We start from the raw sequence: 121,896 nt of genomic DNA on the forward strand, positions 1-121,896 counted from the left end.
TAAGTTACGAGGGAAAAGATGTTATCGCTGACAGCTCATTGCACACTTCTGCTCAAGAGAAGCAGGTGTGTACTGGTACCTGCAGGTGTGTCACAGTCCTCAACATTTCCTTCTTGCAGGACATCATGGACCCACTCTGAAAAGCTGTCTGTGTGTGCACTAGGACACTCTTATGCCATGAGAGATGTTGCTACACCAGGAGAGATGATACTGATGCAGCTATGGGGTTTTCATTTGAGGAAACAAAAATTCCTCTTCAGCCTGAGTACCTGAAAAGTTATTACAGGTGTGTGCGGTGAAAATCAATTTTACAGCCATGCTTTAAAAATTACATAAAAAATGCAAAGGAAGCCAAATTAAATCTAGTCTAATTTGACCAGCCAGTTAATGAGTCCTGCAGTGCCAAGGAGGAGGCTTCTGGCCACAAACAGCCAGTGGAAAATTTCCTTTGTGAACTTGCTGCCAGTGGAAATCTGGTGAAGAATTTTCTGAGCCTGTTCTTACTATTGTGGCATATGGAACATGCCAGGGGAAAAAGAAAAGACAGAAAAAAAAACAAAACAAGGAAAGAAAAAACCCAGACTGTAGCAGAACAGTTTATAGTATCTCAACTGAATATGCTAGAGGAAGATTACCAGTAGCACGACACAGCTGATTTGCAAATTGCTCTCCCCCAGATACCTGCACCAAGCCTGCAGGGAGAAACTGAGCTCACTGCCATTTCAGCCACAGCTTGCATGCCTGGGATTTGTAAATGTGAACGGGGCCCTTAACTTCCAAAAACCTTCTTCCTGTTTCTATTTTAAACTAAAAGGAGCCACTCAGAACTTGTAGAAGGCAGCAAGTCCATAAATCTCTGCAGGCTCAGGGCATCTAAAACGGCAGCAAAAAATGTTGCATTTGCAATTTGTTGCAAGTTTGCTGACTGCTATTTGTAACATTATAAAATCACAGAAAGTAAAAATGGAGGCGGGGAGGAGGAAATTGCCACTGCTCAGGACCGACACCTGCATTAGTGTATCTAACATTTCCAGTGTTTTGCAGTGTTTCCAGCTTACCTTCACATGTTCCTGATGGTAGTTTCCTTTAGGAAACCACCCCCAGATATAATGCACTTCATTAGTAAGAAGCTCTTCTCAATATCCAAGCTCAGTATTTTTTTTTCCTGAATTTTATCTTACCAGTCTTAATTATGCTTTTTCCCCCCTCATTCTATAATTACTCCGTTATTTCTTTGATATTTAATGTTGTCCCTTTCACTGATAACCAGTGGAACAGTTACATTCAGAAAAACCCAAGATGAACACAATTAATTAATGGGAAAAATTTGTAAATCACTAGCTGCATAAATAAAAACCCCACTTGATAATTAGCCGCTTACCATTCCTGCACAATAGCAAAACCTATCCCAATAGTTTGGATTCAATTATTTGACACGAAGTTTGGACAATAAAGACCCAAATGCATCTTTAAACACACAGCGTGGCTATAGAGCAGTTTCTTGAAGACAGGACACGCAGTTTGAAGCAGTTAAATCCAGCTGGCTGAATGATCCATACAGCTGTGGCTTCCCTCAGCTCTTAAATAAAATATTAGGGTGTGTTTCTATTGTTTGTTAGCTGTCATCAGCCCATCTTTCAGCTGACGGAGGTTAAAGGCTATGTAGATTCCTGGGACAGCTGTTTGGTAATTGTCACAGCCAGTTACTTGGTAACCCACGAACAGCAATCTCAGGAGGTAGATTCTTGGTTGCTAAGCGATAAATTCAGGTAAAATAACCTTTTCCTGGATTTTATTGCAACTACAGGCTCCAACTGTATAGTCCAACGCTCTTTTTTTTTTTTTCTTCCCAGGGATGGGATTTAAAATTATTCCCGAATAACTTTTCTGGGATCTTATGCAGCGTTCAGCATGGGTTAAATGAAGTGGCACTATATTCCACTCCTATTTAAATGGATAAATCTACAACAGACTTCCTACAGCATGTTGCCATGGGTGTAGTTAATTTGCTGAGTATGAGAGAGTGATTTACACAATAACACGCTGAGGAAAACCGAAAAAGAGGCAGGCCCTCCTGCAAAAAGGACTTTATGTTCCTATTTCCTTCCCTTTTTTGGTTTGGGATTTTTTCTTATTTTTAAGAAAATGCAACATACAGGTCTGAGCTGAGCCAGGTGCTTTTGTGACTAACGCTTGCTAAGCAAACCACCAAAGACCTGGCTGCCCTTGGCAGCATTATGGGGGTCAAACTTCCACATGTACGCACGGTTCTTGAGCAATTTTTCCCACATGTGTGTCACAAGCAGGAGCTCTTAAACATAATCTCAGCTTCAGTCCCAGCTCTTGGCATTCCCTAATTTCTTCACCTACGAAATAGAGATACTAGCAAGACTTATTTTTCTACACCGCAACCTTATTTATGAAGGCCTTTGAGGATGAAAGTCTGCTCTTGCCCAACAGACTCATAATTTTCTGATGTTTCATTAGCAGAGATACAGCTGTGCACAGTGGGGATGGCAAGTCACTGGCGATGGGTGAGAGAGACCGGGTTAGCTTGGCCGCGGCTGTCAGCAGCTTGTCCTAACTCTGGATGTGGTATTTGTGTGTGACCCCGTGTGGAGCAGTGTGGGCTGGCTCCCAGGGCAGGCTGATGGGGAAAAGGGCGGCTGCTCTGCCCTCTCTGCTCAGGGAATGGTTAATGTCCCTGGCTGCTTCACCTCTATCTTACACAAACGTGCTTTGCGGTTTTGTCTGTTCTTTTCATTTGTATTTTCTACAAAGATGTTATTATTGGTTGCTACAGGCAAAATCCCTTCTACCTCTTGTCATTGTTATTTATTAATTCTCATGTCTGTCTTCAAGGAAATTAATAAATCCACATCACTTCCCTCCAAAAGAGAGATGCAAAAAGAAGCTGGCTGAATTGGCTGCACTAACCCCATCCTGCCAGTACAAAGCAGGACAAGAAAGGGTTATGATTAGGGTTTGGCTGATGGGTGCACAACATGGGCATGGTTCAGCATGGGCTTCGGGTTAGGAGCATGGTGTAGTTGTCCACAAGATTAGTGCAGCCACCGGCATGTGTCTATCAGCAAGCATACGCGGCCACCAGAGGCAGCGGTAGTAGCCCAGGGAGTAGCTGACTCCCCTTTTCTAGGGGTCTCTGACCAGCGTGAAGAAAATCCCATCGTGCTTCTTATAGCTGCCCACCTTCTTGCAGAGCAGTGGGCATGGCCTCTCCCGTAATAGCCAAAGGAGGATGATACACTGGGATCACGCTGTCTATATTCCAGTTTCTTTCTGGAAACGACCAGCAATGTGTTGACGACTTCCCAGACACACCGGAAGGACTGCTACAGGGCTCTCGAGCCACTTATGTTGCTTTCAAGGGGAAGAAATCTAAGGTGTTCCCTTGTCCAGACCCTTGTACAATAACCTATGATATGGGAACATTAAGCTTTCAAGAAGTATCAATCTGGCATCATGCAGAGGAACTTTCAGGAATGATTTGTGCAACCAGTTCTGCTACAAAAAAACAGTGAATAAGACCAATTCTTGCCTCACTGTCAGTGACTTTACAGTGTTCAGACTTGACTTACTGCCTTGGCCACTAACAAGTGAAGTCCTCAAGCCATACTAAAATCCCACCTCAGGCAGTGCCTGAGTTGGCACTGTGGGGACTGGAAAGCGTGACGCATGTGTGCTGGTTTACACTGAGCAGAGCATCCATCCTTCCACACAAAACACTGACAGAAAACACAATGCAGCATCTCAAAGGAAAAGAAAACCGCAAAGAATGGCGATGGTGAGGAGCAGGTACATAATATACATAACGTATTCCTGCATTGTTTGTGTGCAGTCTCTGTCAAGCTTTCAACCGAAGCTCCCAGAGCTGTGATCCAAACACACTTTGCTGGAAGGAGGACAGACTACAGCAAAACTAGTTTAACACAGATAGGCCAATTGCCTTGTGAATGCCTGAACTTCAAGGTAGGTGGCTCCACGGAAACGTATCTAAAGGAACCGTGCCCCTATCGAAGATGAGTTCTAAAAGCTTGGGAAATGGGGACAAATTCTGAAAGCATTTTCTGTTCTGATAATCTGTAAGCAACTGATGAAACACACTTGGTAATATTCAAATTTAGACTAGTATTTCTTCAGCATCTTTTCTTTCTGTAATAACCACTGAACTACTGCTGCTAGACTGATAAGGGATACCTCAACTAGTCGAATAGTCCTCCTTTTTTACTAATAAACATTAAAGGAGTGAACTTAAACTAGCTAATTAGTTTGAATGAGTACAACACAGACATGTAACAAACCCTTTTGTAGCCAGTCACTGTCACAAAGATTACAGAAGAAGTGATCTCATCCCAATTACTACAAAAACTACTATTGAATATAATGAAGATCTGGCCTATATGTATACAGAAACAGTAGAAAAGGTACGGCTTACAGTGAGACAAAAGGCACATTTTCCAGTGACGCTACATTTCTGGTGAAGCGAGAAGATCATTTGCTAATGGCAATGCCCTTCCCTTTTTCCTAAACAAAACTTATATGAATTATTTTGAATCCAAAATTCATGTTTACCCCAGTCTTTTTTTTTTAAGTTGCGTATTCAAAACAGTTGCAACACACATTTGGAGAAAAAAAAGTGCATTAGTATGATGCAACTGCTCCCATCAAATGTTGGGGAGGTGGCTCACTCCAGCATGACCCAAGGTTTTGGTCGGTGCAGGCGGTTTCCTGCAGGAGCAGAGCCAGCAGAACCAGCAGAAGGGCTGGTTGAATGATCCAGCCCTGGTTCTCAAGTAGAGGGCCAGCAGCACACTATGTTTACAGCTCCCATATGTGCCATAGAGCAAGTGAAGGTGTCTGGCTGGGATTTCTTATTGATAATTTTAGCTTTATGCTCAATTTCTGCAGTCGCAGAAACACAAAAGCTCTACTACTGTTTAAGATATTTGATTTGCATGCAAACAGCAGATAGAAAGTATCGTCTGCTTTGGATGTGCAATTGGCAGAAGTCGGGTAAAAATTACTTAAGTGGAGTCCACATAATGTTTGGTGAAAGACTGGAGTCTAAAGATAGTGTAGGTAAAAAGAAGAATGGGCAGTGGCTTTCAAGTGCAAAAAAAGCACATAAGCAAAACACAGTAATTGGGAATGGCACAGGGTAGGCATGGGTCAGATTTTGCTTTACAGACATGAAAGAAAATACACACGCATTTCAATAAATCTCATTTAAAATTGTCAAAATATTCTACACCCACCTATAAATGACCCATCCTAACCCACTTCATCACTTCTTCAAAATGAGGGAAAGTGACAGTATCCAAAAAAAGGATAATGCTGGCTTCTGTGTAATCTGAAGCTGATCCAGCACCTACAGAGTCAATGAAAACATTCCTGTTGACCCCAGTGTGTTTTGGATCAGGCTCTTGGTAAGAGAGAGTCTTATACCAGGGAATTCTCTATTACTGAAGGAGAAGATCTCATAATCTGTCTCGTAACCCAGTCTTCCTATTCCTCAGAAACGCTTTTTTGAGGAAACAAGGTGCCATCTTTTGTGAGACATTTTCAGGCAGCTTTGAACGCTGAGAAAAATTAACTCGATACAGCAATCGTACTGATAAAGGTTTAGTAAATATGTTTCAAAATGCTACAAAGACCTATCTCAAGAATTAAGCACAATATTATATCTCCGAGTTATGCAGAAGGGAAACAAATGTCCATTTTTCTACTGCATATTATTATCCTGTGCTTAGGATCCATTTCTTCCCTTAAAATGGCATTATTTTCATATTATTCTTTATCTTCTTGTTAATGTTTCAGAAGATAATTAAACTTTTAATAATTAAGTAATGCCTTCCTCAGAATGGCCAGGCCCTGTTTCTGTTTGCTTATTCTCCTGCTGCTTAGCCAGTCAGCCTACCTAAAGCAGTAGTGATTAAACAAGCCACGACTTTTTGGGACACAGGCAAATGTAGAGTAGAACAGAGAAGATGAAGATTTTTAAGTCACACAAACCCTAAAATAGCACCTTCCTTGCTTGTCATTTTTGTACCTTGACAAGATCTCCAGCAAAAAATTTTGCATTTTCAGTCTCACAAAAACCATGGGTTCTCCAGCAATGAGGCAACGGAAAAAATCAATACTTGCCATGTACCATGTAACCAATAGAATAAGGGCAATGATTTATGTATGGATGGATGCAGACTGAATCAGCTGGGGCCTCAAACAGAGGGAGAGAGAGAGAAGGAGAGAGAGAGAAAGAGAGGTGTGGGGGTGAGCTGGACTGCAGTGATTATTCCTACACTATGGCCAGATTTTTTTTTCTGCAGCAATAATCCCCCTCTCTAGCACTGCAGGACATAGAGGAAAGACTAGCAATGTGTGGAATATATGATGGACCAGCTTTTCTCTTTTTGCCTCAGAATAATGATGCTATGTTGAATACTAAGGTACAGTAAAAAAGGAAGAATGATATATGGTCTGCAGTCCTTCAGTCTTCCAGCTACCTCCACCCTAATAAAGACCAATCCAGTGGGTCAACAAGAAATAGTTTAAAGAGAGTCAAATTATCAACAGGATAAAAATGTACCATCACTGCTTCATGACAAGAAAAAGCAGGAAGGGCTTACTGAAGAGAACTACTGTATATCCCAGGAGTTTCTGCTGAGAATATAGTTTTGTAAATTGGATTACCAGGGATACAGCACTATAAGGTATTTAATGACTGTGGTAACTTTTAGGATATCTAATACTGCTGTTGATTTAAAAACAAAACCATCAAGATAAAGATTTACTTATCTGTTTGTGTGATGTAGGCTACCAATAAACACTTATCCAAACTATATTCAATGCTTTATTGCTGTACTATTAATAAATATCTAGTAGATGACTTTAAAGTGACAGTAATTTGCTACAGAAATGTCATACTATTTTATTAAAAATACCTCCTCTGTAGTTTGTGCAAATTGCTAAAATAATCCGTAAACATTTTTGCAATGCCTTGGATATTCAGACTGTATTTACATTTTTGAGAATCATATGTTTATTCAGTACTTTCAATATTGTAGTTTGCCATGAAGTAATCTTGTTATAATTAATATTTCTGTCGCAATTACCACTGATGACTGAATCAATTCTTTTTTCTCTCTATAACATTTATACAACATTTAGACCTTGGTATTGTCAGTCTTTCTCTTGAAAGGCATAATATTTTTAGATAATGCTATAGAACAATAGGAGGCCACTAGTTAAATACACCAGATATGCAACGTTAGATCAATTAAAGCTTTAAGAATTGTGGTATGTTTAAAAGCCTTGCATGTTATAGATGCCTGTGAATTTATCAGGTCAGAATAATACAGAAATAATTTCATTTCTGACCTTCAGCAACATATGTATGATAATATGCTAGCGAGATTAATCATTAGCTACCAAACTATGTTTGTATGTTTTATGGTAAAAATATCAATGAACATATGAACAAAATTTAAGTATAAATAGCTTTTTGTTTTCTAAAGGATGTGATTGCACGTCACCAGACTTTGCACTTGAATTAAAAACATTTCTGACTATTTTGCTTTGATACTACCTACCTAGTTCTTTTACGTAAGTTATACTATGCTTAGCATAACATAACATACACCTGTACGAACATATCAAAATAACAGTAATGCAGTAAAATAATACCCTATAAATAGAGTTTGTATTTAATTTCCCATTCAGTTGACAATAGCAGACAACAGTATATTTCAGAGAATGAAAGTATGAAACACGTTATAAAGCAGAGTAAGTATATACAGCTCATGAGTAATTCAGTCAGAAAATTCTTCTTGTGGCAAACACTCAACAACAGTAACAACTAACGGTTCATAGGTCCCTCAGTCCTCTATCATTATTAATCCCACAAATTAAAATCTTGGTAAATTAAAACGTTTCTAAGGCCTTAAAATTATGTTAGGCTAAAATGGAGAAAGATGTACCCTATGTACCAATTAAAGCATGACAGAACACAGTCCCCAAGTGAAGACACCTTAACAACAACTTCTAATACAGCAATAATATGACGTGCATCATTTAAGGGGATTTCTCAAACTCCTCAAAGTACTGAGGACAGAGCAGGTTACCAATAGGCTTACCTTTGAGCAACAACTGTAATTCTTCTCCTCCTGCTTTCTCTCTCTCTTCAACAAACAGAGCAACAGAAACTCCATGGATGAGAATGGACTTTCTTGACTGTTGTTCTGAGTTTCAGCCAGAATGCCACGGACCTACCACATTTGGAAATGGAGAGGGAATTACATGAAAACCTTGGCACCAGCCCAAGGGAAAAAGTGAAACAGTCAACGGAACAGGTAATAGCTCTCCACAGCACCACGACCAGGTGAGTTACATGAGCAAACAATGATTCAGAGCCAGTGACATGGAAATTAGTGTTGAAAATTAATGAAAGCACGTTGCCTTGATCCTGGACCTATGCTGTTTTGATAACTTGAAAAACAAGCTTATGTAGTTAAAGAAATCTGACCTTTTTAAGTGTTCACATGGTTGTAAATTAATATAGCAGCAGACAGTTCGTTTTAAAGCAACAGACAAGTGTACATTTTATAAACAAAAGGCAGGGTGCACTATCACTACTGTAATTCTGCATCTAGACATAGTGCTCTGTCTAGACACTCTGTCCTCAAAAATTTCAAATGGCAAGCAAACTTTAAAAATGGAGTAAGATTGTTACCATTAGGAAAATATTAAGAAAATTATTATATTTGCAATACAGAAAATTATTTTAATGTTTCGCGTGAAAGTCTTTCTCATGTACAAATAGATATTTGATTCTATCCAGCATACTATGTTGTCTTTTCAAATTACCATTTGAAAATACACTTAAATTGAAGAGTACTCTCATGGTGAAAATCCACAGCTATATTAATAAAAGCTGACACATAAAAATACTGGAGAAAAAATCGTATTCACCATTTTCACAAGAAGGAAAAGATTTTAATATGATGTTTACTGCAACTCTTTTCCTTAGCATGCTTTCAGCTTTTATTAGAAGAAATTCACAGTTAGGGCACAGACTTGCTCCCATTTACACTAACAATGAGATTATCGGTAATACTAAGGAAAGTGTTTCAGCTGACACCTTCTTAACATTTTAAGTATTTGTGCTTTGTGAACAAGACCCAAAAAAGGAAGCTGGTGTATTACTTTGTTGTAACAAATGTATTTATTTTGAATTCATTTTCAATACCAGAAAATATATGCATACAACTGTGTATTAATATGTCTTCAAATGAATATGCTAAAATTTCTCATTTCTCTTAAAAGCAGTATGATAATTTAAAATTATTCAGGTACACACATATAGAAACACACATTTAAAACTTTTTCCTACATGAATTAAAGTATTGTAATTTGTCACATGAATAAGGAAATGTCACAGAATTTACTTGATTGAAATGCTTTATCATGCTCTAGAAACTGGAATACTGTAGATCAGCAACATGTAGATTTTTTATGTCCTCACAATTTTTTGTCTTTGTGTGGTCAAAGAACCATCAGTATTTGTTAGAAACTGCTAAACTACTTCTGAAAATGTGCAGCACTGTCAGCTCCATCTGAAACTACCAGTTACTGAGGGTAATGAACAGCACAAGATTCAGCCTAACACAGACTGAAGTAGACCAGTAAATTTAACAGAAATGTAATATGTATCGCAAGGTGTCAAATTTAATAAACAGTAAAAGGAGGTGGGGAAAAATCAAAACAAAAGCATTATAGGACCCGATTTTGAAAATGCCAGATACACAAAAGCAGCACACACTCTGCAAATAGCCTAGTGTTCTCTAGGCAAGGCCTTAGTATTGTGAAAAATATATTAAAAGAAAAATGACCCTTGTTATTTGCCATATAACAAAACCAAAATATTTGTGTATCAATACACTTCACGACCAGTTGGACAGCTGGTGGTTATAATTTGCAATTACTGTAATTGCATTTATTCTTTGCTATCATCTTCCGTACTTACAGTGTGCAACATCTAACTGACTCCTTTATCTCATGCAAACCATCCCAGCTCTGTCAACAGCTCTTGAATTTTTAAACAGGTACCCTTTCCCTCCCTCTTTTATTCCTCCTGAAATTTTCTGACCCCAGATCTTAAGATAGAGCAACTTCCATGGATTAAACAGTTCTATAGGAGTCACCTAATAAAACACTATTAATTGTAATAGATTTTTGTTTCTTCTTCCAATGGTATTTCCATGGCAACATTTTCACGTTCTATTGTTGGGGGTGTTCTTCATTCCCAGAGCGGGTTAGCCACAGGGCAGGAAGGGCAGGCTGTTGGTCAGCCTTTATTTTCTCTGGTCCTTCAACAAAGGTTAGTTGAGGTCATCAGAAGCCAAAGGGTAATTACTTTTCCTCAACAGGGTTAAAGTCACACAGATTGCTATTGAGACAACTGTGTGGACGACCTTCAGTTTTTTATGTTCAATCTTCTTTTCTTTTAGCAGAGCAGATGTTAATAAGGATAGCAGATAGGGTAAAAGCCCAGTGAGCTACACACCACCTACGTCTCCACAGTTTTCAGTTGTGCTACTGACTATTAGTGTAATTTTTAACAGGAATGCAGTTAGGTGAGCCCAAACCACAGAAAGTTGCATAGTGATTAAGCATGAAGGCTATCAATAGCCAAAAAGGACCTATTCTGTGATTTCTCTGTTCAACAAATTTTAACAATATTCCAACTCAAATGCAGAGCCAGCACCCCCATATCGCCTGTTTCATTAGCCTCAAATTCATTATTAATGTCACTTGCTTTGCTCAAAAGAATGAATTGAGATTACAGGTTTTAACTAGGGAAGGCTTTAGCGCTCACTGTATCAGGCCTGGCTCCTTCTTTAAGCTTCCCGTGGAGTAACCATCAGACCAGAAGCATGGTGGGGATGGAGGAGAGAAAGCCTGACCTGAACTGCAGAGAAAGCTAAGGAGTCGATTGGGGTAAATAGGGGTTTTGCACGGATTCCAGGGAAGGAAAGCGGGTTGGTGGCACACTGGTGGCTCCAGCATAACGTGTTTAGCTCTCGCCCTACTTACAGAGTGGAAATGCACTCAATTTGTAAACCAGCTTACAAGAGAGACCTAGTTCATAAAGAAAACAACAACGTCGAAGAGTAAGTGAAACCTCAGCCGGTGGATCTCCACTACTGACTTGAATCACCAGGCATCAGGAGTAGAGGTGCACAGGCTGGGTCTCGGGGTGTTTGGTGGGGCTCCAGGTGCAAGTGCCACCTGGACCATTGGAAGTCGGCGTGCCCCAGCTCACAGCCCCTGAACCAGCACTCAGGGCCAAGCAGAGTACCTGCTCCTCTCTCTGCCAGACACTGAATGTCCCCAGTGGCTTCCCAGGCACCACTGATCTCATTACTAAAATTAACAGCATGGTTTTCACTTTTTGTGGTACGCTTACAAGTAAATATTACAATAGTGAAAGTCAATAATGCAAAGCAAGGGGAAAAAAAAGGGGCGGGGGGTCATCTTGCTCAGCCTTATCTTTAGCCTCCTATCTTCTGGCTACTCTTTTCAAGCTCAATGTTGACAAAACCAAATAAATAAACAATATAAGGATCAGATACTGATCATTCAAATATCCATTATAAATCAGGGAAGTGCAACTCAGCTTCTTGATTGATGCATTACTTTGTAAACTCAGCAAAAGTTATAAATAATCGCAATGCTGATAAATGATAAATGGAAGATTTGGTAATCAATCAATTCAAATGGGGCTAAATGGAAGAATAATGCATCATTTATATTTGGCTATATTGTACAGTATGTAAATTATTGAATACTTGCTATACCACTTTCACATCAAAGAGGTGGTAGACAAATAGATGATCATAAAACAGAATTATCAGAATGTAGCCTTGAACACTGTTTAACCATCTGCACTACACACAGCACGCTGGTGGCAAGCCAAAGGACCTCAGAAACCTTCTCTCCAGTTTTAACAAGGCAGATCTTTCTTTGTTCAGAAGTTACACTTCCCCAGGTACAGCAACTGCTACCTTCAAAGGTTGAAATATTAATTCCCAAATAGAAATCATGTTAAACAGGATTACAGACGATACCATTAAATTAAGGATAAATGTGTTATAGGGACTATCCACCAAGAAAGAGCTTCAAACACAGGAATCTAAGAGCTAAAATTTCACATTTAACTTGCATCTGTAACATATATGAATAAGAGAACCAAACATACTATGTTCTGAAAAGCTGTGTGTTAAAGGCACCCAATCTTAATTCAATTATGAAATGACTCTATGTAGCAACCACATAATTACAATTTGTTCTTAACTCTGTTTGTAATCTTACACTTCACTAAATGAATTAAGATGCTAAATTTGTTGGAAAGGGAATTTCCATTTATCTTTTTCTGATCATAACACTAGGCAGTGTGTCAGTCCCAGCCAGCAGAAAGGCACAGACTACCAATGGCCAGATTATCTCTAGCACCAGATTTCCACCCCATAAATTCTACAGTCTGGGAAGGAGCAGGGGGTCTTTTTTCTGTGAGGAAATTAGGAATTTCCAACTATTAATGATCCATGCATTCTGAATTTCCAAAATTTCCACTCTCACTCGAGTGAAGACAACTGTTCACAAACCCTTTCCCTTCTGCCCTGCTGCGAGGCATCAGCATACCAGAGTTGATACAGAACAGGACAGACACACGAGTTGAGGGTGCTTCTCTGCAAATGTCTGTAGTAGTAGAAGTCCTTCTGTCCCATCTGTTTTGAAAAATTTGGGCTTTCAGGAGAACACGTAAACATCCAGGGCTAGATTAAAAAATCCAGGGAAGTCCCAAACAAACTCAGACAGCTGTCCTGCATTAACCTGCTTCCTTAGGACTCATTAACAATGACGGGGGCCACAAAGTGCTGACATTGGCAGGCCAGAGCGCCAAGGAACATTTATTCACTATTTTTTCATCATTAATTTAAAATCTATGGTATCCAATTTTATTCACTTAACATTCTTATGGCCAAATGCAGGCTTTCATATGGTATTGAATCATTAAAGCCCCAGTGATATGATACACCTACAGGCATTTTTATAGACTTAAAAGACAGAAGCAGAAAACAACACTACTAAAATATAAATTTCTGCTGCCTTTTCCTTTAGTAAATCTGTGGTAGGGTACCACAATCACTAATGACTTCTAAATGGTTATTTGGATACACTTTGCATCTACAGTGACTGAAAATGGCACAAACTTGGAGAAGACTGACTTCATAGGCATTTTTTTGCTTTGACATCTTCCTCTTGGGCTTCTATTGTTGTTTTATAATGAGCAGAGACTGAAAAATAGCATCTCTGAAAACCACCTAGTCTTCAAAAAACATGCACTCCTCTCCAAAGTACAGCCTTCCTTTGTTACTCTACATTTGTGCTCACACAGCTCCAAAATTTTAGGTGCAAAGAACAACTGTAAACTCCAAATTGTTGAAGCTTTTTCCTGACGTTTTGCAAACTTCACCAACTTTTCCTATAATGTCTGCTCTCAGCCTCTAATTTAAAATACTTCCCAGGGTGGGTCACCTTAAGTTTAAAGCTCTTCAAGTCTTCAGACAGCAGAGACCTCTCAAGCTAAAAAGGTTTTGCAAAAGTTTGAAAAACATTTTCCGCAGCATCGATGCAAAAAAATATTTTTTTCTGTAACATAGGGAGGAAAGAAAGATGTCCCACTGGGACACCAACCAAGGTGTGTGCATGTGTGAGCACCAGTTCCTCCACAGAGTGCCCTTCCTATGCTGCAGATGCAGGCTGCTAAATATGACCTATGCTAGCCACTAGCTGCATCTCTGGAAGACTGAGGATGACCACCTGAAAGCTTCTTGTAATACTGTGAGCCATGAGTGCAACTATCTGTTAGCTTTTTGATCTTCAAGTGCTTCCCGGGTCATTGTAATTTCCATGACTATTCTTAAAATCTCTTTCCCATTGGTTCCCTCAGGCATGTTGACTTAGATGTCACAAATTCTATGAACAACTGTTGTTATTAGGAATACTGCCTTATTTTGAATAGTGTAGAACAGGCTTTCTGAAAACTAAAAAGCAAAGCTTTAAACTTTTTCTCCCAGCTTGGACCCAAAATGTCAACTGGCCATATACAGGTAGAAGCCTGAAGTGAACCACTGTAACTTTTATCTTAGAAACAGCTATCTCTCTGACCACCTTCCACACCATGCACTCAATAGCAATATACTTCTCCTAAAGTATTAAATATATTTTTATGTAAAGTACTGTTGTGTTAGGCATACAAAGATAAGTATATTCCAACTGTATGGTAAAGCTGACACATTTAACCTGGGCTTTCAAAAAGCATGATTAATGGTGCTCAAAGCAAAAGACACATTTTGTATCCCGCAGCTCTTAAGCAAATACACACAGATCCATCTGCGTGTACCTTTGCAAATGGTCACTGCTATCACAGCGGAAAAAATAGCTACGAAACCTGTCTTGGGGCTGAAAGAAAAACTGTGGCACCCAAAGTATCATAAAGGAAAAGTAAGCACGTTACCCAAATGGTAAAACTAGAAATCATGCCAATAAAACAAGCTGACAAGTTCACATTATCTCAGAAATACCCAGTCTTCGCTAGTAATTTCCCATTTCATAGTAAGACTAGTAAATATTTATAATCTGCCTTGGGTCTGGCTACGGCGATCTCTACCACAAGCCTGTGCCTAACTGAAAGAATGTTTGTTCCTGAACCTTCTCAGGACTGACTTTTCCTGGCGTTTATTTGACCAGAGCGCAGATCACAGAGGTGTAGGATGCCCACCCGACACCCAGGATACACTGCTCCTCCATCATTCCCACTTCATTCTTTCAAGGCCTGTCCCATAAACAACATGAGAGCTGTAATGTCACAGACTGGATAACTCTTACGACAGGTAAAGGAGAAAGACATCAACGCTAGTCTAGTAAGCTCTCTTTTCTGCTTAACCCCTTATGCCATAGATAGCAAGCAGACTGCAGTATCTGTGTGTTTATTTGAACGTCACCAGGAAAAGCACATGCACCACATACCCTAGCATGGCATTTATCTGTTCACCTGTGACAAGAACTTTCTTCCACACTGTGACCCTCAGCATCTTGATTTTCTGTCAGCTTTTAAATCACAGCTAATTAGAAGATTCACTACTCCTTATGATTCCTGACTTTCACGGTTTCTAATTAGTCTTTGTAGCAGTCTTTTACCTAAATGAATTGTGATTTTCTACTGGGTATGCTAAATGAAAACAACCAACATCACAATTTCTCCTTAGCATTATTTACCTCATAGTAAAGTAATTTTGTTCTGAGGATAGATAGCACATTTTAACTTTGCAATTAAACTGGAAGTCATTCAACCAAAGAAAAGTGAAAGGAAACAAAACCAGGTTGAATATTAACTCCCGTTTTGTTTTCCAAAATGATTCCTCAGATTAGGAGTCTTAATTGGGAAGATCTGTTCATAACGTTGTACTTACAGATACCACTGAAGGTCTGTACACGAGATAGGCACATAACAACCGCCCGCACAGTTTGGCACAGTCTTCACTCACATGGCAGTGTTTACGAGGACAATTCTCTCCACTCAGCGCTGCAGATACCTGCTCTCTATTCTGCACTGCAGCAGCTATGGAGCCATTCATGAAGAACCAAGAGGTAAGAGATAGATGAAGATTATCACTAAGTTTAGGGGAAGTTACATCCAGACACAAATTAAATTATGAAGTGTAGGACAATGAGGCTTGGTTTCCATTGCAAGAGGAGATGAGCAACTGTGTTATTTCTTCAGAGTAATGTAGGTTTCTGAAAGTCGTGGACCCACCAGGTCCACAGGTGTTCAATATTGCAATAGCTGTTCAGCAGAAACTCTACCATCTAACAAATCATCTCTGGAGCTGGTCAGCAAGCAACGCTGCAAAACTGACATCTTCTTGTGAACAAAACTTGCCAACCTGCATGGGAGCCTTAAGCATTAACTGGTTTGAAAATACAGCATGGTTTTGCTTACTGTTTTGAGCTCAGCCTGAAGACATTATATTAAGGATCCTGTTGCTGGCTCTGTGTTGTCTTACAGCACTGAACCACATAATAGCAACAAAGTCAAAGCAAGTCCTAATGCACCAGAGAGAACAAGAATATCAGAAGTTTGGGTGAACCATAGCACTAGACTCTGGGGCTAATTTTGTTTGTCTGCCCAACTTCACAGCAGGGGACTCTTAGGTACCCACTGCACAAACTGTGTGATTAACTTGGATAGCTAGGCAAAGTGAAAATGTGTATTTATGCAGCATTTGAGTATCTGCGAGGCATACTGAAGCCACTGGTTCTAGCAATGGCTCTCTTTAGAGTCACTACTATGTCTACCAACTCTTCTTTAACCAAGTCTTTTTGTCTCTGTGTTAATTGCAGTACTTTTAGAAGTTTTAGTGTATTGTTCTTGTCTCCTTACCCTAATCATCCTTCTTTTCCTGCCCTCTCTGTCTCCCCTTCTACTGCCAGCTCATCAATACTTGCTGTTCATGTCTCACCCATTTCTGCACTACCTGTCACTACCATACAGCTGTGCTAGGTCAGGCAACAGGCAACATGGGTCAAATAATAAATCTTAGTGGAAAATATTAAAAAAAAAATTAAAAATATAAAAATTCTCTGTATAACCAGAGAGTGACCAGTCCATATTGATGATCCAAAAGGTGCTAAGATAAGTATTACAGTAGATTTTCATCTTGCTGCTATTGTCATTAGAATATTTTGCTGAAATCAGTACGTTTAGGCAAGACCTAATAACTAGCTAAATTCATAACAGAGTATCTGAAGCATCTCCCTGAATTCACTTAAGGCAGTTCACGCTACTAAGATTCACAGGACTAAATCAACCTCAGCTCTGAGTGCAATATTTTATGCACGTAGCTGTCTGTACTTCTGCATACAAAAGGCATTTCTGCATGCAAAACGAGCAGGTATCTGAACAGTTCAATATCACATGCCTGTCCAAAATGTCCTTCCCAAGTGCAATTATGCATTCAAAAGCTTGCTTAAACAGCACTAAAATTTTAACTGTCCTTTGTGAAAATCTATTGTAGCATTTATTTGTAATGGAGTAGATCTCTCCCAATATCCACTGCCAATCGTTTGTCAAATAATTACTTTAGGAAAGCAAACTAGCAAGGTGCAAAAGCACTACTTCTCTCAACCAAAATGAATTTCAGAAAAGGATAAAAGGACTTTTAAACTTTTTGCCTGTCGCTTTTTATTCATGATTAACTATGCATTACTTTCTTATGGTTGCTGTCCCTGCCCACAGAAATGAGGGATTCAGAAAATTAGTTCTGATATTCACCCTGTAGATCCCAAAAAGTTCCTAGCCCTCCAGAATAAGTAATTTGCAGAAACGTTCTACAAAGCTGAAAACAAACTTGCCTATTTTAGTGTCCACCAGACTTCTATCAGCGTTCAGTATTTTACAGGGAAGATTTTCAAAACGATATTTTTCTAAGTGCAGGACTAAATGATTATGTGGAGTGTTTAATAACTGCTTTAACAAAAGCTTCCCCTGCTCCATTCATTTTGTTGTCAGCTAGCACTCTGGCAGCAGACAAAGAGTTAATGTCAAAATACATCTTCTGATACCCAATTGCCTTTCGTCATCCATTGTTTTCAAACTTCTTTTGAATGGTCAGAAATTTTCTGCCTGAATAAACTCTCAACAGAAAAAAGAACTGGAACAAACAGAAAAATGAGTAAAATAAAAACAAACTGTGTTGGCAATATAGAAAGGAGACATGGTTATAAAATCGCAAGTTTCTAGCACCAGAATTTATTGTGAAAGTAATGTAACTAAAAAATGCAAATTTTGCCCTCTTGCAGCAAAATTATATAAAGATATCAACATTCTGTACAACAGCATAAATCTGGCAAATTTAGCTTTGAGTGACTTGATACTCAGAACGGAAAAGAAATTAGCCCAACTCTTTGGAAAGCTTTTATAAAAATGCTTTTTAAAATAACAAGCCACTGTTTTCATAAAGCTATTCATGTCTCAGTTTCCCTTTAGACTGAAATTTGATGCTATAAGTAGTATTTCTCACTAATACAAAAGAGCTTCTAATTTCGACCTTGTTTTGATCACTCTTAGCATTCTCATATTACTATCGGTAGCAAAAAATATATTCTTACAAAAAACTAGAGTAGTGCATTTCAGTTATGGTTATCTATTGATTCAGTTACACTTGAATTGATCTCAAATTGTTTCAAGCAACTGTTCTGCACCCAAAACACCACATAAACCACGGAAACCAGATCAATAGATTTCAAGTGAAATAATTGTTTTCCTTTGTAAGACCCCATTACTTCCTGAATGAAGAACTGTTTGATTGACCTCCAGGAAAGCAGCAGATGTGAATAAGCCAAGCACCTCAGGCCTTATCATTTAAAGTGAGGCCTGGAAAATTACAGGAAAGTACATTGAACATGTGCTCAGTTAGCTGTGGGAAATGCACAGCTGGAGGAGCCGCAAAACTGCATTTTACTCCGATAACATGAGAGCAGCGGCACATCCATGGCAAAAATAGACTTTAGGAGTTAGTCAATTGTGAAGACACATAAAGATATTTTACTAGTTAAGAAAATAATTCAAGGATTCTTGAGTGACTGGTTTTATTGTCACAGTATCAGTATTAGTGAGTTTTTCGTCTTGTTTCATGAAATTTCACACAGCTGTGCCACTGAAATCACTTTTTTCAGTGTCTTACTATATAATTTTAATGCTTTTTGAGCATTTACAGATTGCCATGTTCAGACATACAAGGTAAGAGGCATACACCAGTGCAGCAGCTGAGGAAATGAGAGTGACCTCATTAATTCTACTGGCAGGATGCAGATTTATACCAGATGAGCAATTTATTGGGGTGCCTAAAGTGAGATCATCAGCACTCTTGCCAAAGTGAGATGGGCTCTTCCACGGGCTGAGTATGGGTTGAGACAGGGGCTGTGCTGACCTCTGCACAACACAGACAGCCCTAGAAGACGAAATGATAATAATATCCCCAGGCTGCCAAATCTGCAGCGCTGCACGGACAGTCCTCTAGCTGTAGCCCTGCCTCTGTGTGGTCAGTGCTGCTCCCTCCACCATCACGCTTTCACAGCCCTGGGATGAAGCCTTACAACTGTCTTCCCTACCTGGAACAGGCCCTTTTGCACAGAAGAAAGAGTCCAGGGACAACCGTCTCATCCACAGCCACGGGCAGGAGCAAGGTGCCTGCAGAAAACTGAGCGAGAGTGTGACTGGAAGGTGGTGGAGCTGTGTGGTATCGGAGGACATGGGTTGCTGGTACAAGACAGAGCAGCTGGAGAGAGGGTTAGGACACCTTGTGATGGTGATTACGGGAAGGCGTTGCCAGAAGTAACCAACTTGGCAGGCTTGACCTGCCAATCTCAGCCCGATATACCGTGCTCTCACCATTATACAGACTTAAACGGCATACAGCAATAGCAAAATTACTGCTTAGGAAACGCAAACATGGGTGTTCCCCCGGCAGGCATCAATAGCAAATGACAAGAAACATATGTGAACCTATTTACAAATTGCAGTTTTAATATACAAATCTATTTTTAAGTAATTTCCACCCTCAGTTGACACCTCCCTCCACAAAAGAAGTAGGAACTGAGAATACAGTGTTACTTTGGTGGTCTTAGGGCAAGTCCCTAGTACCAGTCCTCCTCTGATGGAGACTTTTTCTTTCTTTTAATTATATTGCAAATGAACAAAATGCATTATAGCTTAGAATGTTTTTGTAAGGAAGTCTTGGTTGGCTCTTTGCACGTATTAGACCTGATCTGGGCTTTACTCTTTTATGAGTGCAATTAACTGTAAACACCTTGTCATAAACATTTTAAAAGGTCAAAGAGATCGCAGAAATTTTGCTAAAGAGATAAATGGCCAAATAAAACATTGAATTGTTAATTCCCAGGTGACAAAAAGCTGCATGAGTCAGATCAATAAGAAGACATACAGAACAAATTCTGGGATAAAGGGCGGGTCAACCTTGAAGTGTTAATAACTTGCTCCTATTATTTTGCTCTGGCACATCATGTGTTCTAGCAGGTAACACTGCTGCTAGTAGCAAATTAATGTCCACAGATTCACAGAAGTAAAACCAGGCATCAGAGATTATTGGAACAAAATGTTTTGAAAAAATTTAGCTCTATTAACAAAAGGAAAAACACTGAGTTTATAAAAGACAGTAGTCTTACTACTGTTTCTAATCTAATGTGTTAGTTGCTGGATAGGGCACACTCTTTACACCTCTTTCCAACTTTGTCCTTAATACCTGGGCTTTTATTAAACAGTAACTGCCAAAACCACACAGCCTTACTGAGTTAAGAGAATTGTAAGAAACCAGTATGTTAGACGAAAACTGAGTATGTTGAAGCAGATATTCAGCTGGTCTGTACTGCCGAAGCTGTTGTTACGGAACTGGGGCAATTTGTACTAGCCTAAAGTCTGCCCCACAGAATGTATTAGTGTTTGTGGAAGGTCAGATACAGAAATGAGCATCCTTGCCAGATACATGTTTGTCTAAGAGATGGCAGATCCTTTTTTCATCTTTCTGAAGTAGATAATGGTGTCACTATTATGTTCAGCATTTCTGTCTGCTGAAAACAGCATTTTGTAACTATAGCCACTTCAGAAAATAGGCCTGCTTTTATTGGGAAAACCATGCCTTTCTGTCCATACTGACCATCCAGCTCAATAAAATGCAAATTTGGAATTGCAAATGTACAATTGACACTCAAGATTGACTAAATTTGAATAAAAAGTTCATCAGGTCAAAATAGGAAGAGGGACTTACTGAACTGTTAGAAGACACTGTCTATTTTCTGTAGTCCACCCCATTCAATATGATATTAGTTGGTCTATGATAAAAGTCAAATGAAACACACTTTGTTATGAAAACTAAACTCATCCAATTTCATTACTACCTTTAGATGAGATGACCAATATTTTTTGCAAATTGTTAAAATTTCCTTCCCATCTTATTCATAAAATTCCAATAGGGAGCATGTAAGTGGAAGGCTTGAAACTGTGTATTGAACGACTGCAGTCTAGAAACCGGCTCTTATTTACCAGTGAAGTAGAATGTGCTTCTATTTTCAGATTATTTTTAGAAAAATATTAAGGACAATGTCAGGTTGTTGGAAAGACACTACTTGAAGAAGTCTCTTCTAGAAACTATTCAAATTTTTAGACCTTTTCAGAGAAGATTACAAGATTAAAAGTTATATGCAAATAAAATTATCTCATTATTTAATTAAGGATGTTTTTGAGTAAAATAGAGATTTTTTCTTAAAGAGGGCTAAGCAATTCATGGAGAACAAAGCACAAAAAAATGTAAAAGTCTACCAGAAATCAGTAACTCCTGATAAGCAGTGAAAAATATCTACCAGTATCCGTGGGAACCGAGGAGATCAAACTATTCCAAAGCATTACGCAGTGGTGTAAAATACAGACAGCAATGTCTATATTGATCCCACTGGACACTTGAAGGCAAATGCATGTTTGAAAGGTCAGTAATTTTACTTCTGCCAAATTGGATACCAGCAATTTGCATAAGACTGAAAGTCAAATATCAGTGTAAATTCCCCCAGTCATATGTAAATTTAATCACTCCGTATCTCTAAGAGCAATCTTATGTCAACTGGCATGAAAAATGTAGAGGAAGTGCACAAGTCCATAAAGCACGCTGGGCTAAGTGATACACATAACACAAGAAGATACTACATGACAAACATCTATTTTACGTGCCATTTATAAATGACATGAAAACATATTTTACTCTGTCAGCAAATTTTAAGGTTCTGTTAACTACTCATTAAATGATTTTACAAATGAAGATAAACTCTCCTTTTCTAGTGCGCTTCAGAAATTTCTGTTGGGATTTATGCAGACTGCAATCTAAAATGATTTTTAAATTAATTTTAATATTTAAACAAAAATTGACTCAACCAGTTTCCAAGTCAACTTTGAGGTATGATTTTAGCTTTAAAAAGAGTAAGACACATTATTGTATTTTTCCAGAAAAGATATTTAAACTTTGTGCCTTCTAAAAACATCACTTGATATATATAGCATGAGGACTCAAGGCTCACTCAATCAAGGGCTGTTACACCACTAAAATTAATGGCTATGGTATCAAGACTTAGTTAGGTTTTCCTAGAGTATTTAAAATTTAAAGAAAAACCTAAGAGACTTCCACAATTCTAATATAATAGTAATAAATAATAACTACTAAATGGATCTGTCCAACATGGGGAAGGAGATCTGGCAATAGTAACATAATTCAAACTAATGTTAAAGCAGTATTTCTCATGAAATCAACTGACACCCTCTGAAGACACATGAAGAGCACAAAGTGACATGAAGTGACATCCTACCTCTTGGCAGCTCCTCAGGATTTTATAAGCATTTCAACAGAAATCCTAGTGCTTTCCAGCCCTATTCTTCTACAACTCAGGTATCAGGAAGCTGCCATGATCCACAATTTTTCCATTGCCATCATCTCCTTCACCATCCTTTTTTACAAAGGTGAGGAAAAAAGACTGATGCAAAACAATACACTGGCACCTATTGGAATCTCTGCTGCAAACCACGTTGTTCTTCAAGGAAACATGACACATACAGTGACCATGGCATGGACCTTCCTCAGTCCACAACCCTTAAGAAATTAAAAGATTCAACGCTGACAGCCTAGGGGTTAGTGGGATATGAAAGCTTCCCAACAACACTCCTCTCCACTGCAAAATTACAGGCATGCTTCACTGCCTTTTGCACCTCAGGGTAGAGGAGAGAATGTAAAGTCCAAAACTACCTTTGCTCTTGTGTAGCTGTTATTGTAAAGACACTTATGTTATGGTCTGTGGATTTCTGGCTAGCATGAAGACCATACGCTGCCAGGCCTACAGAGGAAGAAAGGTTTCTTTAGGTTGCTTTAAATGGCAGGCAATTTAAGAACAGGCCACTGTTGAAAAAAAAGAGTCTATTAGGGTGATAGTCACCATGGCTACTTTCACACCCCTAGTTACAATACAGATCTGTTGAGCTGTTACTTAGGGTTCTATTTCATCTGTCTCCCTTCTAATTTTGATCACTCAATTACATTTTATGACACTGAAAACATATAAATGGGGTGCTTCTACCCCATAACCATCCTAGCATCTCTATAAAGTACTACCATTTTGATGCAGTTGTTTGCTTTTTTTTGCTATGAATTTACAGCTTTCAAATAGTTTAGCCTTTCATCAGAAATTATGCATTTTCACCTTACATTGGCAGGCTGACTCACTCTATATTAAACCAAAACTGACTGTGTCAAACCAAGCATTTGAGCCAATAAGTTTGTAAGACATTATGGAGCAACAGCAGTATAGAAAGTTTTCTCACATAACAAAGGAGAGAATAAGCTGTTTTTAAAATCAAATCTATTTACCGATTTTTAGTTAGTTCAGGTGTGTTAGATGCAATAGTATTTGTATCACCTGAGATACAACATGGAATAAAAACATTCTGTGTTTTGCACGTCATCCTTTTTACCAACACAAGCCACTGTTTTAAATAACTACCTTAAATTAAAGTCTCTTTGGACTACCAAGAGAGGAAAATGAACAGCATTTCATACACGCCTTCTAGTAATCCTGATGGAATATAAATATTAGCTTATTAAAGTAAATGCCACTTACAAAATATCCACAAAATACTAGATATCCCAGAGAGATTGCTGCAGTAGTTTAAATGCTTCAAAATGCTAACGCCATCTTTTACAAATCAAATAATGTGCTACTCACAATGTACAGTAACTGAACTAGAAAAGCTCTCCTTTCTCACAAATGCAGTCTGGCATGCTGAAGTGTAACTAATTCTCGTGCAGTTTTATTAATTACATCAAAAGAACGTGATTTGACCTCATAACTGTGGTCATTCTAAGAAAAGAGAGACAACTGCTGTGAAAGTGCACATCTTACGCACTCCCAGCTTTTCTTGTTCCATTAAAAAGCTCCTGTAGCTCTCCTGGGACCCCACTGGCAGCAGATACAAACGGCACAAATCAGCGGGAGTATGCAAAGACCAGGTGCTCAGCTTATTGCAGCTGCGGTGCATGTGGAGGGGGGAAAAAAAGCTATTGCTTTTGCTCACCATCTCTGAAATAGCTATCTACCTGGAGATGTTTCATTTCTCTCTCACAATACATCTTTAAAAGTGGATCTTGTCAGATGTTAAACTCTCTCACAGTTAAACAGCTAGTAAGGTTCCTTCTGGAAGACACACGGTCTAAAGCACTTTTGTGATTAGACCTACAACCCAGCATATAGTACATTTAATCAAAGATGTTCACGGCAAAAGGAAAGAACTAAATGTAAATGTTGCTTAGCAAGCGACTGAAGAGACTAAGCAGCCATAGAATCATACCCTAATCATAGTACCGCTATGCTAACGCAGCAGTATAACGTGATGAGAAAATACATGCTGTACACTCTATCACTTGCAAAAAATACAGCTTAATGGTGAGATAACAACAACAGATATAATTAACATCAGCTTTGACTGAACATTTTTGGTAACACCACTGTTCACTGTCTGTACTGTATTCTCTCTCCTGCCTTTCCTTTTCTGCTTTCCGTGTGCCCTGCCTGCTTAGGCTGAAGCCCCTCAGAAAGGGGCTTTCTACTGATCAGTGTTCACCCAGCACCGGGGACAAAGGGATTCAGCTCTGGTTTGTCCTTGTGTATTACCACAACAAACATATGCAAGGACAATGACAATAATTGCAAGGAAGGAATCCATAAAAAGATGTACTTTACATAGAATTGCGATAGCCTCCTAATACTAGGCAAGTCACGACATCACCATGTGCTATTGTTCAAATCACATGTAATAGTTGGCATTGAAAGACAACAGCATCTACACGTACAACTGCCCAAACATAAGCCCTTAAAGTCACTTCTTCATGTAAGCTGCTTCTGACACACACCACAAGAGTGTTTGGTAGACCACCTGCTCGCACCCGATGGGTACGTTTTAATGACCTTTATCGCAAGAAGAGACAAAGTGAACGTCCGAGTTCTGAATCTTGCTGATAACCTCCCCGCCTGTGTCACCAGCTCGAGCGCTTGCCAGTGTATTAAGCAAAATTGCATAAGTATAAAATTGCAATGAGATCAGACTCAAACCCTCATTAAAATTGCACTGCTGACCTTTTAAAATGGCAATATAGAATTGCTGTGACTAAAGGAACTGAAAGGGGACAGTAAAATTGCATTAGAACTTTTCTAATCTATGTTCACATATCTCTTCTGCTAAATAAACACAAATTGAAATAATGTGATGCCAGTCGGTAGAGGTAGAACATAATACAGTAAAAGGCAACCTAGACATGTTGTTTAAGATATTTAAGAGTTTCTGCCTTCTAAAATTCAGATCTTGAACAAAAACTTATGCACAATTATACACCCACTTTCTGCGGTCGATTACAACCATTTCATGTGCAAACGGAGCACTGCCGACACAAACGTCCAGCTGAAGTCACAGGGCCAGCTTCTCAGAGGCAAAACATCTCCTTCGGTTTATAAAGTAGTGGGAGAACAGACAAGAAAGCCACGAAGCATCCCCATTAGGAATGGCTGTGACATACAGGGTTGTGTTTCTGGCATCGAGCTAATATAGCTGACACCGCAATGTCTAATACAAAATTACCTCAGCCCCATGGCTACCCTAAAAGATACAGGCTGGTAGACAACCAGCTCAAGAATCAACGCCATGAAACAACGTTCCACTCCTTTCTCCTAAATATTAGGAGCCGCTGCTGTTCTTCGGAATTAGGACTCTAAAATAGCAATTTGTGCAGGTAGGAGGTGTGGATACCTGGCTGCACCATGCAGACGTAGCGACCGCACTTGCAGAGCCACACAGGTAATTGCAGATACATCTCACAGGGCCTGCAGCACTGGAAAATCAGGACATTTCTTGCATTACATTCTTATTTCCAAGTGTGCATGCATGTCTGTAATAACCCGCAAACCCCTTTGGATAAATTGTTAGTAACATGTTAAAGAGAAATATTCATTTATGTCTCTCAAGTTCCAGCAAATTTTGAAAAAGTTCAGAACAGGTGCCAATTTTGGGCTGAATATAAACTAATGAGACATAAAAATGTCCCCTTAGTAATTCTTTTACAATGCAGCAGGGGGCCATTTCTTCTCTGCCAGCTCCTCTTATTAAATGTCCATCAATGGGAAATTTAGAATATCCTTTAAGAGTGTTTCCTTAGGAAAACAGCTGAAACCTCTGAACTGTGCATCACTTCAAAACTCTTGCTAATACCACAGTTCATATAACTTAGTTTTTCAAAATTACCTTTTCAGCTTTGGCTTTCTGATTTTTTCCCCACTTCTTGAGGCACGTTACATGCTTTTTTAAAAAAATCTTTAGGAACACAGAACAATTTGTTCTCCTGCCCAGCGCCTACTGAGTTTTTTGGGAACAGCACGATTTCTTTAATGCTTCTTATTGAGTTTCCCTACTTTCTCATTTAAGTGTAGAAAAGCAGCTTCTATTCCGCACCCCTCTTAGCAGATTGTAGTAAAAGAGGAGAGAGGGAAAAAAAAAAACACTAAAGCTCTGACAGATGGTACCCAGCGTTTGACTCATGCTGGGCTCAGCAGGACCTATAGTTTAGAAGGTTAGGACTGTCAAAAAGACTCTGCTTATCAAGTGAATAACAAAGTGTGGACTGCCAAACCGTTTCCTATAGAAAACTTGTATTTTACTTGTAATTCTCAGCTATCTTCCTGGTGCTTCCGAAACTTTTGAGGAGCAGATGCATGCTTTTCTATTTAAGAAACAACTTAGAAGCTGACATCCCGGGAGCAGCCGGCAGCACAGTAGGCCTGACTCTAGGAAGTTGTGCCCCCGTGCTAGTGTCAGCGCCGCGGTTTGGGGACCTCAGAGGGGATTTGAGAGCAAGGAGAGAACTCTTCCTCTCCATTCGCCTTCTTTTGCAGTCAGTGAAAAATTAATCTTCTCTTAGATTACTGCCCCAGCCTGAGGATCGCTTTAGCAAAGTAACTGTGGTAAACGGTGAGTAAAGGCAGAATGGTCTGAGCGTAAAGCAGCATTTACCAGGCTTTTTTTTTTAAGTCATTTCCAAGCTCACATCAGTCAGCATCTATCCCAGTACAGAAGTATCTAAAGTGACTACAAATGTCAGTGAGCAGACCTGAAAGCAATACTGAAGTCCGGAGAAATACAAATAAATGGTTAACAGCTTGTACTCATGTTTACTGGTAAGTCTGGGCTTTTAAAGTTGGGGGTGGGGGGAACTTGCTGGTAAATGTATTGTTACTGTGAATATGTGGCCGGCACTGTTATTAATCATTGCTCTAGCACTGCAAATATTCTTAACGCTTTCCTCCCGAAAATAATGTCAATGCATTTGTTAAACAACATTGTTTTAGTCATAAACTGGTACCAACAGTTAGCAGCTGCTCTTCAACAGTTAGAATTAATGAGAAAGTAATTATACAGCAAAATACAACCTTTTTATTGCCAACACTCAAGCCTCTGTCATTGCCTTGTCTGCTTTTTATTCAGAACTATGAAAAATTAAATAACTGAGTTTTGAAGTTTACAGAATATAATTAATTCAGTGTGGATTCATTGCTATGTCTGGATTCAAAGTTGTTTTACAAAAGGCTTAAAACTAGTTTGGTACTAAATGGAGAAGGGGGAAGAATCAATCCTGGTTTACAGTGCAACAAAGTCGCAGACATGCACAGCACTGAGACTACACAGAGATTATTAATTTTGATTACTCTGCTGCCAGATAACCTGCAGCAGAACAAGTGTGTGGTCAAAAATTGTCTCATTATAATTACTTATTAATTAATATCACATTGATCTTAAGGTTAAGCCATAGCCAACGTGATGCTCCTGAAGAACATAGCTCAGGGCATTTTGGATGAGGCAGTCTGTTTCAGGAATGTTTTTACCTGGTTTGTATATTAAAAACTTGCTTTGAGTAAGGCAGTGAACTATGAGGATAATGCTTTCATTCTTTCAATTTTCACTGTAAAGCAAAAATCCTAGCCTGAAATGTGGCTAATTTATTTAAGTGGTAATTTATTTAAGCCCTCCCTCAAAAAAGGGAGGGAGGCATAGGCTGAGTGTACAACCTGTTGCTTTTCTCCTTACCTTATCTTGCCTCAGATCAGGCTCCATTCCCCAATTCAAATGTCTGCTAACATACTATGTAAAAATCATGACAGAAGCTTATCTGTCCAAAAATTCAGTTCAATTTAGTTTTCACGCAGTTCAGTCATGAACCCGAGTGAAGGAGATCATTAAGCAATGTATTTCTGGAACATATGTAAAAAACCAAACAGTGTTCTCACCCATCACTTCAGGGCATATATGATGTATCCTTGCAGAAGTTGTGATTCCCACCCCCTTATTCAGCACAAACCCAAGGACCTACACAGCCATCTCGGGGAACAGGCAATTTTCTTTCTACCACCTGGGCTCAATACAGCCAGGTACTGAGCTCCCCGCAGCTCCCTACATAGTCTCCTCCAGTAGCTGACTGAAAATCCCTTAGGCTGTGTCAAATCCTTTTGTGCTCTGCAAGGCCGAAGGAGTCTGGGCCTAGGAGGCATTTTCCTGCCCTTTCCCCTGTTCCAAGGCAGGTCTCAGAGAGGGACTTCGCCAGTGAGTTAGGGCTTAGGGCATGGACACATTGTCCAGCCCTGTGGTTACGTACCAGATTTACCATTGAGTTTAATCCTGTGGACATATACATGAGTAAGTAATGAGTGATTCTCACTCTCATGAGACGTTCCTCAAAAGGACTGAGCAACCTATATACAAACTAGTACCTGTAGCAAAGATGTGATGTGGAACAGAGAGAAGTAGAGACACTTTCATGGACAGATACAGGAGGGAACCTGGATTAGGTCCACAAATAAAACATGAGTAGCATTGGCTACTTCATCTATACAGGAATGCCCACATTTTTCTGAAAACATCCATCACAAACTGAAAAATCAGTGTTTTAATAAAGAGCCACAAACATTATCAGCCTTAGAAAATGCATATTCACATGTGCATTTCAGTAAATGAAGTACTGCTTTCAGCCAGGTATTAATAGGTTTTATTCACTTTCTTCTGATGACATGATTCAGTCACCAGTAGCCTCTAATTCTTCACTGCTATGTGTCCGTTGTAAATCTTTGGGAATCACTCAGCTGCGAGCAGCAGAAACTTTGTCCTCACTCTCTCCACATCTGCCTGGGACACAGCTAAGGCACAGAGGTGAGGGGTATCTAAGCTACAAGTTGGGTATGTGTTTTCTAACAAAAGGAGCAGATGGGCTAGCCTAGGAACATGTACCGCTTCCACACCTTTGAGAAAACTGTATCTATAAAACATGACATAAAATAAATTCCACAAATGAGGCCCTGACACCAAAAAATATTACAAAAAATTAATTATTACCCGTGACCCTGGGGACTTGAACGTGCCCCCTGGGTTGAGAGTTTATTTCATTGACATCAGGGCAGTTTGTTGTATGAGCTTGGGAAGCTTTGTTTCGTACCTAGTTTAGAGCACACTGTACAAAACAGGTCGCCTGCTATTACGCAGTACCTTTTTCAAAACAGACTTCACACTGCCAACGCAACAGATTAATTACAGAATGTCTCAAAAAAAGGATAGAGTCTGATTTAACCGCCACTTCCTGTTTTTGAAGAGATGAATGCAAGCCTTTTATTGCAAGCTTCACAACATGTCATTTAGACATTATTTTTATTTATACCTTAATCAAAGTAAACATGCAAATAACTTCTATAAATTCTATCAAACAGACAGGAGAGGGAGCTCTCTCTTCATCCCATTAGATTATGAATGGATTTTGCTGAACTTATTAAAATCTAACCACATTTTTATTCTGTGTCACACGTTACTTCTTGTCATTCTTCTGTCCGGGGACTGTCTCCTCTTAACAAACAACTCTGTAACACGAAACCCTCCTATGTACCACAGAACATTTTTTTGGATTAATACAGTAAGCACATTTTTAAGGCCCTTTTAATTTTGGTATGGGAAAAATTATCAATGTAATGCCTATTCACAAAATTCTGCTGCCCTACTTACTGACACACATACAAACGTATACTCTGCATGTACGTGTGCATCATAAGTATACTTCTATACTTTCCAACTTAAAATACCAAGCAAGTGATTTTTCCATTGTCACCTTCCTTCACATGGTCACAGACAATTTTGTATTTATCCTGAGATCTATCAGACCAACCTAAGAATTCTGGTAGATCCAAGTGTATTTTTAAGATAAATCACCAAAATATCAAATTCAAAAGAAATACATAGAGGCAAAAAATCCACAGCTAAAATAAGCCCAAGACAAAAGAAAGTCACAGTAATCTTAATGTCTGCATGTCCTCACTGTGTTTATTTGAAACCTTCTTATTAGAGTATGGTCTTAATTCACATTCCGAAAACAAAATTTTGACAGCAGAAATGCTTGTATCAGCATCTGGATATAATGCTAAAAATCAAACTGTGAGTTACATCTGTCTCATAAAGGCTATATAATAAGATTTACTTAATCCATTTGAAAGAAAAAAAAATGGTTTTGTCCCCCAATTTGTTACGACATCTGAAAGTTCATGAGGTTATGACCCCTCTTTAAGAAAGCATCTTCTACCACCTGCAAATACCCTAGGAAAGCAGTCTGAAACAATAAAACACGTGCTAGTTAACCGTTACCAGGGAAACAGTAATGCTTCAGCAATGGGAGGTTTCAGCCCCACAGTGGCTTTGTCTAAAGAAGACATGGCCCAGCTGTTACCGAATAAACCATTGTTGTAGATCATGGTGAAATAACAGTCTGTGCACCAGCTAAGCCCTGTGGAAGTTTCTATTTTCCTCACCACCAGAGCTACATCTGAGTAAAATGACAGAATAACAGGCATTTTACAACATAAACCAAAATATAACAATAGCCAAGATACTAAAACCAACCCATCAATAGTGACTCATCATTAAATGCATACAAATCTATTGTCCTTTGCACTTTTAGGGTGGTGATTTTTCTAATGCAATACCCTCAAGTCACTAGGTGGCAAATACTAACGTTACTAATTAACTATAACATCAGAAAGCTTCAGAGCCCGAGGATGGAGTTACTCTTTGTGCTTACAAGTGAATCAGCATACAAAGCCAATTTTTTTTTTCTTACATCAAAGGGATGCAGCAACAGATTGGTCTCCCGGCTCATTATAATTTTTTTCAGAGATGCACAATAGTTAATTTCATTGTCTTGAAACACGGCATCATAGTTTTCTGTCCAAATTTTCATTTCCCTTTAAAATAGAATTTGGCTGACTATACTCATTAGTTTGTAGAAGAGACTGAATAATTTAACAGGGGTGTTTTGCAGGTTTTGTCAGTTGGGTTTTGTCTGATTGTTTGTTTTAAATAGGGAGAGTCAAATCCTAGATCCCAGGCAGTCGGTGCAGAGCTCTGGATAATGGCGACAGAAGTGAGGTTTCATTCTGGTATTTAGGAAAGTGTTTTGCCCTCTGATATATTTATTCATTCACTCACTCTAGAAAAATTATTACTGGCTATATGAAAAGTTGCTGTGCTGAAAGGAACCACAGAGCAGGTATGCTGCATCTCCATAAACTGTGCAAAGCCTCCCCAGCAGCTGTCAGGAGGGGCGGCACATGTGCAGGGACAGAAGAGACAGGACAAGCTAACTAACAGGCTGAATGCAAAGAATAAACACGCAAAAGTCGCAGTGAAACTCAGATGTTCCACAACCTCAACTTCTTTCTACAAAATACAAGCTGATTCCTCTGATACTGAAGGGTGTAGTGAGGGGAAAATGTGGCAATCTGTGTTCATTTCCTAGGGCTCCACTAGCATTACAAAAAATTAGGAGAATGAGTTGTTCTCTCGAAAGAACCTTTTCAACCTCTCCTGATAATCTGCTTAGCAAGGACACAAGCTGTTTTTCATTTGTTTATACTGTAAAAGCAGTCACTGTGAGTCACACCTTATGGAGACTTTTCAGCGTGGATTTTTTCAAGGATTTGGTACAAAACATCCTTTCACTTCCAAAAGACAAAGGGAAATCAAGTGGTCTTCAGTCTCCTTCTAAAGCACATGAAAGATTCTTCACAGCAAAAGATACCAAAGATCTGTTCCTCATCCTTCAAATTCTTTGGATCACTTAGGACAGGCAAAACAATCTCTTAAAATGAAAGCTCTGCACCAGAACTGAGTAAATTAATCTGAGGTTTTTATAGCCTCCTTTGCCGCTCACAAGAAGAGTCTTAAAGTAGGTTAAAGTAGGGTGGTTTTTTTCTTTTTCTTTTTTTTTTTCATTTCTTGTGCTTACTGTTTGGAATTAGCGTGTTAGAAACTATACAGTCCACGATTAATCTCCTCTCACTTGTTTGGGTTTTTTCTCATGTTTTAAACACCCGCACAGTACAAGTCTATTCATAATCTGTGCCTCAAAGAACGCACAATTTAAATGTAAAAATGCACAACAAGACGTAACAAGTGGGAGAGACATAAAACAGGCAAGAATTACATCGACTGAAGGGGAGAGAAGGTTAGTACCAAAGAACCTCCATGTGGCTGCAGCAATCAAAGGGGTGGTGATGATAACTGGAGGAGACATTAAAAATTCTCTCTCCTTCCTTTCCCAACACCAACAACTAGACCAAAAAAAGGAAAGATAAAAGTTTACAGAAAAGAAATCACTGCCATTTGATTACAACCAGAATGTCCGTGGAGAAGGAAAGGGGAAAATTACAGTTGCTGTATTAGAGACCAAAAAAAAGTATCAGTCAGGGGCAAGAAGTTCTCATTCACAGAAATTTAGAGGAAAGGTGGTGTTTTCAGTTTCAGCCAGATCAAGTCCCAGGTGATTGTGAGGCATCTGAAACGCAACCTTTAGAAGACAGGGATCCACACAGAACGTGAATGTAGAATGTCAGAACCAAACAATTTTAATTAGTAATTAATATTTTAATTATTATCAATCTAGTTATCTAGGCTTCTTGAAAACTTCGAAGGCGTTACATCTGGTCTTTCAGCAACAGAACCTCCTTCATCTTATTCAAATTTCAGTTTAAAATACTACATGGACTAGTAGAAAGAAAATATTTTTTTCTCTTCTTCAAACTGGATAAAAGTCGCAGACTGGGAAATCTCTGCAGGCAAATGTGATGTCTCTATAACAATCTCACAATTAGCTGTAGAGATTCTACAATCTGGCATCTTCATACACAGTAATTGTAATGTATACAGTTCTTCACCTTTTGCACCTCTGCTGAGTTGAGCTGAATTAAATCCAAATTGCCTAAATAGCATGTAGCTGACTGTAAGCTTCTTTCTTAATAATTTTCATGAGCCAAAAATTGAAAACAAAAGCATAAAAACTACATAAATTAACCCACTGGACATTGGAAAACTACTGTTAACATCTGTATACTAAAGGACAAAGTTACTATAGGTTATATTTCAGCTATGAGGGCTTAATATTCCATTAATTGGCTACACCTATTGTTAAGTGAACCTGAATCACAACTGGGTTTTCACGAGTGATTAGGTCACGCAGTGCTGGACGAGTTCGGCTTTTTTAAAATGATGATGCTTTGAAGAGCTGTTTGGTTGAGGAATGTTCTAAAAATCAAGCTTTGGACACAGCAGCAGCAAGAATAAGTCACTTTGAAAGAAACATCTCTTTTTCAGATAAGAGAATACTTAGCAATGCAGGCCTTCACAAATGGAAAAAAGTAACTTTTTTTCCTCCCCCACTTAAAATGTTCCTAGAACTATCTGATATTTGGGAAGTTTTAGTTCATCTTGCTTGAATGACAGTCAACAGATTCATAGTTGGACAAATATTTATTAGGGCTCAGGAAGGCAGCAACTCTTCAATGCTCTTAAAACATCAAGGCATCAATCCTGCTCAGAAATGCATTCCTAAAAGCTTATGTGTGCACAGAAATAATCCTGTGTCAGTGCCTTATTTTCATCATCGTTCTCAGAAAGGTGAGGACATTGTGAACTTCACAGTGTAGCAACAGCAAGGTTGTGCAGTTTTAACAGGACAATACAGATGATGCAAATAAAGCTCATGAGAAGCTGACTGCACACATAGGCTCTCAGTGCTTCAGAGTTAACGTAACATTGAACCGAATGGGCCCAGTTCACCTCCCAGTGACTGTGTACCAGAATTTGTGCCTACATGCTTCAGAAGATAGACATCTGGGCAATTCACTCCACCTGAAAAAAAACTTATATAAAACCTGGATAGGAGGACAACTTGGCATGAAAGGACATCAGTGGTGACGCTGAACTGTTCATACAAGAAGTCAGAGGCAAGCAGGATCACAATTTTTATCTGGGTTGCAAGTCAGATAAAGGCTTTGATCTTCACAGTTAATGCTGTGATAGAGGACTCTTAAACAAGAGTTGTCACTTTGAAGACCCATCGTACCCACTTGCAATCCTGCTGAGAAGTCAAATATCTGCCTGGGCTGTAAGCATGTAACTCAGGTTTCACCTCAGCTACTGTGGACATGGGGAAGCCAAACTGCCTCTTCCTCTCATCTTGCTGCTTTGTTACCAGCTCCAGGGGAAGGGAGCTGCAGAGAAGACATTGATGCTATGCCAGGAGGAGGGCACATGAAGCAAATACTACTTAGAAGAACTGGCAAGAGCACGACATCGAGGCAGGGAAAAGGCATGGTTCGAGCTCTCATTGCAAAACTCCACAAAATCCAGCAGCTGTGCTCCACCCCTTACTCAAAAGGATCAGTTGGATGTTTTTTAGTTCCAAAGTGATTCCCACACATTTTTTTATTGCTTCCTCATTTTACATCTCCTCTAATCTCCCTATGTACAAGAGATAGATCTTTAGTCTGTGCAACAGCCTTGCTATGTGACTTTCCAGCTGCCTGCACTTCCCAGCAAACCACTATTCTTCCAGTAGAGTTACCACCTTTATTCTAGATTGGAAATTACATAAAGACTGAAATAAAGGTATGAATTTAATCTATTCTTCTCAAACAAGTGTTAATTGACAAATGATGAGGGCAAGCATGTGCAACTACCATGATTACGGCTGATAATTGTGCATGCAGGTACAACTGGCATGTCAGCATCTGCAAAGAAAAATTGTGGTGATATCCTAGAATAACTCAAAATAATGGCAAAGCCCCATTCATTTCAATATCATGATTGTTTCAACACAAGCCTCAAATATTAGTTCTGGGACTCAAGGCAGAATTGCAATTGGAACCAACACATTTTCCCCAATCAGACCCTTATAAATTATCCTTACTTTTATTAAAGCCAACTTGTTCTTGTCTACTGTGTCTTCACAGAGACTGTTTTAATAAGCCATAAAATGTGCTGTGCAATAAAAACATCAGTTACCTTATAGGGTTTGTAAAAAATTTATCAGACTATTCCACTCTAATATTTTAAATCCATCTTCAATTATTTAGTCAACCCAAGCTCTGCAGAGATATCAATATGGTGCCATACATTTCTAAAAAGGCTCTTGATGAATAATATGCAACCTGCCCATCCATTTAGGCTCATAAAGAAATGCATCAAAGAGAAGCTATGCTAGCATATCCAGCCCTGAGAAAGAAATCAAAGCTTCATTCCAGGAACCGACACAAATTGATTCTAGAATCACCCTAGGCTAATCTAAAATTTTACTCCCTTGATTATTTGTATATGAAGTTTTTGTTACTGTTCTGATTAAGAGGCTCTTTTGGTTCATCTTGTATGTTTTAAGTTGCTGACATCATTCTAAGTACTTCTTATCTTGTCATACTGCCAGACTTACCTATGCTTTCACACCTCTATCTTCAGAATGCTGCCATTGTATTAACTAAAATATCACGCATGAAAGAGAAAAGCAAATTTTTCTGCAAGTTTCAAGATCTTATCATAAAACTGGAGTAATTATGCCAATGCCAATAATGTGCACTTATTATTTTCTGGATAAAATCTGGGCCCCAGTGAAATCAACACCAGTTTTTGCATTACCTTCTGTGGGATGCCTCCAGAAGCCTTTCATCCTTACTCTAAGGACCTACTTCCATCTACCCATTTTATTAGCAAATATTTTTAAACAAGACATAAAAATTTGTCACCCAGCACTAAAGCTCGGGAGCTAGTTTGAACCCATCATACTGGAACAGTGGAAAATTAAATAGCACATACTAAAATATCCCTTTTTACAAAAAAACCAAAGAAATCTCTTAAACACTTGCCACCAGTAAAGGTAACGTGCAAACCAGTAACACAACTCTTCTGCAGCTGCACCAAGTCAAGATTGTGATGACTGCCACCAACTACTGGCTATCTATTATTTATTGAATTATTTTTTTTTAAGTCTGATTCTTTACTTTTAGCAACATGTAGAACTGGACCACCATGTACTATTTATCCAACTCTGAATTTAAGCAAAACATTCTTTATATCTGAACTTTTCATTAGACATTTTCACTGCAAATTACAATATGAAAAACATTGAGGCTTGATTGTTTGATCTTTGAGCTGGAAGTTCTAAGCTCTCTTTTAATCAGTCTTACCCTCATTTCATAATCTTATTACATCCATGTAAAAAAAAAGAAAAAGCTATGTCAAAAGATCATCAAGGTTGAAGAGTCAAGCAATGAAAAATTAGAAAGTGCCAGAATTATGGTTGCCTGTGTGCAATTACTCTGTCCCCTCTGTGCCTTTGCAGTGCGAGATAGATTTTAAATTACAGGATTAAATGTGTTAGAGCAAGATTAACGTTCTTTTACCACAAGGTTTTTATGCACCATAGAAAAGTGAAAGGTACTCGAAATCTTTCAGAAACTTCGAACACCTTCTCACTCATAGACAAGCTAGGAGGCAGAAAAAGGAAAATGGATGTTTACCCTTGGAAAGGCATCTAACCTATGCAGGTACCTTTTGTACATAACATTAATCTATATCTATTTACACCATGGTGTGGTAATGCTTCCCTAAATTCCTATCTAGAAATGGTCTCCTCCTGCCCCTTTGGAGCCTTTCCTTCCACAGAAGTTCTACAAACATACATTTGGATGCCTAAATGGTTCAAATTTTTAAAATTGCAACCTAACAGCCATGCTCCATCCACCACCATTTGACTATGATTTCAGTGCCATGTCAAATTGTATTTGCATGATAGCTAGCACTGCATATAGGGATGGCATCAAGAAGAAGGTGCAGGCCAAAAATGACCAAGCAAGAAGAGGAGTTACAAGAATTTTGCCCACACGGGTTTAAGTCTTTTGTCACCAATGGAAAACAGTTTAAGAACTACAAAAGAAACACAAAGAAATCCAAATTCTCAGTAGGGTTGTGTTTAGTAGCCTGCCATACAAGAACCAACAGAAGTGATATGCCTTCTGGCTCTTGTGCCCTCTCCTTTAGCCACAAGTTTTCCTCCACTTTCACAGATATGCAACAGATGAAAAAGTCTGGTATTTATCTGGAGCTTTGTTTGGGACTTTCTGTATCACCTGATGCCTTCTTTTGTCCAGCAAATACTGTTGAACCTGCTGAGCAAACATAATCAGACCACCTGCCAATCCTGCCTCTGGTTTGTTCCAGTAGAAGGCTGGTTTTTCTGATGATTTTCTGAGTCGCTCCCCTGCCAATATGCTCCAAGGCTGCACTATGCACAGGGTTTCTCCCAGAGAAAAATCAACAGCTTTACATCAGCAGTGGTACAGGCTGTATTCTGTGGGCCTGACGGGTTTTGTACGCAAGGTAAGGAAGGCAGCCCAACCTTGCAAGAACATCTGACCCAAACACACACCCTGTGGCTTGCCAAAGGGCTCGCGCAGGATGAAGATTTCACCAGGAACTGCCAGCAGCCCCGCAGTTTGCCCCCTCCATCAGCCGGAGGCTTCCTGCCTCTCCATCGCACCGCAGAGGAGCGGCCCTGGAGAACACCATGGAGCGGACATGGCGTGCAGACATGGTGGCAGCGCTGCTGCTGTTACACCCGCTCTGCAGCCCTCCTAATGCAGAGCGCAATGCAGAGCCCAGTGATGTGCTGGGGGTAGGGCAATGCTAGTTTTCCTTAAGATACTAAGAGCAGAATATGGCCCATAGAACCTGCAGGAAAAACAACAGTTGGCTCTCCTTGCTACGATGTTCTGCTGTTGCAGCAAATTATGATGGAACTTAAAGTGAATGATCTTGCTTATCATCTTCTGTAGGTAATCAGCTCTAGGAAACAAGCTTATATTTTACTTCACCCTTCAGAAAACTTTCTTACAGATTTTTTTTCAGAAGAATCTCTCAATATCTACTTTTCTTCTTACAATTTCATGAAGTTTCTCCAGCACATCCAACAATTTCTTTGATTCTTATCTGCTCTCCCGTGCAGTTCTGACATTTTATTCCTAGACATAAGAGATTTACTGACAGAGCTCAGTAAATAATGACCAAACACAAAAGCAGGAATTGGTTATAGCTTTCTGCTTAATTGTGCTACCATGGTTTGAAAGCACTGATCAGCAGAGTTACAGGAGCATAAAAAGAGGTAAGTGTAAGGAGCTGAAGAAACATGCACATCATTTCTAGATGCTTTACATAAATGTTTTTTGTTCAGCAGTTAGAGAGTTCCCCATAATTCCTATTTTATTGTATTCCCTATTAGACAATGAAGCCAAATAAGCAGAGGCTGAACCAGAAAGAACAAGTCTGCTTTATCAGTTTACATGCAGATCGGGGCATGCCAAAGATCACCAAACAAACTAGGTCTCAGTTCAACAAATGCAGTTGCTTAATAATACTTCTGTCAGAGAAGATGCACAGAGACCCTAAATGTTTTAATGACAGATCTTCACAGTACCAGGTGTTGTCTGTGGAATTATGCCATTTTTTCCTGTGTAGGACATTCAGGGAAGAAATTTAGCTGACATGAATCCACTTGCAGACCTAACCTGGATGGCTGTGAATTGGCTTAATCTCAGCTGGCAACTGTGAGCAGTTAATAACTCTCTCACAGTGGTATCTGGGATTATGCTAAACACAGCAATTTCTTTGCTCTAATGGATTAGTAGACCTGCATGGCACCTAAATTACAGAACCAAGAGATACTGTTGCACTACACAAAATCCGAACACACGATGCACACAAGATTGACCTCCCGGCTTATTCAAACCATTAAGTACACTGAACTCCAGTCTTGCCTTGGTGACTCCTACCCTTCCCAGCTTTACTGTTGCAGCATCCTGCAGCAGCAGAATTACCTCTGTGTTAACTGGGTTAACAAATTTTTCTGACCTCACATCTCATTTCAACCCCACTGTAAACGTTACTGGTAAAAGTACCTTCTTAAAACATCGTTCTAGCACTGAACTGTAGGGCAGATGATGGATTTTCTATGTTTCATCCTTCACATATGAGTTTTTTAAGATAAACAAAGTTCTGTGCCCAGACTTTTCACTTCATCCCTGTCTTGTCACAAGTTCAAAGATTAGTGTTCCACCATAACCCCCATCTACGCTGAATTTTCCATTACCCAGAATGATTGCAATCAATTTTTCCCACGGTTATGACCTTGGTAATGTCTCAACTCAAACTAGTCAGGATTCTTATAACTTTTTAAAAGTTGAAGTTCACATACTGAAGAGGAACAAATCATTATCTACCATTTCAAGAAACACAGCTACCATATCTATGTCCGTATTTATGGTACCAAACCTTAATGCAATGTTTGGAAAATGAGGTGTACAACCTACCTTTATGTAGTTCTCATTTAGCTCTTACTTACCTTTAAAATGTAATTAAAGGTACCATTATAAATAAGCAAATCAAAGCAATATCTTCCGCCTCTAATTCAACACCATTTATTTAAGAAATCATCATAGTTTCAAAATAAAGTCATCATTGACTCTGGCTGGATATCAAAGATCATTAGAGTCAGCTAGCTACCAAGTAATCAAACATAAATCCTGTTATGCTGAAGCATATACTCAGTATTACAGAAAGCAGAGATCCTCCTTGATACCAAATTCCACTCACATATAATCTTCTAAGCTGTCAAACAAATATGCCAGCTCCCTATCCACAATTATGATATTATTATGCACATTTGCAGTACTTGCAACTTCGTTACTTACAGGCCAATCCAAAGATGCAGAAATCAAGGCAAGATTCCCATTAACATTAGATGGCTTTAGTCAGCCCATGGATACCCAGCAGAAAGAGATATTATATATAGTTATGAAATATATGAATGAAACATGACTATATTTATGAAACATTAAATAGTTATATTCATTTCACAGAGGTTTTATGGCTGAAAGCTCCCCATGGCCAATCCTTAGAGATACCTCCCTAAGTTTTATTTACGTGTGAAATTCCAGGGAGCATCTATAGTCTGCCAAAAACTATTCATGTCACACTAAGTATGAAAGGAACCTGACAAATGATGGCTCACGCTGATGTACACAAATTGGTGCTCAGCAAAAAAAGGTATGATGCAAGTTCTTTTTAGTCTGGCAAAATTTTAGAAGAAAATCATTCTAAGATAAAAGTGCACTATCTGAAACAGACCTGGTGAAGTGATCTATCTACCTCAGCAACTGCTAACAAAAGTACCTCTGATGTAAAAGTGTAGTTTGTTCATGATGTTTATATGGACTTAGTTAGCACTCTCATTAGTCACCAGATGCCACTTGACATGGTTTGTTTTCCCCTGGAAAATTTCTTTAAATTCCCCTATTCACTGTAAGCATTTTCCTTCCACACCCAAAGTTCAAGTTAACAAAAACACCGAGATCACTGTGGGACACAGATTGCAGAATACTTTAACAGACAAACCTAGTAGACTGCATGCCATTTTGTGCCACAGAAGCCATAACAAAATGAGTTACCAGGTTATATATGGCTTGCAAAAAATCCCGTAGAATTTCTAAACATGAGTGTGTGTGCTAGTCATACAGCTGCAGCTAGAGCTACGGACTGACACTCTTAACAGTTGACAAGAACAGACTGTAATCTGAAGATTCATTTCAGTTTCATTTTGCTGATTCTTACAAATAATGTATTTGGAGGTATTTGAAAAAATATCAAAACATTTGCTGGCTAGACATGGGTTTTGGTCAAATGTTTGAATACTGTCCAATCAGACCTAATTTTCAGCCTTGAAACTCAGGAGACACAGATTTTAATTTAAAAAGAAACTAAATACTTCTTAGAACTGATCTGTAGCGTGACTAAGCATGAGACCAACTCTGAACTGGACAGAGTGGGAATCGTTGGCAGATCAGGGACAATGCTGATGCATCAGCCTCTGTTGTGGCACATTACAGGGAGCTCTAACCTGAATCTCCACATCAGTGCGTAACAGTTGAAACAGTGCTCTGCCCAGGCCATGCGCAGCTTTTCCTCCTCCAGCTCACCTCAGCAATGTTAGTCAGCACTGAATCTCAGTCTGCTGGTTAGACGTAGCCCGGGCACCTCTGTGGAGGAGAGCAACCTCATCAGTTACAGTCAGATACACTCCCGATTATTTCTTTTTAGGTCTGCACCAGAAATAAAAACCCGAACTGTCTCCAAAATCATTGACTGCATTCTTTCAAACAGAAGCGAGTGAAAGCAGAAATCTTGATGTCTGAGGGCTGTGATGACCATATTCTGCTTATGGTGTGTGTGTTACTTTCCCTCAGAACAGTACATACTCATCCCGTGGAAATATAGAGGCTAGCTATCAAGACTCAGGTCTGAAACCAGGTTATTCCCTTCCAATGTAGTTAATGTTTTTTCTAGATCCAAAAAATGTGTAAGAAATAGGAGAGTAACACTAGGTCTGTAGTTCTGATTGCCAAAATGCTGCATACAGAAAGCCCATACATGCTGGCATAAGGTTATAGTTTCTCATGAATTTCACAACTCAAACACTTACTGAATTTGCAGGCTCGCCCTGCTGCAAGCCTACATCATTTCCTGCATTTTTGAGAGGCAGAACACACTTGCTGACTAAACTTCTGTTAAGCTATTCAAACAACAAACAACAGTTTTGAATAAGTAAGACTAGACTTGTATAAGGTATATAATGCTATCAAGCAGTGCTACCGAGAGTGATCCTTAGTAATATTTATTCTTAGTAATTCTTAGATAAAAGAAGGATATAAATTTCCTAAAAAACTGAGTTGTGCAATTAAGCAGTTTTCTTTTCTTCTTAGTACACTGGCCTTGTTAAGCCTCAACATTTGAAGTTTAATTTTTTTTTTTTTTAAAAGACATCAAATGGGGACACTGCAACTGAAAAAACTAGGACGTAACCAAAACCACTGCAGGGTTTTTGATGTCGCAGATACTGCATCAGGAACTGATTGGATAATAATCAGTCACCATCAGTTCCTAATGCATTGCCTTCAGCATCTAAACAAGCATCTATGAGTTTCTAACATGAATAGCCACAATATTGTACTGATGACATATGTGCTAACTGTCCACCTACCAAAAACTTGACAGCTCTCTCACAAAAACACAGTACTACCTTTAGAGGGGCATCTAAAGGTATTAGTGCTGTTCAGTGGGACACCTCACTCCCCCCTAGATTTGGACAGTGCAATTAGAACCAAATTGGGAGAAAAAATGGAAGGAAAAGAGGACTGGTTTTGCCTGAGGTGGTTACCTCAACATTGTATTTCTCTTCATAAAAGATTTACAAGACATGCCTAAAATATAAAGATAGTGATAATGACAATAGTCACTTACATTGTAACATATTTCAACATACTGCAAAATTGTTTACAATCTGTTTTGTATTATTATAATAATTTAATAAACAATATTAATATAATAATGCAAAAAATATGCATACTAATTTATATGTATGTATCTATGAGACCAAATGAAAAAGTAGAGAGGGAGGACTCTTCACTGATGAAACAGAAGAAAGACTGAACTGGAACACAGCAAAGGACAGCATAAAACGTTAATTTGCACAGCAATTTGCTCAGGAACTGAATGAAGCATATCCAATTTCAATAGCATATGACTTCTGGGTAAGTAGAAGGCCATTTACAAAATACTGACAGATCTTTGCATCTCTCTGGGTTCCTGCATCTCCAAAAGTAATCTGAGCCTTTAGACCTCAGCTGAAGAGCATAGACCTCACCAACACAATTTCTGCTAACATCACAATTTCTCAGCTGAGCATTGGCTCAGAGCAAAGCATGTGGACCCTCCAGTACATCCATGGATATGCTGGAGGTCTGGTATCTCTACTCTGAGCGTACCTCATCCCACGTGAATCTGTGATCACCAATCTACAGCAGAAATCTGGATAAACTGAAGCAGGAAGATATACAGCAGGATATCAAAACTATCAGTGAACTTATTCGTATTAATTGCTCATACAGATAACCTGGCAAATCTTATCTGCACTCTGACGGAAAGAACATCACTTCCACAGTTCTCCGAGGGGAAAGTGGATGCCTGAGAACTTAATTATGATATAACAGAGTCAACTGACATTGTTTTATTCATTATTCTTATTCAGACCTGAAGCTCAAAAACTTTAAATACAACCTCCTGGCTCTCTCCTCACAAGTTTTACCCATTTCTTACATAGAGATTAGTCTGGCCACAAACTTTGAATAAGAACAGGGATCTGGAACTCACCTCCATCCCACAGACTGTAGGTTTTTTTTTAACCAAAGGTGTGTTTCATTATGTTACATTGGTAAGAAGCAAAATCTATATTCAGATCCTCAATCCAGACTCCATGTATTCAGAGATGAGAAGTGCTGGCACAGGTCCACAGGTTAAATCCTCAGAGTGAACCATTCCACCGAGAAAGAAATTTGCATAGCACAAAAGCAGTCTAAAGGCGCCGCTGTACAAGCAGAGGCACGGAGCACCTTCTAAAAGGCAGGAAACATGGCTTGTGGCAAGAGTAATTTTAGGAGCAAGACAAGAAGCCTGAGTAAGCAGATGTTGTCTGCAAGGTCAGAAAGGTAAGTGCCAGTTTCACAACGCTGCAGTTGATGCAGCAACACAGAACTTATTCCAGCCCCTCTGGGGAATCAACACCACCTGTGTTGGTTTGCATCTGTGATCAGATTAAACTGTGACCTACTATCTCCTCCCTTCATGCAGATCCCAGATTCCTGCACATCGAGATCCACGCTGTCTCCAGCTGGCACTAAGGTTCTGAGGGAACAGTCTAAAGGAAATCAAAGTAGTTTCTTAGCCCGTTTTTTCTCCCTTCCTGGGAAAATATTTCAAGCCTACCAAGACTTAGAAACACTAGCCTTTCACTTATTTTTGCCCTATTTGCTATCTTTTAAAAAAACTCTCATATTCAAGGGGAAATACACCATTTTTATTTATTACTTTATTTATGTTGGTCTTTTCTAGCACCAAAAATATACTCAGCACATCACGCATGAGTGAATGGCATAGTTCCACAGGACAAACATACACAAAATGTGAGGAGTAACTGCTGCAAAAAGGAGCTATAAATAAAAGGACTAAATAATTAATAGTAATAATTAATAGTTATATATGTATTATGTGAGGGGAGGGGAGAAAAATGGGTCGCATTCATTATGCTCATCGATTCCACAAGCCCATACCTATTTCTGCAGTAGATACACCAACCTGGGCAGCTGGCAATTACATGACAGATACTGGTCTATTGCTATGGCAATTTTAACCAGCTTCCCCCACGTCCACACACCAAAGAGCACAGATTTATTTGAGAAGATAAAAAGATGCCAACCCTAACCAATAAGAGTACATCCTTCTCAGGAATTATTACAGCCATAAAGCACACAGTTACTTTTCTTAGTTCTATAGGAGCCATTTTACTTTTAGTTTTCTTTGGTCAATCTTTAACAAAACTTTTTTTTTTTTAAACGAGCCTTAACCTTAAGTTTTGCTAAATGTGAATGCACTCCGTGAACTTAACAACTTTGTGGCCTTACAGCCACAAAGCAAGCAATGAGTGGGGAAGAGAGAGAGAGAGCACTTACAATAAACGCTGCAAAACTTATTACTCCTTTTAGGTTTTATTTTTGTTTACTAGACTTCAAGGTGACTATATCCCTTCACAGTAGTTCTCAAGTGCTCTGAAACCTAGTGCTTTTTCACCTGTTACAACTTGTATATCAAGTTACCTGTGCAGTGCAATATGCAGTTATCTATACCCTAGACTTCCCAGTACCGGGGAGTGGGACTGGCAGATCTGGGCCTTTGCTTTAGACCCAATTAACCACCATGGAATTAGCATGGTATTATAGGTATCTTCAGATCCCGATCAGCCTAAACAGACATGTGGTGAGAGAGCAAATGGGTGGGAAGACTGAAGGGAGCTGATGTCATTGAGCTCACACTGTAATCTAATTCTAGATTGTTTAGGTCTCCCATCTCTCATCCTCTCCTCTTCCTGTTTCTAGGAAAGAAAATAGCCTCCACCCTGCTAATGATCCCTCAGGGGACACAGCGTCAAGAGGCAACACTTGCTGCAGCAGAGAAAAGCCACGGCTGCTGCTGTCGTGGCACACAGCATCAAGCTAAGAGTATCCACTGCCTACAGGCATCAACTAATCTAAGAGGGTGAGGAAGGAAGCCTCCCGCCACGGGAACTCAGCTGATTCAGGGAGGGAGGGGAACAGCTCTGCAGCGAAAACAAACCCCTGAGCTTCTCAGAACCCCAGTAATGTCTATGCATTCTCCAGAAAGACAGGAACAAACATACTTAAAGAGAAAGATGCATAGTTGGAAACACCATTTGAACGTGACATTCCTCAGTGAAAATATAGGGCAGAGGGCTTAAGAAGCTCTCGCTCCGCATCCCCATGAGCAGGCACTGATGATCCTCTCACTTTGCTTTTTCATAACTTATTTGCCTCCCTCCTCCCTGCTGAATGCTTACATCCAGCTTCTGAGCTCCCTCACTGAAGCTGCTGGGAACAGGTAAGGAGGCAAAAAGGGACCATTTACTCTTCTTCCATTATTATTTTTTCTCCCCTTTCACACTTCCATCCCAGTTCAGCTACTGTCTAATGAGCCTGTAGTGACAGCCACAAAAAAAATGGCATTAACTGTACTTCTCCTCACCTTTTTCTCACTGTCAAGAGAGTATCCAGTAATTCTTGCCCTAGGAAACCTTTGTCGTCTCACAGGGAAAGCAACCTTTCCATTACTTGCTCCCACTCCCTGATTCAGCCTCTGCCAGAGGATGGTGCGCAAATGCGACATTCCACTAGGCTTGTTAACCACAGAGCAGCACATTCATTTATGACAGGTATGACCTGGGAGAAAAATGAAGAGGGAAAAAGGAGGAAGCATTTGATAAGCCAGTAATTAAATATTAACATGTTGAAACTCCCACTCTGATGTCACTGCTTTTGAAGGGAATAAAATCCACACTGGTATTTCCTAGGCATCTCTATACATACATCTGAGGCAGGCATTCCCTACATTAAAAATTATAGTAACGGTGTCAGACCAAAGATCCACCTAATTCACCTGGCAGTAACTAAAACCAGGTGCAAGAACAAGGTAAACACACTTGTACTTTCCCAAATGCCCTTCCAGGCTCCAACAATTTGTAGCTCATGAACTCCCCGAGACATATGTTCCCACACATTCAGTATACCTAACAAATTTATTTTCATGAACCTGTCCTGTATGCCCTCAAACCCACATAAGCTGCAGCATCCATAATACCTGAGGCAAGGAGTTCCACAGTTCAACTACACATAGCAATGAAGAATCACTTCTTTTTGTACCTCTGCTCAATAGAGCTTCCTTCAAGCTCTACCTTGTTTGAAAATCTGGCGGCTGAGTATGCGTAGGAAAAACAGTGGTTGTTCCTAAACATTTGTGTAAATTTTACCACACTATTCCACAATTCCTGCTAGATATGGGAGAAAGAACTAAGAAACAAAAAAACATAGGGAAAAAAAAAAGCCTAGGCAATGAGGAAAGAAAAGAAGGTGAGCGCCTGTAGTGAAACAGGTCATTGTATCAAAAAAAGAGAGCCTGTAATTCCTACTTTAATGACACAAAGAAGTCTCCCAGAGAAGTTTACACATCTTTTGAATTTCTGCCCAAGTATCTCAGCAAGTAGAAAGACGTTTTAAATGACAGGCCCCCCTCTCTCCCGACTGCATATTTGGAGATGTTTAGATGCCATATTTATTCCATCAGGCTCATGAAATAAGTTACACCCAAGAAATGTGCTCCAGAGATGCCCATTTCAGACAGTAGGGTATGAGTAACTAGCATGGAGGTCTACGGTTTCCCCAGTTTTGGTTCATCCACCTCCCACTTGGACCATATCTCAGCACAGACAGGGAAGGCTCACAAAGCTGTCCACCCTTTTAGATGACTACAGTCCTGATGGAGCAACAGCTTGGGGCACACGCTGCAAGTTAGCCACCCACGCAGATAGGTTAATGCACTTTTTGATGATTCATAAACCCAGATCTAACAGCAGAATCAAGCCTTTTGTTCATTATTTTGGAATGAAACATCAGCTAACATTTTTTACAGATGACTGTCAAGGCAAAATCCTGGACTGAAGAGTCCTGCTTATCTAAAACGATTTTCAGCTACACCCTTTAAGGCAAAGCCACGTCTATTAAAAGAAATAAAGAAAATCCCAGAATCACAATCCTGGAACATTCAGCTGTGTACTGTACTCACAGTCCATTATGTCTAGATTTTGCAGGGATCATCTGTACAGCAAATGCTATTACTGTGCTACATAATCCCTACTCACTGTGGACTAGTTAAGGATGGATTTGTATGGTCTTAACTGCAAATTCTTCTGCTTTTGGGTGTTCTTTCTGAGTCTTTAATGACATAGCTTTGAAGCTTAATTACTGTCTTAACAGTTGCAACCATTATAATTGAGATATACACAAGATGAGTAATAAGCTTGTAAAGTAGGAGTTAACTTCAATCAACAAGGGAAAATATGAGGAAAGTTTTATTCATCAATAGCTTTGACAAAATTAACTCTAGAGTCATGAACATCAAGTCCAATTTTCAAATCACTGGAGACCTGCCTTCTCGCTCCTTCCAGCAAATTCTATTCAATCACTAATTATGAAAAAGAGGAAGAGTTGCCAATCAAAGAGTTTGGGGGGAGGGCGTGGGGGACACGACAAGAAGATTCACAACTGCCAGTTAACTTTACTACTAATATAATGGAAAAAACATGTGCAGAGCAGCCACCCAGAAGATGACTGCCCACAACATTTTGAAGAAAGAGTTACATCAGAAGAGAAGATGGCCACAGAAGATTACATTGGCACACAGCTCAACTAATCTAATGCACAGAGCTAGAACGAGAGAGCCTATGGACACAGAAAAATGGCTCTTACATAAAGATATATTGCCACATTCCCTTTCCTAAAGAAAGGGGAGAAATTAACAACCTATGTGTCAGCTAAGAGAGGACAGATCTTTATGAGGGAAGTATTTCCAGAATTTTTTAGGTGATCGATCATTTTCTTTGACCTCCCCACAACACTGCGATACCCTTGGAGCTATACTACTCATATGTGCAAAAAGAACACAAAGGAACAAACTGAAAATGCAGATCCAATTACCAATCTCCCCTTCTATCTTTACTGTTGTTTGCCTCATGACACAGACACAGTTTTAGGTAATAATGTACATAGAAAAATGCGTGTATGTGGCAGCACGTAACTCCAATAGCGCCTTTGCACAGTTGGCAATGTGAAGTGTAAACGCATTGTGGCATGCACTTCATGTAGTCAACAATAAATACAAAACTATACATTTAGATTCCAGTTCCGCCACAGCATTTTCTCAGGCACCCACCTATATTCAGAAAGTATCATTTGCAAACAGGACCACATGATTTATTTTCTCTCCAATATTTAGTAAGATAAAGGAAATAAATTTTTATAACATAGGACATAAATTTTTCTTGGGCACAGCAGGTGCTGACAGCTGGAGGGAGACACACATCACAGCACTTTTTGTTTTAAGTAGCAGGTTCAGGAATGTTATTCCATGTCACAAAAGGGATGGTTACTGGCTCAAAAGCCTTGGCCTCTAGAAGTTTTTTTTCAAATAGAAATAATATCCCAATTTTTCTTACTCAGTCTATAAACTTCTTTTATTCTCCTGCCATTTTCCAATCTATTCTGGCAGACATATTATTTCTATATATTTAACATACTCTACTGGATCACATCAATTTATATTACATATGAACACTTATGTATATTACTACACACATAAAAAATAATGTTGAAAGAATATTAAAGTTACAAAGTCCGGATTCCAAATGTTGTGAAGTGGCAAGATTCAACTTGCACGTTTTTAGACACTTACAAAAAAAATTGTTTCTACCTCTTAATGGTGTCTATGGAATACGAAGGGAAAAGACATCAAGATTATGTAGGACCCTTTGATCCAAACTGTTGTTGTAATACGATGCATGCTGTCTGTAAGAAAACTTCAGCATCTTTGTCTTTCTTTTGCTAGAGATTCTTCAAAAGTCAGATACGATAAGAAAACAGGAGTGTTACTTCTTTCTAAATGCAGTACTACAATCGACAATGGAACTTCTCAACTTTGTGAGACAAACCATTAGGATAAGACATGTTTTTACCCAATTTACTCTAACTTTTTAAAATTAAAAGCCCCTCCTTTGCCATCTGAACACAGCATGTCTGGTCTCTCACCAGAAGAAAACTTTCTGAGAAAAGCTAGAAACTTTTGTCATCTAAATCTTTCTGTAGAAAACTCACAGAATTCATATTCTCATTCATTGACAACCTGACTTCCATGTTTCCAATCTTCCTTCACATCAAGCCATTACAGACAGGTTACCAAACTTGCCAGTTGAGAGGCAGAATTTATTATCTCCACGAACCACTCATTTTAGGCTCCAATAAAAGTACAAGGTCATTTAATGATGTGACAGATTATATCCCATCCCTGAAGTCTGAGGATCACGAAAGTAGCATCTCCTCTGCTAAATCAACAGGGACAGTCTCAAAAACATTCTGCCTAGAGACTACCAGGTTTACAGGCTGTGCTGAGAAACCATCAGCACTGCAACTTCTCCAAGTCCTGCTTATGCACTGTGCTGGCTGAGACCACCGAAGTCTCCAGCTGCTTGTGCCAAAGTCCTTTACGTAGATGCACAATTGGAAGTTGTAAATTACACGTAGAAACAGCTAAGGCTCATGAAACTCCAAAACATTTCTAGTTTGACCAGTGTGGCCAGCAGGGTTGTAATTTCTGTGAATCCAGTATCTGGGGTTCTTGGAATTTACCAGCCCTGCTGGCAAAGCAGTCACATCTTGTAACTTCCATGCGGGCAGGAATAAGGTTCAAGGAACTTACAAGCTCCCCAGGGCAGCTGGAGGAACTTGCAAATTCAGTTAGACAGATACCTAGTGTTCATGGAAATTCGCCAAGCCTTTTCAGAAAACTAATCACAGCTCATGACGCTTACAGTTTTTTCACTGTTGGAACTAACAGTAAGGTCCACTGCAGAGGTTATGCTCCCCACTGAATGCCTGAAAGAGAATGCGTCCTTGCTGGGAATCTAAGTTACATTCTTTGGCTGTGTATCTACAGGACAATATGAACTTCCCTGGAGATTCAACAGCTGCAGCTTCTACCATATGCCTGAAGGATACTGTAAACGTTGTTCTCATGCAAATTAACCTCCACAGGTAGTCTGGTAAAGATATAATCTCTACCAAGTATCTCACACAAAAGAAAACAGTCACCAGAGGAGCCAGCAACTACTTCAGGTTCCAGCCTCAGAGCAGTTCTGGAAGTCTTGATGAACGAGGAAGATGCTTGTTCCTAAGTACAAAGCAGTTGTTTGCTCCTCTGCTGACTGTTTTCTTTTGTTTGAGATATCACAAACTATATTCTTAACTATCATCAATGAGAAGCACTGAACTGCAGTAACAAAGGGGGAACAGTGATCCCTGAGGAGGGAAGCAGCTACGGGTGATGGGACGGATGGGAAAAGCAAGAAAAACAGCATCTAATCCTGGATATGCTGCATTGTGAGATGGGGAACAAAATATCCCACATGAAGGGACAGACATAACAAAATATTATCAAATTGTTATTTCACTGTTGCTTCAAAGGAATCATACGTACTAGCTTCAGCTGTCATGTGCTGGAGCCTAACCTTCTAAGCACAGAAGTCTGGTCAGTTTTGAAAACTCAGGCTGTTCTTATATTACATGTACATCAGTATAGTGCATATGAATTAACAGATATTCTACACTCTGACCACTACCACAGAGGCTAGTTATCCCTGAAGTTTCCATCCCATGTCTGTCTCCAAGTGTCTATGAAATCACTAAGCAGCTTCTGTGGAGCATCTGCATCTCCCCACACTAAAAATCTTGTTAGATACTAGTAGTATCTTGTTAGATACTAGATACTACTAGTAGTTAGATACTACAATAAGTCTCTTCATTCCATCAGATTCAGGACAGGCCAAAGAATACTCTGACCAATGGAACTGAGCCAAGATGTCCATTCTTACATTAAAAGCAAGAGAGTAACCTTTGAAGGGGAACAGTCACAGAGGTTCGTCAACATCAGACTACCACGGAAGAGAAGATTTTGTCTCATTTGCAGTAATTTAGAGAAGGCTACAATTTTCTGGAGAGAGGTCTTTGACTGTGGCCTCCAGCAGTGCCCTCTGACTTCCCAGTTATGCAGCTACATTAGACCCACATCAAAAGGGACGACTCCTAGCTCCTAATCCCAGAGATAACCTGGAGCATCATTGTCTTTTGTAATTCTGGTTCACAACATGTGGGAAGGGGTAGCCCCACTGAGCTAGCTGTTCTTTCAGTTTTCTCCAAACCTGGTTTGCATACCTTAGCACAGAGAAGCCTCTACAGAACCTATGGAGACAAATACAGCAGATGCTATCAGACCAGAAAGGTCACACAGCTGCATGTGCTCTGTGTGTGTGTATGCGTGTGCATGCATGTGCTTTTCAGAACGTGGACACGTGTGTTCATAGGTCTGTCCGTATTTCCAGGACTTCTGCACCCAGAGAAATTGATTTTTGCCTTCTAAAAAGCACTGCTTTCATTAAGAGGAAAACAAGAGGCTGTAGGAAACATGAATAGGAGGGAGATGTACCCAATAAGCATGGATAAAGGAAAACCTGATTCATCAACACTCCTTAGACTCTGCTTATTACACTGACTTCTCCAAGCAGAAGTCTTCCCTCTCATCCTAATCTTTTGAAGACTCTGCACAGGCAGTGAACATTGATTAAAACTGTTTGCAATCAATGTTATCTTTACTTCTCTTTTTATCCACACTGATATTAATACACACAAAGAAACTGCTCAACAAAAGCCTTTCATACCCTCCTCCTCTGTGTCTCACACTTCCCCCACACTCATATCCACTGTCACCTCAAAAAACACATTGGAGTAATGCAGACACTCCCAAATTCCCTTGTGGTGTACTCTTTGTGAATCTGAAATAAGACTGTTATTGCCAGAACCTGAACCTTAAACCAAATAATTTCATTTAGGATCCCTAGTCTTGCCAGGTTCAGATTTTCTTCCTGAATTCATCTCACCCCACTTCCTGTTTAACCAAATTGGAACAGAAACCACGTCTTACACAGAAGATGAAGATACAGCAGCAGCTTCAGAAAATACCATACCAGGACAGAAAAGTTTAACCTTCACTAACCAGTGTAGCTCCTCCCTAACATCACAGGGAAAGACACCTTTGTAGTCATCACATGCTTTTCCAAATAACGGTATCATACAGGGTTAGTTAATTGCTTTGACAAGTCAACAAATGAAGCCTCGCAAAGGACATAACATTTGTATGTAACAGCTTGCTACCTCGCTTATATAACTTACTCCGATCCTTTTCTCTTTCATGCACTTTTAAAGAGTAAATTGACTTAAGGGGGATGAGAGGTAGTTATTACCACAGCTTAAACAAGAGGAAAATTAGTTTAATTGCATACATTATGCTAGAATATGCTAGCAGTGTCCATAAAGCCATTATCTTCCTTTTTAAGGTGAGTCTATTCAGAGGATTCATAATTTTGGCTCATTTCATCCATGAAGGTTCCTTTCTTCATGAACCAGAGCAGAAGACTAGGCAAACTAGAAGTGAGAGGATTAATGCAGCATTCAGGAAAGAGTTCTTTCACCTAGCAGAGAATAACCTTGGACAAACCCATCAGTTTCAACAGTTCCAGACTAGCGCAAGCTACATCCCAATTCCATAGATGATCTCTCTTCCCAAAATGAGCTGAGGCACATGTCCAAATTCAAACTTCTTTAATACATTGAGAATTTTTGGAACAAGCTCTGGACATAGTCTGTGGAGCTCTTCTGTACATCTATGGTATGAGAATTGTGAAAGACCGCCTCCCCAAAGGGCACTATGCCTGTGCTCTATGTCTAATATTCCATCTTCTCCACTGCTGGTCTGACATTTGAACTGTAACTGCAGAATCCTTTCAAAAATATTTGCACGTTTTTGTTTGCCTTCCAGTGACAACCACTCCTCATACTGCTATTTTGCCACTAGAGGGCAGCTCCACGTCTCCAGATTTTTTTCATTATCTCAAAGAGGAATTAATTTTAGGATCCACAACATATAACTTCGGCTCAAGAATCTTATAAAAGCCGCCTTTGTTTTAAAGCAAAACACAGTGGTTATCATTTAATTCACCAGTTTATCGCGCATTTATCTTTGAGAGGTATGCAGTACCCTTGAGTGCAGATTTCAGAAGGAAGTATGCCAAGTTAATGGGGAGCACCATGGAGGAAACATCTCTCTATTTTGCCAGGGTGCTGTTTGTTTCCATGGTGCATTCCCAATCTCATAGGCTTATGGTATTTTCTGCTGCTTGTAAGTCCATATGCTTTAAACAGCAATAATAGCAATTTATTGAAAACCATGTTTTTAAAGGTCAGCATTCTTTTAATGTGCACATTTACTTAAACCCACAAATCTATGTTAAGCAATTTTCACCAGAAAAGAACTGGCTGGTTCAAATTTCCTCATTCTTTTTCTTCCCCTCCCCGCCCCCCAATCAACTCCCCTATCATCTGGATAAATCTCCACCAGTGCTAGACCATGCCCTCAAATCAAAATTTGCATTTAGATTTGATTTTGTACATTATTCCCTTTAAGGCTCACCCATCAGCCAACAAAGAATTGCTGTCAATCACATCACAGAAGCTCTGCCACATGACAAGCGCCGTCCCACTTACTTCATACTCAGCTGCATTCCTTATAGAAGCTTTGGGGGATGGCAGGCTCCACCATAACTTCACATGTAGCTTGAAGGAAGTCTGATTTCCACGGGGCTCTAGTCACAGATCTGCACGGACATAAACCAAAAGTATTCTTCAAATGAGCCCCGCAGAGGTTTTGCCATCCCATCCCATCCTTTTCCTTTTAAATGACTAAACAGACAACACACCATGTTACCTCATCTTTCATGCCCTTTAACTGAGAAGCTACCCTAATCTTGGTCCCTTATTTCTCAGAAAAATGGATTACTGGGGCTTCAAAGCCAGCTGTTAGTATTATACCACCATAATCAAGGGAAGCATGGATTGAATTTCCAGCCTCATTCAGGGACCTAGTCCCTCTTCTGACCCCATCCACAACACACTGCACGCTGCCGCATGGCACTTGGTGCAACCAAAAAGGGAATTTTTTCTGGGACTACCATATTAAATTACTATGAGAACACCTCAGTAATAATACGTTGTACGAGTTTCTTTTCCTCTTAGAAGCCCTACGAGTGAAGCTCTACAACTGAATACTTGTACTGGATATCTTCCAACCATGAATGGAAAAACACACTGACATGAAAGTTTATTTTAAAAGACACCAGAGGGGTCACTTCCAGATTAAGCCAGATTGAATTTTCCTCACATTTTGTGAAGCTCTTCAGGACATTTGTTGTGGCATTCCACAGTTCTCCAGGCAAAAAAACAAAGCATACTGTATAAAGCTTGCAGATGCAAGAGTTGAAGACTTCTTTTTAGAAAATACCAGCCTACAATAACAAATCTTTTTCCTATTCACAAGAGAATCATTGAGTATTGCAAAACTTGATAATTACTGATTCATGACAGATTTAGGAAAAACATCAGCTTAAGTAATCAGGTCAGGGCACTGCTGTTGACCACAGTGTTGGCAAAAGAAACAGTTTCTTTCTCCATATCTTTCATCAAAGTTTAACATTTCACAGTATTTCGCTTTTAGCACTTCATTGGTCCAGGCCAGTAAACAACTGATAGCCTGAGAACTAGAAGTTAAACTGTGAGTAAACATCTCTATTTCGTATTATGTTGTAATTTGCTTACACCATTCACATGCTTTTAAATTCAAGTTAGTAAAATGCCTGAGGATCCCTAATAGTTGTAAAATAATTTATTACTGACAAATAAATTCATAAGATGATTAATCCCTTACACAGGCTGTCACAAAAGGTACGCTGTGTCACATATTGCTAACTGGGAAGAAAGATTGTATTCAGATCTCAAGGTGGACAAAAAACAAGCCTGCTTTTTTGTGAAGGAAATGTTACATTCGATCTTCATTTCCTCCTGGAAAATGAAGGAAGAAAAGTCAAGAGCTTTTCTCTAATAAAGGTTACTGCAAATAAATCCATTCCACTTTCTTCCATGCCTCTGTGGTATTCCTTGCCTGACACTGGGGAATCATTCTGACAAGGCAGCAGTGCAGTGAAAGGAGGTCTTCTGATTCCAAACGAAGTATTGCAATAGCTCCTATTTACCTTCCTAAGATGCACACTTAAAAAAAAACCTAACCACCTCATAAAACTGAGAAACTGTTTTTACCCCAAGTAAATATTTGTTCTGGTGTAGAGAAGATCCTTGCCACTTCACCTAACTATGCTAAATGTGACTTACACAACAAAATGTGTTCTAGGAATTTAAACCCAGCCCATGGGGGCCAACTTTTAAACATCACAACTTGCTACACTTGAGGCCTACATCACAGACACATTTCCTGCATTATAGAAGGCTTTTACTAAATAATGACAGCCATGTTGGAGATGAAAACTGAACTTAATTGGATGAAGTGTGTCAAGCATCTGGAGTAATTCCATCCAAAGTAATGCCTTGTACCACAGCCATAAACCGTGATTTTCTACATAGAAGTATTTTTATACACATGTATTCTAAAATGAATTTTAAGTGTCTGCTAACTTTGAATCATCATTAGCTCTAACAGAATGTTGTAAAACCACTCAACCCTCTACCTTCAGACAAACAAAATTATATATCCTTTTATAAAATTTCCTGCTAATTAAAGAAGAAAGGGAAATCTCTGGTGGGAGGCAGGAAGCTGTAGGAAGAATAGCTGGTAAAACTGTTTTATGGTCTTCTCCTTAGAACTGTCATTAGAAAGCTTTCACCCATTCACAGGATTATTTCATATTTTTTTAAGAAGACTTCTCATTTTCATATAGTTCTACTCATAAAAATCTAGGTGCTGTCATCACAAAACCACTCTTAAAACAGACAGAATTAAATGTTATCTTTGCAGACCTTCTAAGTGAACAGGCTGTATTAAGCACAAAGAACTCCCTTCTTTATAAGAAGACGTATCCTTGTAGGTGAGATCAGGACACAGTGGCAGAGCAGCCTTGAGTACTTGGACAATGCCCGCCAGAGTTCAGAGTACACTGTCTGTTACTCTGAACCACCCCCACCCTCTGAGTGTTCACTTATTTTGTGATATACATGGAAGTTAATACACACGCACACTCACACACACCAGTCACATTCTATTTCCACATAGGAAATATGAGAGCCAATTGTGAGTTAATGCTAAGTTCAGTAATTATTACAGTTTCCTGAAAACAGTCTTAAGCAGTGACTCCACTGAATGATACCGCGGTCCAGCAGTCACGTTTTTTTCACTTTTTTTGCCTTTGGCTAATCTTCTTTTGAATCAGCATAACGAAGGGGACTGAAGAAAAGCACGGGAAAAATAAGGAAAGGTCCTTCTTAATAACTGCAGTGCCAGAGTCTTAAGGCCAAAGTCACCTCGATTGTTTTTGCACCCTCCCCTTTAAAGCAGTGAGGAATTTACTCACAAAAATGTTAACAGGCTCTTAACCCACTGCAGTCAGACCACATTCAATGCATCTCCACCGCAAGGGAGAGAAAGAATCTGACCCTTGGTTCTAAAGCAACAAGTGCCAAAAAAGCTATTTTACAATCACACTATTGAACAATCTACTTCAACAGCCTTAATTCCTTCATCTTCAAGATGGCATGTTTCTTAGTGTCCACAGCTTACTTAGAGATACCAGTAAGAAGCATCCAGTAACATTCAGAGATTTGTATATTAAATGCCTTCCTGAAAGATTTATACATTCCAGGTACTTAATAACTGAGACAGGTAATTAATAACTCAGCCACAATTTGCTGACAAAATGTTGAACCAAAAAGCTCTCCTTAGATGTGAGAAAAGCACCGGCAAGCTCAATCAATTATCCCTTTCCTGCTCCAGGGTTTTCTCATAAAGTTTGAATTTATATGATAAAAGTCTGTTCTCTTAGAGATACACATTTGAAAAAAGATTGATGAACATGAGCATAAATGACCAAGGCCTAAAATTCTGACACATTCTAATTAGTGCTTCTAGAGGTGAAAATGTCTGCAACCACAGCTCACTGTTTAAAGTGCTGTCAAACATTACAGTGAGAAAGGCACATGTGAGTAAGGGAGCTGGAAAGGAAAAACTTTTAAAATGGGATAAAAGGTAATAAATAAGGAGTCTGGAATTAAGTACTAGTAAGACACTGAGTAGGATCTGGGTAAATACGTTCTTCTCCTTTGCACTGATGCAAGTCATTTTTTCCACATGCCCCCTTCTCTTTTTGTTACTGTTTTAGAAATGCATGGAAAGACACGAGGACAGACCGGTGCTCCAACTGTAACTTGCTCTGCACAAAGTGTCCAGTGCTTTTCTTAAAGCATGTACCTATCCTTTATCTTATGTACAGTCAATTCACGTTCAGCAAACCACTTCAGCCAACTTTAAGGAGCCTTCTGCAGGACATGGAAGCACAGCGTACCAAATACTCCCGGGCTAACACAGGAAATGGCAGAAATGTCATTTCGGAGAAGAACTAATCCCCATGTGGGGTTCCTCTTTGAGTGTGCTCCGTACAGTCACCTGACAGCCCTGGGAGCTACCAGGCTGCCTTGGAGGCAGGGGGCAATACCTCAGGCGCTGCTCTGCAGCCTCCAAAGAGAGACACTTTAATATCTTAATCTCCAGAACTGTATTTACGACCTGCAGCTGTGGTGCCAAAGAGGCCCACAGCCCCTTACACACTGAGACTATTGTTGGCAAAACAGAGCTCTGAGGTTTCTTGAGTGACATAAGCAAGTTAACTGAACTACACTAGGCTGCTCTGGCTGGGGGTAGAGAGGGGTACTTGTTTTTCTTTGTATTGATCAGTTTATTTGGGGCCTTCATCACTTTTGGCATTAGCAGTCTTCTAAATTTTAATAGCCCTTAAAAAATGGTAAGGCATGAATGAGCAGGAATGAATTTGTCAGGGCTTTGGGCTTCCAGGGAACAAGAACTTGAACTGATTAATTAAAAAAAGAATTCCCATGTTACTCGTAATTTAAAATGAGTATATATTTTAAGTTACGTGTTAGTTTATTACACAGACGAAATGTGTGGTATTGTTCCGCAGCCACTTAAAAAGGATACCTCAACGACTTGGAGCAGTGGTGTTCCCTGTGTCTCACTCCCAGAACTCAGTTCTTCCCTGATGTGGTTAAACTCCTGCAGAGCATATTTTCGGAGCATGCAGGGATATGGACTTTTCTGTGCCAGCTTTCAGTTGTATCATCTTCCGGCTTTTTTCCAGAATTTTGATGCCTTTCAACTGCATGTATCTGTAAAGAGGGGCTAGAGGATAACCCCCTTAACCTCATAAAAATCCCCACTGTTACTTTTCTTATGCTTTCTGTATGACAGCATACAGACTACCACTAAGTAATTTTAATATTCTAGGGAATTAAAGTACTCTGACATATATCCTTTAGTATTAACATGCAGATATTCACCAGAAAAGTTGCGTCCCTGGACAATAATTAACAGGTTAACTGGGTAGGTTGTTTGCCAAGTTCACCCACACACAATATAAATAAGAAATGCTGCTGCCTTTCCGGTATTAATAACTTCTTCTCAAAAGGGAAAGGAAAGGAAAGAAAAGCAAACTCTGAGAGTTCAGAAGGTGCTTATGAAACCCAATTATTGTTTAACATATCTACTGATCCTGATGTTTATGAATTCTAAAAAACAGAACAACCATTAGCGAGAGCTCTGCCCCACAAATCTGTTCTTCAGAGGTCCTCTTCTGCTGCAGCATTTCTGAGGTGTCTCATTTGTGTTGTGCTGAAAGATCACAATACTGTCACGCTCCATTCTAGGCCCCTGAGGTTCTGCAGAAAGCATTAGGTTAAGGTCTTCAAATACGGATGTCTGCCTCAAAGATGCTTAGCTCTTTCCGAAAATCAGGAATACTCTATGTCCTCTTGGCTGAGGACAAAAAAGGTTGAATTATTCAAAATAATTCAAGAACAGATGGGGTTTTATACAATACTGGAAAACTGTAAAAATTAAAACCAGGCATATTAACTTGAATAGGCTTCAACAGCCTGCTGAAGTTGACCTGCCAGTTAGAAATCCATGCTAGTCATATGTATTCTATTCCCATCAGCTCACATTTACCTTTTTCAGAAATTAAAAAGACTATAGGACAAAAAGAGACACCTGCTGCTCAGAGGAAGGGGAAATGGATTTCCTGCGTGGACGGAAGATACAGAGAGGACACAGTTTTTACTCATTCACACTCATTTTTCTCTCTGAAACATGAACAGTTGCAGTAGATTATGTTCTGTCTGATTCTACTTTCAGCTGAGTCAATAGCAAGGTGCCCACAGCAGGCCCTGGCATTGCTGCCTGAAGTCAACCACACAGATAAGCATCCAAATTCCACTGACTTTGAACGGCATCTGGGTATCTGAGACAATTAACTGTCTTTGGAAATCCTACGTAGATAAGTGAATGCATTCATGCCACCTCCCTGTGCAAGCATCACATATTTTCTTCATTTCACAGACAGAGAGTATACCAAGAAACAGATTAAATGATTTGCACAAAGCTTCATGAGAAGCCAAAACTGGAGATGAAAACTGTCTCCAACATATTCTGGGTAATACTGGATCTGAATTCTGTCATTTCTATTTTGCCTCTTAGCCAGAGCAAGGAACTGCACTGACATAGTTTAATCAGAAGAAAACTATATATGCCAGCTAGTATTTTGAATATCAGGAAGGTTGTCTATTCCTCACATGCATTATAGTTTTGTGAAAAGGTTCTAGATAGTTCTCATTTTAACCAAACTGGTTGAAACCTAGTAAGGCATCAGACTTGAACTCCTGTATGCAGCAACACTGGTTTTCCAGAAAAAGGAAAGAAGGAATGACGACTCCAGTGTTGCAAAAGCCATGTATCTACACTGATGCATGTTCCCCCGTCTGCAGTTTATCTTACTGGCATGAGAAACAGAGAAGAGAAGGAAAATCACTGGTAGAGAGACCAATAAGGAAGAGCTGCTAGATAGAATAAAATGATTGAATGAGTTAGAAATACCCATACAAGGAAGGGGATAGGAAGAGCGATCAAATCCCAGATACAATTGCTTAGCAGAGTAAAATCTTCACAGCAACAGTGGTGCAATTCAAACTAAGGCCCAAATGTGTCACACCTGATATTCTTACCACATTAAATTGTCTTTACCTGGATAGTTAATCCATAAAAACTGGCACTCTGGGATTGTGAGTAAACTTTTGTTAAGTTGTGCCTCAGAAAACACTGAGAAAGCACCTGTAAACCATATTCTTTCATTTTTCAAAGGGAAGCCTGAAATTAACATCACACATAAGTACCAACTGGAGTGGTTTATGGTTGTGAAAAATACTAACTGCGAAAAACACGAGGTGGTGAACCACACATGGAAAGTAAAATGGCCTCATCCTTCCCCCACACTATCATATCCTCATTTCATGTGTTTTCAGCTGTCTCAGAAAACTACTCACACTTCTGAAGCCCTTCAATCTTCTGTTTTATTATGGCTGTACCACTGCACCAATAAAAAAGACGGACTGCCCCTGAGGAGATGCCTTTCTCATTCACTCGCTCCCTCTCACTCACATTTTCTTTTACTGTCAAAGGACTCTGGTGAGAATAAAATTACCACATTCTCTGGGCATTCAAATTTCTGCTGGACTTTATAGAAACATACAAAGTATAAGATCACATCCCTGTAAATTGCAGAAGAAAAGCAAATTGCATGCCTGATAAATTGCACTCAAACCATATGCTTGATCATTAGTAAAAGTTAAAATAAAAAATGGCAACAACATTATACTTTAATATCCTCAGATCATTATTAGACATTTAGAAATGCAATCACAGCTTAGTCTAACCTGTGAGGCAAAAGCCTGAGCCCAATAAAACTTGTGTCAGATTGCTCATACAGGAGATAATTTTAGCAAAATAAAAGGCTGAAGTTCTAGGCTACTAGATTTTCTAATCCAACTCTTGTGCTTTTTTCCTCACCAAATTGCAAGAATTATAGGGCAGAAGTTTAGTCCACCTGTGTGTTTGTTTCATGTGTCACCTATGTATTCCTCTGTAATACAAAGCAGCAAACAAGTAATAAGAATATGTTTCATTTCAATGAGAGGCTTAAGAAAAAGGAGAGAATATGTTATCTGTCCTTTGCTACTGACATTTTGGTCCTCGTTAACTTTTTGTAATTTCAATATCTATGATCAGAAACTGATTTGACACATTTTTACCTATCACTGTTAGCTTTCTATGAAAAGTGAGAGTAATTTGCTAACACAGTTCTTTCAAATTAAGTTTACAGTAAAGTAACACCTCACGCCACATGCAATATGCTCACGATACCTCCCTTGAAGATAAACAAACTTGTAAAATCTTACCTCAAATAAAAGTTCAACATTTGTCATATTTAATCAGCAATAAAGTCAGACATATAATTCTTCACAATTTATCCTTCACCAACATTATGTCATTTCCAAGTTGAAACGTGGAAAAAATTTTGACATTTGCAGGCAGTGTGGCAGAAAGGCAGCCTGCCATGTTATCAAAATAATTTATGTTCTAAAATTCCTTTGAGTCCAACATGAAAATAACATCTCCACCATTCCAGCTCTTAGTTTAGACAACTCCAGTGTTACTTGATATGACATGCTCGGGAAAAGAAATCATCTTAAATTGACACTGATAGTCCCCTGAGCTGACAAGTACAAGTTGCTTAAATTCACTGTGTGCTTGATTTTCTGTTCTAGTGAGCTATGTTTGAAACAGGAAAAGGGGGTCAGATCTGGGAGTAGGAAAGATTAAGCTGCAATTTTGTTTTCCTCATTTTTGGGCTAGCCTCTAGTATCAATCTCAGCCTGCTCTAAATTATGTCCAGCTGTCTATTGCCCCCAGGGACAATTCTAGCAGCCAGAACTAGCTGGAGTGCAGTGACATTTTGACCACACACAGTCTTCCTTCAGCCTACCTATCCTTGGGTTTTTGAGGGCAATGGGGGGTGGCAACAAGTCCTACTAGGAAGAAAAAAATGTAAATATTTAAGTTGTAAACACATTTGAGTTAAAGAACGTATGAAAACTGTGGCTTTTAACGAAAGCAAAAAACTGAGATGTGACAAAACATTCACTAAAGCAGTAGGGAATAGAGTGCACCATTTTCAGAAGGAGCCAAAAGTAAATAATTAGGGGCCAGCCTCCCGGGGCCGCTTCGATAAGAAGCGCTGTCAGCAACTGTTGTCAGGAGCTGGCCTCAGCAATGCCATGCTGTAAGGTCAGCAAGAAAGAATGGATGGTTTGACCACTTCTTACACGACATCTTCAGACATTTCAGATATGTAAATAAGTTGTTACACTGCTGAGCAGCTTGATCACATACCTCACACACTCCTCAACATTTCCAAGGGTCTAAATCCTACATCAGTTGCCTCAGTAGGAAATATCTGAGCTACAAAATCATGAGCTGAGTCTACTACCTCCATTTAAAGGATCAAGAACTATCCTTGTCTGAATACGGTATTTCAGCAAACGTGTAACGCCGTCTGAAGCCAACTATAGGATCTATGCTCAGCCGGTGTTCATACATCATCCAAAATGATGTTTCTGCTGTTCTCTGTTTCACTTTTTCTGGAGTGAAAAAAAAACAGTTGCAGTTCTGTGATACAGGCAATGTTTCCCTAGGTGGTAGATTAAGACTAAACTTTCTAAAGTTTTTACTTAATCCAGAATCCAACAAGTTAAATTTAGTTCTCCTTGCATGGCTGATAGGACAATGCATTCAACACTCACTAAATGTTGTTACCGGTAGATTGTAAGTAATTGATATTACTATTCTGCATTCATTAGATTACTAGAAATGTCTGTACTGCTTTCTACAAGCATGAAACAGTAAAATTCAAAAATATATTAGGGGGCACATCACAAATATGAATCCAGTTTACACTAGTAAGACTCAATAACTTAAAGCCAATCTAACACTTTGAAGCTGTATTTCTAAAAAATTACATATAGGCTTTAAGGAAATCCTTTTTGGAGCAGATGTTAAAAGATAGCTTGTTAAATAGGTTGGCATACGAAAGTATATGCAAAATGTCCTAAAAATGTAGTCAATCTATATTTCCTCTATTACACCGTGTTGTTGCTTCTGTACTTCAATTACCAGTGAGGTATGTGGACTGCAAATCCTACATTTTTAGGAGCCTCACTTACTTGTAAGCACTGAAACTGCAGTGAGAGAGGAAGAATCCTGTCTTTTCTCATAAATACCTCAAAAAGAAAAAAAAAAGATAGGCAACATACTGTTACAGCTAAAAGTGTTCTGAAACTACCAGCTTGGCTGTTTCTAAAACAGGTAAGAAATGAAGCAATTTGGTTCAGAGATAAAATTAATGTGCACTATATAGCTATCCAAAAAAGAACTAATGTTTTACGTAAGATCAAATATAATTTAATGTCAAGAATTTAAGGGATTACATAGGAAAGCTGTTCTCTAGGCCAGCAGTTCCATGTATCTGCAACCTAGTATGAGATTTTTTCAGGAGATCTCAAGTTCTCCAGGCCCTTCATGGTCAACATTAAGGAGGTAAAAATTTTTTTAAAACTTAAAGTCCTCATGTTCAACTAGAGGAATAGAGTAGAGCGGCACTACTACAGCACAGTGCCACCAGAAGCAAAATGGGGGACCTAAATAATGATTGAGCTTATCCCTCTGTAGAAAGAGTTCCCTGGCACGCTGCTCCTCACCATAACCATGCCACCTACGAGAGCTGCTAAATGCTGTAACGCCTGCTCATCTGCCCTTCAGTAACTTTCCCGCCGGGTAGGGAAATAATAGCATTGCATATACAGAAGAAGCTCTTAAAAGGAACAATTGCTGACCTTACATGGTGTCTAAAGGAACAGGCATTCCTCTATGAACGACTCCTTGTGGTTTTTGTTTCCCACATTTAGAATGGGCATGAAAACACATCAGTCTTGCTATTTTAAATTTCAAATAGCTTGCCTAGCCCGATAAACACTCCATACTATTGCTTGCAAAGTCACAGTCCACCTTGAATTTAAAAAAATATTTATCTATACATGGGCTTTCAAAAATATGCTCCAAGGAGCAAGCCTAGCAAGCCTAACGCGAGCCAGTTCATTGAAAGCTCAGGTAAGAAGATGGTGAAGCTCATTTGTCACAGAACAAAATAGCCACCGCACCTCAGTGCTCCTGAGATCACAGCCCTGCTTCATACAATAGGGCAACCATGCTATACGCTACGCTGCGTACAGTAGGGTTACTACAGGCCTGCTACAATCTACATAAGGTAAATTAGCACGTGCCACATCGTTTCCCTCCTTCCCACCTTTGCCTCATGGGGCTCCTTCATTAGCTGCCAAGACTCGAAGCCTGACGTGCGTGACCCATGACAGTCGCCAGAACAATGGCGTCCCTGCCCCTTCACGGAGATACCGACTCTACAACAGCGCCGGCCGCCCTCGCTGGGGCACCCATGCCCGGCGTGAGACAGCGGCTCTGGCAGGGTTCGGCAGCCCTCCCCTCAGCTTCCCCTGGCAGGGACGGCGGGAGAGAGAGACCCGCGGCCCCTCCCCGCAAGACGCCTGTGGTAGCTCTGGCCACAGCTGCCCTCAGAACGCCGCCTGGGGGCCCGCCGCCCCTCACAGACCCAACATGGCGAGGGGACCACGCACCTGCCCCGCCTCGGGGCGCCCCGGCCGGCGGCGGGCGGGCGCGGAGAACGGCGAAGGACCGTGCCGTGCCGTGCCGTGCCGTGCCCCGCCCCGCCGAAGGGCTCGGGCCGCCGCGGGGTCGGTAGGGGGCGTCCGGGGGCTCCGGTAGGAGCCGGGACCGTTTCTATTTAGCTGAAGGCCGGCGGGGGGGGCCAGGAGAGCGAGCGGCCGCCGGCACGGCAGCGGAGCCAGCCGACGGACGGGGCCGAGCTGCCGCGGAGCAGCAACCGTCGCCGCCCGCACCGGCCCCGCCGCAGGTAGGAGCGAGCAGCGCGGGGCAGCTGCCTGTCCCGCAGCCCCTCGGGGCGGGGGGCCGCTCCCCGGGGCAGGTTTGCGGGGCAGGGCGGCCCCGGGCCGAGCCCAGCAGGTGCCCGGCGCGCCTCGGCCCGGCGGTGCCCGCAGAGGTGGTTCTCCCCTCCGGCCGCCCGCCCTTCTGGCAGACGGTGAGCTTTTACCGAAAAATCGTTTTGCCACCCCAAAGCGTGCGACTGCAGGGCAGTCACGCTGCCTGCTCTTTGCCCCGCGCCGCACCGGAGCGCAGCGCTTCCACTCCACTGTGGCATTAAGTGGTATGTTATTTTAAACTCCGTTTACTTATTATTATTACTTTTTCTCTTCCCCCCCCCCGCCCCAGCTGGATTAAATACGAGGGACTGGAAGCACAGCCAAACCTCACCCTCTTCTTGCAGGAGAAAAGGGGCAGCGTCCCGCCGCTTCACCCAGGTAGGGGCTGGGCGGGCGCCCGGGGCTCGCGGCCGGGGCAGGACCCGCTCCCGGAGGTGCTGACTGCTTCCTCCAGCGAAGGAGAGCGCTAAAAATATTCCCCCTTTATTTGTTTTTCTTTTCTTTCAAGGTTCACGATGTTGACAGCTATGTTCTTGGCTGCTCTCATTCTTATTACAGTACATTCGCAGGAAACTGAGGAAACCATAACATACACGGTAAGGTTTAATACAGTTCGAGATAATTACTGCTTTGCAGGGATTCTTTTCTAAATGACCCTTAAGAAAAACCAAATTTCTTGCCAATGTATAGCATGCAATACAAAGTTCTCTGAGTTTGAATGTTAACCATAAAATAAGCTGTTCCTGTGCTGAAACAGTTTTAAAGTTGAAGTTGACAAGATTGAACAAAATGGGCTATAACTGCCTGTTCTGAAAAGCTTATCTATGTACTCATCTTGATGAGCTGAACAAAATTATGAAGTTTTAATATTTTTTTTAAATCCATTTTCTTAAAGACAGGGTCCCTAGGACCTTCATTTGAAATATATGGAATTTGACAGCTAATTGGGTCAAACATTCTTCTGTGTTTTCTTTTGGATATTTCAAGCTGTTTTTAACAAAATGTAAGTACTTCAAAATTCAGTGCTCTTAACGAGGCGTCTAAGTCCTTGGGGTGATCACAGGGCTGTTAGTTTCTGAGCTGGTTTTGAGCAGTGGTTTTGCCTGACTCAATAAAATTGTACAAGAATAGTGGAAATAGGTTCTGCTTGTAATCAAGTGATGGGGTAAGAGATTTAAAGGCCTTTTTGTAAGGCTTTTTTTTCCAGTCTGCTTGTGTTCAGTCTTTGGCTTGCATAATGCATGTCATCGAAGGAGTGGCAATTACATCGGCTTGGGCTGGGGAAAAACCCGCATTTTCACATCTGATTACAGTTGTAATCCCTGCAACTTGCTTCATATGGGTGGACCTCTGAATATGTGTACAGACATTAGCGCAATGCCACACAAGCAGAAAATTCTGCACACATGCAAAAAGTTAGAGAACCACAGCCAAAGACTGAGATTGTGTCTTATACAAGTAATCCCACTGAAGTCAGTGGGATGGCTCAAGCAAGTAAATATTGCAGAGTTGGACCTTATTGTAGAAGACGGTGCTCAAAGAAGCCTCAAGTGAGCATTAGGAAGTCAGTCATAAAATACTTTAACACTGGGCTTCAGAAGCAATAGATTTTTGAAGGTTCTATATAGAGGCTTCTGTGATTTTTAAGTCTCTCTATATTGGAAACTGAAGATCTAAGTACCTTTTGAAAATCTAGACTGACAAAGGGATCCCAACCCCTCCTTTTCTGCATTTATTACATGTTCTTTATTAAAAAAAATTAAGTAGCATTTTCTGATAAGCCTACATAGTTTTGTTTATACAAATGGAAAATTTCTAGCATGCATATATGACTTGGGTTCCTATACTCCATTTTCAAAGAGGTCTTAGCATTTAGGTGCCTCAGTGATCATTAGACTCTAATCACGTAAAACTATTTAACAAAAAAAGCCTTAGCTTTTAGAAATGTTACTCTTAGAATGCTACTGTTTCTCATGCGTACATTGTATTCATTTAGGGCCAACTCCTCTTCTATTGTAAAAGTCCCTTCAGCTGCAGTAATAGATGGACTTGGCTCCTTACAGTTAAATAGACAGTACTTCTGTTGTGCATTAACAGGAATCGGGTGATTCAGTAAATGCATGAATTAGCTGTTTTCCTTTGGGTTTGCGTTTTCATAGCTACAGTAACTTTGGTGTTGTCAACTCAGCATGTAGTCATTCCTTTAGAGATTGAGAATTGTAATACAATTTGCTGTCCACTTACCCCTTTGGAAGAAAAAGCCTCCGAAGTTACAACTCGCTGCTACATTTGGCAGATCGCTGGTGTCACCTGCAAACAAAGACAGTATTTCCAATTCTAATGCTGAGTCAGTGTCCCTCAGTAACAAGTTCCTCAAAATAACTTGAGGATAGAACATAGAACAAGTGGATCTTGGCATCAGACAATCAAATTTGTCACCTGTATAGTTCCTCTGTGCCAGGGGAATTGCAACAAGATTTAGCTTGCTTGACTGTGACTAATTACGTTAGCCGACTCGATTATTTTCTTCTATAGGGCCATTAAAGTAATATCCTAAGCAGCATAGGGTGCATACGCACCTACCTAGTACAGCGCAGTTGACTCATTGATATTTTAAATGTGTCTGCTGTAGCTGGTTGCATTGTGATACTTTGCTAATCGGTTTCCGCAACTGTCACCTGTGATTAAAATTACTGCACTCCAGACAACTTAATGCTTCGGGGCAGGGAATGATAAAGATGCTTACCTAACTGCAGGGCAGAACATTTAAAATTCTTCCTGAAGTTATTAGTCTGTGTTGATATGAATAGTTTCTGAGTATAATCTTGTTTGAATTTTGCGAAGTCTTATTTATGTAAGTAGTCCCGCTGTTATAAGCTCTAACCGTCTACTGTATGTCTCACAATATAAATCGTTCTTCCTAGACTGCAGTTCCTGGAGTCCTGTGATTAAAAAGCATGTGAATGAATTTCCAGCTGTCATGGGATTCTTCCCCATTGCTAGAGTGCTAATGGGAGAGAGGATGAAATACAGGGGGATAGAGGCCCATCAGTCTCTCTGGCAAACCGGCCCCAGGAATGAAGGATGTTCACCTGTTGGAAGGCAGGGAACAAGATCAAAAGTCAGAAAAACTTGCTGCTTTTTCATAAGAAGATTTTCATACTGGTCAGCTGGGTCAGTCTAGAGGTTCATTTATTCCAAGTTTCAGCCAGTGACAGATGCTTTGAAACAACATACAGGAACAATGCAAGGAGAAAGTGATGCTTTTCTCACTTTGTTCTCCAGCCCAAATAAAACCTACACACTGACAACAAACGATATCTTAGGAACTTCCTGAGATAGAGGCTCTCTCTGTATGTACTTGTTGTTGTTCCTGCACAGCAGTGCTTTACCAATAGCCATTTTTCTAGCTTACCAAGGTATGCAAACATTTAATTTCCCTTATGAGTTCATTGAAATATGCTTGATTATTTTTCCAAAATAAAAAGGATCCCGAGTAGCCTAACTTTAATTTTTTTTTTTTCTCTATAGCAATGCACAGATGGCTATGAATGGGATCCTCTTAGGCAACGGTGCAAAGGTACAGTAAATAATTTTCAAAGACAGACTTGCCTTTGGTATTCTCTAAGTGTTATCATTACACACCCCTGTTTTGGACAAGGTGTGCTTGCATGTCTCATTGTGTTACTTGTATTAATGGCTGTTGCAGAAGGTTCGACTGTTAAAAGCATGACTTGTGTTGTTGCTAACCACAGATATTGATGAATGTGAAATAGTCCCAGATGCATGTAAAGGTGGGATGAAATGTGTTAACCACTATGGAGGATACCTCTGTCTACCTAGAACAGCACAAATTATTGTAAATGAGCGAGAAGAAGCAGCAGCTGAATCCACTAGTGGTCGAAACAATGTCATTCGGCGGACTCCAGCCGATCCTCACCGTGCCCCTCCAAACCCAACTCATCAAATTCAGTGTGCAGCTGGGTATGAGCAAAGCGATCACAATGTGTGCCAAGGTAAGCAGGCTGCTGTACGTTTTACTTTCAGTATAATTGGAGTGTATGTGATAAATCTAATGCCTGGAAAATGACAGCCTACAACTCCTGCATTTAAGAGTGTATATTGTTGTGCCATTAAACTAGACACGTACACACTTCCGATAATAAAATACATGCGTGTTGTTACTGTTCAAAGTAACAGAACTTGCAGTTTGTTGCAGCCTTATGGTCTGTTCCATCTATTTCAGGCTAACAAGTAGAATTAATTCTGTTGTCTGTAGATCCTCAAAAAGGATCTACAAACCTTCATGCAAACCCAAAACCTTCATGCAAGTAAGCAGCTTTAGTCAAATGTTTTGTGTTGTATTAAGTATGTCCAGGAGAGGCAGTGCTTTGGAAAAAAGTAGGCAACGCAGCAAGTCGTATTATAGATGATTTCTAAAGATTTGCAAAACTACATGGTTTTTTAGTAAGAGAATGGCGAATGGAACAAAAAATAATGAGCATATGAACTTTTGCTTAGACCAGATTGTAATACAGAAGAATACAGTGGTTTTATTATGTATGAGGAGTATTTCTCAAGCAATAGGAACCAAACATCTGAACAGCTTGTGCTCTTCTGATCTCTATGGAAGTAGTTCTACACAGACCCTGCCAGCTCACTTCCAGTCATAGTCTAGCCAGTCTTTGAAACTATGGCAATGGAGAGCTTTCATCTGAGTGTACATACACCACACACAGTGCCAAAATTCTCAGGGCATTAGCAATGTTAATTGTATGCATTTGGGAACCAGACTCATGAGCACTACTGTAAACTAAGACCGTTTCATTTATTATTTTATATAAATAGTTTACTCTTATACTTGCTGAAGTAACAAATGTTTCATCCACTGTTTTGTTTTTTCATAAAAATATATTCTACTCCGTGTTCATAAACTTGGTTTTCAAGCACGTTAGTGGGATACCCATGCAAACAGAGGGCAAAACTTGACCCCATGGTTCATCTTTTCCACTTTGTGGCCCACAACAGTATAATCTATAAAGTAATACTTGAGTGCCTATAATCAGGGCAAGCTGTAATATACAGTGGTAGTTCCTTTCTCCCTGGTATTCATGTATACAGAACATTATTTATCACTAGTAAGTAAATTCCCTGTCATTCTGAAGCATAGTAATCATCATGGAGGCTGGATAAGTTATTTTTGTAGGCAAAGCCTCAGAGTTGCATTTCTGGCTTATCTGCTAATGTTCAACACTTCTGTCACTCTAATTCAAGAATGTCAAGTAAAGAACCTACCGCAGGAGGTCAGTACCACAATCCCCGTAACCTTAAGTAAATGCTCGTGGTTAGCATGGAAAAATCAATGCCAAAGATGGCAAATGTTTTTTTCCTTAGTTTACCTTGGCAAAATAGCAGCAGAACCAGGAACAGAATACTGGACTTGTGTTTGATCTGACACTCCCTCCTTCAGGTGATGCTGCATTACTGTGGCTTTGCAATTGCAATAAACCGCTTCAGGTTCAGTGTGTAACAACAATTTTGTTTTATAAAAATTACAAGTAATACTAGAAAATTTCCAAACACAAACATCACTCTTGCTATAATGGCTTTAGGTGTATAAACTGGGGATAGCATAGGGAAGTTTAACAGCATGTACTGCCAATACCCGATATTCCAAATAAAGTTTGAGAGTTAGGGTTAACTTAGAGACAGACTACTGGTTGAGGGTTTTGTTTTGTTGAGAAGATTGGTGGTGATACGTTACTATTATTTTACTCCATGTTCTGGCTTCCTGAAGCTTGCAACTAAGTATTTATATTCAATTCACAAATCTTTGGTTAATTTATAACAACAACTAACCATTGTTATAGTACCAGAACTTTTTAACTAGAAGACACACAAACTATGGTGAAATCTTGAGCTTGACTGAAGCAGAGTTTTGCTACTAATTTCCTCATGCCAAAACTTCAATTTAAGTGCAGGAAGCATAGAAATATTAGTGTTTAAAAGCTGAAATGTATTGTACTGAATGAATTCCAGCTGGAAAACGGGTAGTGGACAGTGTGCTTGAAAGAAAGAATGAAAGACTTTTGGAGCACTTAAAAGCATATATTCGACTTCATGATCTTCATACTTTTCACTGCTGAAAATATCTTATAAAAGATAATCTTGATCAGCAATGGTCCCACTGTGGATTTATTTAATTATGGTTAAAAGACTTTGCTATGATAACTGCTTGAGGCTCCTAGGGAGTGTAACTTACACATATAGTCACACTTAAGCTTGTTTTATTGTTTAGTAAATCAAAGATGAAGTCCAGCTCCTTCTAATTGTTTGCAGATGTATGACATTTTCCTTCCAGTCCAGCAGCACTAAGTATTTTATAACCAATGTGAAAGTGTGGAGACCTCTGTTTAAAACAATAACATGCTCTGAGGAGCTGTATTACTGACATCATACTAGAGTATGAGGGGCCTTGTGTTTTAATACAACTGTCCACTCCCTTTTTTACATTGACTAGCGAGGGTATGATAGGCCAAACACACTCATGTTGGTTTCTGTGCTTGGAATAAACACACAGAAATTACACTACTCCTTTTGGACATAATGAAAAAACTCCTAACCCCTACCAGTGAAGAGATCCCTAAAATGATTGAGGCTTCAGTGATGTGCTGAGCTTCATCGTTAAGTAAAGCACGATGCAGTGGGGCCAGATCTTATTTCTATTGACAGGAATGAAAAACATTGAGGCGCATAATTCTCTGCACTTCTTAATCTACCAAAATGGGGCCATATGCCCAAGGTACAAAAGATACTTAATACCTTCTTAACTTCTGACCTGAGGAAAACAAGTAACAACTATGATATTTATCTGTGTTGAGAGTTTTCTGTCTGCAACAGATGCTGTTATTTATTAGAGACCACATAGCACATGAACAGCACAGATGACAGGTTGACAGCAAAGCACACTGCCTTGCAGAAGACAACTCCATGGAAAGAACTGCAGTTTCCTATGAGATATATCGTTTTTATAACTACTAGTGATCAGAGACATGTTCTCATATAATTGAGTTGATGATAAAGTGTGGGTAGCAAAAATTTCTTGGGAAATTTTCAAGATACTGTATGTGAGCAGTAAGTGCCAGGAACCCCCAAAACCGATGAAAAGATAAGGGGAGGTTATTCTGGAGGAAGATAACTTACGTAGAATATGTACAGAGCACTGAGTTTTGTGCTTCAACTTAAAATACTTTAACTGTATCTTAAAGTCTGAGTTTATAACCTTAACTAATCCCCCCTGTCTCTGTATAGTCAGTTCACACGTCACTGTCACTTCTAAATTTGCATTTAACTCAAAGGGCTGCTGAATCGGTCACTGGGGTAGATTCCCATATGTGGCACCTGCCAGCACTTTCAGGAAGCCACTCGGATGTTCAGACCTGTCATTGTGAGACTATCACTCAAACGGGGAACAGCAAAACACAGAGTAAGAAATACTTTTAAGCAAATTACTAAGTGAGCTAATATTCACAGGTGCTTTTTGCCTGATAAAAAAACATAAATAGCTGCACTCTGCCTGCATACAAGACTGAATTTTATTTCTACTGTGTTGTTAGGCTCTCTGTGATTTGAGTCTGCTCCTTTTGAAGTCAAAAGAAAATCACCCAATTAATTCAATTTTGTCAAATCTAGTCTGCAAGAAACTACTAGGTTTCCCTAGAATGTTAATAACATTTGAATGAAAAAAAGACCAGGCAAAGGTACCCAATAACCTGTAAACCTGAGAAGGGAAAAGACCTTTTTTTTCCTTGCCTTTCTCTCATGCTGGCAATAAAGTAAGCAGACTTTTTTGCTCCTCAGATAATTACCTTATTATATTTTTCCAATCTCTTTATAACCCTTTGTGCTACTGTGACTGTAAAATACAAGGGGTGAGACAGATTGTAATAAAACGTATCGGTACATTCTTATATGGAAGAGACACAGATATTTTTCCAGACTTGGTGGATGGTGGTTGCTTTTTTCTTTTTCTGGGGGGGAGGAAGAAAGCATGAACTTGTTTTCTGTGCTGTGGTTATTTTTTTCCCCCGTGCAAAATCACTGTAGGGATTTCTTCATTGATAGGGGTTAGGGGTTTTTTTCTTCATTAAGTTTTCCAGTGCTTTTCACAGTAACTTACCATACTCAGTCTGTGCTTTTACCTCAAGAAGTTAACTTAGTGTAAACAGGTCAAATAAGCCTAAATTTTGCATCTCTTGATTCCTCTTTTTTTAAGGAAGGATAAGGGGGAGCAGTTCGTGATGTTTTGTTTTCCATAGAGAACTCACTTTATATATAATCAGGGGTATGCAACTACCATATGAAGGGCATAAAAATTGGTTAAGTGCAGGTGCACTCAGCCTGGTCCTTTGCAGAACTGGTTCAGGTTGGAGATTCTGGGTGTGCCTGTGGCAGGGTGCTCTTCACTGACATTTTGGCTGGGGCGCAGGCTGTACTTCTGAAATGCACCTCCTAATGAGCTCCACTTAACACACTTTGATTTGCCTCACTGAGCGGTCTTGGAACATGCAAACTAGATCCCATCTAGATGAAACTAAACCTGAAATGAACTGCAGGGGTGCCGCTAATACACCACAACCACTAACGAGCGTTCAGGCTCCAGGACCAGACTGGAGCAAGCCAGGAGACCCTCAGAAATGCAAGTACTGGGACGTTGGAGCCTCTGCACTAACTTCTGATCTGCTCCTGTGGGTCCACACTATTTGCCAATATAGACATAACCTAAAATATACCTCTAATAGTTTCTTAGCATGGCACCAGAAATGTTTTGGAGAGCCTTTTGTAAAACATTGTACCATCCCAAATTTTCCCACTTCTTGTATTTAGGGATTACTTTAAAAAATGGGGTCAGGATTACTGTTAAAAGAGCATGAATTGTGACAAGTTTAGTTCCAGAGTTGTTGCTCTCAACAACACAAGACCTGTTTAGTTTGAGAATAGGAGAGGACAGAGGCTGCAGGAGGAAAAATAAGGTCTAGTTACCTGTTTTAGGATGCCATTAGTTCATCAGAGTGCTTACTTGGACACAGTTCATATGAGCATGTTTGCTGCAGTACTTCAAGTGGAGAATGCTCGTGTCCAGCAGTAGCCACCCTAAGAGACTGACCTGATTACACAAGCTGTTTGAATGCTAATTACATGGAAAAGCCATAGGAATTTTGCAGGTCTAAGAATCCACAGAAGGATACAAACCGACATTTCACAGCTCTTTGTACGGAGTGTTCGTAGACACCAATTAATTTCTTGTACATTTGGGTACATCATGCAGAGATCATCTTTCAGCAGCCCATGCTGAACCAATTGTTCAGGCCGTTAATCTGTGAAACCGCTGTGTTTTGCTGCAAGGAGCCCTTTCTGGAGCATCTCTTTAATAGCCTTGTGGGACCAGAGGGGAGGTTGCAAAAAACCATCTTGTTTTGAGGGCCCGAGGGCCTGTTTTTGGGCATTTTCAAAATTTGGCCACTCTGAATCATCTTCCCATCTGTGCTATTTGCACAGCTGTGAGTGTCATGTCAAGACCTTGGATAGATATTCTCTGTTCTGTCTGACCATTTTACTGTGAACATCCATCACAAGCGTAAATACTAGCAGCTGCTTCACTTCCTTTAGTTACTTACTGCTTTTCCATTATTCTGACCCCTGCAGGAATATGCTCAGTACATTGCCCCTAAAGATTCATACCGTATGCTAATCACACTAAGTGTCCGAGATTCAGGCAAGCTTCCGAAAGTTGTATTTACCTTAGCTTCTTGAATTGTGATTATGCAGGCAAGCATTAGACTTCAAGTTGAAGTAAACTCATTAGCAGTTCTCATGGCTCCTTATTCAAGAAAAATGGGATCATACAGTAGTCACATCAACTGTCATACTTTGGGGGTTGATTTATTGATTTTAAAGCCTGGTTGCTTGGTAGCTCTGAGGAGGCTAATGTTTTGATAGACAAAACATAGCAAATGTATTCAGAAGGCACATGGTCTGAAGAAAGTCCAAATCTCCAGACATCTGTCCTCCTTCAGAATTTCACTAAGCTGGAGGTCTTTTTCATAATGCAATCAGGAACAACACCAGATAGAAAAGGGAAAGAATGTGCTTATGTCTGATCCTGACTGGGCATCCCAGTATACTTGGCACCCCATTAAAAGGCACAGGGTATTTATTTATCTCTTCAAGGAATTCCCTGTATCTGTTGCAAACACTCAGACACAAGCATCCTAAAAGTCAGTGAGCCCTGCATGGAATGATTGCTGTCATCTGTTGCCTTCAGTAGCATAAAACACAATTTGTGAGAGTATGAGCTGGCTTTTGTTCCCTGTTTCAATACCTGCTGTCAGTGAATTGCGGTATATAGCATCACAGTGATAGAGAAAGTTTCCCTAGCAGTAACAGCAGTGTGAGAGCATCTTGGCAGCTACTGTTAGCAGCCTTCTAGGATAATTTTATAGCACTACCATTGCCACTTTGTAGATAGATTCTTTCTCCCATACTTCCATGAAAGAATTATAGCTATGTTCTCAATGTGTTTCCTTTGAGCAGGTCTGCAGTTACTTCATCCCAGACTAGTGCAGAGTAGTTCTTTAGCCTGATGAGAAAGGCTCTGTTCGTCCTTTCTCCAATTGTGTGCTCGGGGTAATTTTCTCTCAGCTAACACTTTTTCCTCTCTTTTCAAACCTGATTCCTGCTTCAAGTTACTTGGTATATAATGGAAATACTCTTATCTGTGTTTTATTTTCATTGTTGAAGTTAGGGTTACCAAGTCACCTTTTCTAACCCTAGAACATTTCTAAAGGATCTCAGCACTACAGACACACAGTGTGTAAAGGTCCAAGATATTTCTTGAGCATCTCCAATGATGGGACACTAATCTAGCAAGCTGGAAAACTAGTTCAAAAGCTGAAGTTCAAAACTTACTTTCCTTATTTTGCTCTCTTTCCAAGTGATTTTTTTCATTTCTTTTTCATGCTGGCAAAGGAGTGTGATAGCTACTGTTTCTCTTTGCCTTTCTGGGTGTGCCAAAATCGTCCTGCAGGAAGAACAAAGCTTCCCGCAAATACAAAAGTGGTCTGTTTGATTCTACCCTGCACCACTAGTGATGCCTATATTCCTTTGCATATCTTTTACTAAGGAAGAATATCTGCTGCACTATAGCCAAGCGCACCAGTCTCCACCATTACTTGAATTAATTCAGTATGTTATGCAGACTTGCTATTTTGCCATTTTCCTATCGCCAAGGACAATGACGACATAGTGTTATAGGGCCCCATACTAGTGAGATATTTTTGGTCTGCTGGAAACCATAATGAGAGGGTAATTTTTGAGTTCACCTTACCAGGTTGTATCTTAAACATTCTGCATATTTTGTGGTGTGGCCAACTATTCTTGTACAGCACTTTGTCATGGCAACCCCTTTGTCCCATATATGTGTTGAAAGAGGAAGAACTTTTACTTTTTTGTTCATGGGTTTCATATAAGTTGAGCTTGGCTGTCTCCATTATACTTAAAGACTATTTATTCTCATTTTGCCTCTGTGATGCTTTTTGAGCTATTTTTTCTGGACTACCATAATCTGTGCACATTCTGTGATAATTCATACAAGATCTAAGCATCCTTTTGGCGGAAGGGTCCTTATTAATGGGAAGTTTGCCACATACCTGTCAAAGTTCAATTGCTTCTATCCACAGGACTGAAAGATCTGAACTTGGCTAGTAAGATCTCTTCTCTCTGTATGTGACAAGAATAAATGGAGTAGGTAACCAGCCATATAAAAGTTCGTGGATACAAAGCATGAAATTTCATTAAGATTATGTCTGGTTTTATCTTCAATTTGCTAAATTTTGTTTTCATAGTGGCCAGAAAGCAAGAGTTTTAGAAAGAAAGCTCTTTGCCATAATTCAATATACAGCAAAATTTAACCTAAAAGAACATATTAAATGCACAAGAATCCGGCTTGTACCTTCTTTCGTTTACATTTTAACTTTACTAAAAATACAAGAGGGACTTGCAAATTACAGAGCTATGAAGTAGTTCAGTTTACATGTAGTTATTATAAAATACCTTTTATGCTCATTCACATTTGTGTTTTGTTGATCTGAAATCACATTAAAAGTTGGTTCTGTTGTAAGTATAGTGGAGAAGAGTCTAATCTTTGTTATGTATAATTATATGGTAAAACGTGTAGCATTGAAGCTGAAAAAAAGTTACTAAGAAAACAACATGTGTTACAAACACTTTTGTAAGCTACAGTGCTAAGAAAAAGTTCTCGAGGTACAGAAATGGGTTAGACATTTTCTGGCATAATGTATCCCAATGTCTTAATTAAGCATTTTTAAAACTAGACGTTCAGTATACCCTGATCTGTTGCTGTTACCAAATACCTTGGGTAACATCACCTAACTGAAAAATACCCCATAACTATTCTGCATTTAGAAGGTGGGGGTTGTTTGGGGGTTTTTTTGGTGGGTTTGTTTTTTGGTTTGTGCTTTTGGCTATTGTTGTTTTGGTTGGTTGTTTTCATTTCTTACTGTCAAAACACTAATTTTCAGGACGTGGGAAAAATGGTACTTGTTTGGTCAAGGATAGTGGTGGTAACCATAGATGGCTAACCACAGAAATAAGTAAAATTCTTAAATAGGATGATAAAGGATTCAATGTATCTCCTGGGAAGAAATGTTTGCTTTGGGAAGCTCTGAATCTGTCTTTATTAACGCCTGTTTAAAAAACTTCATGCCTTTGAGCGGACACATCTAGGCATCATTTAAGCCTATTTAAATCAGTTCTGAAAAGGAGAAGATATGGCTGAGGTTTCTTTTACAAGCTGAAGTAAACTTCTAGTCTAATGCATGACCTGGTATGATATAAGCAAATCTGACATTGCACTTGAGCATGTTTAGTCCGTGCCTGAACAGATGTTCTATGTAGTTTCCTGAGTACAAACAGAACTTGTTCAAGGGTTTTTATATGCATATGCCTGCACGGGTGGGAGGTCATAATGTGTAGTAACTGGTCATAATGTGTGCAATCAAACCTCACAGATTTGATTGGAAAGCAATGGAGAGCACAAGTTTCAAGCCTGAATGGCTTCAGGAATGTTTTGGGTGGTTTTTTCCCCATCCATCAACACCCGTAAAATCTTTAGCCTGAGTTTTCAAAGTAATTGGTCACTGTCTACCCATGAATCTTTTCTTCCAAAAAAGTGGTCTTCCTTATAAAGAACTGGCCTGCTACTGGCCTCCAAGTAAATAATCAACTCATCTACTTTGATACTATTGACACCTAAATTCCACTACCAGCTGTAACTTGCACCAAAAGAAAAACTTTGATAACTCAGATTGATTTAGAAGTTTGTTTTCAATAATTAAAATTCAGAAGAGTTAAAAAAATCCAGGGAAAATAACACATGGGATGAAAAAATACCATGATGCCAGAAAAACAGCAATATGGACAATCAATTACTGCATATCTCTTAGCATTAACAATTTAAAAATAAATCCTTATCAATACTCTTAACAGCTGCCTGTTCTAACAGAAGTAGTTAGAATTGGAAAATGCAAGGACTTTTGACCGGTAACGATTTTCTGTACGATTTTAAAGAGATTGCCTAACGTTTAATAACAGACTTGCACAGAGGAAAGGAATAAAACATGGCAAAGTGAGCAGAAATTTAAGCATGATTTTAGCTGACTTGACCCTAACTTATAAAAACTATCTTGATCAGAAAGATGGAAAAAGTAACCTCTTCCTTGTCTAGACTTACTCCGTGGAGAATTTTGGGTATCTGGGCTGCATTAGAAAAAAAAAATGGAATTAAATACAGATTTAGAAGCAACAAATACAGTTCAGTGTTTGGAGAAGGTTAATATAAGTTGATAAAGATAGCATCATTTCAAGAAATAGATATCTTTGTCAAGTGCCTTAAAAAATAGGTACCAAGTTCTACATCAATTTTGAAACCATTTTGTTTTGCACCTGTGTTACCAAATCTTACTTGTACTTTTATATCTTGTAGTATTTAAAGCACTTTCTTTGTAGATTAATTTGTTCTCAAGGGACTTTCTTATCAGGAGGAACAAGTTCTCCACATAACTTCTAGATGATAAAGGTGAACCAAATAAAACAATGGCTCGCCTGTCACACTTAGGGCTAGCTAAAAACTCTGACATTTTAATAGGCAGCGTTGCAGTTAGTACATAGCCACATCAGAAGTAAGCAATGCTTTGGAGTACCCACTGATCTGCCCCCTCAGGCTGTGGAAGATGCCTTACTTTATTCCTCCCAGAAGTTGTTGGAGACTAAATCAGGAAAGTGTGCAGAATAAAAAAAAAAAAAAAAAAAAATCATTCGCATTTCCCAGGGGTGAAGAAAAAACACATTCTTATCTGAAGTAATCCTGCCTGTATTTACTCTGCAGCTAGATCTTCCTCAATCTTATCTGGTTTGGTTTGAAGGATCAAGAGAGATTTCCTTCTACATTACTTGAGTAGAAAAGGAGTTCAGGATTGTTGCAAGATCCTAAGATACTGCCAACACTTCTAGGCCCAGTATTTTTTACCTAGTGCAGAAAGCACTAGGTAAAGCAGATAAAAATGTTGGGCTTAAGTCAACAACATTGTACTGGTTGAGCAGCTCTTGGGCTGCTGGGGTTTGCAGAAGCAGGAGAGCATTACAGCTCAAATGAGTCCGAGTTGGAAGAGAGTTACAACCATCCTCCTGACATGGTTTGTGAACTGCAGTTGTTGGGTACAGGAGAAAACCACCCATTTCTCCCATCATAAACACTGTTTGACCATTATTTAAACAATCCAGAAAATACATTCATAAGTTTTAATCTATTACTCAGCATGTGGAAAATTATGATTTTGGCGAGGGGGCTGCACTTTTGTGTGTATTCCTCTATCAGAAACTGTGGCTTTACATGCCTATGAGGGAAAATTCCCCATTTCTAGACAATATTTTTTATGAGAAGACTGCTTATGTATTTAAATCAAAATGTTCTCTCCATTATGATTACACTCAAATTTCAGTATTCACCATTAAGAGAATCTCTTCCTTACTATGTATGCAGATTTATAAGGCTCCAGGCACCTTTGAAATAAATTGAAAGCACAGCCATGTAGTAAAGCCAAAACCAGACACTAGCCAAGGAGATCCACCCAGCAACACCCTCGAACACCCTCAGCTTCTTCCCCTAAGCACAGCTTTAGAGCACTAGTCTTGATCTTGTCTCCACTTTCTCCACCCTCATGAAAGCTTCCTGGGGGATTCCCCAGCTAGCAGAGACGCCGGAGCTATGCGAGTGGCTGTTCGTGGTGCAGAAACAGTTCACTTGCTTGATTTTCTTACCTATCAAACAGCTCATAAGGAGCGTGGCTGTTTGCAATACTGCTCAGCCCATTTCAAGGGGAATATTGCAAAGTAGGAGCAGCTCACAGCAGGAGAAAGCAACAGTTAGGGGATAAGGAAATACTTTAACAACGGAGGAAAGTGATATGTGGCAAAACCATACAGAAATAATGAAAGGGTTGGAGAAAGCAGACTTGCAACTGCTGTTTCCCACTTTGAAACAACAATTTAAAACTTCATTTATGATGCTGAAAGGTGGTGTAGTCAGAGGACCCCAGAAAAGGAACTCACTGCTATAGGATATGAGTACGGCCAACAATTCAAGAACTCAATTAAACAAAGGTCTGGAGATTTTATACAGTGAGACCAGAAGTTAAAAAAGAGCAACTTTTGAAAGGGATAACAAACCTAATTTATATTTTTAAGGCAATCTTTTATAATTTAAGAATGTCAGGATGTTGTTCATTGTTGGAAAGTAGATTGGCAGTGTCTATACCCTTCTGAGGTATCTCAAGTTGAGAAGGCATAGCGCGTTAAATTTTCCCATCTTTCTGTATTTGGTGACTGCTACCTGTGGATCGAGCATAAAGCCTAATCCCCAAAAGCTTTGATGAATTGGTCTGGTGGACATCAGGTGTTCAGTATTGTAATGGAACCATTCCCTGCCCTACAAGCTACAGAAGGTTGAGACTTTTTTTTTAAGAGAGCGCAAACCAGTATAGTTTTGTTGAAAATTAAAACCATTGGGAAATTCAGGCAAAAGTTTCTGTAATTCTGACAAGAGATGCATAAATAATCTGATCTGATTGTTAGCTGTCAAATGCAATTTAAAACATTTCTATATCAAGAAGAAATCAGGTATTCGTATCAGAACATTTTCATCATAGGAATCACAATTTGTTATTGTGGGGAAAAGCACACAATACTGAAATTCAGTGACATCATTTTGTACCGCCACAGCTTTCAGGGGCCTGCTGTAGGCTCCATTCTTCTGGGCAACATTCATATGTAGAAGGAAATCTGTCCTGCTCTGAACAGCTTAGTGGTGCATGCACTTGCATACCTTAACAAGCACACACTTTAGACAACGGTATTGCTGTGTTTAGTGTTGTATTTGGGACAAAAGCAGCAGCAGCTTATATCATTCTTTGCATTTGATTCTTTGTTTTAGTATCTGTTACGTCCAACCTAGCCAAAAACTGGCCTCAGCAAATTCTGGCTCATAGATGCTGTGGGAGCCCCGGGGGCTCCATACACATGCCTCATCTGTGACCAAACAGGGGCTAAGGAGCCATTTCACAGCGCCTTGTCCTCAGGGTGGAGTCACACTCCTAAAACAGCTATGATCAGTAGGCTGAAAGTGAAATATTAAGGAGACCAAGGGGACCAATTGGGATTTTCACAGACTGAGCGGCCACTCAGGGAGTTCAGCCAGAAAGAATGATCTTAAGTGTCTAAAAATATGAGAAATAGCAAAAAGGTGACACAAAAATGTTTTTTTAATTTGACCATAACATTCCAAGCGGGACAGCCGTGGGATCTGCCTGGATCAGCTCGAGACTGCCTTTGCAGAACACCACAGAAGCTCACGCAACGCACCAACTAACACGCACTCCAGCTTTATGGCATAAAGTTACAGAACTGTCTGTGTCACACAAATTTCAGATTCAAGACAGCATTACTGTCCCATTGGGATGCAGTTGGGATGGGCTGGGTAGACAACAGCCCTTAAAAACTGGAATGATAATATGCAGGTTTTTCCATTCCTATCATTTGTCCTTAATTTGAAAAATTAAATGCTTATGTCCCATTGTTAACTATTCTTAGCACTAATTTCACAATTTAGCCTAGTGACAACCAAATGGCTTCCTTACAGGTTTTTTTTTTTTCGCCTCAGTTCACAGCTGTCCTGAATTTATTCAGTTTGGTGCTTAGGTTGCACAAAAAAAAAAGTTTTGTGACTCAGCCTCCATAAATGTTTTAATCAGAAACCTCACTTGACCCAACTACTGCCTGAAGAACACTATCTGTAACAAGTCAGAGGCAAGAAAGGTAGTACAGTTCTCTATTCTGGTTAATAGCTTAGAGTATATTTGCAGCATCATAGAATAATTCAGGTGAGAAGGGACCTCAGGAGGTCTCTAGTCCAACATCCTGCTCAAAGCAGGATCGGCTCTGAGATCAGACCAGGTTCATCAGACCCTCAGACCAGGAAGGTTTATCCAGTCAGGTCTCGAAAACCACTGTGGACTGAGAGTGCAGAACCATTCTGGGCAACCTGTTCCGCTTCTTCACTGCCCTAATCGTGAAAAAGGTTTTTCCTTATACCCAGTCAGATCCTCTCCTTTCAATTCAGCCTAGATTGACAGAGACAGATAAAAGACATGTGCTAAAGATGCAGACTTCTCTCCCCTCCCACCCTTCATTTCTCATTATACTTCTAGCTGGTTTGCATTGTCCCCCAATCTTACTTATGAAACTATTTAGAATTATTTATTTCATTTGGCTGTAGCACAGAGAAGGTGCGAGGCACCAGTGAAAGTTTCCTTCTGGAAGGCACTGTAGGCACAGATACAGTGAAAAAGGTCACCTGAGAAAACCTTCCATCTTCATACTTGTAAACATGTGGCTTGCATTCCTTCTTTACTCTATTTTCTTCAACAAAATTAAAAAATACACTTTCTTGGGTTTTACCTACCACTATTGCCTAATGTACTTTCCAGAACTAAAATTTTTATAAAACTGTGCTGTATTTATGGGAAAGACTGGTTTGTTTCCTCAAAGGTGGAGGTGAGGAAGTGCTTTCCATAAGGCAAAGTAACACAATTCTGGGGCAGCCCTGAGTTTGAATGAAAGCATTTTCATGGGAAGCAGACTAGCTAGCAAGAAGCTGAATGTCATTACCAGCCTCCCATGACCCCACTCTTGCCACAAGTGAATCTCTGCAGTCTTTTCAGTTTCAGTTTAAAAAAAAAAGGATTATCAATGTGTATCCACAAACCAGGAGACAACTAGTTTCACTGCTCAGTGTCTATACTACTTAACATGCAGAGCTCTGAATAAATGCAAAGATTTATTTGTAGCTACTGCCCACCAAACTTCTTAAAGCACTGAAAGTATATCAAGGCTGATTTTAATAAACAAAACCACTGTTTATCCTTTGAGATGTCATATTAAGACACATTTAGTTATGTTCAGTTAAAACTGATGCATACTTGCATCACAGCAGTTTCACTGACATCTTTGCACATGCCTAAAATTTACACAGTTACTTAATGGTGACCTGAATAGGAATGCTGTCCTGAATTAGTCCTTCACCTTGTTGCTAGGAACTTTTATTTTAAAAACCCTCACCAAAAAACTTGCCAGAGCAAGCCTGCACAGACCAATCCTATTCACGGGTGGGTAGGAAATGCTTGAAAGCATAAGAAGGAGCAGCCTTGATCTGAAGGAACAGCGCTGTTTACTCAGCTTGCAGTTACGTTGCTGGGACATAGTTTTCAGATAACTCTGCCGACTATCCCAGATTGTCTCACATCTAGCACTGCTGTCCCTTTTTGATACTCTTCACATGATTTTTGTGTCTATTTAATTCTTTCTTCCCTCTTCCTTTTTTCTTTACTTAAGCTGGCAACAAGTGCCAAAAACTGACTGAAAACAGCAATTCACACTGTGATCCTGGATAAATTACTATACAATTAGCAACATCACAACGTGAGTTTCAAAATGTTAATGAAATAAAGCTGCTCCTTTAGGAAACCAGATACTTTACAGTTTATGATTTATGGTGACTCTAAATAGGATTGTGAACAGTTTGCAGTGCCAGATGAAAAAATACTGTCACTTCTACTAATTAGATACTTCATGCCACCTCTGTAGGAAGTGATGCCTGGCTTGACTAAAATAATAATCTCTCTGTAAAATCTTAGTCCTTCTAGAAATTGAATTGCAAAATTGTTATGATCTGAAAATCAGATGCATTTTTCTTCATTATGAGCAGCAGAATGATGCAGTGGACATGACTAGTTTGGGACAGAATGACACGTAGCTGTGTGTTCACAGAGAGTTCTTTCCATGAACTTCTCAGATGCATTTTCTGGCTTGAGAGGCTTTGCTCTCTACTACTAGACATTGTGGGCAGGCACACGTACATGTAATAAGTATGAAGCCTTATGGGGTAAATAAAAAATACTGCACAAATAAGACATATAATAAATCAAGCCCAAGAGTTTCAGGTCAATGTGCAGAATTAACCTATTTACTCAATGTTCTGTAGATAAGAGATCATTGTTCTTTGCTTTGAAAAGATTTCTGGTTTTAATATGTCTTCAGCCATTGCTTATCTATTATGCTTTGCTTCCTTTTTATTTTCCTTTCATTGAAAATGAGACCCAACTCCTTAAAAATCATTTGGATCCAGTCCTAACACACATTGAACACTCCCCAGTCCTTTTGAAAATAATAGGATACAAGAACTTTCAGGACTCAGTTTTCATTTCTCTGAGGTGTTTTCGAAACTTTGAAATCAGTTCAGAAGACCCCATCTTGTTATTATCCGAGACGTATATTTCTTTTCTTTCATATCAATCTTTTTGGCTGCCCATGAAATCTCCAAAGCATACTAATAGTCTGTTAGATCCTAAATAAGTTTAGATACAGATCTAGCTACAGAGGATGTTCAACTAATAGCTAGAAACCACTCTTGTCATTGGTCTTCCACCAGTGTTTTGCATATTTATTGGTAGCATCTGATTACTGAAAACCAGCCTCTAAATCAATGGAGTTAGGTGCTATGTACAAAAGTTTTCAAGCTACTCAAGCTTACATATTTACAGCCTGTTAAAAAACTTCCCCTCCTCTTCAGTAGTCCCTGTCTGGAAATCTGGTATTTTGCAAAAGCTTTTAACAATCTTTTACAGGCCACAAATACCATTACCTACCAGGCTGGTTCCTGCTACCCTTGGAAATCCTCCACTCTCTCCTCTCTCAGACTGTAGATTGCTTGAAAGTGACCCTGTCTTTCAGTTCAGAGTTTGCATATCAGCAGAACAGTGGAATCCTTATCCATGACGAGGGCTTCTGTAAGCTAACGGCACGGAGAAATACAGGTTACCATGTTAGATCTCTTAAGCTTACACAATAAATTTGAAGCTGATTAGCCTGGGAGAAGGCTTAATGTTGCAAACAGTGGCTTGGGTTATTCAAGCTAACAAAAATCGTAGTAGCATAAATAGGATTGGTAAAATTATCAAAAAACTTTTTTAAAACACTTTAGCTTCAGAATTTTAAGCAATTCTCCCCCTTACCCTTTTGGTAAGAAATTAATGTACTTGTAGGTATTTACTTTTCCTCCACTATAAATAGACCATCTCACTAAGACTTAGGTACCTATCTCCTTGCTTTACCTTTTAATTCTATTCTTTGCTCTTGGCATTAAATTACTTTGATATAATTAGTCTCTCCTAGATTAATCTTCTGTCAGTTCATCTCTTGCCTCATCAGTTATTGGAAGAAAGCACTTCCATGAAGAAAGAGCCACTAGTCTTTTTTTTTTTTATTTTTGCCACCCAGCAGATGAATGAGCATGGCATGGACTTTTCCCCTGAAGTACACAGCTGCAAAGCTGACTGGATGATCAGTCATACTGGAATTAAATCCATCTGGAAGGCATTTGAGGCAGCAAGGCATCTATTAAAACCTTGAGTGTGACTGACAGCTTTTTCCAATAGCTTTGATGGAAGTCTAAATTGAGAAATCTCTTCTCCCATCCTACAAGAAGTTATGAGCAAAATTTATTTTGACCAACCAATATTGGCCTGTATTCAACAGCACATGAGGCCCTTATGTTCCCCTGGAGGCTTGTGCTCCTTAGTTAACCTCCGCAATGGTCATGTAAAGGCTAGATTAGATTTTAATCAAACCTTTATGACTGTCATCTTAGAGCTAGAGACAACCAGGCAATGAAACAGTTATGCTGAGCAATGTACTGATAACGTTCTGGGCATCCCTCAGAAATGCCGAGATGCAGACAGGCTACATATCCTTCGCAGTTAGCTCATACACTCAATTTGCAAGAAAATCGAAACCTCGTGCCTTTTAGAGTGGGAGTGGAATACACTGAAAAGCAAGTAAAATACTTCCTGAAAAAAAGATTAAGATAGGGAAGGGCCTCAATGCTACCTTTTCAGGAAGGATAGCTAAAGCTTCCCATTCATCTTTAGTCCTGGAGCCAGGAGCGAGAGAAACATGTCATGCCACAAAGTATTAAACCTGTTCAGTGAATTCCTCAAAGCTTGTTCCTTCCCTTCTCTCTGTTAGCTACAAAGCCGATTCCTATTTATTGCTGCAGGTCCCTAGAGGCCAAAAGCCTGGTTTGGATGGGCATCTGTACTGACAGTTGTCCCACAGTAGATCTCTTACATGCATACTCGGCTCTGTGCTGCTGGTGCTTTTCAGAGCTTTTTTCAGTCACCCAGAGCCAAAAAGACTTGCCTGACATGAAGCAATTGCTAATACTAGTGTAGCCCTTGAGGACTGAAATGGTTAATTTCTCAGCGTCCTTGGCTATACTGCCTACTTTACATCAACATTTTCTGGGGAGCACCCACACTTTGTCACAACCACAGATAGTTTCAAAAATAACAATTTTCTTTAATTCAGTTATAAACTACTCTTTCAGGAATGTCATCAACTTGCATGGCATAGAAGGGATTGTCAGAGGAACTTTCTGTCCTTTGATGACCATCTTGCAAAAGCAGATATTCTCACCAAACTCTGTTTTGACAAAGTGCGTTTCTCTCCCAGTGCTCATTTACCTGTCTTCTGTACATTTTAAGATCGTCTCGAGACTTGCACAGGGCTGTATCTATTTTAGATTGTTTTTATTGGCAACTAACACATACTACCATGCACCCATGTGAACAAAATTACAGAGCCCAGACAACTTTTGTACAGAGTTCCTTTGGCCACAGCTTCTCTGTGGGTTTCATTTGGCAGAAGTGATATCAAGCAGAAGTCTTTCCCTCAGCTTCTGATGTAAACTAAAATACACCTTATAAATAGAAAATACAGGCACTGAGAGCAGTGCCTTTGGGCAAACAGCCACCTTTGGGCTATGGGAAAAATTCAGTTAGATATGATTCATAAATATAATGAATAGGGTGCCATAAACTCGCCTCGCTCTTCACAAACAAAGGCGCATTCTCTGCCTTGAAAAATTAGAAGGGCAGAACCCAGAGGAATAGGGAAAGTAAAACAAGAGGAAAGTAAAAGTGGGAGATTTAAGGAGGAGACAGAAAAGTGGTGGCTTGAGTTGTCATAGAGTGGAAAGTGTAATTTTGAAGGCCATCAAACAATGCGTGGAGTAAAAGAAGGGGCTTTGTTAGGCACTGACTCCCCCTGCGCCTCACTTCTGATGAGCTCCAGCTTTAAATTTTGCAAAATCCAAAGTGTAATACGTTTCAAGAAGAAGTTAGTTTGTTCTTTAAGATCTAGTTTAGTTGAAGGCTCCTATTGATTACAGCTGGAGCTGGATCAAGCTTGAGCTGACTGTGTTCTCCTGGCAGACTCTCATTTGAAAATACCTTTCATCTCATCCAGCAGTGATAATGATGTGCTTAGATGATGTGGCAGCAATTATTTATCTGCTGAGTTAGATTTTCTACTTTATGCTAGCCAAGTACCCCAAAGTCAAATATAGAAGGGATGCTTACATTTTCATTAAATCTTATTATATCTTCTGAAGAAATTGTAACAGTTCTACTCAGTTTAAGTAGTCCTTTCTTTCTTCCCTCTTCTGACAAATTTGGAAGCAAAGGGCCCTATTCCACCATATTTAGCAAGTTTAAACATGTTACAAACAACCTTATTATCAGATAGCACACCCCAAAGGAAAACCCCTCAAAACTTCCATTTTCCCAGGTTTCTGAGCATCCTGTCTACTAACCAAAGACGAAGCAGAAAAAAGGGGGTAGTGTAGGCCTTGGATTGCTCTCTGAATGGATTTACACACTTGCTTAATACCATGTAAATACTGAAAAATAAAGCATGGATCTTGTCAAACTTAAGAACTTAGCAAATAAGGAGCATTAGAAACAGCACTAATAGCAAATAGAGCTGAAGTATCTACTGCCAAGTCAGTGAGAGATCCCACGTCCTGCCTGGCAATCAGTCTAAATACATCCTTTCTCCCACTTCATGTGACCTTTTCAGGTCAGCAAGTTGTGTGTTAGTTTAATATTTTAAAACTGGAACTTTACTGGTATTTGGCCTACTTTTTTCTATTTATTTTCTAAACAAATGATAGCCACTCCCTTCTCAAACTAACCTTTTAAGCTTTGCCAGAAGTCTGTGAAGATCACAAGGTATAAAAAAAAAAAATCACATGCTCAGGCAAACAAAAGCAGGTTGCTGCACTTCACCATCCCAACAGCCCTGCAAGCAGACTTCAGGAGTACTCTACTTACTCTAGGAAACACTGCCGAAACCTCATTTTCAGTGGAAAGTGCCAGGATTATGGTAGCACAGCATCTATTCTGAGGCAAACCCATGTAACTTCCCAGCCAAAGACCAGAGGAAAAAAAAAAAAAAAAAAAGAAAGAGAAAAGCTGTCCCAATTGCTACTTCTACTTGATTGCCTAAAGCCATCTGGGAAGTCAGATCCTTAGCCTGAGAGCAGAGTCGATCACAATTTTAAGGCAAAGTAATTTTGGAAGCAAAACCAGCTCTCTCCTCCCAAGGAAACTTCTGGTTTTTAAAATGTTAGTTTTTATTTATTACTGGCTCATTGAAAGAACAAAGTATTTTTTGGTGTCTTTTTTCTTTTTGTTCCCGAACACAGAAAAAAATGTGGCTAAACCCCAGAAAAATCTTACTTTGTGGCCAAAAATAATAATAATTTTCAGTTTTAAGATTTCTTTTTGTCAGGTTTTTGAAAGAACAACAAATACTTCCCAAGCACCACTCCAACTTACAATTTCCAGCGACTGCACACCCTCAACTTTTTTCAGTTACCCTACTTGTCCATCCCCTCTTTGCCTACAGCCCACCATAACCTCCCATGAGCTCATCTTGCTCTTGCCACGTCCCAAGCACACGCAGCCACAGCAGGACGTGTTCTCCTGTGCTACACAGGGTGCACTGTACCACCTCAGCACTTGCTAGTTAGGCATTCTTCTAACAGCTCCAATTATACTTTGAACTGGAAAAACAGCATCAAAAGAGAGACATTGTCATGTACTTACCAGCTCCCTGGTCAAAAAGCAAGCATCAAGAACAGCTGGGTGATCTAACGAGATCACACTGCTAGTCTTAAACTCTAATAAAGTGTTTAATAAACACTATTTCTGCAAGTGAAAAGCAGGTATATTAGTAGGGCTCTTATGTCTGTACCTTGCTTTTTCCCCCATTCTTTTCTTTAGCATCCACTTAGTCTCCTCTATCATAATATATCTTTTTAACTTTGATGTTCATTTTTCTTCCTTCGTAAATATTCATACTGCCTTTTTTTTCCTTTTACTTTCAAAGAATAGATTTCTTTGCCTGGTGCCTCTGACTCTTTTGAGCCTGCCTGGCTTTACCTCTTGTATCTATTCTCTTTCAAACAAAGGATTTTTAAAACTTCATTTTAAGCCCTCTTCATGTTAAGAATTACATGGAAAATTGGATTTTCCACTTAAGTTCAAATGCAGAGCCAGCTAATATGAATTTTTAAGGCAAGACAGACAAGCAAAAATTTACAAGATATTGTTCCTGATGGTTTTGTTAGATCAGTACCAAATAACACTGCTTGTTTGTAGCATAGTCAAATTGACATTGCCACTGGAATCTTAACTTTTGCACATCCATTCCACTTCACTTTACTTGAACTGTGCAACCTGAACATTATGTTTTTCTATCCTAGCTCCCTCCAATCCCCTCCCATCCCTAGAGTATATTTTGGACCAAGTCAACTGATGTGTCTTTTTTAGGTACTATTTCCATAGTTTGCTTTTATTGTTCTATCATTCAAAAGTTGTAGAAGGCATGAAAGTGAATTTCTTTTAACTACTTATTTTTTTATTTCATGAGAAGATAAAAAAAACAGACCAGGGCCTGCCAATTATACTTTGAAAGTAAGTTTTGGGTACATTTCTTCAAAACAAGGCATCTGTGGGTACATATAGCAACATGCTAACAGTATCACATAACCACGTAGGAAGATTTCATAACTAAATAATGCCTTCAAAGGCACTTTTGAAGTTGGAACAGCATCAGGAATCTGCTTATTTACGTGGGGAGCTGTGGAGATTGCAGCATGTTGGTACTGCCAACAGATAGGATGATTAGTGCTAAAAACAATATCATCATTTAGATAAGCCTTCTCCTTCTGATAGTTGCTATTGAACTTAACTTGAACTTAAATGTTCTCAGCTTGGGAACTACAGTTATAATTCCTAAACCACCTCGTTCAGCCTGCAAAAGCTGAAGGAGAATGAGATTTTCCTGATAAAATTGGTACCTTACATCAAAATATTTTAAGCCCCTTGTCTTGTATCTTAAGTCCTGTATCTTAAGTCAGCAAAGTGTGCACTGATGAGCTATACATTCACTACCAAAAAAATAAATCAGGCTATTGTATTTCAGGGTTGGGTTGGATGTCGTGTAGTTTATGCTTAGGGCTTCGGTTTGCTTGCTGTGTTAATTGGATTTTATTCCATTCAGAACTAGCTGCCGTTACTGTCAGAAGGACATGCAGACTACGGTAGTGCCACACAGACAGACGAGGGTTTCACCCAACTGCACCCCTTCCATTGCAGAACCTTTGCCAGCAACTCCCACATGGTGATGCCTCCCTCACCATATGGAGACACTGTGATTCCTCAGAAGAGGAGCAGTCTGATTAGAACTAACACAGTTGAAGACATGTCAACATACAAGAAAAGCAAACATTTTTTGCAGGAACTGTTTTCAGTGTTGTCTCAGAATAAAATTTGATTTTTATCAAAGTGTGCTCTGAAGCACACTTTTTGGGTAGAAGTTTGTGTTTTCCTTTGCAGGGAGCCAGCAGCTGCCAGTGTTAAGTGCTGTGAAAAGGCTTGCACAGATTTAATGAGTGATTCTTCAACTTCCTAATTAAAAACCACAATGAGCTTTCAGGCCTTTATTCCCCTAATATTACAGGTTGTAGCAGTAATATTTTGTTCAGTCAAGCCTAACTAAAGGAAAATGCTTGTGAGGTTTCCAAGGAGAGAAATAAACAAAATGGAAATGAATAGGGAACTTGGAACTTTTAAGTGTACGTAATTAAGAAAAAAAAATACATCCTTCAGATAATTCTGGAAACTATTAGGAGATATTCATAATTCATAACCAGTTGTTTGGTTTTCTTTCAAGCAAGGGGGCAAGCTTTACATCAAACACTGACTAGCTTTTCCATTAACTTAAATAAACAAAACAGTATGCTTCAAGTTAAGTGAACATCTTTTTCTTGCCTTTTTTTTTAAATAACTGGGTGAATTCGAAATAAGAACAAGACATGTACTTTCAAATAGGAAATTAGTTTGCATGCTATTTCTTCATGTTAAAAATACTTTGGAACACTCACAAAAACAATGTTAAGCTGAATTTATGGAAATGTTCCATATCAGTTTTGAAGATGATATGCCAGATGTCGGGGAGAACTCTTTCATCTGCAATAATGGAATAGTTTAATCCACCCTTGTTGTTTTTGAGTATAGTCCAAGTGTATTGGTCATCATGGGTGGGTGATCCTCACTTAGGCAGGCATGAACCAAAAAGCACAAGTTGTTAGACCTCTAGCATAAAGTCACAAGAAAGGAACAGCAGGAAATACTGTACTGAAGGTAAAAATAAACTATTGCAATGTAAATCAAGAAGTTTACCATTATGACAACTCCCATTTTGAAGCACTCTGAGACTTGCAAGATGCAATCCAATAATTCAGGGCAATGTACCTTGAAAGCAAGTATGGCTCCATTTATGGCCCCAGCAGATTTAAAGCCCAAAATACAAATTTTAAATTTATATAGATCAGTCAAAAACATGGAACATTTTTCTTTTTGATGAGCAGGAAGACTAATAGTTAACATTGTGGTCTTCTATTGGGGAAAAAGTACTTTTCCCTTTGAGAAACTTTAAACACAAAGGTATGTATTAATATTGATGTTCTTGTTTTAAGGATACATGTTGCAGTAACATTGGATAGAAAATACTGTTGTTAAATGTCTTTTGGGAATCATTTTTGTGGCCTGGTATCAGACTAACACTGCTGTCATTAGCCATATCACTTTTGTTTGTAATAGTAACTTTAATTACTTTATTTCTTGAACAGCGTTTTTTGTGTGACATCTATTTAATTCACTATGGTTGTGATTCAATAACGAAGTATATCTTTTAATCAGAACACATTCCTTCAAGCTGCGTTTAACCATGGCTTGTACTAGTGGGAGCCTGGAAAAGTACAGAGCACAACACAGAAGAAGTTGTAATACAGCATTAGGCCTTTTAACTTGCCATACCATTTCCAGCACAGACAGCTACTGTGCAGAATGCGTAGGAACAGAATAGGCCACAGATTCAGGTTAAGCACCCTTGCCACCGCTGAAATGCCATCCTGCACGTAATGGATTTTAAGTATTGTCTTACATTAAGACGTACAAGATAGAAAAAGTATGTAAAAAAAAAAGATCTCACAATTAAAAGCCATTTCCCTTTTGCAGTGTACTTTACAGGCTGCATGGCATACACTAGAGAAGGAAGGTAGCATCCCAGACAGAGGCAAAGTGGAGGAGAAAGGAAGTAATGCATCAATTCAAAGCTTCATTCATTTTTTTTCCTTTTCAGCTGCCTGCCACTCCCAAACAAACATGTGGGAGATGTTCTAGTGCTGAAAGCTATGGCTCACTCCTTTATTTAGCCATTCTATGTGATAAGTCAATTCAGTTTGGACATACCAAAGACGATACATAATTGTGACAAAGTACTGCAGTCCAGACTTAATTATTACAGCTTGATCCCTTGTTAACTCTGTTGAGTAAATAGAAGCATGCTTTTCCTTCATCTTCATAAAGTCTCTGTGGTTGGGTAACTTTCCCAGATTCATGGTAGTTGCTCACACTTTTGCAGTCTAAATACAGAAATCACGCAAAGAACTATAAGTTGCACTGCATTCATTTTTGGTACGTTTTCCACATTAATACTTTGCATTACTTTATTTTGTTGTGCCATGATGTCTGTGTGTACTAAGAGACAAATGTACTACAAGGAACTTGCTTTGCTGTACTCCCAAATTTGAGAGGGGAAATGTTTCAGCACACCAAAAGAAGTCATGCCGTTTTTCATGAAAATCTCATTAATTTAAACATTCTACTTCACATATTTGCTTAAATGTAGGTCTTGGCTCATACATATATTTTTCCTGTGCAAACAAGTATTTGTGCAGGTTACCATCACTCAACTGTGAAAACTTGTTACCAGGGCAATCAGTGCAATATACTTAACATGAAAGGGCCAAAGGAAAATTTAAAAGGGAAAGAGAAAAAACAGCAATAAAGAGCGAGTTTATGGGCTGCTACAGAGTGGCACAGAATTATAGACGCTACCTCATGACACTACTGGATAGTGACTGCACTGTTAGAGTGCAGGTCTTTATATTAACAGGTTTTGCCACTCCACAAGTGAGAAATTCCTCCAAATATTTGGTCTTTTGGTACCTACTGACCTGATGTTATGTAACACGTTTTGTGCTGGTATTTACCACTGCAAAGCGCAGCCTCCCAACACCAATGAGTTAAAAGTTGTCTGGGCATCCAGCCCAGATGAATAACATCCCAAATGTTGAAGGAAGTAGCAAGGGAAATAGAAAAGCCTTTGACAGAAATTGTTGATAGCTTGCTAAGGCTGGGGAGGGAACCAGGGAATTTGGAGGTTGCTAATGTTGTTCCTATGTGTAAGAAAGGATCAGGGAGGATCCAGGAAACAACATAGCAGTGAGCTTGGCCTCAGTTGCAAGAAGAATCTAAGAAACATAAATACAGGACAGAATACTTAATTTGGTAAAATAAAGTAAGCCATACTCATGGAAGAACTATAGTGGTGCAATTTCTTCAAGTATTTTACCTTCAGCTAGTTATTTCTGAAAAGTACTAATATAAAATGTCTTACAGACAGGAAAGCTAACAAAGTGTACAGAAAGTGAAAGGTTTTACAGAATCCTGAAATCAAGTAAATTGTCCACAATACCTGCAGTACTGTGCAGATCATTGTACGTCTGATATCGGACTCACTGGTGCCATTGCTTACGTGGGAGGCAGTGTTTTTAGTTCAGATGAATCTATTAGAAAAATAGACCAAGTCATTTTCTGGTCTCACACTGAGAACACAAAAAATTTAAACATATTAACTAAAATATTTATCATTTACATTCAAAACAAATGAAGAACAGCTTCACTGGAGTCAATGACAAGTACAACACTGGCGTCAGGAGAATCATTCTGGGTTTAGATTTGCATGAACCATTCAGAAGCTGGTCCATTGGCACTGCTCAGTGGGGGCAGAAATAAGAAAATGACCTTATGGGATTCAAATTAAGAGCCATCTTTTTGATCTGGTGGAATATTCTGCTTACAAGATTGCTACAGACCAGAATAGCGAAAGCAACCTACAAACATTTTGTGACTTGTTTGAACATATGAATATATACACAAGCAAGGAGAGCATGAAGATGCTGTAGTAACTTGTAGTATATTGAGAGCCAGTGAGCAGCAAGAAGCTGAGCACGTCAATCCCAGGAGTAAGACACACCAGTTATTTAAGAATACAGTTCTCCAACTTTGAGCACGAACAGGCAGGTATGAGCTAGAGGGGAAAAGGTTTAAGGGGCTTAAATAACACGAAGGGTAGATGTGGATGAGCATTATTTTTTTTCTACAAAAGTTTGAAGCACTGGTGAAATGCAACTCACAAATTAATGCACTTCCCATAATAATACTAAGAAAATTACAGAGATTAAGCTGTTGCATAAGTGAGCAAGCAGCATGAGTCAGGGGGTTTGGGAAAAATGAGTCACAGCATAAAGGGAATGGAGCCAGGTTTGTAGCTCAGGAAGAGAGAGGCTAGGAAAGAGTTTTATGGATGCAGATAAGAGCCCAACAGAATGGATTGCAGTAGAGGAGTAAAAAAAACTAACTAGCTCTAAAACAGGGAACCGCACACTGGATTGAGAGAAAGCTATAGCTAAAACGCAGGTCGCGCAAAATCTTTTGTACACAACTGATGGTTCAAATATAGAGCAGGCTGCCAAAGTCAGCAATGGAAGGACGTAATTGTGTAAATCACTTCAAGAGGGAGTGCGGGTACATTTTTGAAAAATGAGAGAATCACTGGGTATAGCTATTAGTGAGGCTTGTGGAATTAAAACTATGAAATGCAAGCTGATTTCTGTTTTGAAGGAATACAGGAGCAAGCTCTGCTGCCCTCCATGCTTCTCACTTATTTCTGTAGCACCCTGCAAATTTCAAACAGTAGCCTATACAAATCAGCATTATCTCAACCTGGAGATAGTTATTAATATAAAAGTCTTCTTAAATGAACTTTCTAGAATAGCCCTGGGGAATACTGCAAAAGGATGAATCCCTGCCGTCTGATGGCCATATTTACCATAGTACAGTTGAGGACCTCCGTAAACATTTCTGAAAGAGCAGTGTGGCTTACATGTAATTTAACTGGGACACCAGTGTCCTTAATTGTAGTGTTCCTCCCCCGACTTCTCTATTGAATCCAACTCTTTATATCAGTTTAAGGTTTTTATAGAGCAGTAATCATTGCACCTTGATAGAGGACCATACCACCCAACCCATTTTGGGAATGGTAAGGTTTGACCAAGCCCAAGCCTGTGGGAAAAAAAGAATGTGAGATTCATATAAATAAAGACTGTGTCATGATGCTTAATGGATCTGAATTCTGCAATCCCCCAAGGACTTGACTTTGAAACAGTCACATTCTCTCAGTGTAGTATTCTGGATCTAACACCTATAAACACCACACGGAAATTGAAGTACTCAATCCAAATGTATTTGACAAATTTTGTTACATTTTTTATAACTGTTTAAAATACAAATAAATCCCGTATTAAGTTTCCTTTTGAGTGGCCTATTGAAAGACTAAGTTATCTGAGTTCAGTTATTACAATGACCAAGACACTGAAGGTAGCCCAGCTCCATTTTCAAGTGGGATCGATCTGCAAAAGGATTGTTAAGACACCCAGGCTATTCCAAAGGAAATTTTCCAACTACATAGGCTGTAACTGTCCAGAGAATAACTATCTGGGAATAAAAAATCTGAGCAACATCTCTAAAATCAGACTCAGAGATGCAGTGAGTTTAAGAACTAATCTATATTTCACAGGTTTCATGCAACAATCAAATACCATTGAGGTTGTTTAACAATTTTATACAAACTTACAGCTCTTGTTTATCTGTAGTGAACACCACAACCTTTTAAAATGTTAGCCAAGATTAGAAAATAGAAAGAAATAAAGAAAGGGTAATGTTAAAAGAAAATATTATTTTCATTATAGGTTACCAATGTAATTTAAATTGCCTACTCAGGTAAGCAAATGTATGGGTAACACACAGAAATGAAAATTAAATGACAAAGTGGATGAGGAATGAGTTGAGGTTGTTTTCTGGTGCTTAAGGTGGAAGCTTCAGCTGCAGCATCAGTTGTTGAAACATTTACCGAAACAAACTTCATCATGACGACACTAAATTTGGAAAAGAGGATGCAGAAGAAAGATGCTCAAGAATGAGTTTGTAAAAGCCCATTATTTTCTTTCTAGATCTGTTTCTTATACTGCACTCATCACTGTGGTATCTTGAGTGCTTTCCAGTAGTGCATTAAGCAACATGACAAACATCTGTCACATGTTTGTTCTCTCAGCCTCTCCCCAGAGAGACAAGTGTGTGCAGTGCAGTGTCTTGTTTTAATTTTTTTAATTATTATAAATACATATGCACGTAACACATTATTAAACATTCATGCTAGGTCAGACAAACTTATCTTGCTCTTAAGATTAAAGCTGGTGAGCTCGGTGATGTTTCTGTAGGGGTTTCCCTTGGGAAAACAATTGGGAAGTTTCAGATCAGACAGATCCTAAACAATTGCAGATAGACAGTCTACCCATTCAAGAACCATGAACACATAAGTGGGAATCTCAGCTCAACGTTGGCACCACCAGCATAAGATTATGCTATTTCATATAGGAAGAGAAGCATGTGTGTGTATTGGTAAATAACTACCTGTGCCCCCTCAAAGAAAAATGTAGCTGATCTGCCTCATCCTAAGGAGACCTCCAGCATTGATGTTGCTTCCTTCCTATGGCTGCCACTCCTTTATTGCTCCAGTAACTCTCAGGACAGTTAGGAAAAAGGACCGTTTCTCTAATGGAGAATGATTCAAGTCACATCGAGTGCCAAGAAGCTTAAGACTTCTCTTTGGGCCTCACTCAGACGTAGATGCAGGGATCTGTGCAGCAACATCACATTGCAAAATCCACCAGTGCTTCTCTCCATACTCCACAAGGGCTGGGCTGCTTCTGGTATCACACCAATACAATTCACATTTGGCACTGCTTTCAGCACTGAAGTCTTCCCCTCACCTCCTCACCCTTGTATCAGGCACAACAGTAGACCTATCTGTAATTCGTGCAATACTAAAGATTTCAGAACTCAATGTTCCAGCACTGAAACTTTTCTAGCTGCCTCTTGTTCTCCTCCCACAATATTTTCCTTGAAGCACTTAAGAAACATGATCTTCAGGCTGCCGGCCTTCCTCTAATATTACTGATCTCTTCACACAGACGTGAGCAGAACTGATCTGAGCATGGCAACCTACTGCCCTTCCCCATTGAAGGCTACAGGCTGCTTTCCTGTCCGCCTCCACTTCCCTCCTTAGGCAGTTCAGTAAAGTCCACAAAAAAAAAAAAAGAGGATTAGAGTTTACAAAGAACTCCCATCCATACTTCATTCCATGTATCTGTTTCCCTAGTTTGCCTAGGGACTCAAATCTCAACAAAAGCCATCCAGCAAAACCAGACAAAATAGCAAAAAGTACCATGACAATGCAGAGTAACACCACCGATAAAGCTCTTCTGAAGTCCACCTAGAATACACCACATACCAAAATGCATTTTCATGGCATATAGCAGACAGGCAGGATGTACAGTCACAGCTAATATGCAACCCAGTTCAGGAACCTAATTTGAGTAAGATGCTTAGGAGAGTTCTAAAATGATTCCTTGAAACGATCCTCAAGAAAAGATTGTTCTTATAAACACTGATCTTTATGGCCGCAACACCAAATCCTCCAAAAGTTTTAAGTGAGGCGGCAGCTAGGAGTCAAATAGTACTTTTGATTAATTGTTTTTCTTTCAAACTGAATTTAACACTGGGGGTGGGGGCATGTGTGTGAATCAAAGACCTTGGGTGCGTAAGCCAATCTAGTTTGCTTCAGTTTAACTGGTGTAGCTTATTATTCCATAGTAAGCAAGCTAAATGGAAATCAAGCCATGAATGCAAATGGCAACATAAGGACCTAATGCATTTTAAGTAATCTATCTTAAAAGGTCACTCACGTTAATTTTATGCATATATGAAGCTCCCAGATATCAAATAAACTTTCTTTGTTCCAGTACACTCTGCAACAAAAAGGATTTTAACTTTATTATAGCCTTTTTATTTTCAACTTTCGTAGAAACTAGGAGTACACACAAAGCCCAGTGAAGTCTCTGCAAAGACTTGCATTGAACTCCACCGTGCTTTGGCTCAAACGTTTAATGATGTGTCAGGTTGGTATGAGGCAGCCAGCTACAGTCCTTGAAAGTCTTTACACCTGAGAATGTGCTTTTCAGCTGTCAGTACAGAACAATGCAGTCAGCAAGTCCTGCATCAACACAGCAGCTTTAGGACTGATAACTATGCAGAAATGCAATGAGCAGGCTAACATAAAAGGACTTTATTTTTCCTGTCAGATAAATAGAAGATATATGTTAAATATTTGGACATTTGGGGAAAGTGCAAACATTGAGAATTAAATCAAACTGTTGATGGTTTATTTTTTATTGACTCTTGTGGTCAAAATTGTTTTCATTTGCTCTGAGAAAGAATCCATCATTTTTTCCAAAGCACCACCCAGAATCTGCCACTGGTGATGTTCTAACATCCCCAGTGCCTATACAAATAGAGAGGTCAGCTGAGATTTGTAAACTAGAGATCATAAGTTTTAAGGAATTTGTTTATTCAGCCTAAAGTCTCCAAATTGTGTACAATGCCAAAATTAAAAAGTCCTTTCACTGTACTGTGTCAGGTTACAATAAAAAGCTCTCCAAACATTCAGGACATTCAGATGAGAAAGCAAATTGTAATTCCATTTTAAGCAACCTATTTGTCAGCACATGCAGTTTAATTATAAATAAGTACCTCCAGCAGTTATAATGAGTAGGCAAAATCTAAATGTTGTTTCTGTGCTTGTATAAACCTGCATTTAGAGTGAACTAAAAAGCTGCCTGAATTACACTGAAAAGTATTGGTTTAGTATGTGCATTTTTAGCTCTACTGTTCGAATACAAACATACATAAACCGTTTCCAAAGACTTTAACAGATTGAGTGAATTAGGGGGATTTTCATGGGAATGACAAGAAGCAGATCTCTTCCTGATGAGAAGGTCACGACGTACCAAGTTTCAAGTCCCTGTCCAAAGTATGGAGCACAGGAACCACACAAGAGAGATCACCAGACTCATCTTAGTATCAGCAAACCAACATATTTCTAACTCATCTCATTCTTGAGAAAGGGCTGAACTACATTTGCTGAAGTTTTCCAGAGTTATTCAGCATGCAACCAGCATGGGAAAAACACCACAAAACAAGAAAGTCAAATGATTAAAATATTATAAAGTTGGAAGAAGCTTACAGAAAGTTATAGTGATAAGTCCAAAACATTAATGGTCTTTGACAAATAAGAGTATCTGATTATTTAAAATAACCATATCTGAAAATATTTCCAAAATGCAGTATGTCAGAACTTAACACTATAAGAAATCTGATAACATTATGTCTTGCAAATACAATAAGCATTGAGATGACATATCTTTGCAGTATATTTAAACTTTGCTGCCTTCACTTACAGGTAGCTCAAAGATGGATAAAGCATTTCAACAGGCTAAATATTTTAAGTAAACTTTATGACTAATATTACATTTGTTTTTTTTATAAAGATATAGATGAATGTGCAACTGGAACCCATAACTGTAGAGCTGACCAAGTATGTGTCAATTTAAGAGGGTCCTTCAGCTGCCAGTGTCCTCCAGGCTATCAGAAACGAGGGGACCAGTGTGTTGGTAAGTGTTGCTCTAGAATTCTTTTCTTTCGTTATCTACAGTCGCAAACTTCATACTGATTATAAAGTGTATAGGTATGTGCACTGTAAAATAGCTATACAACTTTGAAATGCAATGGAATAATCACTTTATCACAATAATTAATCACTAAAACATGGAACTAGAAACTATTTTAAGTATAATCAACAGTTAGAGTTGAACTTCACAAGGTTAATTTTCCTAATACTTACCATTGTGTTTATTGTTCATATTGGGGTACTGCCTAACATCCCAGATACAGTCATAAGACTACTACAGCAGCAAACTAAAGCATATCTTTGCACTGACCTCCGTGAGACTTGACTCCAGATCTGTAGGACCAAGCACTACCTTCACACAAACCTAATCCCTGCTCTGCAAAGCCCCCTTGGACAGTCTGTTTCAGTACTCAGCTTTACGAGGATAAATGAAAGAGATGGAAACTCTGAATGCAGGTATATGGTATTTGCAACTTATAAACCACTATGTCATAAAAGAGAATAAAGCAAAGTAAGATATTAGCACCCTTGAGACCTACACAAGTATAGCATTAAATTCAAGTGCAGTGTCAACGCTGCATCTTTCCTATTGCATCCTCATTTGAGGACATTATGCAAAAGTGCCATTACTCCATTCCTTCAGTCCTCCTTCAGCCTTTATTTAACTCCTCTTTCATCATTATTTCAATGGATGAATTGCTTTCATAGGCAATCCAGCCTTAAGTCTTAGGTTTGTCAGAGGTAACAAAAACTATGAAATAAGAGAATCAACTATATACATCATGAGGTGATATTCAAGACCGCCTCTTGTAAGACACAGACTGGTTTTATGCAGCCTAGGAGAAAAGCATTTGATTTGGCTTGTTTTTGGTTTTGTTTTTTTTTTTTTTTTTTTTTTTTACTTAGCAGAACAGGAACAACAGAACTTCAGGTTTTCTTCTTTTTCTTTACGTTAGGGATCCTGCATTTGAAAGTGTTTAAGACTTTTTTTTATTTTTAAGCTCTTTCAAAAAGCCTTGCTAAGGCTACAGGTAGTCACTGCCTAACACAGGGCTGCAGGAAGGAAACTGCTGACATTTCAGTATACATCTAGACTAATTTAAATTTCTGGGCATGGCTCTTTCTTTAGGGTTCTGAGCCAAGGGCTGAAGAAATCAACCCCAAAATTCTTATCTCTTTCCTAAGAGATGTGGATCAGGCCCTCAACTGTCAAATTGGTGCAAACACAGATAATCTGATTTTTCTCGGTTCTCTGTGCAAGAGTAGGATGAATAGTTTGGAATGTAGGTAGAGGAAAATAGGTCATTGATTTTTTTTAAATATCTGGGGTTTATCTAGCCTTTTTAGAGCAGGTAAAGTATATTACTGCTATGCAATAGCACTTTTTATGTCAAGACCCATGGTGCTAACTGAAAGTCTCACGGGACACGTTACAGCACTCAAAAGCAGCAGAATGATACACCCTTATATCTACTTGTACATACATTTATGCATCTAAATCTATCCATGAAGATGCCTGGAAAGTGACATTTCCCTTCTATTTAGGTCAAAACCAAGAATAACACCTGTGTTACATATTACACACTGACCTAAATTATAAGTACATCCCTACGCTCAGTACTGTCAGCATTTCAGAATAAAGCCTGTCTTTGGGGATTTCATAACAACTTAGCCAGAAAATGTTCTTGGGGCCAGATCTTGATAGAGGTTCTCCATATGGGAGGAAATGTTTCTCAAATTTGAAAGAAATTTTTCCAGACTATTTTGGCTTCAAGGTAGAGGGAGAAAAGGACTCATTTCTAACAATTGATGGATTTTACTCTAAACACACTAATCATTTCTGTCTTTGATTTTTTTTGGTTTTTTATTTGCTTGTTCACATATTGCAAAATTAGTCTTTTCTGAAACATGGGACCGCAGATAGAATGAATTGTTTGCTGGCATTACTTCCAACAGAAGATTTGGCCAAACTGATAAGATAACATTTAGCCCTTAGATCTGCATGGAGCTGATGTGCCTAATCCCACAAGAAAAACTCCCACTGAACTAGAGTCAGATCCTGGAAGCATTTATATGCATAAATGCAGTACCTAAGCAGCACAGCATTGCTCATAGGTCTATATTGTATAATCAGATCTTTAAATAGCAATTTGTAAGAGCTTAGTCCCGTAAAAGTCAAGGATGGAAGAGATCTGCTGTGCCTCCTAATTTATTCCACTTCCAAATTTCTCTCTGCAGAAGAGTTACAGCAACAATTGCTACTGTACAGATAGCCAGGAATTTTCCAGCATAAGCCTTTTCATTCAGAACCATCCAAAACACTCCACTGCTGAGTTTAGCCCCAAACAGCAACTGCAAATTCAGCAAAGAAAGGGTTAACTTGTGAAGAATATTTTTTCACTTGATATTAAAACAAACACTTTCCTCATTATAAAAAAAAAGTCTTGGCCTCTTTTTAAACACATCTATGGTGGAAACAGCTGGAGGTAGGAAACTCAAGATCTGGCATGGATATGGGAAGTGCCTTTCTTTGTTCCAGTGAAAACTGGTCTTATTTGTCTGAAGCGTTGAGCCTTTGAAATCTCACATTGTGTACACGTACAGAACATGGCATTGATTTCTTCACCAAGCTTAAGCAGGCTATAACTAAAGACGGCTGCTGCACATACCTGGATGATCAGCATTGTGGCATATTTTAAAGAGTGTTTTTCAGACAAAAACAGAGTCAGTATCTCCTCCAGAATGCAAGGAAATCTTTTAAAATGGAGAGGTAAAAGAATGGGCTGTTGCACATTTTGTATGGTTTGCAGGTGAAAACCCTGCTCCAATGCACATTAGGAATGCTGAAACTTGGAAAGGCAGCCTGCTCCACCTCAAAACCAGGGCTAATCTGCAAGGAGGGTCTGTGGAAAGTTAATACTGCCTGAGATAGCACCAACTTCAGCCCATCCGATCACCTTCCCTGGCACCAGAGCGCAGCCGGAAAGTGCTAGTGCTGCTGTATGGAAAGGTATGCAGGAGAGGCAGAGAGGGGACCGGGAGCAATGGCAACCCCTTGGGGGAGGAAGCCAGTTTCTGGGGGATCCCTGCAGAAGCACAGCCACCTGTTTGCTTTTCAGGCCCATTAATCTTCTATCCTTGCCGTTCCCCTGTACTTGCACAGAAAATTTGGACTCTTCCTAATGGAGCTGAAAAGATTTAGTACATCCTAAGAGTGCTGTGCGCAAATTTTTGGAAAAACAAGAGCTACAAGCCACATCACTGTGTTGATCGGCATTATGTCTGCTCATGAGAAATCTTGATTGAAAAGCACAACAAAACATTCCCAGTTTTACCTACACAAAATAAACAAGACCAAGCAGTACTGTGGAACTGAATCAAAAATAAAGTTGGAATGTGTATTGATCTCAGTGGATAGAAGACAATCAGCATAAAACATTTTTTTACAGAAGTCAAAGAAAAAGTTAAATAATATTGCCATTAATTATCCATGGAAGCAATACCTGGCTCACATAAGCTTTTATCCCTGCTTTTAATCAAGTGCAATTAACTTTACAGTTTCTTTGGACACAAGACAGCAACAGTGAACTGCTGTGATTCCATTTGAACTAATTTCTTTTTCGGTAACTCAGACATCGACGAATGCACCCTGCCTCCATATTGCCACCATCGATGCGTGAACACTCCCGGTTCCTATTATTGCCAGTGCAATGCCGGTTTCCAGTTAGCCTCCAACAACCACACCTGTGTAGGTAAGAACTTCTCTGCACATACTTACACATAAGCTCACTTGGTATAGAGACAAATACTGTTGAAATTTACTAGTTGAAATCTAACTACCTTCATCCCAACTTAAAAGAAATAAATACCGACCGGTAAGACATACCCATTGCTCTATTGAGACCCTCTCCTGCAAGTGATCTGAGAAGTACAAGAGGGTTATAGAGAAAATTGGAGCCCTACTGAAGAGCTGTTATTTTGTCAGCGTAGCAGGTTTCTGAGGAGCATCTAGTTTGGCAAGTGGAACCCTGGAGTTTTATATACATTATTTAATCTTACATTTAATTATTCTTTCAGTTCTGGTGGATCACTTTGCATGATCATTGGCTTTCATGATATTATTCCCAGTTCATGCAACACAAAGGCTGGAACTGGAAACCAGGGGAAACAATACTGTACAACTGCAGTTAAGTGTAATTATCCTCAGCACGTGGTAAATGTAGTGAGAAAAGAAAGCATCGATAAATGTCACATATTAATATCTAGAAAATTATGTTAAAAATGAAAATGAGGGTCACTAGGGAAGAGTGACCCTTTAGAGGTGATCCTTCCTTTAGCAGCAAAGCGGTTAGGGAAGCCTTGCAGTAAAACTTTAAGACTATTTGAAATCGTTAAGTTCTGTTCTAGAAGAATTAGAGTAATAATAAAAAGGTAACTATGTCCACTGAAGTGCAGAGATACTGGCCATAAAAAAAAAAAATCAAGAGACTGGTGATGGAGATGGTCAGAACTTCTTTATGGCTATAATTTTTATATAAAATTTCTATTACATTTTTAATATATAAAAATCAATCTGGGTTTTACAGCTTCTACCATTATTTCCAAGCATTGCCATATCTTATCAAGTATCCTGGCACACTGCCTAGCACTGAAGTGAGAGGAATTTCTTGTTTTTCACCAAATCATAGGGTAGAAAATTGCACATGGACACATGTGATAAGTTGTTACTTGACCCTTTCCGTGGCTCAAATGCAAGGTGTATTCTTTTAGTTACACTCACAAATCCATGACAACTCCAAGTTTGCTAGGTGCTTCACCAAAATGCCCCTTCTCTAACTTGCTGGCCTCCCAGCCTAAGGCGGCATACTCCCACCAGGAAAGGTGGGATAAAACTTAAGAAAAATCTGTAAATGCATGGTTGCTGCATCAAGACAGACTTTCACATCTGCAACAGTCATCTGGCAGAAGTGATACTTGACAGCTGTACCAATTACATTTGTGTTACAACTTCTGCATATATTGAAAGTGGGTCAATATTTCTTGGAAAGAAAACAAACAGAATTGTGGCTTTGGCTAGCTTATTTATTCCTTCTGGTAGCATTGTCATGATGTACATTCTTTGCACTGTTGCCTGAAATTAACTAAAAGGAGGACGAAAAAAGCCTTTGTAATCAGTTTTCCCTTATTACCATTCATTTTCAGGACTAGGAGGTTCATCATATAGATAATTAATTTCCTCCTTGTTGATTTTTGTGAATGCCTAATCTTAGTAGTCTTTGTCCGTTTTTAGTTGTATCTGTGTCTTGCTGACATTTATAAGCATTTGCAAAAGCCATGAACTCAAGATCTTTTCTTTCCCAAATGCAGCTCTCTACTAATACTTGTATCTGATAAACACAAATACGAATGGAAAACATGCGGGAAGGAGTACAGGGGAAAAATACCCTAAAAATCTACAGAGTGAATGACAGAGGCAGCAGTTAGTCAACAGCCTATGAAAAACAAGTGTTATAGATTCCAGAGGTGATGACAGTTACATAAACTTGCCATTAAAAATTGCTTCTCTTCTCATACCACAGTGTTCTCACATATGTTCTTAGGATGGGCACATCATGGAAAAAATCTAGCACAGAAACATACCTTCCCCCAATATGGTCGAGGCCTTACAGCATTGCAAAACTCTACTGGCCTCAAAGGCTCATGTTATAATTGTAATGGAATTTAAAAGAACAAATTTTAAGAGTAATAAATAGCTCAAATAAATCTTAACCACTGCATGCTGAGAGGTCTTATCAGTATGTGTTCCTTATATCAATTATTTATAGAGACTTGGCATTTCATACCTGAAAAAAGACTCTGGAATGTGGAGTTTAATAGCCACACTAAACATTTTTGGAAGAATTCATCACACATTAGAATAACTCTCATTCCTGGAAAAATGCTTTTTTCCTACATGGAATGTAAAGCATAGATCTGACATTGTTCCAGTGACTGCAGTTCTATATTGATATAGTCAACTGAGCTTCTGCTAGCAATAGGCCCAGACTAAGGACTAATCCACTTAATCAGCCTAATTACCAGCTACACAAGATAAAGATCTGTAATTTTTCTTTCAGACATAAACGAATGTGATGCCAATAACCCGTGTGCACAACAGTGTTACAATATACTGGGTTCTTTCATCTGTCAGTGTAATCCAGGATTTGAGTTAAGCAGTGACAGAATCAACTGTGAAGGTAAGCAATTTCTTTTGTCTTGGAAGAGCAATTTTTTTTTTTCTTCCATTATTTTCCCAGAAGTCTTTCAGTGAACTAAGGGATAAAAATTCAAGAGGAGCCACACTGTGGGTGCAGTTTGTAGCCAAAACCCTTAAGACATTTACTTTTTTATGTTGCAAATGTGGTTGCTAATACACACCTTAGCAGCTGTATTCAGGTACACGTAGGTATGGGTATCTCTTTAATAGTAAGTGCAAAACAGGACAGACATTACTACACTTCAGATCACAGCTGGGAAGAATAAGGCTTCCGAATACTTATTTCGCAAACTCAGTTGAATTGTGTGTGGTCTAATGCTGATGACCATCAAATGAATCAGAAAGGAATGCAAACTAAAAACAAGTGCAATTTAGTGTGCTGTTAGGCTCCTCTGAAAATAAAACCTCAAATTTGTGATTTTAAGGAAGCGACAGTTGTACTTTCAAGCCTGTGTATACAAACAGCATGTCTCCTGATGATTATACAATCAACACTATTTTCTCTGCCAGTGCCTCCACAGGGGTCCTCTAATCTCCTTTTGGACACATGATGATCTCACCCTTAAAGCCCATATCCTTTCTACCAGTCTTTGAGCCAAAAGATGTCTTTTTGGTTTACCACTGCCCTCCTAAACAAGCCAGCAGAGCTATTACAGATGCTCCCTCTCCAAGCTGCTTAAGCTAATCCTACTTGCAAGCAAACAGAACAGGGAGCAGCAAGTATGCAGGCTCCAAGGGCATCCCTGATGAAAATTAAGAACTAGGCTCAAGCCTCAGAGGTAGTAGGAGGGAGTTACGCTGTTTTCCAAGCCATTCCCTAGTTTTGATAGGTTTTCATTTAAGATTCATTCAGAATTTAATTTCCAGTTAATGGCATATACGGTTAAATTCTGTTTCACACTACACTTCTCTATCAAAGGACTGATGGTTACACAAGGATTAAAAAAAAGCAAAAGAGAATGGTATGCACTGAGTATTACTTGAAGACAAAAAGTAGGCCTTACCCTCTTTCCCAAAGAGCTATTCCATTAAGGTAGGGCACAAATATAAAGGCAGTATTTTTGCCTTACTAACTAATCTCACATCTGTGTTTCTTGTGAAAGTAATCATAGTTTGGAATACTAAAACTATAAATTCTTTCAAGAGTTGTTTTCCCAAACCTGTTCTGAAGTCTAACTTAGCTTTGCTTTCTCAAATCCAAAATTCTCATTTGGGAAGATTATTGATAAAACACAAGTAGAACTAGCCCTTCTGTTTGCAACTTTGAGGCATTAAGCAGTACAGTTCAGTTTTTTGACAACTTATCCTTTTTAGACAGAATTCATTTTTTCTTGTTAGAGCCAGCATTTAGCTATTCTGTTGAGTTCTGTAACAAGGTAGATGTTAAAAACAATAAGTTTAAGCTCTTTTGCTCTCTGCAGACACTGATGAATGCAGAACCTCAAGTTACATATGTCAGTATCAGTGTGTCAATGAACCAGGAAAATTCTCATGTGTCTGCCCTGAAGGATACCAGGTAGTAGGAGGCAGAACATGTCAAGGTAAGTGCCCTCATCTTAGCAGTCTCCATAGTGCATTACTAACGCCACCGTTTCAGGCAAGACTAAGAATGCTTGCTATCCAAGTGTTTGTATTTCGTGACAGGATTACCATTACATTAGCAAAAGATATGTTGATAAAGCATTTGATGATTAATTGCATATCTTCTATTAGCTCATACTTGAATCCTTCAGATTCTTAGGACAAATCTTCAGTTTTTGCAACTCCCATGTAAAACTTGTCTTCGATGTTTAGGTAGTGAGTCTAAGTTTCAGAGACATTTATCTCTGAAGAAAATCAGGCTGCTTTTGTAGACACTAAACCTGGCTTTGTATCATATTTTATAGAGGTTCCTAAATCCAGCCACAGTAGAAGTGAAAGATATGTTTCTTCTGATAACAGGAGAAAAAAGTGCAAGACTTGAGCAGCTTAGATAAATTATGTTTAGCAAAGTAAATGTTCTGGTCAGGTGCCACCAAACGCCAGAGTTCTAAAGTTTGTGTTTTTTAACTCACTGGTGCTAAATGTCTGTGCATCTTATTAGAGAATATTGCAGAAGAACATATTAAGTGCAAGAACCACTGCTTATGTAATCCAGAAACCAATTTAACAGTCATTTTTAGAAATAAATAGGTATGCTAATTATAGGCAGAAGGGACAAGGAAGTAATTCAAATTTTGTTACTCATATTTTTATTAATTTCAGATTCATTTCTTTCCCTTCCTAAGAACAGCAGCTGATACTGAACATTGTGGGGTCATTAGTTTGGCCATCTAAAAATCTGTTTGTGCCTTCTGAGAGATTACATTTGAATAAACCCTTTCTGTGACTGTTAATTTCGGGAGACCATGTAAGTAGACAGTAATGGAGTTCTGGCACTGACAGGATAATAGAGCATTAATACCACACAAGTCTGGCTGTCCCCACCTCCATTCAGGGTTATCTTCCCAGGGGGGAAAAAAGAAAGCTCTACTTTGCACAATAAACAAAATTTTCATTATTCCTTTCAAAGCTATTTCAGTTAAAATATAGCCATTAACTAAGCATTTTCATTAGACCATGAAACTCAGGCAATTAAAAGTGAGAACCTGCAAAAGGCAGGAAATCACAGTTCTGCCTCAAAACCTTTTTCTTCTGTCTACTAGATATCTTCTGGTATAAAATCATTCTTTGCTAATTAGAAACTTCACAGTATTTCTACAGTTGCATTACATACGATTCATGTGTTTTAGTCAACTAAAAAAATCCCCAAACTTGATTAACACAATTCATTTATTAACAAATTTATTCAATTTCTGCATAGAGAAACCCTTTATAGACAGGCCCCAGAAAAGCAGGTAAACAGAGACCTGTTTGGTTTCATCAAGACAAGCAGGTGGCTTGTTCTTGTTGTTGTTGAGGACATTGTGTTTCTTTTTGTAGCAAACTCATTTCCATCTGCTTTGACAGAGTCCTTTTTCTTTCCTCCTAGATATAAATGAATGTGAGACTACTAACGAATGCAGAGAGGATGAAATTTGCTGGAATTACCACGGAGGATTTCGCTGTTACCCAAGAAATCCTTGTCAAGAGCCTTATGTTCTTACATCTGAGAAGTAAGAGGAAAATTAGTCTTTTTTTTTTTTTGGTTCATCCTCAACAGGCAACATGATCAAATACAACTGAAAGCAGTACCATTTGTTTGCAACTATCACAGTTTCATCCCCTTTTTTTTTTTTTTCTTTTCAGCCGCTGCGTCTGCCCCGTTTCAAATGCCATTTGCCGAGAGCTGCCTTACTCTGTCGTGTACAAATACATGAGCATCCGTTCAGACAGAACAGTACCATCAGACATCTTCCAGATTCAGGCAACCACTATTTACCCTAATACTATTAACACATTCCGGATCAAATCTGGAAATGAAAATGGAGAATTTTACCTGAGAGTGAGTATTGGTGGGAGTTGGACCCTGAGCAGGGCATAAAAGCCACTGGTGCACATCAAATGTCCCCGTAAGAGTATCACAGCATCCCAAAGTTTATCAGCTTTTTGATACTTCCTTATTAAATGTGCTTGGTTTCCAAATTTTGAAAAGCCTTTTACTTTCCTACTTGAAAACTCTAAACTGAGAATCAAACTGTTTCTTTCAAATGAGTATAACACTAGTAGCAATAATGGGTATCACAGGACTGCTAAATATTCATGTCAGACACAAATGAGAACTCTATGCTTTTCACTCTCTCTATCAACACCCCATGTATATGTATATTTAGGAGAGGATTATGGAAAGATTCCTTGTACAATTACTTTCATTAAGTTTCCCATTTTTGTGAAAAAGAATAATAGCTTGGGATGGGGCACTGATTTCTACAGTGCTAAGTTCAGGCCACCTTGCAAAGGTTTTGTGTCAAGACATCCTTAAACCTTTATTTTCTCAAAGTGCTGCAACTATTTTGGAAAACCACAACAGTTCAAAAGACTTACAATAGCAGTATTTCCTGTTCGCGTAATGCATTCAAGTAGATACACATGAATGAAAGTGACTATAACATCTGCTTTTTAAGATTTTTTTGGAAGAAATCTGATTTTCTTGGACGCTTGTAATATTTACAAATTCCTGGGAAATCCTTTTTGCTTCGTATGTGGGTTTACACTCAGTAAAACAGCATGAGCACAAAAAATTTAAATCATAAATATATTAGTTGGAAGGTTTTCATTTTTGTTTATTTTTCTTCGAATCTTAAGATTAGGGCGTTTTGAAAATAAATCCAGAAAGTGTACTAAGATATGGCACTGCTTATTTACACGATGTTTCCCCAAGATTGGAATGACGAAGTACTCATCTGCATCTCACTTCTTCTGGTATAGCCTATAATCCAGTGCTTTTCCCTGGATTTATTACACATCAAAACCCCATAGCTACCCCCAAACTGCAAACAGTTAATTTGCTTAAAGAACAGGACACTCCAACTCTAGCTTGGGGTTAGACCCCAATCTAGCCTTCAGACTGACTTTTCTTTAGACTAACAAATCCAATCTTCTGTTGCCACCCAACAAGGAATTGCAGGCCTTAAGTAAGGAAGCGTGTGTTTATTCCCGTCAAGGGACTGTGGTAAACAAAAGCTCACTTAGAAGTTATTCCTATTGTTGTAGCAAAAGTCTGAGCTGGGCCTCAGATACAGCACATGGATTGGATTCATCTGTATACCCTACTCATTAGACACGGTGAGAGAATTTGTAATAGATGGAGTTTACCCTTTTATTATCATCTGTAAATTACAAAGCTTTTTAACAAACCAGCAGCGTGCCACAGACAAGGGCTGTCAGCATACCCCGGCAGCATGATCCCAGACTGGGAAAAGAGCTTCAGAGCAGTACAAGACCGGGATGGCAATAGGCACATCAGCTGCAAAAATTCCCAGTGTTTACAAGGGGAGCACGACTTCTTCTCAAGTGTGAGCCATGAGACAGATTTAGAGTTTCCACTGAACAAGCTACATCACTGCTAAAGACATTAGGTCTCTTGTTTTACTTATTCTTCATACATTTTAAAAGCTGATAGATGGGGATAAAAACCAAAGACCATCCTGGGATAGATTACCACTTTTCACATCCTTTAGGAGAGTCAGCATAACCAGGAACAGATTTTGCAGTGCAGTTTATTCCTCTGAGCCTTAGTCAGGTAAAGTTTTCCCTGCAGCAAAGCCAGGTGTGAGATTAGTCATGGCCATTGAAAAAATGTTAAAAGAATACTTGCATTGTATATCTGTGTGCTGAGACAGAGCATTTTTACAGCATAGTAACACGCAAGCACTCTCTTGACACAAACTAGGGAATCGTTTCAGATTTGACTGAATTAAACTTTTTTTGTTGTTCTTTCAGCAAACAAGCGCCGTAAGTGCAATGCTTGTACTGGTGAAATCACTATCAGGACCAAGAGAACACATTGTGGATCTGGAGATGCTAACAGTCAACAGCTTGAATTATCGTACAAGCTCGGTGTTAAGATTAACAATAATAGTGGGACCTTATGCATTTTAGTGGTTTTCAATAACCCTTCACTGGCACTCAAAGCAGCCAAAGAGTATTATCTTAAAGAAAGCACTTACTATTTTATTTATAGATTTTGCTCTTTTTTTTTTTTAAGATTTGTTTAGTAAGTTGGTATCTTTAATCCACACATTACACCTGTAATTCAAAATTAGTAGATGTGTTCCATAGTATAACATGGGCATTGTCACTTTCTGTATAAAGATTTAAATCTTTTTTATTACCTTTCTTGGACTAGTTACATACTACGCTTTTGTACAAGAACTGTATGTTCATACTATCTCGTAAAACTTCACACACCCTTCCTAGCCAAATAGGTCATGCAATTAAAAGGTGATCTTCTCTGTTCTTTTTATTTTAAATTCTAATGCAGCTACACCGACAATCTCAAAAAGAAAAAATTATATAGGATGAATGATACACAAAGTAACGGTTATCTGATAAGCTAAAATATATTTCTTCTTTTTAACAACTTTGTAACAAAAGATAACAGTCAATAAAAATCTATTTCTGTAGACATTTATGTGCTACCATTTGGTTTTTCTAATCTGGGTTGGAAGTAAAGTTACATTGTGAGAAGTGTTTTGCATTAGGTTTTTATATGCAGATTGCGTTAACCATACCACGGAATAACATTCTGCTCTCTCCAAGAAAAATAAACCATAAGAAGAAAATTTCTCTAACAATGAGAAACTCCAAATGGAGAATCGCCACACAGGGTACACGTGTCCATGCTTTCTCCCAAGAACACTGTTGGTAGTTACCGGTTAGATACATACAGCATTTTCAGACAGAAGTTAACATGCTATTTTTCCAGCAATACTATGTTGTACACTAAGAATTGAGTGCATTTGCTTATTAAGTTATATTTTCAGGCACTCAGTCCTATTTCTGCTCTTACAACTCAGATGTATCATGTACAGTGTTCATAAAAATCTTTCTAATTCAAGAACTAATAACATCTTTTGTAATATGTAAAATCTTATTTCTTGTTTAAAATGTAGTAGTTAATCCTCCGATGTACAAAATTTTTAATAAAGCTCTCTTACCATATTGTATTTAGTCTTTTTTGAGGTAGTTCATTGGCTGCATTAGGGGGCTGAATTGTCAGCTACTGTGGGAGTCAAAGCCCCACTGAGTGACCCAGATCTCAATCTACATAGAAGACTAAAAAACACAATTCCTTTGTAGAAAGACAAACTTATTACCTGCTGAGTTTTAGTTTTACTGAAATTTTAAAAAGGAAAAATATACCAACATACAATTAGCTAGATAGTTGCTAATTTGCAGGAAGGAGCCTGTTTTCTACTTAAAATTCATTTTCTATAGAAAATATGTGAATAGTGCATACATTATACACACAAAAAAAAATCCTCTTGTGGTGCAGACCAACAGATTCACATTTTTTCATGTCAATCACCCTCAGTGACTGCTCTCAAGGAATGTGCCAAAAGCAGCAACGAGCATGGCCGGAGAACTTGGCATCCAGAGGTCCTGCACGGCAAGACAGCAAAAATTTGCTCCAGAATATAACTTTGCACAGGCCACAACCGCTCTGGTTTAGGGTGACACATCCCCCACACTCAGACAAATTGCAGAGCAGGACCCCATTACCCAATGATCATTCCTTCAGGCTATCATTTGTGGCTTTAAACAAATACTTCAGCTGCCAAAAAGGTCAGAGCATATGGTTGTGGCATAGGCCAAAAAAATAGTGCAGGCACTGGGTCACATTTGCTTGCCCTGGGGCCCCAGAGCTGTGGGATAAGACCCCAGGTAGCCTTCATCCCTCTCTGCAGAGAGGAGCTCACCAATACAAACCCAGCTGCTTTGCAGAGGGATTTAATTGGTGTCTTCCATGGTGAAAACCCTCTGGTATATAGAGTTTGGCTTGCAGGAAGCTCCTTCCTCTCCCCAGAGGAATTCCTCCCCATTCATCATCACTACAAATCCTCTTGGTTTGAAAGGCAACTCCTCACCCCACACAAGTACTGAGCACAACGCCTCTAACCTCCTCCTCCTCCCTGCAATTCTTGCGGCAAGCAGCATGCTTTCACCTCCGTACTTAGTTTGTCAACTAACAATTTCCCTCTATGTAGTCTGCCCTCAGAAACTAGCTGCGCTGGCCTCCAAGTATCCCACTCTGTCCCCAGCATTGGCACTGTTCTTGAACACTGACTTTTAGCTTCCCAAATTGTGTGATTCAGCATCGCCCATTCCAAGAAACAATCAATTTTTTTGTTGTTTCTAGGTTTAAAATGGGCAGTTTCCTCACATCTGGTAGAGCAGTACTTGAGAAGTGGCCCAGAGGAGGCTGAAGTGGCTTTGCCTCCTTCAGTCCTGGGACTTGCAAGGCACCAGGCTGGTCACTGCTGCAAATCAGACAGACACAAATCATCCCCAGGCTGCCAGGCTCTGCCCCAAGGATTCACTCTATCTTCACATTCTGCCAAAATAAACAGGGTGCTCATTTGCACCAGTTTCATCACTGGCACTTTTAATCCTTTTAAATCTTGGCTTATCAGACACTGATCCAAAACTGATCATTATATAGATCACATAGAAAAATATATAGTCATCAAATGGCACAAACAGCAGAGGCAGTTGTAGCTTGTCCATGTGCCCAGGCCATATTCAGCCCACTTGTTCCTCCACATCCCATCATGCTCATAGACTTGGCTTAAACCATTTTATTTTTGCACAAGCTGTCCTGCCAACCACCCTCCTCCCCATCTGTTTGCAATATTCAGGTCTATACGAGACCACTTACAGCCCAAACTAGCCAAGTCAGAGGTTATCACACATCGCTCAGGAGCACAGATCCAGATACTTGCCATTATTTTGCTACGAGTTGGTTGAGACCTAAACGCAGTCACTGGGTGTGGGCACCACTCTCTACACACAATGTTAATCACAGCACTTTTATGGAAGCGAGGAGCTGAGATAACAGCAGCCCCTCCAAACCAAAACACGAGCAGGCAAACAAAGCAAGCCAGGGACTACAGCAGGACTGTGCAGAAATCATAAGGGGGTGGTTGCTATTGTTTTGGATAGGGGTGCGGTACACGATTGAGCATGAGAGTGTCCGAAATAAGTCCTTAATCACAGTGAGAAGATGGTTCAGAGCCTGAACAAGGAGAGCTCTTGTATGCAACGTTGTGCCAGAAAGCCTGTGTGTTGTTAGGAGGGAAACCCAAAGGTTCATCCGATTCTCCAGGAAAGCAGGTCTTCATGTTTCTTGCAGAGGATACGGAGCTGCAGCAAACACGCAACAAAAGTCTAAATAGCTACTTGGGTTAAAAGGGACCCTGAAATCCCAAGAAATTATGAGAGTAAAGTTTTTACTCAGCCTTCGCTATATCCTACCAGCATGACCATTTTCAATAACATGCCCCAAGAAAGATTCTCATATAAATCTCTGTCACTGTTGTAGAAGAATCTAAATCAGGATCACATGCAAAGTTTAATATCTTCTCAGAAATAGAAAACAGGGAGATAAAAGTAAAAGAAAATAGGACTGAGTAAACAGAACTTAAGGAAATAGAAACGCAAGTTCATTCACTTCCCCGAGACCACCTGAACACAGTGCAGTGGGATTATTTTGTTTGGAAGGCTCACAAATTCAAGTTTATTGTTGAATCCCGTTTCCATGACCGCAAAGAGTTGCTTATGTTTTGAATGATCATCCATGTTTCTAACTTTATAACTTGCCTATTAAAATATAGAACAGCTGCTGCCCCAGTCAGCTGTTCAGCATATGGAGCCCACCAGGGACAAAGCCCACTGTTAACAACGAGAATTATTTTTAACGCCCTCACATTTCTAAACCTCACCATCATCTCAGCAAAATGGCACGTTTCCACACTTCCCAGCTGGGGGAACACCTGCGTAATGCAAAACTGAACTGTGCTGCATCTGGTACAAAAACCAATTTCATTTCATCTGGCCAGAAGAAAAAGTTACCAGCCCCAGTGAACAGAAACAGGGCAAAAAGTCAACTGTGTTTTATATCTGGGGAAAGGCAGATGTCTAGTTAAGATGTTTATACAGCAAACATAGCTGTATATATTAGGAGGAAAGAGAGCTGTTTAATAAAATGGAGTTGGCTTACATTTGCCAAAGCAAATTTGAAGGACAGTGCAACAGCTTTTGTCATTTCTGCATGGGAAAAAAATACAGTCTGATTTTATATTATACAGATTAAAAAATTACTTGTTCCATGTACGTGATCTCAAAGTTAACTCTTAAAGCCTCCCATTTATTGTGTATATGTGCCCAGCACAAAAAGCACTGTGTCACACCAATACAACAGAGTAGTATTGAAGGCTTCCCCCAATTTATTCTCTGGCATCTCAGAAAACACTTTGATACTAACATCAAGGGCTGTGTGGCCAAGACACACAGCAATGCTTCCTGCAGATCAAAATACTGGACTTTGGTGAGCTCCAGGTTTTGTTTGTAAACAGTCACACTGCGTCTGTCACATGCTGTTACTGCTCTCACTTGAGAGAGAAATTATTTCACTTTCTGATCCAGAATCTCAACAGTCCCAGAAGGGACATCAGCATTCAGCATCTCTGCTCGCTCCCAGAAATGCATCCGCATAATATTTTTGTAGTTTTAATATAATATTTTTGTAATTTCTACAAAACAACATAGTACATATATATATTCAAACAGAAGAAACATTCCCACTAAAACGCTTCAGATCAGACCTTTGAAAGTGCAAGGTTCAGCTCTCAGCTAAGCACTTCAGCAGCTCCTGCCCTACAAACACACACTCTGGTGCACTTTATTGCATAGCTGTAATGAAACATTCATCCCCCCCCCGAATACACCCCCTAAAGCCTCTGCAGTTCTGGTCTACAAAAACTCCCTATGCAAAGGCATGCGCCGTGCCCATCCATACACACAAGCAAGAATACAGAAAGGCTTTCAAATTTAGCAGCCTGCCAGGTGGGTTAACATTAAAAAAAAACACAAACGTATTTATGCTGTTAAACTCTGAAACCACAATCATGAATGTTACACAGACACTTCAAGGTCTAAATCCTGCCAATGCCACTCCAGAAAGAAACATCTGAACATGTGACCACCTCCTCCTGAGGGTCATATTTTCTTCTTGCACTTTGAATGTTTATTGGGTATCTATGTGCAATATATAGGAATGTTTCCTATACAGAATATATACAACAAACACCCAAGTGGGAAGTCAAAAGAGCAAAATTCTTGCAGGCGGCATGGAAACTAGGAAAACAAACAGATTTTGGAAGCTCAGAGTAAGGGCTGCAGAGGGGAAGCCAACATACCAAAACAGCAGGGTAAAAGGCATTATTAAAAATCAGTAAGTCATCTTCTGAGAAGCTGATGTTGTATATGAATGAGGAAAATAGAAGTGCTCTGAGATCTGGAAGGTCACATGTGAAAAACAAACAAGGCAGGCCAAAGGAGCAACTTGCAAACACCCGGACTAGCAAATGAAGCCTCTTCCAACCACAGCAGAAGCAGCCTCCCAGGAGGCTGATGGGGCCAAGGGGGTGACCCACACATTAGGGGAACAAGCACAAAAGATAATGCCACAGCAGAAAAACGAAGTGAAAGTTTCTATCATGTCCCCGGAGGAGGAATTTGGCAATACCACTGTGCCAGAGCTGTTCTTACAGCTAACGTATCAAAGGACCTGCCTCAAATTAAGGGGTGGATAGAACAGAGGGAGCAGAAAGTTTTGCTAACAATACCCAGTTTTTCAGGTAAAGATGAGCATCCCTGGAAAACAAGGCTCCAAATACTGAGAAAAACGCCAAACAAAACTAAAAGGGATAAATGTAAAGTGATGCAGATGAGGGAAAAGTTATCCCGGCTTTATTTGAACACCAAAGGCCTCTGAACTGACCACCACCTCTCAGGAGGAGAGTGGCAATGTTATGACAGACTATTCAAAGCAAACCACAGCTCCAGAAAGCTAATCTGGCATCAGGAATAATTAGGGACCTAGCATAGAATGAAGCTGAACATTGACACAGTTGTGTAAATCCACTGCATCTTGAACACGACATGCTGTTTGGGTCCCATTCCCCCCCTTCCATTCTTATGGCAGGGTGTTGGGAATGTTAAAGCTCAGAGCAGTCTGAAAAAATAACTGCACAAATTCACAGAAAAGCCAACTAAGACCCATTAAAAACACCGCTGTCCTGGACACAAGCTCTTCCCCTGGCACCTGTGGGCACAAGGAAAACATTTACAGTTTGCTATTAGCAGCCTCAAAGCTCTTACACACCCTTGTCAGAAGCTCTACCATCAGCAGTGTCTGTTATGACACCAAATGCCTAAAATCTGAACATCACACTGAAAAGAAAAAGGGACATAACCTGCACAAAACATTTTCTTTGCTTTAAGAACTTTGTGTGGTTGCTGTAGTCAGCCCACAGTGAACTGCCGGCACCGGATTTGGTGACCAGCCATCACACCCAGCTCAGAGGTGGCTGCAAAATCATTAACGCAAACTCTATGAGCAGCAGGCTCATGCAAAACAAAAAAACCAATCGGCTTCAAGGGAAAAAAATTTAACTTCTGTCCAGTTTAAAGGCATTGCCTGGAGGAAGGTAGCAGGAACCAGATCATTGCAAATAACAGTGCTTCTAGGAAAGCTGTTCCTGGACACACTTATAAGACATGAGTCGGTCCCTGAAGTGATTCAAAGCCTGAGGCTGAAGTTTGTGTTTGCTGCTTTCTCTTCACATAGTGAACCAGGCTCCAGACAATTTTGCAACCCAGAGTCGGGATAAAGATTACCCCCAATATTTAGTTAGGGCTGTTTTGTTTCACAAGAGCTTTAAAAACTGGCAAAGGTAAGTAGACAGTGGAAAACATGAAGCAACACACCAAGCCCTCACTGCTAGGCCAGTGATTTTGTACTAAAAACCAAATCACAAGGATCAAAATAGTAACGTGAAACTTTAATGGGGTCAAAAGATTTCTGCCTTTCCTCTGGTATGCTGAAGAGGGAAGACCTAAATTACACAGTGAACATCTCCAATAAAGTGCTAAAATTTCATGGACAATCAAGCAGTAGTTTCTTCTAACATATCAGAAAAGGATGCAGTTTCTTCTGTTTTCTGCAAACAGAGCCGATCAAGCTGACATATGTTTATGTCTTACTGCAAGCCAGGCTCATGCATTGTTTTCCTCACTAGTGCTGGGAACTATCAGACTGAAACCACAGCAAAACATTTGGAAGGGCATCCCATTTTGAGAGCCCTCTTCGCCTCTAGGCAAACTGGCTATGGTTGAGCTTCTCACTTTTATCAGGAAGCTTCCCCTTCTCCAACAACCCTTTTTCCCCACTGCTATACATTAGAGGCATCGCTCGCTGTTACAATTTCCATCATGCCACATTGAAAGCTGCCCAGCTCCATCACAAGTAAATATTTTTCAGGAATAGGTTTCCTTGCTTAAGAATTCCGCCCCCTCCCCCCCCCCCCCTTTCTGGAGTTGGCCAAAATTAAAAAGGAAGCTGCAGTTATGTTCTTGTGAAGCTTCCATCTTTGCTTTTCACAAAGGTTGTTTGCACACAGCTGTAAAAAGCTAGAGAAGCACCATGTTCACATCATGGCAAAGCTGAATATAAAGCTCTCCTGAAAGATTATGCACACATATACGTTATATATGTATGATACATACATGCAGTGCTGATACATAAAGAAGGAAGGATTCTCCTAGTACCAGTATCCCACTCAAATACACCTGCCTGCAAGGCACCAAGATAATTAAAACACATCTCAGCTGGCAGCTTGTTGGCACAGCTTTCTCCTACCCTAAAATTAGCAGTTAAGTCACTATTCATCTTGACATAATTTGATGCTTGTGCCTAGGCCAAAAAAACCCTAAACCAGGCTATTTTCAGATGTTAACATGCAATAGTTTGGTGTGTCTTTCTCTTCCCTGTACTGCGGGATATGGCATAAGCTCTAAAGACCAGCTTGGGGAAAAAAACCCCAACAAACACATTTGTAACATTTCCAGATTCTGGCTTTAAGCATCTATTACTGAGTTTCCAAGATATTAAATCTGAGCACAGTATGCTCAAGGCATATTTCAGAGGGGGGTAAAGCACACCCAGCCGACTCACACCCATCTTTAACCTGCCTCTTTAATGGGCTTCGGGCAGCATCCTGACACATCCTCCACCACAGACTTTTCTTACTCAAATTCAACCCTTCCACTGCTGTGGCATTGCTGCAGGGGTATTTTCCATCTCTGGACAGTAGATTATTTCTTTGCCTTTGGGTTTACCC

The 121,896-nt window shown here is 39.4% G+C and overlaps 1 protein-coding gene across 1 annotated transcript; it reads left to right on the top strand.

Moving 5' to 3' along the window:
- Positions 1–66,485: 66,485 nt before the first annotated feature.
- On the top strand, positions 66,486–113,962 carry EFEMP1 (EGF containing fibulin extracellular matrix protein 1; the record flags this gene model as incomplete). Its single annotated transcript, XM_081997957.1, has 10 exons — positions 66,486–66,566; positions 69,502–69,550; positions 69,726–69,986; positions 101,639–101,761; positions 105,411–105,530; positions 107,895–108,014; positions 109,456–109,575; positions 111,045–111,168; positions 111,302–111,497; positions 113,435–113,962. The coding sequence occupies 10 exons, from the start codon at positions 66,486–66,488 to the stop codon at positions 113,591–113,593; spliced, it is 1,353 nt and encodes a 450-aa protein (XP_081854083.1). The 3' UTR covers positions 113,594–113,962.
- Positions 113,963–121,896: the final 7,934 nt, after the last annotated feature.

Source organism: Phaethon aethereus, assembly GCF_964289735.1.
Source record: "Phaethon aethereus genome assembly, chromosome: 3".
NCBI classification, from domain to species: Eukaryota; Metazoa; Chordata; class Aves; order Phaethontiformes; family Phaethontidae; genus Phaethon; species Phaethon aethereus.